We start from the raw sequence: 115,919 nt of genomic DNA, 5'->3' as shown, positions 1-115,919 counted from the left end.
AAAGATGGAGCGACAAAGCCATGGGTTACATCTCGAATTCTGTTGAATAAATGGCAGCGTCAGAAGGAAAATGATTATCAGCGTTGGTTAGAAGAGCAAGAATACCAGCGTCAACAGGAAAAAGAGAGGTACGAAAGAAAGCAAGCTAAATCACATTGAAATTGTCCTTTCTTCAGACATTGCTGGAATGAAGGTTTGAAGTTGCCTACCAAGAATAACTGTCCAGAGTGCAGCGAATATTATTGAGAGTTTAGGCAATCTTAAGCCAACCACCGGTTTATCCATGCTTAAGATGCATATCATCATAGTATACGTATTTGGTATAATTTTTTTTTTAGTCTAGAGATTTTTTATATGTAGATAGATAGATATGTATGTACATAGATAGATAGATATAGATATAGATTTGAGAGTCCTTTCTAAAAGCAGGAAACAACAGGGTTAGTGCTACCAAGAACACTTTTCACTAAATCTTATTTTCAAGTCTTTCCGTTGGGCACAACTGACACTGCTTCTCCGGGATCAGTACGAAACCGAAGCGGATACTGCTTTTCCCCACGTCCGTCTCCAGCATCAACCCAATCATCACCTGGTTCTACTTGCCCTGACCCACGATGGACAATTTATTTGTTTTTTTTAACGCTCACCGTGTTTTGGACGGTGTCCATTTTTTCTTTTCAGTTTTTTTACCGCTTGGCCGCTCGCCCTATTTGAGACGTACGGGTCTTAAAGTTCTCTTCGTTTATATCTTTTCCGTTTCTTCGTTTATATCTTTTCCATTTTTCCTGATGATGAGTATCTTCTTCTTTTTTCCATATATAACATCAAAAAAATGCAATACTATACGTATTTAAACTCTCAACCCTTCTATAATAAATAAATATTCCCACACTAAGTTCTTTATGTAATTTTCAATGCCAAAAAAAAAAATTATTCTGGTTAGAACTTGAATTAACCGATTGTCCAAATAAGCAAACCGTAAACTGAAATCTTGAGTAGTTTGTTATCTAATATACATATACCAGTACAATCCTCGATGAGGTTGTCGTAGGGAAAGTTAGGAGAGGTCTCCATTCATAATCATTAATAGATAAATCAATCTTTTTTTTAGTGAATTACACAGTAACTAACTCCTCACCATCTCGACAAATCTAATCAAATATTAAAATTACATATTTTAATGGATCCTCAAAGAAAGTCACGTATCTCGATATTTAATTCTATCAACACATAAATAGTATGAAAATTAAAGCTATGTATATTTACATGTAATACTTTTGTGCCTTACAATGGGAGAAAAAAATCTATCAAAATTGTATTCTAATTCAATACGGACTTAATAGGACGTTTGTGGTATTGTTGTCAATGTTAACTTATATGATCATGTTATGGTCACCATAAAATAAATTATAGCTTTAATTTTTTTTAGATATAGTAAAACATAAATAGATATATATGTCTTGTTTGGCAGAGATGGTCATCTATAGACGTACGAAATTCTAGATGTAGAGCTGCAGACACATTAAGTGTAGTTACATGACTTATTTTTATTTTTATTTTTATTTTATATTAAATATATTAAATAAAAATATTAAAATCACTTTAATTAGCCTACAAACTACAGATCCAGCACAAATCTCGGAGCTAGAGCTGTGCCAAACGGACCCATAGCATATTCATGTCCTCGTTTCACATCAAAATATTGCATACTACTTTTTCTCCCGTCGCAACGTATGGGCATGTTTGCTAGTATATAAAAAAATACTAATATTAGTGGTGTATAGTTATTATCATCAGATAAATTGCTAAATATATTTTTATAATTCAAAGTTATTTAGAGATACAAATGTTACTTATATTTTTTATAGACCTAGTAGTTAAACTTAAAATTGGCCCGCACAAGTCCTATCCTATAACGACAATAACTAACAACAACAGAGATCAACAGAGAAACGTTTTCCGAGAAAAGAGTACAACCGCCGAACAAGCCGAACAATTCCATATCAGATGGGCTCCAAACATTGTGTGTCTACGAGCTGATCCGTCCAGTTGCAACTCCGTCTATCACCGATCGCCATGAGAGATGTCGACTGGATCGCCGCCATGAAAGAAGCCAAGAGAGAAGGCGACCTTGCCCCCGAGCTTCCGGAGCTGGGGCCTCGCTACCCGGACTGGATCATCCTCGCGAGGCGCGCCTTCATCTCCGACCGCCAGAACGCGGCCGTCGCGGTCGCGGGGTGCACCAGCGACGGAAACCCCATCGAGGTGTTCCTCTTCGCGGCCGACCCGCCGGCCGCCTCCCACCTCCGAGTGCACTGCCCCGGCAGGAACGACCAGTTCAGCAGCCACAACCCCGCGGTCATCTTCTCCCGGGACGACCTCATCCTCTTCGAGGTCTGCTTGGACCGCGGCCGCGTCAGCGACTACTTCATCTACCGCGCCCACCCGAGGCACCCTTCGCTCCTCCTGATCCCGGATCCCGGATTCCGACGAGCCCTGCAGCTCGGGCCTCTGCAACACCGGGATAGTGCGCTGCGGCGCCGACCACTTCGCCGTGGTTGCTCTCTACTGGGACTCCGGGATGTTCAATTTGACTGTCTTCTCCTCCAGGACTGGGGCGTGGACAACGAGGGTGGCGCCGGTGGAGCCATCTGAATGGGTTACTAAGAACCACCTCAACGTTCTAGGCTTCAAACCAACCAAGGTGATCCCGCTGAAAGGTTCACTCTTGGGCTGGGCCGATTTGTGGGGAGGCATCATGTTCTGCGATATCCTTTCTGATGACCCCAGGCTTCACTATATCCCAATGCCTGAACCGATGCCGGGCAATCTTCGACATAAAGGTGACTCAGCATCCTTCAGGGATGTCATTGGCTGTGGTGAGGTGATCAAATTTGTTGAGGTGGAGTATGATGCCGATGAGGATGACGACAATGAGGATGAACTTGTCTACAAATGGACTGCTGTGACAAGGAGCAGGAAGCTTGATTCGACGGAGTGGGGAAGGGCACACGAGGTCAGCAGTGAGGATGTAACTGTTGGACCTTAAGCAGGATCTCTAAGTATAGAGCTAGCATGTCTAATTGCTATTGAATAAAACCATGAGTCCTAGAACATCTACTAGTGCAATAGCAGTAGATAGAACGAGAGAAACAGAGGGGTGAAGGGTGCAAACCTTCGACCGCCTTGGATAAAGATGGGCTCGCCATCGCAGTGCTTGGCGATAACCTAGTGGCGGTGTCGAGTCGAAGGGCGGCGGTGCAGTAGCGGTTGCAGGGCAACCCGGCGACGTAGCAACCCCAAGGTGTAGATGCAGATGCGGTGGCGGCGCGGCTGGTGGCTTCCCGTCACTGGTTGAGCCCCTCTAGATCGAATTAGGGATTTCGGTGGGAAACTGTAGCTTAGGCGAACCTCGTACTCAGAGCCGCCGGCCCCCATCTCTATTTATTGCGCAGTGTGACAGGGGCCTTCCAGCCATAGTGGGCTAGGCGCCCCCGATCAGGGCGTGGATCAAAGGCTCAACTGGACCGTTGGGCCCAGTTTGGGATTAGAGATCAATCTAACAATCTCCCCCTTGATCTCCTACCATCTTTCAATTTTATATCATTTACTTTTGTTCATTCCATTACAGATTAGCGCATAGAGCATGTTTCATCATCACGATCAATTGCCGATAGATTTAACAACTACAACACACCACTCTGTTCTGAAATAGATACTTAACTTTGGGCCTTCTTTTGTCCAGGAATTATAGGCTCTCCCTTAAACCCATGTCAGCTACATATTCTCTAAACACGTTGGGTGGTAAGCCTTTTGTAAGCGGATCCATGAGCATCTTTTCGGTACTTATATGCTCAAGACTTATGACATGATTCCGGACTTTATCTTTCACAACATAATACTTTATGTCAATGTGTTTGGCAGCACCATTTGACTTATTGTTGTGAGCATATTGTACTACTGGATTCTTATCGCAGTATAACTTAAGTGGTCTATAGATGTCATCAACCACCTTCAAACCGGGTATGAACTTCTTTAGCCAGTTCACCTGCCCCGTTGCCTCATAACACGCTATAAACTCGGCATACATTGTGGATGATGTAGTGACGGTTTGCTTTGAACTTTTCCATAAAATAGCTCCCCTGCGAGAGTGAATACATATCTAGACGTGGATTTTTTTATCATCTCCCGCATAATCAGAATCTGAATATCCCACTATATGGAGTGAATCTAATCTTCTATACGTCATCATGAGGCTTTTCGTTCCTTGCAAATAATGCAAGACTTTCTTTACTAATTTTCAGTGTTCTGTTTCAGGATTGCTTTAGAATATGCCAAGTAACCCGGTAACAAATACCAAGTCAGGGCGCGTACATACTTGAGCATATTGCAAGCTTCCGGCACCTGAAGCATATGGAACCATTTTCATTTGATCGATCTTATACTGATTCCTGGGGCATTGAAAATCCCCATATCTATCGCCCTACTATAGGAGCAGGTGAGGGACTACATTTGTGCATATTGAATTTATTTAAGATCTTTTCTATGTATGCCTTTTGTGATAGTCCTAATACTCATTTACTTCTATCTCGGTGAATCTCGATCTCTAGAACGAACGAAGCTTCACCAAGATCTTTCATATCAAATTTTGAGGACCAAAACTTTTTTGTCTCCAGTAGTAGACCGACATCACTACTAGCAAGTAAGATATCATCCACATATAGGACAAGAAAGATAAACTTCTCATTCTTAAACTTTGCATAGACACAATTATCCTCTACATTCTCTTTAATCCCAAAATTCTTTATTGTCTGATCAAACTTCAAGTACCACTGTATTGAAGCTTGTTTTAATCCATAAATGGATTTTTTAGGCGGCATCCCATTCGTTCTTTTTCTTCCATGACAAAACCTTTCAGTTGTGCCATGTAAACATTTTTCTCCAAGTCCTCGTTGAGAAATGTCGTCTTTACATCCATCTCATGTAATTCTAAATCGTAATATGCCACTAATGCCATTATAATTCTGAAGGAATCCTTATATGAGACTGGAGAAAAGGTCTTATTGTAATCAATCCTTTCTCTTTGCGTAAAGCCTTTTGCCACAAGTCGCGCATTATATCTCTCTATATTCTCTTAAGAGTCAAGTTTTGTTTTGTAGACCCATTTACAGCCTACTGTTTTGGCTCCTTTAGGAATTATTTTCAAGTCCCAAACTTTATTGGCATTCATAGATTTCATTTCATCTTCCATGGCCTCAAGCCACTTTAATGAATGATCACTTCTCATGGCTTCTTCAAATGAGGTGGGATTATCCTCCATTTGAAATTCCTCAGTATTGTATATTTCATAGTCAGTAGGAATAGCTGATTTTCTAACTCTTTGAGACCTTTTAGGGACCTCCACATTTGGCACATCTTCTGTTTGAGGCTGTTGTTGCTCCCCCTCATGTGTGGCAATAGGTTCTATAGGATCCTGAAGAACAGGTTCATCATCGTCATTCATTGTTGCCACAAGCGGAATAACAACATGTGCTGGCACCACAGTATCTTGCACTGTCGGTGCAGCGACAACAGGTAGTGAGAAAAATGGCTCATGAGTCATCGGAGTGGGCGCATACACCCGCTTCTCTTCAAGGCCAATTTCTCGAGCTACCATACTCCCCCTCATCATTTCATCCTCTAGGAAGATAGCGTGTCTCGTTTCCACAAACTTTGTATGTCTGTCTGAATAGTAGAAACGAAAACCTTTTGACTTTTCTAGGTAGCCAATGAAATGGCAACTTACTATTTTGGAATCTAGCTTCCCAATGTTTGGGTTAAATACTTTAGCCTCAGCAGGACTCTCCTACACACACGTAAGTGGTTTAGTGAGGGTACTCTTCCAGTCCACAACTCATACGGTGTTTTGGGCACCGACTTACTTGGTACTCTATTAAGAATATGAATGATGGTTTTTAACACCTTCATCCACAGGCTCAACGGTAAGGTGGAGTAACTTATCATACCGCGCACCATGCGTCTTTCAGCTACCCCATTCTGCTAAGGTTCGCTCGGTATAGAATACTAGGCTACTATATCATTCTCCTATAAGAACCTTACAAAAGGTCCAGGAACTTGGCCATATGGGGTATGTCGACCGTAGTACTCCCTCCATGCTCGAACCTGACTATCTTAATCTTTAAATTATGTTGGTTTTCAACTTTTGCCTTAAATATCTTAAATTTATCCGATGCTTCTGTTCTTTCTTTGATTGGATAAATGTAGCCATAACAGGAGTAATCATCTATGAATGTTATGAACGAATTATAACCATCCACACACTTTACAGGAAACAGACCACAGATGTCTGTGTGAATAATCTGTAAAATTCCTACGCTTTGTTTGATATCTTTCTTAATTTTCTTTACATACTTTCCTTTTATGCATTCTCTGCATTGTTCTAAATATGAGAACTCTAATGGAGGAAGAATATCATTCTTAACTAGTCTTTCTATTCTCCCCCTCGAAATATGGCCTAAATGACAGTGCCATAATTTCGACGACGCATTGTGAGCTCTCTTTCGTTTTCTGTTTACATCCGCAGACGATGATACATTCTCATTGTCGCACGCAACGTTCCCATCATCGCATACAACATTCACACCATCATGTAGTGATAACAAATAAAGCTCATTTTATAAGATAGCAAGACCAACACATGCATTATTAAATGTTATCTTACATTTGCCATTTCTAAAATGGCAATCATATCCATCATTGTCCAAGCATGAAACACTAATCAAGTTTCTCTGTAAAGAGGAAACATAAAGTACATCTCTAAGTAAAAGTGTGAAGCCATCAACAAGCTCTAGAGAAAGATCGCCAACAGCTTCAACATCTGCTCGGACTCCATTTGCAACTTTAACGTGTCTTTCTCTTCTTTGCGTAGTCCTCGTCGAACGGATCCATGTAAGGAATTAGCAACATGAACAGTTGCACCTGAGTCAATCTACCAAGTAGATTTCGAATACTGTACATACAGGGATTTATTTATAAACGTAATAATGTTCTCACCTTTCTTTGCCATGATCATCTTTATGTAATTGGGACAATCTTTCTTATAATGTCCCATCTTCTTGCAATAGAGACACTAGTCTCTACTATGAACTTGTTCTACTGAGACTGATGCAGCATGGGACCCTTTCCCTTTGACTTTGAGGAGGAGTTAACATTATTATTCTTTTTCTTATTGTCTTTCACATAATTGATAGTGCCACCATTGGCAGCTTTCATTCTCTCCTCCTCTTGCACACACATAGCCATGAGCCTCTCTAAGTCCCACTTCTCGGGCTGTATGTTGTAGTTGACAACAAAAGTGTTAAATTCTTTTGGCAAGGAAGCAAAAATCAGATGGATAAGGAACTCTTCCTTGAGAGCCAGATCCATTGGTTTTAGCTTGGATGCCAAATTTCTCATCCTTAGTATGTGCTCTCTTATGCCACCATTTCCAGAGTACCTATCTATCACCAGCTGCTTTATCAGCTAGGTAGCATATGTCTTTGAAGAGCCAGTGAATTAACTCTTTATTCTATCGAGGTACTCGGTGGTCGTGTCACACTCTGAGATTGAGCCCACAATTGTAGGTTCAACCGTGTTCTTTATCACAACCAAACATTTCTTGTTGGCAGTGACCCACTTCCTATGCTCAAGGTCATAGGACATCTTTTGGGATGCAAAATTCCTCTCTAGTTGCCCAAGCATTATCAACCTCGTTTGTCTCCCTCACCGGTGCCACAGGCTCAGTGAGACACGGTGAGGTGACTACCCAATCTACCTCAGCCAAGATGAAGGCCAGGTCAATCTTTTTCTTTCACTCCATGTAGTTGTCACCTTTGAGAGTGGGGATCTCTTTGATACAACCCATCAAGTTGTATCCGCCTAAAAACATAATTCATATAGAGTGAGAACATAAATAATAACAACAATTGCATGCCTTGATTCCAACGTTGGTCAAAATTAAAACATACAACTGTTCTTATACACTAATTCTACATCACCGTTGGGCAGAAATAGAATTAATGCATGGAAAACTTATGATTATACCTTATAATATTGCTATTATCAATGTTGGTCAGAAAAATAATAATATTATAATTTACTGATTAAAATTGACTACTCTTCAAATTAAATTTTCCTGTTGGTTCGAATTTAATTAGTAGATCATTAACTTTAACATTGCAGCAGAAAAAATAATTCAATTTAATGAATTTTACCCACAGGATAATTCTCTTTTCTATTTACTTTAAGCTATTTATCCATTTTCTAGGAAATAAACATTTACTAGAAAAAGAAAAAGAAAAACTGACTCATTTCTTTACTATTCCTTCGGCCCGACCAAGAAATCGGCCCAGCCCAACTCCCTTGCACGCGCGCTGCCCGCACCCAGGCCGCAACCTAGGCCTAGACCAACAAAGCCGTGTGGCCACGTGCGCCCGCCTAGGCCGACCTTCGGTCCGGTCGATCTCGGCCGCTCATCTGCATCGGACGGCTGTCCGGCCGTTTCGGCGAAACAAAACATCAGCCGACGCCGCTCCCCAAACCCTAATCTCATTCTTCACTCTCTGCCTCTATCTCTTTGCTCTCTCAGCGCCGCGTCGACACCGAGCAAGAGCGAGCGATAACGACAGAGCCATGGCGCCGTCGTCGGCCCCCTCGCCGGCGTGCACGCTCCCCAGTGGGTGAGCGCGCCGCCGTCGAGTGGCCTGGCCACGGCGCCCTATGCCAGAGGCCTCGCAGCAGCCGCGCCGGTGGGTGTCGTGCCCTAGCGGCAGCGACGGCTTCTTCTCGTGCGCCGACAAGGCGGCAACGCGGTACATGGCGAGGTAGGGCTCTTCCCCTTCCCCTTTTCTTTCTTTGATTTTCCTTTCTTCTCTTCTCGGGTCTATCCGATTTAGGGGTGGGGATGGGGTTAGGATCGAGATTAGAGTTATGGTTTCGTTCACTGTTCTTCTTCCCCGAGTTGAATTCGCGGGTTAGGGTTCGGCTTCGCGTGCCGAGACCCTTTCTTTTCTCTGTTCTTCACCCGATTAGGGTTAGGGTTCGGTGACCCTCTTCTCTTCCCAGATCCGGACGGATCTGATCTCTTTCTTACCTCTGACATGATCTATATCTAGACAGAGGGTTCCGATAGGCTAGATCTACACCTAGTTAGGCTCTGGTACCATTGTTAGACCTTAAGCAGGATCTCTAGGCATAGAACTAGCATGTCTATTTGCTATTGAAAAAAACCATGAGTCCTAGAACATCTACTAGTCCAGTAGCAGTAGATAGAACGAGAGAAAGAGAGGGGTGAAGGGTGCAAACCTTCGGCCGCCTTGGATGAAGATGGGCTCGCCATAGCAGTGCTTGGCGATAACCTAGTGGCGGTGTCGAGTCGAAGGGTGGCGGTGCAGTAGCAGTTGCAGGGCAGCCCGGCGACGTAGCAGCCCCTCGGTGTAGATGCAGATGTGGTGGCGACGCGGCTGGTGGCTTTCCGTCACTGGCTGCGCCCCTCTAGATCGGATTAGGGATTTCGGCGGGAAACTGTAGCTCAGGCGAACCTCGTACTCAGAGCGGCCGGCCCCACCTCTATTTATTGCGCAGTGTGACAGGGGCCCTCTAGTCATAGTGGGCTGGGTGCCCCCGATCAGGGCGCGGATCAAAGGCTCAACTGGGCCGTTGGGCCCAGTTTAGAATTAGAGATCAATCTAATAGTAACAGCCCCTGAAGATTTTCATGGGTGGTCTGATCTGTTGCCTGATAAGCTATGTGTCAATGGCAAACCAAACTTGAAGAAAATGCCGGTGGGCCTCCCAACTTTGTGTGAGTTTAACAGCGTTATGTACTTGATGCGCAAGCTCATGTTTTGGCACAGCAAGGGTTGGGTGCTTGCTGTTGACACAAAATCGAAGAAGTTGGAATCTGTTGCCAGGTTTTCTGCAGTGAGCACCCTTGGTTTCATGACAGCCTACTATCCAAGTTCGTTCTCAAAATATCTCAATGACAACACTACAGGTATTTATGCTGATATGTATCACTGGTTCCCTCTTGAATGATGGTTCACATGTTTTTATCTTTCTGTAAAATACTATGCGTTCGATTCTTGGTTGCCTGCAAGGCAGCTAGAGGCTGAGCTCCATTGATTTGTTACACAATGGGCTATAAATTGTTTTGTCATTGTTTATAACGAGTTTATTATGTAATTGTACCTTAAAATAAGAATGTATTTAATTTTGTTATTTCTTTGCAGAAATTGAGATAAATTCCCCAGTTTCTGATTTCATTGAATCGCTTGCCCTGTACTGATATGGTACGTGTTTCATGTGTTGTCCTTACTTTGATACAACTCTTCTGTTTGCAATAGATTACAATCATTCTTTTCATGCATATAGGTGGATTCTTCCCTTGATGATTAGACTTTGCTGGATGTACTGATATCCCAAGGTACATTTGTTACCAAACTTAACATGAATTTTGTAGTTCTTTTATAAGTTGAGCTAAACTAGAAAAGGGTACCCTGTTAACATGCAACAGGGCCTTGTGCTCGTTGCTTGAAATTTTGATGTGGTGGAATATGTGAAAGAGTATATATTTGTAATGACAATGTGGTGATGTGGTTTGTGAGTTCAATTTGCTTGTGTGTAGGTGGTCCGCTTTGTCAATATTAGTGGACGACAGTGTTCTGAGATTTGATTAAATCCCAAATATCTCTAGTATCACTAATACCCACATTTTATTGTCCTACTAAGCGGTAACACAGTCTGTTTGACTTGTTTTCTAACCTCCCTTTTTTCTTGAAATGTATGGGCAAATGTTCAGTAACACGCCCCTGGTAGTTAAATCAGCTTTTGTCCAGTTCACTGTTCACATAAGTTGTTTGTACTTTAGTGACATTGAATTATTGCTTTGCAAGTATTGTTTGTGTTGTTCACACTTATTGCTGTATTAGTTAACTACAGCACTATTGTTGTCATGGATAGTTTAACAAAAGCTGTTTTAAGTTTGAAGTGCTGTTTCCCCTCATTTATCCCCTTGTCTTGATGAAAATTGGTTTCACAGTACCCTGAATATTAGAAGAAATAACCTTGGGAGTGTATATCTCCATTGAAAATTGATTTAAATCCTCCGTTCTAAATTATAAGACGTTTTGGCTTTTCTAGATACATTGCTTTTACTATGCATCTAAACATAGTGTATATCTAAGTTGAATCTAATAAAACCAAAACATCTTCGGTACAGAGGGAGTATTAGAGAACTCTTAAAAATGTTTTTATATTTCACTGCACTTGTGGTTAAGTTGATACAGCCTTATTGCAGTGAATGAATAGTTCCTGTGCCATAAGCCCATAATTTGTGGTGTAGACTTGTTGTGATGTTAAAATTTTCTTTTTTGACCATGTATTGAAGGACTGACACATTTGTTTTGTAATAATGCAGTTGGAGTATTTGATCCAAAGCACAAGTAAAGCAGAGTAGCAGAATGAAGCTGCGTGATAAGGAATCTGCATGTCCCTTTTGAGTCTAAGAACATGTTTTGAGTGAACTTTCCAATTGTGTTCTGAAAAAGTTTGTATTACAGTAAGGTTACTGTAAGGCTATCCATCGTCTTCGATGCTTGTGCTGGATAATAATGGATTGGTAGTTGCAAAAATCCTGGTTGCCGTGTTTTATGCTTGCCCCCGGGCCCTCTGGCAGGCTCTAAGGTCGTTTGGTGCTTCGGTATGTGAAAACTGAGCTGTTTCTTGTTTGCTTGCTTCCTTGCTGCTGCATTATCGCTGCTGTTGCTTTTCCTGTTTCCGACTATTTTCGGTGTTTTCATACCGTTGTGCTTATCATCTCTTGCTTATCCACATGGCCCCGGCACATCGAGCGCTTCGCTGTGCCGTGTCCGCCTAGATGTCCTTCGCTGTGCCGTGTCTGCCTTATATGTCAGCCGCAGGTAGCAGGCTCGTACTGGCACGCACCGACGGGTCGCGGTGAAGATCCAAATTTGTTTAGGAATATTATGAACATTTGTTTTTGTTTTTTTTCTTGGTGCCGCTAATGCCGTATATGACATAATATGTGGTATAATCTGGAGAACTAGAGAAGTTTGACCAAACTTCATAGACACTAGTGTTGTATGATGTCCTTGACTTGACTCTACGATTGCGTTCAGACTAATTACCTACCTATTTATTACGTAGAGCGTTCGATTTAAAGTTCATTACACCATTCTAAGTTTTATACACCATTCCAAGTTATTATTACCTGTCAAAAGTGGAATTGTAGCGTAGGTGTTCCTCTCGTAATCCAAAAGGTACCAGGAACAACCAAATCCACTGACGACCTAGTAGTATATGGTTCCACCATTCTAAACAAGGCATGCACTGTTTTTTTAAGGTTGAAATTACACATACAACGCAGACTTCCGTTCCGTTTTGAGAGAGAATTGCATTGCACGTTGCAACTTTGCAATTCCCTCAACTTGAGCCCTATGTAGTTGTAGTTCTACCCTGTTTTAACCACGCAGGTTCATTTCTCATGCACCGGAGAGCGATGGAGATTTGCCGGTGCTCTCTTAGAGCATCTCTAAAGTTTCCTATTTTTTTCTCCTAAAAACTTATAGTTTGGCAACTTCTAAAAAGATTTGGAGAGAAAAAAAGAAGGTTATCTCCAAGAATTTCTAATAAATAACATCTAAAAAATCAAATTTGAGGCCACATGAATTATGTTGCGGCTTTTTTTCTTTTTCATCACGGAAAACTACAGGCCACGCCCCTTGTGTGCTCCGACTCCGACACGATCGGCTCGTCGCCATCGACGCCGTCTGCTCCTGCGCTTCCCGGCGCAGCTGGTTCCCGGCAGCTGCCTGATGCTCCTCGAATGGGCGTGTCTGTTACAAGAACAATGACTAAAACCTGCAAAACCTACCAAAACCTACTGATTTTGAGTAAGAATTCGAGGATTGAGTCGATGTACACGCAATCCCGTCCAAGAATCCTTCACAGAATCAAGTAGCCGCCAAGAATTCATCAAAAATCGCTCTCCAGAAGTACGAAGCCGACGAGATTCAATCGAGAAGGCTTCTTGATCGATGATCAGAACCCAACCAAAGAACTCGTAAAAGACCAAGAACTGACCCGCCAGGCGCCAGAGATGACGCGCCGCGCCCCGACGTCAAGAATCCCAACCGGTCTTGGGCGCCAGCGGCAAGGTCGCAGGCGAAGACGGCGGTGCAGCCCAGACGTTGCAGACAGGGCAGCGGGGCGAGATGGCGAGCCACTGGTCGACGCAGTCCTTGTGGAATGCGCGGTTGCAGCCGGGGAGCACGCGCACAGCGCGCCCGGGCTCCATGGGGTCGAGGCAGATTGGGCAGAGAGGCTCCGCCTCCTCCTCTTCCTCCTCCCCTCTGTCCGTGGACTCCAGCATGGCGACCCCGCCAAGGCTCATCAGCTCCGCCTCCGAGAGCCCATTCTGCGCGCGAGCCACAGGCACCGCCCCCGGCCATGGATCGGTCCCGCATGCAGGGTAGCAAATGGGAGTCGCCTGGTGCGCGCGTAAAGTTACGCGGACTAAATTTTTTCCAACTCCTAAGAGAGATTGTATTAGGAGTTGTTGGAGATGATTTTTTTGTGAATCTTTCTAAAAACTTAAGATTAGGAGGAAGTTTAGGGAACTCTTGGAAATGCTCTTAGTGCTAATCTTCTACAACTAAAAAGAACAAAGTGTGGACATTTTTTGGTGCGATATTTATTTTGGTTTGTTCGTCTGCCCACGCCGGCGATCCCACGACATCTCCCGCATGTTGCGTCCTTTGGTGCGAAGAAAACACGAAAAGTCTTGACCCTGATTTGCATGCGCTATAAATATAGAAAGTCTTGACCCTGATTTGCATGCGCTACAAACATTGAAAGTCTTGACCCTAATTGCCTCAAACAAGGAAAGCGATCACCCACGTCTCACACTCGATCATACCACCCTCGTGCCACAAATATCAAATTCTTGACCCTGATTTGCACGCGCTACAAACACGGAAGACCATCGTCGCTCGTCGCTGCACGATTGAACGTGTCTTCTTGGTAGGACTCAAGCGCGTCACTAGTCGCTGCACGGAGACGATCGTCGCGCGCCCCATTCCTCAAGCCCCTGCACGATCGAGCCGCCCCTACTTCTTCCTCGTCGTGTAGTGGAGAAGCAACAACAATGGATCATCCACAGTCTGCCAACCAGTGGATGCACCTGTGACTACATTATCGATCGCCACAAGATCACCTCCCCGTGCGATCTCCCTTCCCCGTGCGATCTCCCCTCCACGACCTGCTCCATCGTCTGGTCTATGCGCCCACGCCGTCATCCTCCCCGTGCACCACGTACACTGCCGCCTCCACGACGTTGCGCCGTCATCCTCGCCGTTCGCCCGCATCGTGCACCTAGAAACACCGCCGCCTCCACGACATCCGCGCCGTAGTCCTCGCCATTCGCCCACGCCATGCACCCGAGCTGTCGTCCTCGGCTACCGTGCCGCTACCTTGATGCCACCTGAGTCGTGCACCCAAGACCGATTAACGTCGCTCGTCCTCCATCGCTCGCCGTTCATGATGTTACATATGGCAGAACCGCCCAAAATAGCACACTTACAGAGACGCTCGTCTTCCACCAAACACTAAGCACCCCGAAAGCAAGCTACAGCGGCGGTATCCATCGGGCATACCCCAAGGGAGAACCCGAAAGATCCACATTTTTCCAAGGATCCAATAATGAGAACGAGTTACAATACCAGTCAATTTCATACACCAGAGTTTCTACAAAATTACATTATTACAATACCAAATACCAGAGTGTGGAATGATAAACAGCGGAATTTAAAAGTAACATCTAACGATAAGGGTCGAGGATCCGTCTAAGCACACCAGAAGAATCCTCCACACAAAGGTACTCCTCAAGCATCACCTGTAATAGAGGTAAATAAACCCTGAGTACACAATGTACTCGTAAGACTTATTCGACTAGTGGGAATAATTTCCCGACTCCAAGGAATATGATAGGCTTTATGGTTTGCTGGTTTTTCTTTAGCAGAAAGCAACACTAATAGTGAGTCCTTATTCATGTTTTATTATTAGCCGTATTAAGTTATCATCTAGCCAGTCTAGATAAGCACCTATTCTATTTTCAAGCAAGAGTTGAGCAATCAGTTTCATTTCTTCTCCTTTCAACTTTCAGTTCTTACTACGGTGCTAAACCGCAAACAAGCCGTATCGAATCGCCCGGCGATTCGTGAATCAATGTGCCCAGCTGGGTGCCCCAAAAACACATGCCCCGCTTGTATCCCAGGCACAAGTAGGACTAACCCATTACTCTCCTGTCCTGGGTGTCCAGGTCCCCGTCCAAACTTGGACACCAAGCCTCCACTCCTGAGTCCCAGACTCAGTGTGGTGCAAGGACCTCCACCATCTCCGCCTCTAATCAGTCGGTCTGGAAAGAGCTGGATCCGCGACAAGAGAGCAACAAGTCTTCCCTACACCCATACCCAAATATGCGCTCAGGATAATAAATCTGTGACTTGCCTAGGGTCATATGCAATGACCAGTCCTTAATCGATATAGACAGGGAAAAAGTGTAACCTAGCTATGCCCTATTGGCCGCAGGACACAACCCCTTACACCCACCAATACCCAAACCATATCCCTGCCTGATCACCATTTACCTTTACCATTTTATCATGAGTGATCATGTTTATCACCTACTTGCAAGTAACGGCAGGTTACTCACGCTACCGATATCCTGAGCATAGCAGCTACTCGTCCTGTACTAGTAGGACTCATGGGTGGATATATTTATGCATATAGTTTTCACAAAATGCCTGTAACGTAAATGCACATCATATATATATATATATATACATATATATATATATATATTCAGTGATCATAAAAATAGGGGTTATGCATCGGGGCTTTCCTTGGGCAGGCGACGGGTCAGTAAGGTCAGCACCAACAGGCTCTGGAGCTCCCTCCTACACGAGGACATTCTCCTCGTACTACTCAATCACCTCGTCGTACTCCACTTCGTTGACAGGCACGAATTCTACCAGCTCGCGATCTATATGAAATGACGATGCAATGTTTAATAATATGACAACAACAACTCTTAAAATCAAAGTACATCGATTTAACTACTAAGCCAGTGATACCGACCACGGTGCTAAGCTATCTATTGTTACCGATAAGTTTGAAATATGACATTTGTTATTACTATAGCAACTACAGGTGTTCTTACCCCTAATGCTAATTTTACGCTATATACGATAAAGCAAGGGTAATAGCTACTCTATCTAGCAACTCATTCTGAGGCTCCAAAACTTACAGCAAGTACATAATGACCTAGGGAACCTACTGTAAAATTTTTATGTCGATAGCTATCACCAATTGTCCACCAACATTCCTATAAATATTAATCTACATAATATTAGCTCTCTAGTTTTGAATTTATGACTCAATACTTGCCATAGCTAACTTCAATCTAACTGTACTAACAAGTAGATGGTATTTTTGCGAACCTAACAAAATTAGTCTCACTATTTTTGGATCACTACACAATTTACTACAAATTATCAAAGTTTAGCTTGAAAACTAAATTGAATAAGCATTAATAAATCCACTGGAAGGATGAAAACGCTTTCTATTTCGAGGCCCACGGGGACATCGGCTCGGCCCAATCCGGTTTCCCGCCCACGCGCACATGCAGCCACCGGTGCGGCCCACACAGTATCGCGCGACGCGGCCCAACGCAGGCAGCCCACAGCGGAGCCACGCGCATCTGGCGCAATCGCAAAGAAGCCCCCGCTATTTCCCCTATTCACACAACTAACCTGAGCACTATTACGCCGAGTCACATATTTTACATCTACCACCCTCTACTTTCTCTTCTTTGCCACGGCGACATCCCCCGGCACCCGTGCGTGCACCGGCGTGACGGCACGGGCACCGGGCAGCTACGCCGGCCCCACTCGACTCTCCATTCCTATCTAAGGGGACGATGGTCACCTTGATGTCGGACAATGACTGGAGGCGATATGGCAAATAGGGGTGCTGTCCCAAGCTTCCTCCCCGGCGATGGTCCTTTCCCTATGACAACGGATGCATTCCCATGAGCGACAGCAAAAACAGAGCAAACAAGTTAGCTACCGAGCTCAAGGAACTACCCATGGAGACTGTCGAGGTGTCGGTTCGGCTGGAGATGGCCCGAGCCGAGCTAAACGCGTGCGCGCGAGGTGGTGCGGCGGTGCACGGTGTTGGCACGGTCGTGTTAGGGAATGCTAGGCTGCGGTAACGCTACGGTCGAGGTGCGCAGGGTGCTCAGGAGGGGAAGACTAGGCCGGTGGTGCAATGAATTGCCATAGGGTGCTATGAATAGGTGGCTTGCCCTTGGTGTGCACCCGTCCAACCTTAAGGACCTGGTGGAGCGGTGATTTGGAATTGAGCCACTGTGCGGTGGTACCAGTAGCACGGTGGGGTTGGTTGGGTGGCCAGCTACCAGCAGAGCTGAGGACATGACCAATTTGAATCATGGTACTATCACCACGGTGAATTGAAGGAAACGGACCTGCCGGCCATGGCGACAGCGGAGACAGGGGGGTTTTGGCGTGGCTTGGCTCGGCACAGTCATGGTCGTCAACGCAAAATACAAGTGCACACAACGGTAGGGAATAGCAAGGCATGCTCTAGGCGGTTGTCCGCATAGCCAAACCCGCAAGCCGACGAAGCACGATATGACGTTACAGCGGACAGCGCCAGACCAGAGAAGCGATAGCGCAAAATGACGCCGAAGTGATGGTGGAGCAGGCGGTTGTCCCCCACGCGTGTAGCCGCAGCGAGTCAACGGGAGCAGTGCCGGGCGTGGTGATGGGTGGTGGGTAGCGCGGGACCTGATGCAATACCGTCCAAAGCAGGGCAGGGCATGGTCGACGTCTCGGGCGCAGTGCGTCAGCCGCAGAGATGTGAACTGTGCGCCAGCGAGTGGCAGCAGGTAGCCGAGGCAGCAGCGCCAAGACCCTACGTGCGATGTGCACTCATAGGCAGTAGTGAGGATGCGGCCGACGCTCCGGCACGCGCTAGGCGAGTCAGCAAAGGCACCAAGCCGAGCAGCAATAGTGCCAGCTGTGCGTCGGCGAGTGGTGGCAGGCGGCCGTGGCCCGCAGTGCAAGGGCCATGCGCATGCATACACGCACAGGCACAGTAGTGGGAACATGACTGGTGTGACTGCACATGCTGACAAGCCAGCAGCGGTGCCAAGCCAAGCCAAGGGTGGTGACCGCGCCTAGAGATAAACCATGTGTCGTGCACGCTTTTTAAAGCGGCTCAAAACTCAAACCCGAATACTACAACCGCCAAACCAGTCATTCTACATGGAAAAGGGTACCTAAGGCTAGGCAACCGTGCCAAAACATCTTGCCACTTCTTAACCCGGTCTCTCTACAAAAATTGCCAAAAGTAGCTTCGTCGACCCTTTTGTAAACTTACGCGTAATGACGTAACTCCGAACGGTTTCGCGTCGATTTCCAATTCCGACCTACTAAAAGTACTAGCTAGCTATCCTCATCCTTGACCGCACATATTTCATCATTGCCTTTGAAGTACGTACTACAAACTTTATCAAAGTTCACATAAACATTCTATAGCATTTTTGTTTGATAAAAATTCGATTAGAATACTAAACGATATCAAGCGACATGAAACGTAACGTTTGTTTCTTGTTTTGGATAAACGTTTCAAGTACCGTACATTGATTTATACTTTATGTTACACACAATTGCACATAAGTATGATGTTCATGCCGTGTTTTAGCAAAAACTGTACAATGTAACACCGACGGTGTTACAAATCTACCCCCTAAAATAAAATCTCGACCCGAGATTTCATGTGCCTAGTGTGAGAAAGAGGTAGGTAAATACATTTTGGGGCAGCAACTAACTATCAGAGCCAGCGAAAAGGTGGGGGTAATGCTGCAATAGGTAACTCTCTTGTTCCCAGGTGGCTTCATCTTCTGAATGGTTTTGCCACTGCACCTTGTAGAACTTTACTACTCTATTCTTGGTCACTCTTTCTTTCTAATCCAAGATGTTGACATGATGCTCAACATAAGTCAAATCTGGCTAGAGGGGAAGCCCTTCAATTTCCATAGCTTCTTCAGGAGCACGCAGATATTTCTTCAATTGCGATACATGAAACACATTATGTACTGTAGATAAAATATCAGGAAGCTAAAGACGATAAGCAACGGGGCCACACTGTTGCAACACCTAGTACAGGCCCACATACCGAGGGGCTAGCTTGCCATGGACACCAAACCTATGCACCCCTCTCATAGGAGACACTTTGAGGTACACATAGTCCCCAATTGCAAACTCCAAAGGCCTCCTTCGCTTGTCTGCATAAGACATTTGTCGTCTTTGAGCTGCCTTCAAGTGGCTTCGAATAATATTTACCTTCTCTTGAGCCTCTTTTATGAAATCAGGCCCAAAGTACCCACGATCTCCCACTTCAACCTAGTTCAGTGGCATTCTACACTTTTTGCCCATATAGAGCCTCAAATGGTGCCATGCGGATGCTCTCTTGGTAGCTGTTATTGTAAGAAAATTTAGCTAACTTCAAGCATTTATCCCGCTTCTCAGGAAAAGAGATGGCACAAGCCCTCAACATATCCTCGAGCACCTGGTTCACCCTTTCAGTTTGACCATCAGTTTGTGGGTGGTATGCTGAGCTTCTAAGAAGATGAGTCCCCAGACAGTGCTGTAGTTGCTCCCAGAAATGAGAGACAAAGATTGACCCTCTATCAAAGATGATAGTAAGAGGAACTCCATAAAGGGTCACAATCTAATCGAAATATATCTCAGCATAATTCTTGGTTGTATATCTAGTGTCCACTGAGATAAAATAGGCAGACTTGGTGAGACGGTCCACAATGACCCAAATAGGATCAAAGCCCATGGGGGTGCAGGGTAAACCCACAATGAAATTAATGGAAATATCCTCCTATTTCTAAAAAGGAATGGGCAAGGGCTACAAATATCCTAGGGTATGCATATGATCTGCTTTAACCCTACCACAAGTGTCGCACTCCACGATGTGCCGGGTGATGTCCTGCTTCATGTTAGACCACCAGTACAAGTGGCGCAGATCATGATACATCTTGTTACTGCCAGGATGAATAGACAATTTTGAATGGTGAGCTTCATTCAAAATCTTTCTTTTCAGCTCTTCATTGGATGGAACCACCAGTCTATCCTTATATCTCACCACTCTATGTTCATCAACACTAAAGTGAGGGCCACACCCTTCAGCCATCAACTTCCTGATGTGAGGAATCTCTTTGGAGTCTTCCTTTTGCTCCTGAATAATCTGCTCCAGCAATTTTGAGGTCAATGCAATGTGAGCCAATACCTCTGCATGGTTGAGAGACAAAGGTGCTTCTTCAACCTGATGTGACTTTCAGCTCAAAGTATCAGCTACAACATTGGCCTTTCCTGGATGATAATGGACTTTCAAGTTATAATCCATTATCAATTTTAACCATCTTCTCTGCCTCATGTTTAGCTCAGACTGAGTGAAAATATACTTGAGGCTCTTATGATATGTAAAGATATGCACTTTGTAGCCCAACAGATAGTGCCTCTAAATCTTTAGAGCGTGGACCACAACAGCCAGCTCTAAGTCATGAGTGGGGTAATTCAGCTTGTGCTTCTTCAGTTGGCGCGAAGCATAAGCTATCACACGCCTATCTTGCATAAGCACACACCCCAACCCCATCTTCGAGGCATCACAGTATACATCAAAGGGCCTATCAATATTTGGTTGGGCCAACACCAGAGCAGTGGTCAGAAAAGTCTTCAGAGCTTGGAAAGCTTCTTCACAAGCTGGGCTCCAATCAAACTTAGCTTCTTTTTGGAGCAGCTTGGTCATTGGTTGGGCTATCTTGGAGAAATCAAGAATGAAACACCGATAGTATCCAGCTAGACCAAGGAACTAACGAATCTGATGCACATACTTGGGAGACTTCTGATCCAATACATCTTGCACCTTGCTGGGATCTACAGAAACACATTCAGGTGTCAACACATGCCCCAAAAACTGCACTCGATCCAACCAAAATTCGCACTTGCTGAATTTAGCATATAGCTTGTGCTCCTTTAGTCGAGTCAATACTATCTGAAGGTGTTGGGCAAGCTCTTCATTATTCTTGGAATAGATCAGGATGTCATCAATGAAAACTACCACAAACTTATCTAGCTCCGACATGAAAACTAAATTCATCAGGTACATGAAGAAGGCAGGAGCATTTGTGAGACCAAAGGACATCACTAGGTACTCATATAGCCCATACATAGTAGAGAAAGTTGTCTTTGGTATATCATGTGGCCTAATCTTGATCTGATGATAGCCTGATCAGAGATCAATCTTCGAGAACACCTTGGCGCCAGCTAGCTGATCGAACAAAGTATCTATGCGGGACAAAGGATACTTGCTCTTAACTATTACCACATTAAGGGGGTGGTAATCCACACACATCCGCAAAGTATCATCCTTCTTCTTCACAAAAATGGCTGGGCAACCCTATGGTGAAGAACTAGGATGGATAAAACCTTTGTTCACCAATTCTTCCAGCTGATTCTTCATTTCTACTAGTTCTTTTGGAGCCATGCGATACGAGCGTCTAGAGATAGGGGCAGTACCAGGCTCTAGCTCAATGGAGAATTCTACCTCTTTATCTGGTGGCAACCCAGGAAGATCTTCAAGGAAAACATCTAGGAACTCACATACTACCGGAATGGAGGTAAGATCAGGAGAGGCTTCAACATGGGCAGCAACAAGCAAGACTAGATCTGAGGGTACAATAAGAGACATCCTATTCTCAGAAGAAGGAAGCCATAACTCCACACTTCTCCTCTTCATATCCAATACTACCCCATACACCTGCAACCAGTTTATTCTAAGAATAGCATCAATGCCTTGCCTAGGCATAACCATAAACTATAGGCGGTAAGTGTGGGTGGCTAATACCAAACTTACTATATCCGTACGGGTATTGATGAACAATTGTGAACCCGCAGTACAGATCTTATAGGCATATAGTATGGCCATAAGTGGTAAGTTGTACCGCTCTACAAACCCCATGCTCATAAAGGAATGTGATGCACTAGAATCGAACAACACCAAAGCTGGATGGGAGTCGATGGTAAACATACTAGCCATCACCGGCTTCTACTGCAAAATTTGCTCAACATCTATGAAATGCACCTGGCCAGATCTGCTAGGCACTTTCTTCTTGATTATGGTCCTCTTTACAAGCCTGGAGTTCACTGATGGTTGAGTAGACTGAGCTGGCTGGTTCTGGGGACAAGCTCGGACATATTGGCCATCTTTGCCACACTTGAAGCAAGCACCTGGCTTGTTCCCAAACCCCTAACGAGGTGGGACCTACTGTCCCTAAGACTACTAGGGCTGCACCTGCTGTGGAGGTGCACAGTACTTTGTGGAGGAAGTTTGCGAAGTCTACTGGGGCTGCTAGAACGAAGGCCCACCTGATGATTGATAGGGCCCCCGCTGGACAACCTGTATCTTCTATGTGCATGGGTGGCTAGAAGATCCAGCTGCCACCCGCTTCCTCTTCCACTTGGCCTGGGACTCCCACTGAAAACCCTCCATGGCAATGGCGGTGTTCATCAGTACCCCCAAAGGTCTGATAGTTTGTCATGTATAGCTTCTCTTGAAGGATGGGAGCGAGACTACGAAAGAAGCGGTCCTTCTTCTTGTCATCAGAGTCAACATGGATGCCAGCATACTGAGCCAAGTGATTGAACTTATTCACATAACCCATCATTGTCATACTCCCCTAGCGCAACTCTAGGAACTCAGTCGCCTTTCGGTTGATGACACCAACAGGGATAAAGAACTCTCAGAATGTGGTGGTGAACTCCTGCCAGGTTGCCGAATGATCAGACTGCTCCATGGCATGGAAGGTGTCCTACCATGCGCTTGCAGAACCCAAAAGCTGCTATGCTGCAAAGCGCACCTTCTGCTCATTGGACATGTCGAGCAGCAGAAACTTCTGCTCCATAATGCAAAGCCAGTGCTCCACATCTAGGGGCTCATCAGATGGGGTGAAGGTGGATGGGTGAGTCTTGAGGAAGTCCTAGTAAGAGGACGGTCCCTCAGGACGACGGGCACCACCCCTGTTCCCACCGTTGCCCTTGGGGCCTCCGCGGGCGGGGCCCATGATAGCTTGTGCCATTATGTCCATAGCATGAGCTAACTCTCAATGAGCAGCCAACAACTTTGCCATCATCTCAGCGTGGGTCATCAGAGGCAGCGGTGGTGGAGGAGGAGCTAGAAGTGGAGCCCCATGGCTCTCCTCGTTGGGCTCATGGGCCCGGCCACTCTCGCCATGGCCCTCGCCAAGACCGTGAGCTGCCCTAGCACTGGTGCTCCCACGTCTAGACCTTAGATTCATCTATAAGAGATATGAACCATCCATTAAAACACCCTCCTGATCATAATCAAGGGATTAGAGAAATGATAGCATATTTATTAAAGCATTCCATTAGTTAGTCCTATCAATTTACTAACTCAATTATACATGAAGGGGAATTTTAGTTGAAGTAAGATGCTATTAGCATGATGCATGCTTTGACCTATACGTTCACTCAAGCTGGAATATAGCGGCATTCGTAAAACTTTTCGGCACATCGCACACTCACTTTCCGTATACTAAGTGATTTCTTACGCAACATAAGTCAGTGTACCTGCAGAAAATCGATTAGATAAAACCAGTGCCGCTATCCTAGATAGACCATATTGCTAGGGCTTATACTTATTTAACTTAACTTAATCGCATCATACTTTTTACAAAGCTTTTGTTGGTCAAATTTTTAGTTTTGAAAAGAGTGATGAAACTTGTGACCATTATTGGCTCTGGTACCAACTGTGGTAGAACCGCCCGAAATAGCACACTTACGGAGACGCTCGTCTTCCACCAGACACTAAGCACCCCGAAAGAAAGCTACAACGGTGGTATCCGTCGGGCACACCCCAAGGGAGAACCTGAAAGATTCACATTTTTCTCAAGGATCCAATATTGAGAATGAGTTACAATATCAGTCCATTTCATACACCAGAGTTTCTTAAAAAGTACATTATTACAATACCAAATACCAAAGTACGGAATGATAAACAGCGGAATTTAAAAGTAACATCTAGCAATAAGGGGCGAGGATCCGTCTAAGCCCATCAGAAGAATCCTCCACATAAAGGTACTCCTCAAGCATCACCTGCAACAGGGGTAAATAAACCCTGAGTACATAATGTACTCGCAAGACTTATCCGACTAGTGGGAATAATTTCCTGACTCCAAGGAATATGATAGGCTTCATGGTTTGCTGGTTTTTCTTTAGCAGAAAGCAACACTAATAGTGAGTCCTTATTTATGTTTTATTATTAGCCGTATTAAGTTATCATCTAGCCAGTCTAGATAAGCACCTGTTCTATTTTCAAGCAAGAGTTGAGCAATCAGTTCCATTTCTTCTCCTTTCAACTTATAGTTCTTACTATAGTGCTAAACCGCAAACAAGCCGTACCGGATCGCCCGGCGATTCACGAATCAATGTGCCTAGCTGGGTGCCCCAAAAACACACGCCTCGCTTGTACCTTAGGCACAAGCAGGACTAACCCATTACTCTCCTATTTTGGGTGTCTAGGTCCCCGTCTAAACTTTGACTCTAAGCCCCCACTCCTGAGTCCCGGACTCAATATGGTGCAAGGACCTCCACCATCTTCGCCTCCAATCAGTCGATTTGGAAAGAGCCGGATCCACGACAAGAAATCAACAAGTCTTCCCTGTGCCCATACCCAAGTATGCGCTCGGGACAATAAATCTGTGACTTGCCTAGAGTCATATGCAATGACCGGTCCTTAATCAACACAGAGAGGGAAAAAGTGTAACCGAGCTATGCCCTATTGGCCGCAGGACACAACCCCTTACACCCACCAATACCCAAACCATATCCCTACCTGGTCACTATTTACCTTTACCATTTTATCACGAGTGATCATGTTTATCACCTACTTGCGAGTAACGGTAGGTTACTCACGCTACCGATATCCTAAGCATAGCAGCTACTCGCCCTATACTAGTAGGACTCATGGGTGGATATATTTATACATGTAGTTTCCACAAAATGCTTGTAACATAAATGCACATCACATATATATATTCAATGATCATAAAAATAGGGGTTATGCACCGGGGCTTGCCTTGGGCAGGCGACGGGTCAGTAAGGTCAGCACCAATAGGCTCTAGAGCTCCCTCTTGCATGAGGACCTCCTCCTCATACTCCTCAATCACCTCGTTGTACTCCTGTTCGTCGACGGGCATGAATTCTACCAGCTCGTGATCTACATGAAATGACGATGCAATGTTTAATAATATGACAACAACAACTCTTAAAATAAAAGTACATCGATTTAACTACTAAGCCAGTGATACCAACCACGGTGCTAAGCTATCTATTGTTACCGATAAGTTTGAAATATGACATTTGTTATTACTATAGCAACTACAGGTGTTCTTACCCCTAATGCTAATTTTACGCTATATACGATAAAGCAAGGGTAATAGCTACTCTATCTAGCAACTCATTCTAAGGCTCCAAAACTTACAGCAAGTACATAATGACCTAGGGAACCTACTGTAAAATTTTTATGTCGATTGCTATCATCAATTATCCACCAATATTCCTACAAATATTAATCTACATAATATTAGCTCTCTAGTTTTGAATTTATGACCCAATACTTGCCACAGCTAACTGCAGTCTAACTATAGTAACAAGTAGATGGTATTTTTGCGAATCTAACAAAATTAGTCTCACTATTTTTGGATCACTACATAATTTACTACAAATTATCAAAGTTCAGCTTGAAAACTAAATTGAATAAGCATTAATAAATTCACTAGAAGGATGAAACCGCTTTCTATTTCGCGGCCCACGGGGACATCGGCTCGGCCCAATCCGGTTTCCCGCCCACGTGCGCATGCAGCCACCGGCGCGGCCCACACAGTATCGTGCGACGCGGCCCAACGCAGGCGGCCCATAGCGGAGCCACGCGCATCTGGCGCAATCACTAAGAAGCCCCCGATATTTCCCCTATTCGCACAACTAACCTAAGCACTATTACGCCGAGTCATAGTTTTTACATCTACCACCGTCTACTTTCTCTTCTTTGCCGCGGCGACATCCCCCGACACCCGTGCGTGCACCGACGCGATGGCGTGGGCACCGGGCGGCTACACTGGCCCCACTCGACTCTCCATTTTCTATCTAAGGGGCCGATGGTCACCTTGACGACAACACGCAGCGACTGGAGGCGATACGGCAAACAGGGGCGTTGTCCCGAGCTTCCTCCCCGGCGATGGTCCTTTCCCTACGACGGCGGATGCGTTCCCATGAGCGACAATGAAAATGGAGCAAACAAGTTAGCTAGCGAGCTCAAGGAACTACCCATAGAGACCGTCGAGGTGTCGGTTCGACCGGAGATGGCCCGAGCCGAGCTGAACACATGCACGCGAGGTGGTGCGGCGGCGCACGGCGATGGCACGGCCGTGTCAGGGAATGCTAGGCTGTGGTAACGCTATGGCCGAGGTGCGCAGGGTGCTCAGGAGGGGAAGACTAGGCTGGTGGTGCAATGAATCGCCATGGGGTGCTATGAATAGGTGGCTTGCCCTTGGTGCGCACCCGTCCGGTCTTAAGGACCCGGCGGAGCAACGATTTGGAATTGAGGCACTATGCGGTGGTACCAGCAGCATGGTGGGGTTGGTTGGGTGGCCAGCTACCTAGCAGAGCTAAGGACATGACCAATTTGAATCATGGTACTGTCACCACGATGAATTGAAGGAAACGGTCCCATCGGTCATGGCGACAGCGGAGACAGGGGGGTTTTGGCGTGGCTTGGCTCGGCACAGTCATGGTCATCAACGCAAAATACAAGTGCACACAACGTTAGGGAACAGCAAGGCGTGCTCTAGGCGGCTGTCTGCACGGCCGAACCCGCAAGCCGATGAAGCTCGGTACGGCATCACAGCGAACAGCGCCGGACTAGAGAAGCGATAGCGCAACGTGACGCTGAAGTGATGGTGGAGCAGGCGGTCGTCCCCTGCGTGTGTAGCCGTGGCGAGTCAACGGGAGCAGTGCCGAGCGTAGCGATGGGCGGTGGGTAGCGCGGGACCCGGCGTACTACCGGCCAAAGCAGGACAGGGCAAGGCAGGGCACAGTCGGTGTCCTAGGCATAGTGCGTCAGCCGCGACGATGTGAATCGCGCGCCAGCAAGTGGCAGCAGGCAGCCGAGGCAGCAGCGCCAGGACCCTGTGCGCGATGTGCATTCACAGGCGGTAGTGAGGACACGGTCGGCACTTCGGCGTGCGCTGGGTGAGCCAGCAGCAGCGCCAAGCCGAGCAGCGACGGTGCCAGCTGCGCACCAGCGAGTGGTGGCAGGCGGCCGTGGCCCGTAGCACAAGGGCCATGCGCGTGCGTACACGCACAGGCACAGCAGTGGGAACGCGGCTGGCGTGATAGCGCACGCTGACAAGCCTGCAGCGGTGCCAAGCCAAGCCGAGGGTGGTGACCGCGCCAAGAGATGAACCATGTGCCATGCACGCTTTTTAAAGCGGCTGAAAACTCAAACCAGAATGCTACAACCACCAAACCAGTCGTTCTACATGGAAAAGGGTACCTAAGGCTAGGCAATCGTGCCAAAACATCTCGCCACTTCTTAACCCGGTCTCTCTACAAAAATTGCCAAAAGTGGCTTCGTCGACCCATTTTTAAACTTACGCGTAATGACGTAACTCCGAACGGTTTCACGTTGATTTCTAATTCCGACCTACTGGAAGTACTAGCTAGCTATCCTCGTCCTTGACCGCATATATTTCATCGTTGCCTACGAAGTACGTACTACAAACTTTATCAAAGTTTACATAAACATTCTATAGCATTTTTGTTTGATAAAAATTCGATTAGAATACTAAACGATATCAAGCGACATGAAACGTAACGTTTGTTTCTTGTTTCGGATAAACGTTTCAAGTACCGTACATTGATTTATACTTTATGTTACACACAATTGCACATAAGTATGATGCTCATGTAGTGTTTTAGCAAAAACTGTACAATGTAACACCGAGGGTGTTATATTACACAACCATAGTTCATGATACTGCAGATGTTCTTGTTATATAGTTAATCATCTATTTTTTGATATTATGTGCCTGCACATTGGATGCTATTGTTTTTTAGCATAGTTAGCCCTTTGTCTGTACCAATTTTGTTTCAAGTAGCTCGAGCCTTATTTATTTACTGATAGTCTCAATTTATGAGCTTGATGTACCAATGTTAGATACTTTACTGTTAAAATATATTAGATATTTTTCTCTTGTCAACTTTTTTTATGGCCACTAAATTTTTTGCTTGCTAATTTTTTTATTACACTGGATGGTATTCAGATGTTTGGCATTAGGCCTTTGCACCTCTAGACCTTGCTTGCTGAATTGGTGTTCCCGTAATAGCAACACCAAGCCAGGTCATAAAGTTATCTCTACACTGTAAAATGTCTGTGGATTGATCTTTGTTTATTTTTGAATAATCTGATGTAGACAGACAAAAAAAAGAATGATGATTTTTTACTGAAGTTAAACCTTGAAAAAGAGGAATTTCTCACTGAACTTGCCCTGAATTATTGTAATTTATTACCATGACTTACATTTGTAAACTCTAGAGGATGAGTCAATGGTTGGCATTGATACACTGATGCTTGATGCAGAGCACAATCAGCTGCCATGTTATTGAGCTTAATATAATGATATTGTAACTAAGGTAACTTTTTATGTCTTGGCATGGCCATGTTGAGACCAGGTTATAAATATGAAGCTCAGATAATTTTACTGGCAAAAAATTTAGGTTATACATATAAAGCTCAGATAATTTTACTGACAAAAATAGAAAGACGACAACCAGTTCAGTTTTCTGAGAATGTGACAATCCATAGACATTGTTTTCTTAAAAAATTATGATCCTCTCTCTTCAATTGGATTAGTGATGATGTAAAAAATGTTAAAAATCAACAACGTCTCTCCATCACATGTTTTCTTAAAATTTTGGAAAGGTCTATATATTAGAGTCGGTGAGCTTGTGACGCCGTGCTCTTCATGACCGTATTAATTTTATGAACTTTGCCTTTTGGATTGATATCATTTTAATATGGGTATTTAATTTCACAGTATTATTATCTTATTGTGCGATCTGTATATTTTTAATATAAAATTTTAGTTGTCCCGTAACAACGCACGGGCACACTGTATATCCCGCATTTTTTGGAACGTTTATCAAGGTTGGTCATCCGGTTTATGTACTGCAATAGCTATCTTCTCAAGCTTTAGCCAGATTCATGGCTATATATTTATGCAAAAATTGCTCCACAAGAAACTAACAAACGTATGTATATCCAACAGACATCGTACTAATTTAGATGTATGTGGTTGTCTGTCTAGACTTGCTCCTGCTCTCATGAAATGAACTTTGCTTTTTGGCACTGATTATGCCTTTGTCTGATTATTTATTCAGTTAATGAGTGTACATTTGTTTATCATAGGTTTGCTCAAAAGAAATAAAAAAGGATCTTGTTCTCATGTTCACTTGAATGGTTGAGCCGATATTTAGTTTAACAAATACCGTACTTGATAAACCGCTGTGGTCGACAGATCCTCAACACCAAGCTACAAAGTGTTTTCTTCGCTAGAGTCCTACTCACCATCTTTGCACAAGACATATAATTTGGCTAGGTACCTAACATATCTCTCTTTTTTATTTGCATGCAGGCAGGAATGGAAAAAATATTGATTGTTTTAGTTTCGCATGGAGACAGGAAAAGATGCAGCTTGAGATGAAGGCATCAGGCGTTCCCAATCGTGACCGTGAGTCACGTGCGTATAGTCTTTAAGTCATGATTTTATTTCTTTTAATTTTTTGAATTTAGCTTGATTCATTTTGTTGAATATGTTAATGGTACTGTGTGCATTCATTTATTCATTGCTTGGGTGCTCCACGGAGGTCGTGTTCTGTCGGGTTGGAGTCGACAGCGCATGGACGCTGCTCGACACTAAACTAGAGTTCTCCGTGGGGTCCATTGTTCACTGCCAAGATAAGTTCTTGGCGATCGACTGCACTAGAGAAATCTCCGTCTGCAGCAGTAACGCCGCCGGCGCTACTCCAACCATGACGCTGCTGCCATCATTGTCGCCACCTACGGGGCTCTACCACCGCAGCTACCTAGAATCAAACGGTGAGCTGCACATTGTGGGTGCCATGGTGAGCACGTTCCACGAGACACAGAGCTTCACCTATAGCAGCGCGATCTACAAGTGCAACCTCCACAACCGTACGTTGGAGTGGTCTAGGGTGAGGGACATCAGTGATCAGACACTGTTCGTGTCTAAATATTTCAATAAAAGCTTCAGTGGAACAAGTGTATCCAAGTACAAGGAGAACAAAATCTACATGTCTGAGCCATTGTATAGGGATTCATACGACTTGGTCCATTGATTGGAGATCATTGATATTGCTACCGGCACATCCGAAGTGAAGCCCGTCCAAGAAAAGATACAGGGTTTCGAGGCTCCAGATTGGATTTGACCCAATCTCTAGGAGGGAGGTATATTGATGTTCTTCAAAGGTTTATTACTTCAAATACTCATATTAGGGCAAGCGCGGTTGGGATGTTTTTCGCTTCTGCACACAAGCAGTGGCTAAAAAAATCGATATATGCCGCATTTAATTATTACTATTAGTTCACAAACTGAGTTAATTCAAACAAAACCTTAACTGACATACATTATATGTATGAATGCAGCCAGTTCTCTCCTTTTATATTCAAGTAGGTAGCGTGTCCATGCATTACTATGGGACAACTAAATTTTTTGTACTAAAAACACATGGATCGCACGATAAGATAATAATACTGTTAAATTAAATACCAACATTAAAGTGACATTTAATTTAAAAAATAAAGTTTGTAAAATTAACACAGTCACTGAGAGCACGGCGTCGCAGACTCACAAACTCTACTGTATAGACTTTTTCATGATATAGCTAAGATAATATTTTATATCGGCAGAAAGAATTCTCCGATATCCATTTCTTTTATGTGCCAATAAATCCATGAATAAGTTCTGCTGCATCTTCATATAATCATGTACACACAGGTTTGAGTATATATGTAAATATTAGTGCCTGTCACATGGATAATACTACGTGTCTTAAAAAATCTCTCATAAAATTTTAAAACAAAGTATGTTATACTCACCGTATAAATATGTGTTGCTTTAGGACTATTTCACACAGATATATATTGTAGAATAAGGTATCCACTTGAGTGTCTGTTCTAAGATGTTGAATTAGGTGTTGTAATTCTTAATTTCGACATATTTTTTAGGTTAAGGCAACCAATGGTGATATTTTGCTTAGTGGTGCATAATTTTATGGTGCACCTCTTGACTATCTAAGTAAGGACAAGTTAGCACTGCAAAGGCTTAGAAAAGCTGTTTGAGAATGCTAAGGTTGAGTTTTTCTCCACTATACATACTAAAACCTATGTCCCCGTTTATCATTATCGATGCTTTTGATGCAAAGCAATTCAACATTACTATGATCAGATATAAGTTTGAGTCTCTTGTAAGCAATTTCATAGAGGGACTCTTATCCTTTATGTGATCTACCTCAAGGATATTTGTAGGACGATGGACATATGTTGAAATGTCGCGCCAAAAAGTGTCCACGTTTTGTCCACGATTTATTTCCCATGAATACATGCGGGTACTATGATAACACTAACTACATCAAATAAAAGATTAAAGAGAATTTGCATTGCCTTCAGAAGAATTTATTTATTAAGGTCTTTGAACTCTACAGGTAGTTTTGAAATATCTTTTTGCATGTCTTACATCGTATCCTAATTCAAAATTTTATAGTTTAATTAAAATATTTAGGTGATTCTATGTATATAATATTCAATATAAGAATAATATATGCATAATCTTCTTGAAAGATTTTTACAGTGTAAAGACATCTTCATTTTTCATGCATGCCCGTGTTAATGCTACGGTAAAAACAAAAGGACAATATATCAATTAAAAAATAAAAATAAAACTCATGCTCAAAGTCAAAGAGATAAATTATGGACGCTTGAATTTTGTCATCCATTATCTACCGGCGTGCCTATAAAATAGACTGAATAAACAATTAAACATAGATAGAAAACTAAATTAATGAAAGGATCATTGCAAGACATCAATCATCTCATAGCTTCGGACAATATCGCAAAGCTACTAAAAACTGTAACCGTGCCCTCACCTCAAACATTGTCCAGATAAATTGATTATAATGAAAGAAATGGATATCGGAAATTTCTTTCTGCCAATATAAAACATTATCTTAGCCGCACCACGAAAAAGTCTATAAAATAGAGTTTGTGAGCCTGCGATGCCGCACTCTGTGACTATGTTAAATTCATAAACTTTGCTTTTTAGATTAAATATCACTTTTAACGTTGATATTTAATTTTGGTATTATTATCCCATCCTGCGATCCCTACCGTACCTGCGCACGGACACGCTACTCATCAATAGTCCGTGACACCGCCGTGACAATGCCAGACGTTTTGAGCTCGAAACAACAAACCGCGTTTCCTCCTTCCACGCGTCCACCCTCCCACACGCAAGGTCGCGTCGCGTCGTGAACCAAACCCGCGGGCGGAGAAGGGGACACGCTGCGCGGGCAGGCACAGGAGCGTTGCCGCCGCCGCCGCCACCGGCACGAGATCGAGGAGGGATCCCCCGCTCAAGGGCCGAGCGAGATGGTGAACGCCTTCTTCCTCTTCTGCGGGTGCGTGGACCAGGCCAGCGTGGCGGTGGTGGAGAAGTGGGGCCGCTTCCTCCGCCTCGCCGACCCGGGCCTCCACTTCTTCAACCCCTTCGCCGGCGAGTGCGTCGCGGGCGCCCTCACCACCCGCGTCCAGTCCCTCGACGTCCGCGTCGAGACCAAGACCAAGGTCCGTCTCGCCGCCTTCGGCCTTCCCCTCATCCCCTCCTGCTCTAGTAGGCTTACCTTCTCGATCGCGCGTAGACTGCGATTGGTTTCCACACTTTCTAGCCGGATTGCCCGTATCCCGTTCTTGGAAATCTCGCTCGGTGACGGATTTGTCAGCGCTCCCTGTGCTAGATTGGTGACTTGATTGCTGCGATCGCGCGGGATTGCATCATGCTTGGATTGGGGATCTGTGTTTGGTCCAGGACACCGTCGCCACTTGTGTCTCCCTTACTTCATTAAGGGGATTGGAGTTACTTCATGGTCCGTGGAGTAGTAGCGGTACCCTCTTTTCCATGTAGATTGGTGCGCGACCGTGTGATGCTGGAAGAGCATTGTTGATGGGCATTATCCAACAGGCGAACTTTACCTGTTCTATGTAGTATAAATTGGTCAGCTGTTGAGTAGCCATTTTTTTGCTCGATTTGCAAGTATGGCCTTTACAACACTATTAACATCTTGCCCACCATGTGGTGGTCTGAATCTGTCTCTAGTTCCTTTGCGATGACGTGAAATATCCTTTGCCTATGGTACTTCTTGCTTGTTTTCTAGTTGAAACAATTGGTGGCATCCTTTTCCTTTGCAGGATAACGTCTTTGTCCAGCTGATCTGCACAATTCAATACCGCGTTGTCAAGGAAAATGCAGATGATGCATTCTATGAGTTGCAGAATCCCCAACAGCAAATTCAGGCCTACGTCTTTGATGGTGAATTATTAGCACCGAACTTTCTTGTTTTTGTACTGTTTCTCTTAATTATAATCTGACACTTGTATTTTTATGAAAAAAAGTTGTTCGAGCCATAGTGCCAAGAATGAATCTGGACGATCTCTTTGAGCAGAAGAAGGATGTGGCGAAAGCTGTACTGGAGGAGCTTGAAAAGGTAATTTAGAGGCCTGTTTTGAATACTAGTAGGGGATTGGCTCGAAATCATTGATTCTGCTTGCAACTCCGGTGACACATCTTGCAATTCTCCTGGTGATAATTTCAAGGAGTTAACCATTCTGCCTATAGTCTGCTTCTGATTAGCAATCTGTTTAGTGATTACTGCAGCCCCTTTTTTTGTTTTCCTGGTTTGCCCTATGTGTATCCCTACAGTTTAGCTTTGGTTCAGTACATCCTAAACATACCGTTTTGTTGCCTGTGGACCTCTTTATTTCCAGTAAGTATTGGTTTTAGCATGTGTATTAAAAGGGCAGTTTTGTAACTATTTGATGAACTTGGTTGTGTGACAAGTAAACGGTTCATAGACAAACAACATGCTTATCTGTTTTGACACCATATTTGTTTTCGATGAAATCAGAATCTTGTCTGGTTGATATTTAGCCTATGTTCGATTCGATTGCTATTGTTTAGTTCTGTCCTCAGCACATTGTTTCCTCTGTATTTTTTGGCAATGTTTAGTAGTCTGAGGTCATGTCAGAGTGATCCAATGTTCTACCTTTTCTTGTATGCCCTACTACATATGGCTGTTCTATGTCTTTCCTGGCAAATTCAATAAACTCTTGCTGTTGTACAGGTCATGGCAGATTATGGTTACAGCATTGAGCACATTCTCATGGTTGATATCATCCCTGACGCTGCTGTCCGCAAAGCAATGAATGATATAAATGCAGGTATTATGCCATTTCTGTACATGTGAGAATTGCCTCCAGGTTATGCAGCTTGTGAAATGTTTACTGAACTCTGGAGTGTTCTTATTAAGATCAAACTTTCTGGTGGTTTTATGCTATCTTCTGTAGACATGCTTCCTTATTTTTTATATCCAGTAAGTAGCATTTTCTGTCATTTGCATCTGTGCTCACTTAAGTGGTCAACTCCTATCACACAGCCCAAAGGCTCCAGCTTGCAAGTGTTTACAAAGGAGAAGCAGAGAAGATTCTTATGGTGAAGAAAGCAGAGGCAGAAGCCGAGGCGAAATACCTTTCCGGTGTTGGTATCGCCAAACAGCGGCAGGCGATAACTGACGGACTCAGAGAGAACATCCTGAACTTCTCACACTCGGTGTCGGGCACCAGCGCGAAGGAAGTCATGGACCTGATCATGGTCACGCAGTACTTTGACACCATCAAGGAGCTCGGGGATGGTTCCAAGAACACCACGATCTTCATACCTCACGGACCGGGCCACGTGAAGGACATCAGCGAGCAGATCCGCGACGGCATGATGCAAGCCTCAAGTAGCAATGTGTAAATCACCTACAGTCCTACACGATTGGAGACGTTTCAGCTCGGGATGAGGTCTCAAGTACCATGTTCATAGTGTTAGATTGTTATTAGTGTTAAATAATGAGTGCTCAGGCTTTCGGCGAGTCTGGAGTTGTTTGCGGCCTTAAAACTAGTGTGGTTGAATTTTCTGTAAAAAATGTGTTAGCCCGAATGCTCGACCTTACACGTTCTTTCCAGATACAAGTCACAGTGAGAGGCTTTTACCTATGTGCCCTTAAAAAAGATGCCACACTTCTGCGTACCCCTCAAAAGTTGGTCGTCACCTCGAACTTTTCTTTTCCCTCACGTCATTCCGTCGGCATTTGCTCCTAACGGTGGATAACGGCTCTGGAGAATGACTCAGTTGCCCTTGGACTTGTATAGGCGTCTGAACTTTTTCGTTTCTCCTGTGTTATTGCCAGGCCAATTGGCTTTGGCGCCTTGTCGAACGAGTACGTGACGATCACCTTGTCCGGCTCGGCCCGGCTCCGTTCCACCTGCTTCCTCGCCGGGCATTGCCAGGCCAATTAGAGCATGATGTCCTCAAACGCCATCCGCGGCAGCAGCATATGCACAGCCGGAGCGTCTCGTTGATCACCATCCGCAGCTGCATGCATATGCACGAAACCATTACAACCCAATGTCTAGCTGGCATGGACGAAAGTCACGAAGCGGAACATGCATGTGGATCACCGGAAGTCAATCGCTTACCACGGTGAGCTTGGGGAGGTGGTCGGCGGTGGGCGGGCCGTTGCCGCAGACGCTCGCTACCTCGGCAAGCTGCGCGCTGCGGGACCCCGACGGTGCTCGAGGACCCGCACTCGCTGCCGGGGACCGACGAGACCGTTGCGCGCGCCCGCGAGCACCACACTCGCTGCTCGCGTCCTTTGGCGCCGACGACATCGGCGAGACCTTCGGGCACAGCTCGAGTAGTGGTAGCAGTTGCTGCGCCACGCGCCCGCCCTCAGTGCTCACAAGTGCTTTTATCATTTGAGGAAGGGCAGTGCTCTGTGCTTACCAGTGCTTTCCTGGACCGTGGGTGCTGCGGCGAGCGCCGGCTCGGCGACGGCCGAAGCGTGGTGCTGGCGGTCTGCTGCCTGGAGGAGTCGTCCTTGAGGAGGCGCAACCGCTCGACGCGCGTACCTCGCTTGTTCGCTCCACAGACTTTTGACGAGTTCATTTCCTCAGCCTCATCATCAGCTCTAGCTAGCAGCAGTCCACAGACGACGATGTGCTAGCGCCGCTCGGGCGCTAGTATAAATTGGCGAGCTTGACACGGCGAGCTCGTCACTGATCGGGTTCCATGGTCACGCTCATTCATGCATGACGTGCTGATCGCTGCTGCGCCGTGCGTGCAGGAACTACTACTGGTGCACGGCGGAGGGCTGCAGCGTGAAGAAGCGCATGGAGCGGCACAGCGACGACCCGCGCCGGCTCACCCGTCGGAGTCGTCGTACTGATCCATCATCCTGATATGTTCCCACCAAAATAGTGAGAAAGAGAAAGGCGACAAGGATCTTTTTGAGAAGTTGGCATGGACACAACGTCCAATTGCCACCGTGGCACGGCCACGTCGGAGGGATGTGGCATGTTTTGGACTGTTTGTACGCAGGATTAGTAGGTTAGGGATCTAGATAGTTGCTTTTTTTTAAGTTCGGAGGCTTAGATGGGAATGCACGAAAAGTTTAAAGATCTGCGTGCATTTTACTCTTATATTAATGAGGTATTAATGCATTAGTATTACTTGTCTTATCTATGCATGTTTGGCCGGGGGGAGTCACTGGAGTCTGTCTGTCCGCTTGGGACCAGGATCGAGAGGGAGGTGGTGGAGTTTGGCTCGGACCAGGATCGAGAGGAGGGATCGGTACAAAAAGAAATCTATTGATCTGCGTGAAACAGCAGCGCAAGTAGCAGATTGGCACCTCCGTCTGGATCTCATGAACAACAACAACAATTTTCGATCAGAGACAGTTCTTACATTTTGCGCCCCAACTATCCATCCCCATGTCCATCCATGCCCGTGTCTTGATGATCGATCATCGTCCCTCATCTGTCAGCGGTTGCTTTGCTTATTCCTTGGATCGATCGGGAATTAGACGAGAAACAGTATTAGTTATCTTATTAATTAATCATCGTACGCATATTATGCATTGGAGTGGTTGGTGTGTAATAGCAGACGAGCGTGGTTTCGAACCGAGGAAGAAATCAGCAGCAGCTTCGGTTCGCCGTCATGCCCACGCGCTGCAACAGTGACTATAACTGAGACGTGCATGATGATTCTCTGCCGCCAAAGCCAATTTGCCTGGTAATGGCACAGGGGAAACGAAAAAGTTCAGACGCACATACAACCTCAAGGTCAACTGAGTCATTCTCCAGAGCCGTTACCCACCGTTAGGAGCAAATGCCGACGGAATAGCGTGAGGGAAAAGAAAAGTTCGAGCGAGGGCATGTAGGTGACGACCAACTTTTGAGGGGTACGCAGGAGTATGGCATCTTTTTTAAGGGTACACAGGTAAAAACCTCTCATAGTGACCTGCCCTATGAGATAATGTATAGTGACATGCTGAGTTGGAAATTATTTAGGTCTTGTTTAGTTCCAAAAACTTTTCCCAAAAAGTGCTACAGTAGTCATCACATCGAATCTTGCGATACGTGCATAAAGCATTAAATGTAGACGAAAAAAAACTAATTGTACAATTTGGTTGAAAATCGCGAGACGAACGTTTTGAACCTAATTAGTCCATGATTGAATACTAATTGCCAAATAAAAACGAAAGTGCTGCTGTAGCCAAAATCCCAAACTTCACCCAACTAAACAAGGCCTTACATGGTTCTACACTTCTACTTCTGTATAGTTTTGCATGCTTGCTGCTGGCAGAGGCACATAAACAGAGTTTTTAAGATTTGGTTATTACGCGATGGTGTGTTCGTCTCACCATCACCAGCTGCATCAGATTGCTGGTTGTGCTCAGTCACAGATTATAAACAAAACTGCAGATGCAATGCAAAACCACGCTGAATTTGCATGGCCTACATATTTGGGACAACACCAAGCTTGCAAATTCACGCTGAATTTGCATGGGCCACATATTTGGCACAACACCGAAGTCACCAAGCGTGCAGTTTCAGGTGCGCCAACTACCGACCCAACGTGCATGCAACAAAGCTGCAACTCGCCAAGACGCCAACTCCCTCCCTCTCCCGTCGGCGAGCGAGACAGGCGCGCGCGCCTGCCCATGGCGTCCTCCAGTATGGTCGCCCTCCTCTCTCTCTCTCTCTCTCTCTCTCTCTCTCTCTCTCTCTCTCCCCCTCTCCTCCCAGCGGGAATCGCGGCCGGCCCCCTCCCTCCACCCCTCCCCACCGCGCGGGCATGCGCGCACGCATGCACCCACTGCGGGCGCTCGTCGATCGCCATTTCCGGCCCCGGCTAAATCAGGATATAGACTAGTGAGAGAGCGAGAAGAGGCGGAGGAAGAGGAGGAGGAGGTGCTGGTGCTTGTGCTGCTGCTGCTGCTGCTGCTGGCGTTGGTGGTGGCTGTGGAGGTGCGGAGATCGTCGATCGGTCGCTGCGGTTCGTCGGCGGCGGTGTCGAGATGTCGGTGGACTTCGGCGCCCCGGCGGATGACCCCAAGGTCTTCCGCAACATCTGCCGCGACCGTACGTCCACGCGCGCGCTCCTGATCTCGAGTCTTCCTCACATCTTCTATTCTTCATGACGAATTGACGATTCGACGGCTCAGTTTCTCTGTTGTTTGTGTTTTCCTCAGGGATACTGAAGGACTTGCTCAAGCCTGACAAGGATAAGGAGACCAAAAGCTCATGGAAGGTACAACAGCTTGATTTATGCAAACTCTGTTGTTACTGCTTCATATGTTCTCTTTCCTGCTACGTTTCCTATTATCTTTTCTTTTTAATAAAACGCTGCAGATTCATACTTTGAGAGACTGTATTGTATATTAGGACGTACGAATTGGTTGAAAAGAGAACTTGTGCCATCTTCATTTAACATGGATATTGGGATTTTTTGTGCAATGTTTATGAATTATGTATGATCCTTTCTCACAATGTGTAACCTCGTCTCATGGTATTGGTATTCTAGGGCCCGTCAGCAGTTTAAGCCCTTTTAATTTAAATAAGCTTCATTGGTCATCAGGAGTCGGGAAGTGAAACAGTTATGTGATTTTCATTTGTCATATTTGCAGGTTCTTATAATGGACAAATTTACGGTGAAGATCATGGCTTATGCTTGCAAGATGGCAGAAATTACAGATGCAGGGATTTCACGTAAGTTGCCTGGACCTTGATGAATTGTCATTTATCATGAAAACATGTGTTGGTGACTATATGTTCTTCCTATTGTTTTTACTTGGGATGCATCTTACTCTTTTCAGCCAATAACACCTTATTTTCGACTTATGTTTGTGAAGTAAGATAGTTAAGTAAGCTTATTGTCATATCCTGCAGTTGTAGAAGATCTGTTCAAGAGAAGGGAGCCAATGCCTTCAATGGACGCAATCTACTTTCTTCAGCCACTGAAAGAAAAGTAATTTTTGACAGCTTTGGCCTTTTCTTTTGTCTTCTTGAGTTTAATATTTTCCGTTAGTCATATTGGATTTTTGCCTTTTAAACATCTCAATATGAATCAACAGTGGGGTTCACATGACATCAGCTTTTGCTGGTTCTCCAATGATAAAGTACCTATGTGGTCAAAAACCACCCTCTGTGGTGCTATCTAATTTTCCATGTAGTCAATTTATACGCCATATCATATTGAGGCCTCTTCTCTGATACTGTGATGCATACATTTTGCAATCTGCAGTGTCATAATGCTTCTGTCTGACATGTCTGGGAGATGTCCACTTTACAGGAAGTATGTTTGTATTGTCATTTCAATTTGCAGCTAAAGTATCATTTTCAAAAGCTTCAGATGTAATAAATTTACTAACACATTGATGATTTCACTCCGAACGCTAGGGCATATATCTTCTTCAGCTCACCGATTCCTAAAGAATTGGTAACTTACATAAAGAATGACAGTAGTGTAATACCACGCATCGGTGCACTAAGAGAGGCAAGTTACTTCACAATGTATCTTTCACTATTTTGAGCTTTGGCAGAAGTTCCTTCTAATGCTGTTGTTTCATTAATTGCAGATGAATTTGGAATTCTTTGCTATTGACATGCAGGTATTCAACCTCTGATCTATTCCATTTCAGACAGATCTATGAATTTTGTCTCCGCTTTTGTTGGTTGCTGCCTCAGAAAAGTACCATAAACTGATTTTATTATTTCTTTATTTTGGGTTAGTATCAAGTATCAATGTTCAACAAAAATAGTGTACATAGGGTGTGACCATTGTATAGTTTATACAGAGCAAGTGGATGCTGACATGAAACAATGTCATCGTTAGATTTGTTAGACACTTTGGAGCTTCTGTGTTTGCACTGTGAATGAAAATTAAATGGTTCAAAACTTTATGAGGATGGTGTACATATTCATAATGTCCTTGAAAGTAAAATCATGGAAATGAATGTAACTAAACATGTTGGGTGCACTTGTATTTGCATGTTACTGTGTCTTGCTCTTTGTCTATAATACAATGATTATTGTACTTTACTTTATATGCCATATATGTAGGGCTTTGTAACTGACCATGATACGGCCCTGAATGATTTGTATGGCCCGAGTGAACAAAATTCTAAAAAGTTCAACGATACTATAAGCACGATGGCTACTCGCATTGCGAGAACATTTGCATCATTGAAGGTATGTTGCCGAACTTCATTTGCTATGCTCTATTCATGCCCACAGTTAATTAGTAGTAGAAACTTCCATGTGTTTTGTCACGCTAAGGTATTATAGCTCTTCCATAAAGGGAAACCAGTGTAAAAATCAGAAAAAAAGGCACTAAATTCTGAGTATATTGTTCATAGCATTCCTACTTGTTTGATTCTATACTGATGAACATGTTAGCCAGTGGGATGCTGCCATTTTGTGCTCATTTCCTAGATCTTGATAAGCACCTGCACGTTTTTTTGCTTGATCTGCATTACAATTTACCTGGGCCATCACCTCGTGTTGGATTGGATCATTACACTCCAGAAGCGCGAACCCAAAAACCCTCACTTAGCCGTTTCAAAATAAAAACCCCTCACTTGTAATTTATGCATACACAAAAGAATGTGTTTTGAATTAATATTACATCAGCATACCCTAGATGAACTTTTCTTTTCTTGAACACGCAGGAGAGCTGCGTATCATTGCATTAAAAGAAGAAGAGAGTTACAACACACCCAAACACCCTTTTGTAGCCCTAGATGGAGGTTAGAACCTTGATATAAATATATTAAGAGCAACTATGAAGTAGGAATACATGGTTTTGGCAACCATTTTGAGAGTATAAGCTACAATGCTAACTATAGATGCTGAGCAGCTATGAATATCTCCTGTCTTAGTTAGCGATAGAACTAGGTTGGTGTTTAGCCTCTATTGCCTTATCTATGAATAAAGTATAGTCTTATTACTCTCTTTTTCTCATTGAACATGAAAGTTGATTTGACTACTTTGCAGGAATTTCCATGTGTACGGTATCAGGCGCCAAAAGGAGATGCTTCTACAACAACTAAATTTGATATGGTTCCAAAGTGGCTTGCTACTGCTGTTTGGGATATCTTGTCAAAATATAAATCAACTATTCCTGAATTTCCCCAGAAGGAGACATGTGAACTGCTAATTGTTGACAGGCCCATAGATCAGGTGCTAAAGCATACACTGAATGCTAAAACACTTTAATCATTTGTTCGCTTAAAAATACAGCAAAGAACTTCAATTTATTCATTACAGCTTACAACAATTTCATATGACTGCAAAGATAGCACCTGTTATTCATGAATGGACCTATGATGCAATGTGCCATGATCTACTCGAAATGGATGGCAACAAATACATATATGAGGTAATTGCCATATCATATTATTAGTGAGATACAAATTCTCTTTAGTTTTCTTATATGTTAGTGTTATTTTATATTGCAAGGTGTCAAAGATGGATTCAGAACCCTAAAAGAAGGAATCTTTATTAGAGGATCATGATCCTCTTTGGCTTGCACTTCGCCATGCTCACATAGCTGATGTAAGTTCAATGTATTATATTTGTGTATTCTGATTTCTTAACTTTATTCTGGTCTATTATTCCTAACACTAATTAAAATGACAGGCTAGTGAGAGGTTGTATGAAAAGATGAATAATTTTGTTGCCAAGAATAAAGCAGCACAACTTTCAAGGTGCATAACCTTTCTCACTTTTGAATGTAATTGCAAATATATTTTTAATCCATGGTGTATTGCAGTACCGTAATCAAGAATATGCTTTTCAACTATGAATTACTGGTACTTTTCACAGTTCTAGGCTGCTGATGGCATTCATATTGTACTTCACCTTTTGCATACCCAGATACCCCTTGTGCTAGATATTTATCTGTGACACAATTATGAAAAGTTCATATATGATTGTATATTCATGACTTGGATAACTTATTTTGTTGGAAAAATGGTGTTCTTACCCCTGTCCAGTAAGCTAATTGTGATTTTACCCTTCCTTTTTCAACTTTGTGTTTTTACCCCTGTTATTTTGAACTGAACGGTCCGTTTGCCCTTGTTTCTGACGTTCGTCAGATGGACATGAATTAAACGAATTAAAAAAATTCTAAATCTGAAAAACAAAGGCCAAATGACCATAGTGCCCCTTATCCTTATCTCTCGTCTCAAACGCATAGGGCGTCGTCGCTCACATCGGGCTTGGGCGTGGCTTTTCCAGCGGCGGCGCTGCAGAAGCACCAACTGGTACCGGAGCTCTCGATCTGTGGGCTCTCAGATTCCGCCATGGATGCCGCACAAGAGGCACGATGCAAGGAGATGCTGGACCAGATCCTAGTCATGGTGACGAAGATGGCGTCGGATTTGGAGGCGTGCAACGCGGCCTTTCGAACCGCCCCTCCAGCCTTCGTCGCCGACTCCGACAGCAGCGGGCGTGAGGTCGACGCCACCACCGGCACCGGCTACAACTCCAACAACTCCGCCCTCGCCACCCTCCACTCCCTCGCCTCTGCCTCCGCTTCCGAATCCAAGGCCGCCGCTAGGTCTCTCGCGGACCATGACCCATCTGCGGACCGCGCCTCCTCGTACATCGTGGTGGCCGACCAGGACTCTGCATCCGTCATTCCCTGCATCGACCGCTTCGTCCTCGTCACCGAGCTCTCCTACATCCACCGCACGCTCCCTGAACCGCCCGTCACCACCAACGACTCGGCGGAGCAGGCGTCCGCGCCCCCGCGCGGGATCCCCTTCGCCTATGGCGTCGGCAGGCTGGAGAATCGCGCCTCGCTCCAGGTCGACATCACCACCGGCACCGGCTACAACTCCGTCCACGGCGGCTCCGTCCTGTCGTACCTCGCGCCCATCCGCGAGGCCACCAGGGCCCCTGCGCCCGTCGCGCTCTCCAACCCGCGCGAGAAGATCCATGGCGCCCTGGATGGGAGTGTCGTAGGTGCCCAGCCACACGTGCGTCTTCCTCCAGGAGTCGCGGATCTCCGCCGCGTACCAGCCCCACGGCTGCTTCCGGATGCCCCGGTAGTGCGCCTTCACGCGCTGCTGATCCCCTCCCTCGACAGCAACGCCTCCGACAGTGAGGCCGCCTCCTCTCGGCCCACCGTCCCCGAGAATATCCACCTCCAGCTTGTCAGCAAGACGGAACCGTTCCGCAACCTGGTGATGGCCGCCATCTGATCAAGTGCTCGGCCTCCCCACCGGCAAGCCCCTCTTCGTCTGCGCCAACCCCACCACCAGCAACCTGGTGATGGCCGCCTTGGCCTCGCCCACCTCTTCCCCAACCTCCGCTCCTAGCCAAGACACGGCTCTTGACTTCCAGTTTGGCGTACCCGAGCTCCTCATCGCCTCGCCCACCAGGTGTTCGACACTAAGCCTGTACCGGTATGCTTGTATTCCAGTGTCCATAGCACCATCAGCGCCATCAACAGCTTTCCCTGCCTCTACACTGCCCCAAGAGGACAGTACCGACATCGGGAATGGGCGAGGATGTACGCAACCAAAACCTCCATGGCTGCTAGGTACAGGGTTGTTTCGTTCATGGTATGGGAAAATGCATTTGATCAGTGGGTTCCTGCTTGAGGTATCACCTTGGTGCAGAGATTGCATGAAGTGGGTGCAGTGGCAACCATCTATGACGCCGCCAGTGCAACTACAGAAGGCATCCAGAGGAAAGCCAATAGCACTGCACTTTATCTGTAGAAATGGTGGCCTACAACCATGGGAGATTGCATGAAGTGGGTGCAGTGGCAACCATCTTGAGGTATCACCTGATCCATTTCTAGTTTTGGGTGATCAGTTCAATCTGTGTGGAAATCAGTTGGTTGTTGAGTGTGGTGGCCTACAACCATGGCCACCACCTGATCCATTTCGATAATTGGTCAGTTCATTGCTGTCACTTGAGTGCAGTAATGGTACTGGATTGTTGGTGCCACAACCTTGGCCACCACCACGTGTTATCCTCTGTTGGATGATATGCAGAATTCTTGATCAGTGCGGATGGAATTATTGTCAGCTTTCGGTGACTAGTTCTGCTGGTGCCCCATCACCTGCTATGCAAACTAATGTTGCAAACATAAATTGGTTGGGTGGCAAACAAGCTTCCAGAGTTGACTCGTCGTCACAAATTGCTGCACATGACTATCATCCTTCCCACAATTTTGACGCTGCTGGAACTGCTATGAATTCTGCACCCTCATGTAGACCATGGAAACGTGGATACTTACTTCGCCCACTGGCAACATTTAAGCTTTCAACTTGGGCCTCTGAACTAAAGGTTGCTGATTCATTGGCCTATGCTCAGAGATGCTGTTCTTTTGTCACATCCTGACATGATGCATCTAGGAGCTTTGCCTTATGCTATGAAACATCTTGGGCTCTCTGCACCAGTTTATGCAACAGAACCCGTGTTTAGACTTGGCCTTTTGACCATGTACGACTATTTCCTATCTCGATGGGTAAGTTTCATGGTGCTCAATATTTTCCTAGGGCGTACACTTTTCAACCACACTCATTTCCAATACCGCAGAAGCAGAGGAAGGTGGAGGCGTCGCGTTCGGACGGCGCCGCCGACTCGGCAGTCGTGCTGGTGCTGCCTACGACCCGGAGCCATCGCGTTTCTATAGTAAATGCTGCTATGGTCGATCATGATGATTCACAATTGTCTTTTTATTCATGTCATTCTCTTTTCCAATTTGGTTAGTAAATACATGTTGTAGTTTTAGTGCTTGTAGTGTTACATGAACCAACTTGTATGGCGGTTACTTTTGCTGAAAAAACATGTAAGGATATCAGTGCATGCATCTACTTATACAGTTTGTTATCCGATGTTCTACATGCATTCTTATACATTGAAGATTTTTTGTCCCACACAAAAGATTATATCGAAATATTTCTTATGGCGTTACATCTGTCATCATTATGAACCTTTGGTCCCAAAATTTTGAATATTTATCAATATTAAATCTGAGTTCAAATAATTGCAAGTTGTGCCAAATATGTTTGACCAAATTTAATCAATTGTCAGCATACAATAAAAAAGTCTAATTCCAAATCAGGGTAAAATCACAATTAGACATAACAAACAGGGGCAAAATCGCATGGGCATTCATTTCCTTTTGTACAAATTTTAACACCGTTAGGGGTGGATGACGGAGTAGGGACAAACTGGTGCTTCGTGAATGGCACAGTAGGGGTAAATTCACAAAGTCAAAAAAAATAGGGGCAAAATCACAATTTCGGAATAAAACAAGGGTACAAACGCAAGAGCCCCTATTTTGTTTGGACCTGAATTACACTTTTCTAAGACAAGTGGTACTAAAATAGTCTTAGTTTGTAATTTAATATAGGTCTATCAGTTGCTAGTGGCGCGGTATTTGGTAGTGATGTTAGATCACATGATGTATTATATTTCATAATAAAGATTGTGATGTTTCCATTTTCAACTAGAGATGGTGGTGAAGTCTAAACAAGGGATCTGCAGAAAATCGTTCAAGCATTACCGCAATACAGTGAGCAAGTTGAAAAATTGACACTACATATAGAGGTAGATGATCATTTTAATAATATGTCTACATGTTTTATGTTGTCATGTTTAATTTTTGTATTCACAAGTCATAAGGTCCACTATGTGTTTGAACCATGAGGCTGTGTAATTGCCTCACTCATATCTGGTCCCCATATGAGTGAGGATCCTGTTGGGGTCCCCCCCCCCCCCCCCCCCCCCTCCCCCCCTTTTCATCTCTATAATACAAGGAAACACAGCTCTCCTGCGTTTTCAAAAAAAAAAAAAGTCAAGGTAATATTTCCTATATTTATAAGTTTACAAGAACTTTCATATAGACGCAAAAGGAAAATATTATATTATCAACAACAACAAAGCCTTTAAGTCCCGAACAAATTGGGGTAGGCTATATTATGTTCTGGTAGATAATTTATTAAGGGACACTAAAAGATGGTCCACATCTCATATGTAACCAGATTGTGGCCTCAGTAGGTAAATACATTATTTATATAAATGATAAAAGAAATGCCATTATCATTCGTCTTACATTTTCAATGCTTTACTCACCTAGCTAAGCCTAGCATATGGTTCAAAGCAAGCAATTGTTGTTTAAGACACTTGTTTCACATTAATATATTTTATATTTAGTTTTTGCAGCATATGGTTCTGTGTCTTACCTTTGAACAATCCCTTTGCCTCAACTCTAATTTTAAATGATTAGTTCTAAAACTTTCGATCAATCTCTTGTTCAGATTGCTGGAAAAATTAACAGGTGTATCAGGGAGTACGGGCTCCGTGACATTGGGCAACTGGAGCAGGATTTGGTTTTTGGAGATGCGGGAGCAAAGGAAGTGATCAGTATCCTCAGGTCAAAGCAGGTTTGTACAGAAAGAGAAACAAAAAACAGGCTTGCTGCTAAGTTGCTGTCATTTTGATTTTGTTCTTTGCTTGACATGCTTGTTCCATTATTAAGGATATGAGTCCAGAAAACAAAATGAGGTTGCTGATTATATATGCAATCGTATATCCAGAGAAGTTTGAAGGTGACAAAGGGGAAAAGTTGATGCAGGTATTTCACATCAAATTTTTCATTGCTTATATGCAGTACAATGATGGCATCAATAATGCAGGCCTAGTTCCAGATACAAAAATATACAATCACAGAGGAAGTAAAACTCTTCTTACACTAATTATGAGCATGGGCATATAAAGTGGAGTCAGAGACTAAATATCTAGCAACAACAACAACAACAAAGCCTTATTGTTGTTGCTAGATATTTAGTCTCTGACTCCACTTTATCTAGAAGGTGGCTTATATTTTTCTAGTTGATGGCTCTTACAAAACTCCCCTACGCCTCTCCTAGATTAGTAAATATGTCTTCTAGATTAACCTCCACAATCTAGATTGACGTAAACCTATGTTGGACCATACTAGGGCCCTTATAGAGACTGTTAACTTGACTTTGCAATAATGGAAGGTGCACATGAGCGAAGCTTATTCTATCATTTAGATCTTTATTGAAAATTTATAGAAGTATTATATCTAATTTCCTGTTGAAAACTTTCATGTTATGCTATGTCATAGCTAAATGATACAGCGCCAACTTATTGATACGCAGCTAGCAAAGCTTCCACGTGATGATATGGATGTAATAAACTGTTTAAGATACTTGGATGGTTCAAATACAAAAAAGTCATCAAGGACTGGTACTTTCTCTCTCAAATTTGATGCCCAAAAGGTAAGCTTATGATTTTTCTGTACAAAGGTGAAGTCATGACTTTGTTTGAAAAACATACTTTATACAACCTTCCTGTCTATTAACATTTTTTTTTGTTGCAGAAGAAAAATGCTGCCAGAACAGACAAACATGATGGTGAGGAAACATGGACTTTATCACGTTTTTTCCATCTTATTGAGGCGCGTGATTACTAATCTTTCCTTGTCTACAATCCTTACCGATTTACATCAAGAATCGCTTACAATTGCTGAAACAAAATGAAGCTCATTTTTTAGTTTATGGCCAAGTATTTAGTCCTTGTTCTTGAGAATTTCTTTCAAGGACATGTGCTCTTCTTTACTTGTTGCTTGCATTGGTTTTCTTCTAAATTTTGGTTACATGCTGAGCTATCAGTTGTAATAGTTGGAGTTCCTTGCTTCACTAACAGGAGCTGATTGAGAAACTGAGCAAGGGCGAATTACCTTTAAAAGAGTACCCATCTATGAGTGAACCAAGTTCTGCTCCTCAAGGTGCCACACAAACTGCATCATCAACTGCACGACCAGCACAAAATCCACAACCAATGTCTATGAGATCAAGGCGGACACCAACATGGGCAAAATCTCGAAATTCCGATGATTCTCAATCAAGGTAGTAATTGGACATAATCTTCTATTGGACCCGCTCGAGCAATATGAAATCCATTTACATATATTGTTTTGGTCAAATAACCGCTTTATTATCATGGTAAATTGGATTGACAGTGATTCTTCAGTCCTGAGACACGCATCAGGTGACTTAAAGAGGCTAGGCAACCGGATTTTTGTCTTCATGGTTGGTGGAGCTACTAGATCTGAAGTACGTCTTGTGCTTATACTACATAAAAAAAATACAAATTCCCAATCTGGTTGGCATATTATAAAATATTTATCATTTCATACCCCAATGAATCAGTTGCGCACGGTGCACAAGCTTACAATGAAAATGAAGCGTGAAATCGTCTTGGGCTCTTCTAGCATCGATGATCCTCCACAATTTATTTCGGTAAAAACTCAATTTCTCTTCAAGGTTCTACTATTTTCATTTTCATTAAATCTTTCCACTGGACTGCTGAAATTCAGCCTGCTATGTTCATGCAACGACTCTGCAAGTGCAGAAGCTGAAGTCGATAGGTAGTGCTACTAAGGCCTAGAGCTTGTATGCCGAGCGATGGAATGAATTCGCACCTTATAGTACTCAGTATAAGGTACATTCCCTTCTTATTGGCTCCCTGTCTTTCAGTTCTAAATTAATTGGCTCGAAGTATATGTAACAGGTTTGCTTTTGCAGCTTACAGTAGACATACTTCACCAATGAACAGTTCTACATTTTACCAGGATGATGTTGTCGATTGTCACTAGCGACCGATTGTCTATCGAACTAATCACAGTTATTCTTCTTTATTTTTTGAATTGAGGAAGTGAGCTGGCATATCTGGATGTAAAATAAGAATACAGAGTATGTGTAAAACATTTTGTTTGTTTTTTATGTTCTTGTTGACAAACAGATTAATAGAAAAGACATTAGGACGTTTTGCAAAAATGTTTAGTCTAAAATTGATGTTTATTATATGATATAGAAACCGTATTGCACGGATCTAAAACAAAATTATGGATAAGGTTGAGTATGGAGGGATACAAAATACTCTGTCTCATGGCCGCATTGTTAACCCCATTGCCAGTTGCCACTCAGCTAGTCAGCTTCCTTTGCTTGCTCCCAACTATAACAGGTCACTCAGGGACGGGGAGTACCCTTTTGACTAAGGACCTTCACCATCACTGTAATCTCAGAGTACTGTCATGGATCTAAGACTTTACGAAGACGGTCCCAAGAACCGAGGGTACGTACAAAGTCCATAAAAACATTGGAAGCACAAATTCCATAAAAACATAGAAAAAAAATTGAAGATCAATGAACTGAAACATGAAAACGCCTGTTTGCATTCATATAGCTATTAGCTAGCAACTAATAATTAGCTCTTTAGGATCAAACAGGTCCAGTTAATAGCCAAGCTAATTTCTAGCTAATACACATCTAACAACTATCTTACTAGTTGGGCCAAACCAGCTAATAGGTCGCTAGCTAATATTAGCTATGAGCTATTAATTAGCTTGCTAACTATTAGCAGCTAATGGATCAAAAAGGCCCTAAATATATACATAATTAACCCTTACTCATCTCCTGAGTACTTCAAAAGAGTATATATTACAGGTGCATTGACCACGATTTGGTAATACAGACCTAGTTTCCAAAAGTTCTGCCTGCCGGCCTTGCCTGCAACTGCACCATGAGGTCGTCAACCTCGTGTTGCAAGAGCTAACTGCATCCCGATGCGGCAGTGCCCCCCATCAGCTGCTGCTGCTACTGCTTCATCTGTCAGCTCAGTCGGGAAGTTACCCAGTCGCTCGGTGACAACCTCAACGCTGTCCGGGGTCGAATTGTCAATCGAGAACTTGTTGCAGGGAGCATTGAAGGCATCACACAAGTCTGTAATCGCACAAATAGCTCGTGCTACATCGATCAAGATGATAAATAAAGCGATATACAAGTGCTGAGAATAAGTCATGGGCTTACCAGCAGCTTTCTTCTTGGCATCCTGGAACCTCCGGCTGAGGGAATCACGATCCGCGCGCACAATGTCAAGCTCCTTAGACAGATCACTGGCCTTCTTCTCAAAAGCTACAAGAATTCGAACCAGATTACAACCCATAACATATCTGAATTAAAAATAATTCCGGAGATCAGAAGAAATTTAATTTACCTCGAGCGACCTCGCTCTCCTGCTTCAATTTAACCTCCAGCTCCTTGTTCTCCTGCTTCAATTTAACCTCCAGATTCTTGTTCTCCTGCTTCAATTTAACCTCCAGCTCCTTGTTCTCCTGCTTCAATTTAACTTCCAGCTCCTTGTTCTCCTGCTTTAATTTAACTATCAGCTCGGAGGCACGTTTGAACTTGAGAGTGATTTCAGTGAGTCTAGTCTCGAAGAACGTCGTGGCCTCCTTGACCTTCTCCCAATCGACCTCGACACGCTCCATCTCATCATCGATCTCCCATAACAGGTTGCTCTCCATGTCCTTCATCTGGACATAGAGCATCCCTGGCTCCTCCTCCTGGGCCTTCTTCCCGTGTACCTCTCCCTCCACTTCAACGGAGTCAGTAGCGAACCCAACGGACTGCTGACTGGACCCCAGGTTGTCACATGGGAGAGGCCAGCAAGGCACATGCGTCATCTCGATTGACTCGGGAACAGTCAAGGCGGACAGTGTTGTAGTAGGAGGAGATTGACATGCTGGCGGTGACTGGAGTGAACGTGGCTCCGATAGAGGTGTCGGAGACAGAGAGGCTGCCTGTGGAGGCAACAGGGGCACGGACTCGTTGTCTGGCATCTCCTCACGGTGTGGAGCAGTCAGATCTGCTGCCTCCCTGCTAGCAGAGGTGCTTACTTCCGTGGTTGGCGAGGCACTGGAGTGCAGCAACAGACAGGGTAACATAACATCCTTGGACAACTTCTCCCTGCAGCACAAAAGGATTTAAGCGTTCAAACAGCAAGGCGTAAACTAAGGACAATGGAAGATGACTCGGCACTTACTCCCTCTTAAAAATCGCCACCCTACCAAGAGATGACAGATCTTGCAGCCCCAGGTCTGGGGTGGAGCAGGCGAGGGCCTCATCGGACTCTCTCTTCTTCCAATGGGACATGGTCTCCGTATCCCCATCGTCAGGCGCCGGCTGGGCAATTGGCGCACTGTTGCCAGACTGTCTCTGTTGTGCCAGCTCACTGCAGGAGCGGGCCACAACTTCATTGCCCTTCTGTTGGACCAACTCCCCAGAGGAGTCGGCACCAAGGGTCCTCGGTTTCTTCAGAGGGGGCTGGCTGACTATGGTGGCGCCGACCGTCGCCTGTGGCATGTCTACTCCCTGTTCGTCTTCCTCCAGAGTCGCGGAAAGGTACTTGCTCAGGTCCTGTAACAAGAGCATCAATCAATTACCATTAATGATTCAACAGCTTATAAGAAAAACTCAAGAGAAAAGGAACACTTACATTTTCCGGCGGTCGTTTGTGATGACACGGAAGTGGCTTGCCATTAGTGCAAATGTTAGTATCAGTTGACACGAGCTGGGCCACCCGGGAAAGAATATCATCTTCAGTCAACTTTATCGACCTCTCTCGTGTCGGGTCAGAAATACCTGTGAACTCAGACATCCGATGGCACCTCTTCTTAATCGGTTGGATCCGACGACACACGAAGGTAACGACCAACTGGGCTCCGTCGAGCCCATTTCGGATCAAGCCATTGAAGTGTGGGATGATCTTCCCCACCTCGGCCATCTCGTCTGCAGTGGGGGGATTACTCCACGACGGCAGCTTAACAGGGCAATGGCTAGCAACGAAGTCAGGCAGCGACGGCTTCTCGTTGCGGCAGTAAAACCACCTCGACTGCCATCCTTTGTTGGATGTCCACAGCGGAATGGAGACGTGTTGCGTCTTCGGACGAAGCTGGATGCGGGCTCCTCCAATCGCGCAAGCACAGGTGTTGTTGCCGTTGTTGGGATCTCGCTTGCTTACTGGCCTCACACAATATAGCCATTTCCACAACCCGAAGTGCGGCTCGATTCCCAGGTACGCCTCGCAGAGAGTGATGAAGATTGAGATGTGGAGTATACCGTTAGGGTTCAAGTGGTGAAGCTGCAGGCCGTAGTAACCGAGGAGACGGCGGAAGAACGGGTGCGTCGGCACCGAGAACCCACGCTCGAAGAAGTCCGCGAAGACCACGGTCTCACCGGTGCGCGGCTTCGGGACCGCTTCGCCGAACGCTGGCCGCCATCCAATCAATGGCTTCTCTGGCATGTACCCAAGCTCCACCAGTGTGCGGCATCCGACCTCCGAGACACAGGATTCTGCCCATTCCGACATCGGAGCTCGGAAGTAAATGATCCTCAGTTGGAACTTGGTCGATAGGCTCCTCCTTCACATCACGGCAGACTGCATCCACCGCCTAGATCTAGACGGAGACGGAGAGAAGCTCACATCAAAGCAGACTGCATCCACCGCCTAGATCTAGACGGAGACGGAGAGAAGCTGGAATCTAGAATGGGGATGACGGGCTCAAGGATGGGAGAGATAGAGCAATGTGGCTCACGGAGTGGAGCTCGAAGAGTCGAAGCGGGCTCGGAGCGCGGAGATGGCAGATGCGGAGCCGCGCTCCGAGGCGAAGGCAGTGCGAGGAAGAAGACGGAAGTGTTGGGCCGCTGGGGAAACCGGGAAAGTGAATTTTATCGTCTTCGGGACGGCTCATACATTGTTGGCGAGGAAGAAATCCTTCATCTTCCACACGACCGGAGCTGCGGCTGTGGACCACGCGAGGGGCAGCATATGACGCTGTGTTAGTCGGGTGAAATTTATAAATTTGGCTACCATAGCATTTTTGTTTTTATTTTATAACTAATATTTAATTATGGATTAATTATGTTCAAAACGTTCGTCTCGTGGTTTCCAACCAAATTGTATAATTAGTTTTTTTTCATCTACATTTAATGATCCACACACATATCGCAGGATTCGATGTGATAGGTACTGTAGCAATTTTTTAGAAAACTTTTTGAAACTAAACAAGGCCCCAGTGCAAACTAACATGTACAAACATGAAAACTATGGTTGAGGACCAATAGATGTTGATCTATTAGATAAGGTAAAGAGGTTTAAGTGTAAAAAAAAGGTCGACAGATGAGGGGTTTAAACGTAAAAAAGTCTTATCTTTCATCCCATCTATTGGATCGGCATCATAAAAAAATCTCACCTCTCATCTCATCTATTGGATCAGCATATAGTGATCCTGATTAGTAGTTTCTAAATTTGCACAGGTTAATTGATTTGCACCTAATATGTTACCCACGCGAAGAGCCTTCAAAAATTTGACCTCCACAAACAAAAATAATAGCGGCTCTTATGTTTTTACTCCTATTTTGTATTGAAATTGTGATTCTATCCCTGTTTTTTTTTTTTACTTTGTGAATTTAGCCCTATAATTTCTAAACGAAGAGCAAGTTTGCCCCTACTCCGTCATCGTCCTTTAACGGTGTTAAATTTTATATAAAATACAGAAATGCCCATGTAATTTTGTCCCTATTTGTTATGCTTATTTATGATTTTACCCTTAATTTGAAATTAGAATTTTTTATTGTATGCTGACACAAATGAATAAATTTGATCAAATATAAATGCACAACTCATACATATACAGTGATTATCAAAATAAGGGTTATGCACCGGGGCTTGCCTTGGGAAGCGCGGTGTCAGTTGTGTCTGTCGTCAGTGGCTCCGGGACCTCCTCCCTCATGAGGTTCTCCTCCTCGTATTCTTCGATGATCTCCTCGAGCTTGCGATCGTCTATGGTCACTATCTCTACCAACTCGTTCTCTACATGCATGTGATGATGATGCAACATTTAGTATTTAAGCAACAATAACTTTTAAAATAAGAATACATCTACTAAGCTACTAAGCTAGATCTAATAACTAAGATACTAAGCTAACTATTATTTTAAGCAAACAAGGCAATGGATTCATCTAACAAGTATGAACTTAGCAACTAAAAATATATCCTTACTCCTACTAACGATTTAACATATATTAAAACAAGGAGCATCCCACTACCCTAAGACTTTGGCTATTCTAAGGCTACAAAAATTATAGTGAGCACATAATAATACAATGAAAGTACCATAAATTTTTTAGGTGTAAAGCTATTACCATTTTGCCACCAAAATTTCTACAATTATTTGCTTAACAATATTAAGCATTCTTTAAACTATTTAATAGTTCCTAATATCAACATATATAAGCATGAACTAACTATACCAACAAATAGAGAAAAATTTTAGGAGTCTAACAAAATTTATTGCATAATTTTTGGACACCTACATGATTTGTTATAATTTACCAAAGATCATCTTAAAACTAAATTAGAAAAATATTTGCTAATTCCCTGAAAAAGGAAAACCAGTTTCTTGCGCGGCCCACACTCGCGGACCACGCGCGGCCCGTTAACGCGGCCCACACGATGTAGGTCGGCCCGCAACAGAGAGAGCCCGCGCGCATGGCACTTTTGCAGCCAGCACCTCGGATTCTTCCCGAACTGCACCGGAGTCCTATCACTCATAGCTCCTCTCGCTTAACCCCCCGGGATTTGGGAAATTTTCCCACGCACACCCCCTAGTGACCCCGCGCGTGGCGGCACAGCGAGCGGCGGCATGGAGAAGCTATGCCGGCCACCAAAGGTCCACTCCAGCCTATCGGTCGGGCCGACCCTCATCTAGGGTTCCACTACATACACCTAGCAGCGACATGGGGCTACGGGATGAGCTGAAGATGACTACGGTGGCGCACGGCCGGCCGCGACGGTGGCGTAGCCGCCCCGACGAACTAGAGCTGCTACGGTCCTAACCAGCTACCGTGAGAGCATCAAGGGACTACCATAAGCCAAGCCGTAGCGAGGATTCGAGTGGAGAGTGACGAAGGGATGCCGACCGCGTGCGGCCGCACCATGCGGCGACGTACGACGATGGCACGGTCGCATTAGCGGCGAGTAGAGGCGGTAGCGATTGTACTGAGGTGCACAGGGCGAAGAGGGGAGCAAGGCAAATGTAGTGGCACAAGCAATTGGGCTCGAGTGGAGGAATGGAGGTCTGCCCTCGGTCATGACCGAGGCGCGGTCGTAACGGCGCACCGGTGGAAAGGCGCCAAATTAGCGCTTGGGCGAGCCATCATCATGGCTATGCGGGGTCAGACGACGAGAAGATAGGAGGGCGAAGGCGTAGATGGGCGAAATTGAGTAGAGGTGGCCGCTCTCTGTCTCGCACGTGGGCGCGGCTCGATGGCGGTAGAGAGATAAGAAACAAAGAGAGGGCGGTAGGGTATGGCCAGTGGCTCGCCGTGTGCGTGCCTTGGCTGGACATGGTTGGCGCAACCATGGAGACCTAAGTCCAGGTGCTAGCAGACAGGTGCGCGCGTTCGTGACCAGCGTGGCCCACGTGCCGCAGTGCCATCAATAGCTTGGTGACGGCAAGCACGACCACATGCGCGCGGCATCTAACCGGGCCAGAGGCGTAGAGCGGTGTAGTGGCCAGGCGCGAGCGCAAGGATGATGTGACGGCAGCGGCAGTGGTTGTGTCGCGATGCGCGGTGGGCTGGCAGCGCGCAAGATAGGGGCAGTGCCGCACGACCGTGCGAGCAGCAGCGGCGGCCCCACACTGCAGCGCCCACGACGGAACGAACAGCCGGCAAGGCTAGCCGAGCACGGACAGCGCACGGGTGCGCTCAAGGCGCACCGATGCAACGACGTCGTGCCCCTGAGGCACGGTGACCGCGCCCACTCAGGGAAACAGGCCAAGGACGTGTTGTGCACGGTTTATAAAGCTCCCACCACGACTAAACCGCTTCTACAAACCTAAACAGTCTTTGCTACACTCAAGATGGTATATGAGACTACCAAATTGAGCTATAACACTAGACTACCCCTTAACCCAATCTCTCAAAATAATTTGCTAAACATAGCAATGTCTAGCTGTTGACAAACATGGAAATTTTCTAAGTTTTTGAGCTGAACTTGATTTTAATTTGTAATTTTTAGGCTAGTAGAAATATTAGTTAGTAATATCATTTGTCAACAACAATTATTTTACTATCATCTACAAAGTTCATATGTCAAACTTTATTTAAGTGTCACATGTGTGTTCTATAGTATTTTTGTTCAATAAAAATTAGTTTACAACCCTACTTGTTAACTATATGAATTATGGAGTAACTTTTCGTTTAACACTTTTATTGATCGTTTTAATTGCAATGCTTCATTTATGCACTCCATCACATGCACTAACACATAAATATGATGTTCATGACGTGTCTTAGTAAATGATTTAGGGTGTAACACCGAGGGTGTTACATGAGCCTTCTCTTTTGACTAGCGGTGAGACCTCCTTTGACCTTTATTTTTTAGATTTGGAATTTTTTTAATTCGTGTAATCCATGTCCACCTGACGGACGTCAGAAGTAGGGGCAAATGGACCTTTCATTTCAAAGTAACAGGGGTAAAAACATAAAGTTAAAAAAGCAGGGGCAAAATCATAATTGGTTTACTGGACAAGGATAAGAACACAATTATCCCAAAATAGTAAGTACTCTCTCTGCATCAAAACTAAATACACATCCTATAAAGATTAATCAATTAATCAAATATATAATAAATATTAATTAAAATTTATTATATCAAAGACGGTGTAGGCATCATTAGATTAATCACATTATATATTTTTATAGGAAACTTATTTATAGATATAAATATTAATATTATTTTTTATAAATCTAGTTAAATTTAGGATTAGTTTACTCCTCATAGTGTGAGATAGGCCATTTATTATGCAACAAAGGGAGTATTTTTTTTATGAATTCCACAATATATGACCAATAGAACATGGAGATGAGCCTTCCGATCATATGGAAGGAAGGGATTTTTTTTATATTTTTAGTTTGCTTTTTACAAATTTGTTGGAGACAATTTTTATAAAAATATAATCAACAAGTTATTTATTAGACCATTATTTTCTAGGATGAACAAAAAAATATTAGGTTAAATATTTTAAAGACAGAACGCTCTGAGCCTACAAGAAGTTTAGGTGATCCCAGTGGGTCAACAATTCAACACATAAAAAATCAATAGAAAAATATGATCGGCGGAATTACCATCATGCAGAATTTGAGGTTAAACAAAACTTTATGAAAGGAGAAAAAAAGGAAAAAATCATCAATTGAATAGTTGTGACTATGGACCAGACATGCAAAGTTTCCAACGTGACTATTTATTTGTTGATTCCTCGTTTCCTTTTCTCCTTCCACAAAAGTTTGTTTCAATTAAATTTTGTAGAAACTCACAAAAAATTATTAAGTTTTGCAGGATAGTAGATCCTTATATACTATGCTCCACTGTGATTATTCTATGGCTACAGCTGCTGCTTGGATTGAGTGATGTCTAGCATTGTACTACTACTTCCTCGGTCTAAAAACAAAAGACGTAGAACTCCTATTTTCCATATAGTCAAATAATTTAAAGCTGGATTTGAAATATAAAAATATTAACACTTATATTTTTAAAAATTTTAACTATAAAAATATAGTCATTATTATTATTATTATTATCACCGAGAACCCACGCTCGAAGAAGGGCGCGAAGACAACGATCTCACCGGCGTTCGGCGCCGGGACCGCGTCGTCGGCCGCCGGCCGCCATCCAATCAGTGGCTTCTCCGGCATGTACCCAAGCTCCACCAGTGTGCGGCATCCGACATCCGAGACACAGGATTCTACCCATTCTGACATCGGAACGGAAGTAAATGATCGAACTTGGTCGATAGGTTCCTCCCTTCACATCACAGCAGACTGCATCCACCCCGCCTAGATCTAGACGGTTAAGACGGGGACGGAGAGGAGCTAGAATCTAGAATGGGGGTGACGGGCTCAAAGATGGGAGAGATCGAGCAAGTGGATCTCGAAGAGTCGAAGCGGGCTCGGAGCGCGGAGATGGCAGAGGCGGAGCCGCGCTCCGAGGCGAAGGCAGTGCCAGGAAGAAGACCGAAGTCAGCTTGTTCGTTCGTTATCAATGTAGAGTGTTGACCTGTTGGGGAAAACCGGGAAAGTGAATTTTGTCGTCCTCGCTGGCGAGGAAGAAATCCCTTCCTCTTCCAGACGACACCGGAGCTGCGGCTTTGTGGACCATGCGACGAGCCTTCAAAAAATTTGTTCCACGAACAAAAATAGTACGGAGTAAGTACTCTCTCGGCATCAAAAATAAATACAGTACACATCTTATAAAAATCAATCAATTGATCAAATATATAAAATACTAATACTTGTTATACCAAATACGGAGTAGTAGACACTATTAGATTAATTGTGTTATACTCACTCTGTTCCAAAATAAGGGTTGCAATGGTATCCGTGCCGGTCAAACTCTTATCAAATTGACTAGTTTTTTTAGAAAATATTAGTAACATTTGTATCTTCAAATAAGTTTATTATGAAAATATTTCAACGATCTATCTAATAATACTAATTGAGTACTATAAATATTAATATTTTCTTGTATATATTTGGTTAAAGTTGAAAACGTTTGACTCCTCGAGAAACAAAAACGCCACTTATTTCGGTAAACTTATTTACAGATGCAAATATTAACATTATATCTTTTAAATTTAGTCTAACCTAAAATTAGTTGACTTCTCGAAATGTGAGATAGCAAAATTATTATAAAAAAGATGGGGATGAGCCTTCCGGTCATATGGAAGGAAGGGATTTTTTGGGTCATATTTTTAGTTTCTTTTTAAAATTTGTCAGAATGATATTTTTTGTAAAAAAAAATAATCAACAAGTTATTTATTAGACCATTATTTCTCTAGAGTAAATTTAAAAATATTAGGTTAAATATTTCAAAGTTAGAATGCTCGGAGCCTACAAGAAGTTTAGATGGTCCCAATGGGTCAACACATAAAATTCAACAGAAGTGGATTTACCATCACGCATAATTAGAAGAATACCTTACGTGTTGTCGTAGGACTTTCAAATAAAATATTTATAGAAAATTAGATTAAATTATAGAAGAATATGATAGACAAACAAAAGTACAATGTGGATATCTTGTGTGTTGACTAACTAAAAATAGTAATTGGATTTAGTGGAAGATGTTGTAGTAATTATCTAGGGATGATGTGGCATTTAGTGGAGTACACAATGTGGATGACTTGCATGTGAAGATTGAGAGATAAGTGAGGTTTTTGCTTTTATAAGAGATAGATTTGAGGGTAAACAAAATTTTATGAAAGGGGGAAAAAAGAAAAATCAACACTTGAATAGTTATGATTATGGACCCGACATGTACAGTGTATCCGTGACAATTTATATATTATTTTCTCATTTCCTTTTCTCCTTCCACAAAATTTTGTTTAATATTGAATTTTGAAGGATAGTAGGGGTTCGTTTGGTTCTTGCCGTGGGATCCCGCGCCTTGCACCGTAATTGCGGCGTCGAATTCGGCCGCCGTAACTGCAGCAGATTGTGGCCTCGCAAATAAACTGCGGGAGTGAGTTGCGGGCGCGGCATGCCGCAACTGCGGCAGATTACGGAAGCGAATCAAACGCTTGCCTCATCTACGGCGCAAAAAGTGCTGCAGGGTGCCGCGTAGTTTGGTAACCAACCAAACGCTCCATAGATCTTTGCAATGCCTGATGCCTAGCGTTGTACTACTTCCTCAGTCCCAAAAAAATCTCTCATTTAATATAGAGGCCTTGTTTAGTTCCAAAAACTTTTTTCAAAAAGTGCTACAGTAGCCATCATATCGAATCTTGTGATACGTGCATGGAGCATTAAATGTAGACGAAAAAAAACTAATTGCACAGTTTGGTTGGAAATCGCGAGACGAACGTTTTGAGCCTAATTAGTCCATGATTAATACTAATTGCCAAATAAAAACGAAAGTGCTACAGTAGCCAAATTCCAAAATTTCACCCAACTAAACACAACCAGAGTCAACTAATTTAAAGTTTAGTTAGATTTACAAAAATATCAGCATTCATATCATTAAATACATTTACTATAAAATATTAATACCTTATAAATATTTTAATTAAAATGTAAAATTATTTAACTTCTCGAGTGCCTGATAAAGGCAGTTGGGGTTAGTTTTAAAATTTCTTTTAAAAATGATTAAAAATAAAAAAAAATAGCAGCCGGAGAGCTGAGTGCCTGAGCCCTGAGTAACAATTTCAAGCACGCAGTCTGGATGGTTCGCGGACCTCCACGACCCGAACGTTCGGGAGAAGGCAAATTCCAGACACCACACACACAGAGCGGCTTCGGCTAATTTCCTCGTCTCTCCCCAATCCGACCACCCCCATTCATTCACCAACCCAAAATAAAAGCCGTCCCCGGCCACCAGGTTCCGGAGTTCCTCCGGCGATCCCTCCCTTAGACGGCCGTCCCCTTGCGCGCGCGCTCCAGGAGGGGCTTCCGCCTTCAGCCTTCAGGTAACGACGGCAGGGATATACTCTTCGGTTAATTTCCTGCTAGGCAGTTAGGGATCGCTGGAGCGTTCGTCGTGTAGTCTCCAGCGCTTGTTGCGCATTTCGGTTTGATACCTTGATGGTCGGATTGGTGGCGGTGTTCTATTCATTCGATTGAGCCAGGAATGTGCGTGCATGTCAATGGTGTATTAGCTCTCCTCGAACCGCCGATGGGTTAGGTCTTTTCTTAGGAAAGGGGGGGGGGGGGGGGGGGGGGGATTAAAGGTAGATACCCATATGGGCGCAAATTTCTTTATTGATTAAACCCATTTAGCGATGCTTATGCTCAGCACAATTGTTTACTACCTTTCTCAAGTTCAATAGTTTTGTTTGGGGAAGGAATGGAAGGATGCTTGCATGAGAAATTTCGCATTCTATGATGCTTATTACTGTGTGTGTGATAAATTGTTGCGAGTAACTCACTACTACCATAGCTATTGCTGCTTGCAGAGCCCACCTAATTTCTGCGAAATGGATAGAGGGCAGAACGGAGAAGGCTTCAGGCGCAGGGATCCATTTGCTGGGTTTGTCTGCTTTGGCCCCCACAGGAGCTTGATTTCTAGCTTCTTTGGAGGGAGGGATCCATTTGACGATCCCTTCTTTACCCGTCCATTTGGGGGTCGGATGATGGGTGACCATGACATGTTTGGACCTAGCCCTTTTGGGCCGATGGGAGGGCCTTTCGGGGACATGGGGAATGATGGGTTCATCGAGCAAGCTCCTCCTAGGGGTAACAGCAGAAGGCCTGTGATCACAGAGGTTTATGAGAATAAGGCAGAAAATGCAGAGCACGGTAACGAGCAACCCAACCAAGACTCTTATGTTCAGGAGCCGGATGATGGGAGTGATGGTAGGAGCCTGGATGATTCGGTTTACTTGTCTAGTTTCATGGAGTTGTTGCAAGGATGATATGTATGTTTCACATCTTTTGATTTGTTTCTTTGTAGGGACAGAAGGTGGCCAAGTCCAGCTGCACAGGGATCTCAAAGGGGGCTAATAGTGGAGGGCAGCCGCAGGCTCGTACTTTCACATATCAGAGCTCTTCCGTGACGTATGGTGGTATTAATGGAGCTTACTACACTGCTTCAAAGACTCGGCGGCCTGGCAGTGATGGGGTAAGCTAGTTTCTTAGGAAGCTGCAAGTGATGCCTTATTTTGTGGTTCTTGGAGGTAGAAGTGACGATACTTATGCTTCTTGCAGATCACTGTGGAAGAAAGCAAGGAAGCAGATACAACAACTAAAGAGGCCACTCATAGAATCTCCCGTGGAATCCATGATAAGGTTGACAATCTTTGCTATGTTCAGAGCTGTACTTGATTAATCAAAATTATATTGAGTAGCCCGGTGCACACACGATTGTGTGCCTAGCACAAAGTTGACTTATCAATTGCTAATGGATCAAAAAAGGCAAAAACAAATTAGCCTTGAATTTGGTGCTGTATAACTAATTTTTCTTTGAATTTTTTTAGGGCCATTCCCTGACAAGGAAACTGAATTCAGATGGGAAGGTTGACACCACACAGACGCTGCACAACCTGAATGAAGGTTAGTTTGATATGTCTAGCTTCCCTTGACGTGGCTGAGATTCAATTTTCATTAATTCTAACTCAAGTACTTTATAGATGAACTAGCTGGATTTGAGGAATCATGGAAGGGGAATGCTGGACATTACTTGCCTGGCTGGAACCAAAATGCTGGTGCACCTAATAGTGATAATTCTGGTAAGTCGTGCTTTATATTTGTATAAGAAGTTATGCAAATCGCTTCTCAATAGACTTGATCAACCAAGTAGGTTGTACTTTCTGAAGACAGAGAATTTGTTTTTTTAGCATTATTAATTTTTGAAGAAGATTCCATTCCTTCTAAGATAGGTTGTCGTCCACTATGCACTTGCATTTGGTCTGTCTTTATTTATACCAAGTTGAAGTCCTAGTGAATGTCATCATAAGTGAAAACTATAGTGAGACTGCCTTCTGACTTCTTAGTGAGACGCTACCTACAGTGTACATCAACAAGTAGGGCCGTGTTCGGCTGGCTGGCTGGCTGGTTGCCGGCTGGCCAGCCACCTCACAAAAACACTATTTACGTCCTGCCAGAACAGTATTTTTCTCTCACAACAATCAGCCGGAACAGTATTTTTCAGTCCTGCCGAACAGGCTCTAGATGCTGAAATATGAAGTACTACAAATCTATAAAACAAAAGCATTTTTCTTTTTCATTTAATAAACACTAGCGTAATCTGAGATGAACACTGTGGAGATAAACTTGTTGCTTGAGCATCTTTTACAGGACTCAGTGCACATTGTGTGGGTATTGCTGCTCTTGGCCTCTTGCATTTTTTTTCCCACACCGAATTATTTAACTGTCTTCACTGTGGAGCATAAAGTGCATAGTTCAGTTACGATTTTCTTGTATTGCTTCAGTGCCTAGTGGGTTTAGGAGCTGACATGCTTCAAGATTGTGTCCAGTAGCCATGTACAAGCAAAGTCCCTATAACATTAATTTTGTACTGAAGCTACTAATGAAAGAATCGCATGTTTGGTTTGAACATGGAACAAATTACGATAATTGGAGGAAAAAGTAAGCCTTGAGTGCATTAGAGAAGAAACAGTGTCCATGATTCCATGGCGACATTAATGACTACTTTGGATTCTAGAAATGGTTAGGATGAAATCTTGCTCCAGGACGCACGTACATACCTGACAACAAGCAGGGTCACCCACTTCCTTCTATACTGGTTTGCTAGGTGATTACTCCTGCTTAGCAACAGTTACTGGCGCAAAGGTTTATGTAGCAAACAAAATTGCAGCATACTTTAATAACTGAAATTATGTTTGAACTCTAAAATCCTGAAATAAAATGTTGGGGGCTGTCTGTTGTAGTTCTGAATGTGTCAAGGTTTTCTATGTATGGTTTGTCAAGATGGTCCTCTGCAAGTCATGTTGATCCATCGAGATCGAATGTTGCATTGTTGCATCGGCCACCTTCTCTAACCTTGAGTTCTCCGCCTGTTGGTGTACCGCAGGTAACCGTAGCTCCAATGGACGTGACCGGCGATCGGTCTGGAGCTGGGTGCTTCCTGAGACCGAGCAAGGCCGTGATCCAAGGCGCAACGGAAAGCCAAAATCACCCAATCTCCTGAAGAGGGTACACGCTATAGCATGGACGGAGTAGATAGATAAATAAACAGCTGGTTTGTGGAAGCTGCAACTCTGCAAGGTTCAGGTTCAAGTTCGTTTCAAGGAAACAAACCTAAGGTCCAAGTAACCAGAGTCCTGACGAAGGTCCGAACGTGCCCAGTACCTGAATTTGCTAGTGTGTGAATGTGTGGAAACGTAGAAACTATCCATTGAGGAGTTGCTGTGGTTGTACAGTACTACTACCTTATTATCTGTGGAAACCGTTTGTTTCGTCGAGTCATGCTATAAAAGCATCGCGTATATTGCAAACCAAACCTGATTCGTTATGTCTGTGTTGGCTTTGTTCTGTTGTTGTGAGTTGTTTGGGTCTCTGAAGGATGTGAAAAGCCATCTGCTTCTGTGTTTGAGGGGAAAACAAGATACCTCGGGTTTTTTTTTTTTTTTTTTTTTTTTTTTTTTGCCACCGTTAGCAGTAAAGGATCGTCGAAGAGAAACTACGAGATTCAGGGTGGGAACAGGTGCCACTGGTAATAGTAGAACACATTGTGCAGTGGCCATCAGCGCATGTTCAGGCGCTCAGCTCTGGGCATTGGCACCACCAGGGCAGCATGCGCCCGAAGTGACACCGCGCCGGCCGGTCGACGCACGCAGCTCCCGCACACTCTCGGCACCGGCGCCGGCGCGCTGCCTTACGGTTTCAGGGACGAGCTCTCTCCCGAGTCGCGACCCAACCCGGCCCGGCCCGGCCCGGCCCGCCGCTTGGCACCGGTCGCCAACTTTTTTTTTTTTACCCGGACCGGCCGTGATTTATCGTCGAGACTCCAGACCACGATTCCTTTTCGTCCAAACTACACGGCCACGCGGACCCCTGCCTCTCGCCACGTCTTCCCCCCCGCCCAAGGGCCAAGGGCCAAGGACCCCAACCCTCCCGCACGGCCGCGCATCATCTCGTCCTCAATGTCGCCTGGAACACACTTCTTATGGGCTGTTCACGCGGTGGCATTGCTGCTGTTCAATGAGATGCGGATGTCGGGACTGACCTGTGATGATGCAACGCTCTGCAATTCTGCATTCTTGTTGATGCTTGCACAGAGCGACCTGAACCGTCTACCGGCTTTGCAGTTCAGCAGTTCACAAGTTCATAAGCCGGTTGACGCTGTTTATCTCTCAACAATAAACAGCATCAGCCGGCTTATGTGCCGCAAAAACCATGAGCTGAACAGCTCATAGTGCAGAGTGGATGGAATGCCATCGCCGAGGTCAGTAACCCCCTGATCTCCTTGTACACCAAACTCAGCTTGCTCGATGATGCCGTGCGGATCTTTGACTCCATGGAGATCGATGCAGACCATTGTGTCATGGAATTCACTGATCGATGCTCACATGGAGCTTAATTGGCTGTGTAGAACAAGCCTCTTCTCTCGTTCAAAGCATACCTGAAACCAATGTAATCTCATGGACGGACTGCAATGATCCGAGGACTTGCAAGGAATGCATGGCTGTCCTGATGAAGCCCTTGTGCTTTTTTTTTTGTCAAAATGTTGGCACAGCATGAACACATCCACTCGGATGACTTCACATTTGGGGAATTGGGGCTGTGCTGCATGCTTGTGCTACGGCGGCATCTCTGGCAAGTGGAAGGATACTAGGATAGTCCATGGCAGGGCGTTCCAAAGTGGGTTTGCATCCTACTTGTATGTTGCCAACAGCTTGATGGACATGTATCCCAAGTGCAGGGATGCGGAGGGCGCAAGCAATGTGTTCATTGGCATTTCTGATAAGGATCTGATCTCATGGAACACAATGCTGTTCGGGTTCGCGATGAATGGATGGGCAAATGAAGCACTGGCGATGTATGACAGCATGAAATCCAACGGTGTCTGCCCCGACGAGGTGACGGCCTTCTGGAGCAAGGGAAGAAGACCTTGTTTGAATCAATGGTGTCTGCGCATGGAATCCAACCAAAGACAGAGCATCTGGCTTGCGTGTACGCGAGATCAGGGAACATCACAAAGGCTACTGAGATACTGGAACATTATTCAGAGACAGTTTAGACGCGCAGCAGCGACGTCCATGAAGCTCTGCTCAGCGCGTGCTCATCGGAGCACCTGAACGCCGGGGTTGCAAGGAAGGTATCTTTGCAAGACATGGTGGCGGCCGAGCCCGCGAGAGACGCGGGCTATGTCATGCTGTTCCAACCTGTTCTGCGCCACTGGGCAGTGAGCGAGGCTGAGCGGATGAGAAGAGCGATGGCTGAGCACGGCGTCAAGAAGGCTCCTGGGTGTAGCTGGGTTGAAGCGAAGGGCGATGATGTGAAGGCATTTGTGTCAGGTTTTTCACAGGATCTTGATCATACTGGTTTTGTGCTCGATGTTATTCGCTTGTTGGATTGCGAGATGATGAGAAAATTGTGATGTGGAGTAGTAATGGTTCAGGTCTCCATCAGAGTCCCAGATCGACATGGACTATGTTGTTGCTGTTGTACTCCAGATAGGGATTTTCCTGTTTCCGTATAGCAAAACAAGTTGTCCGGATCTGTGCCACGGATTGCGTCGTGATCACCACCTATAAAAAAAAATCTTGAATTCAGCAACGATCATATAGCTTCGTCAGGGGCAACGATGGATATGGACGCGAGCCCTGCCATCAACTTCTGGAAGGACCCGAACGCCGAGCCCTGCTGCATCTGCGGGGAGGAGAAGGAGGAGGGCGCCGCGGCGGCGGGGCACACGGAGCTGACGTGCCCTTACAACTACCTCGCCCCCGCCGCCGCGTCGTCGTACGTGCCCTGCCGGGCGAGGGTCGCCGCCTGGATCGAAGGCAGGGGCGCCCTCTCCGAGCACCGCTGGTTCCTGCGGCGCTTCGTGCGTGCGAGCAACCTGCCTGGGAGCTGCCGGCCGGCCGACCTGGCCGGGCTCTTCGCCGCGTTCGGGCCCCTGCGGATGTGGCACGTCGCCATGGACGGCCCCGGCAAGTGCAAGGGGCTCGCGTGCGTGGTGTTCGAGCGCCGAGAGGACGCGGAGGTGGCTGTTGAGGACCTCAACTGCTACAGCTTCGGTGGCCGTAGCTTCCGGGTCGACTGGGCGTATCCCAGCGCCTGATAACCATGGAAGCAAGATGTACATCATAATACTATACTATTGTTTGCAATATCTTTTGAAGCTTTGTAAAATCAAATACGGCAGCACTGTCACACCACCGTATAAGGGGTGTTTGGATCGTAGCTCCTAAAATTTAGGAGGTGTGTCGAGAAGATATTGTATAGGGTGTTCGTATATTAATAAAAAAATAAATTATATAACCAGGAGACGATTTTTTTAACCCTAATTAATCAATCATTAGCGCATGTTACTGTAGTAAAACATTGTCAAATCATGAACTAATTAGGCTTAAAAGATTTATCTCGTAAATTAGTCGTAAAATATATAATTAGTTTCGTAATTAATCTATATTTAATACTCCATACATGTGTTCAAACATTCGATGAGACAGCAACTAAAATTTAGGAGGAGCAACCAAACACCTCTTAATTTTTGTCAGTTCGCTTGGCTTATAAGCAACGAACAATATTTTTCTCTTACAACAAATCAGCCAATAGTACTTTCAGTCATTGCTTATCAGCCAAGTAAACAGGACATTTATTTTATATATGTATATATGTACTCTCTCTCCCAAATTAAGTCAAAACATTTCAAATTTGACCAGTTTTGTATAATAAAATAATACCCCTCCATTCTAAATTATAAGTCGTTTAATTTTTTTTGGTACATATATTTTGCTATATATCTAGATATAGATGAACCAAAAAAATCAAAGTGAAGTATCATTAGACTCTTTATTAATTATATTTTCGTAGTATACCTATTTGATGTTATAAATGTTTATAATTCTTTCTATGATTTTGGTTAAACTTGTGATGCTTTTTACTCTTTAAAAATTAAAATAACTTATAATTTAGTACGGAGAGCAGCAGAAATCGCAGAAACAATCGCAGGCAACACTGGAACCACTCGTTTCCTTTTGCATCCTCGTGTACTTCATTTCTTAAATAATGGAAAACAATTCCAATATTTGCCTCATGAGGTATTGGATGCAACCGTTGACAGGAGAGGCATGGCAAGAATTAGACGCGGCGGGGCCGTGTCCGCAGTGGAGCGTGGTGCTTCGGGTACGTGAAGCTCACGTTGAGCGTGGAGTTCAGCCACACCGACGACGCCGCCGCGCACGAGGGCGTTCATCAACATCAGCCGGGACTACAAGGAGGCAGGGGCGTATCTAGTAGGGTTGCCTGGTGGGCCATGGCCCACCCTAAGAATTTGTCAAGACCCAAGATCTATGTATGGTGTGTTTGGTTTCATGGATATCTATGGATAAGACATAAATATCCATGGATATAGGGTGTTTGGTTATATGGAAAAGCCGAATTCAATATTCACAGTAGAGAATATTCTGGATAGATGTTGGATATCGATGTCCTCAGAAATCTGACGGATGGGTGTATCCACCTATTGATTAGCGCATGTTTTGTGTGACAATTAGAGTAGTATAGTGCTAATTAACATATTTTATTTTTAACTAGGGATTATAATGATAAGATTAGTGTCGGTGCATATTTATTAGTGTATAATTTGTTGTTATTATTTTTAAATAATAAATATAATTAATCAAGTATTTTTATCCCATCCAATCTCATCCATCCAACCAAGCAGAAAATGGTTCGTCACATCCATCCAACCAAACAGACAACATGGATATCCATATCTCGAAATCCATAGATGGCCATAGCCCATCCACCCTTGTCCTCAAACCAAACACACCAGAATAAATATTTCTCTCTATTTTCTCATTTAAGTGTGGATTTCAAAATAGTTTTTTGAGACACTTTTAATCTATTTATATTTGTATGTATATTGGTGCATTTCATTTGCAGTATTATTATTATTTTATTAAATTGGATCACACTTACATAAAATCCTGGATCCGTCACTACAAGGACGTGCCGACATGCACGGTCGACAGCTGTGCTCCCTACACCCTGGCCAACTGATCAGTAGTAGGAGATTGCGTTGGAGCCTAGTAGGGCCTCTTTGGTTGGGTGGCCAATCCCTGGACAGGCCTGCTGGAGTTAAGATGTGGATGTTGGTTGCTTGTTCTGGGGCCTTAGCCAGGCTTCTGCTGACCTCCGTACGCACCTGGGTCTAGCTCCCAAAGAACGCATTCGCGATCCGTTTTTCTGGGGCCTAGCTAGGCCAAGCCGCGCGCTCGCTTCGTCCCATGGGCCCGGGTGGCTCTCGGTAGCCACCGAATATAAGCCGCGCCTCACTGTCCCTAGGGTTTCCTAGGTACTGTTCACTCGCTCTCTGCGACGCCACTCTCGCTCTCACTCTCGCCCCCTTCCATCTTCGTCCTCCTCGGGGTGCCACCGGTGGCGGTGAACCTCATCGGCGCATCTGGTAAGCGAGTTGGGCCACTGGTACGCGGCCTAATCCCCATCTCCCTTCCGTTTTCTTGTTTCGTTCTTTCTTCTGCTACGGATTTGTCATAGATCTGTTATGGATGGTTCGATTTTATGCTGAGCTTTAGGGATTTGGTCGATGATTACTATGTACCTGATTTTATACACTACGATAGCTCAATCGACAGGAGATTACACGACAAAAATGGGTTTTGGGCAATGGATGTAAAACCCTAGGGGTGGCAGAAAGGGGAATGGATGTTGTCGGGTTCATAAACCCGGGGTCCCTCAGGGACCCGCTTTCACGCCAGGGCTCGGCCCAAGAAAACAGCATGTAAGTCATGGGCCGGCCCAAGAGTCTAAAAAACAACGGGCCTGAAGGACAGTCTGGTCGTCGACCGGAAGGTCTACCCAAAAGGACAAGCGCCCGCTCGACAACTTCTTTGGCCCACCTCTCCAACTGGAGCGCTCGCTTCAGGCACCAGCCGTCTCCGGGCGGTCTCTCCGATCGAAAGGCCTGGCCCAAAACGCTGCTTCCTACTCCGACCCCGCGACTCCGATCAGGGACCCGTAGGAAGCCTACTTACCACTCTTCTCCGACTAGCGCGGCCAGGGCCGACCGGGGCCATCTGACCGGGGACGTCCACTCAGAAGGGACCAAGGGCGAATGGAGAAGGCAGCGCATAAGTCAAACCACGATACCGGGACCATACCCTATACGCCTGCAGGAGTAGTGCTTCACAACCGCCCTAACACAAACAATATTGTAGGCACCGACATTTGTATCTATAGTATTGTAGGCACCGTTGGGCTCTCGTACGGCAATAAGCCCCCCTACATGCCTCTGGGCATCGGTAGTACTGTGGGCGCCAGGATTCACCATACCTAGTACACATGGTAGGGCTCCTCACATACCGACAGTATTTTTGCAGGTACCAGCATCCACCCTTCCTGAAGAAGCCAACACAACCTCCCATATGCACCTGACATTCTATAGTGACATCAACAGTATTGTGGGCGCCTACCATCATCGCTACCCTCGTCGGCGCGGGCGACAAGGCTTAGAAACATCCGTACTCTCTCCCTCTCACCTGTAAAACCATCTCCTTTATCTATAAAAGGGGATGCGCTCCCTCCAAAAAAGGAGGTCGACTTCTTCAAGTTCAGACTCACTAGATCGATAGCTCACAACCCCTCAAGCACACGCTTGGACTTCTAGCTCATAGCGGAGTTCCAGTCGCCCTTGGCCCTTCCGGTCGGACCCGACCGGGCCTCTTGAACACCCCTCCTTTCTCCTTCTCATTTGTAACCCCACTACAGACTTCGAGCACCTAGGCTCAGGAATAAAGTCACCGACCAACCCAAACTGGACGTAGGGCACGTTGCCTGAACCAGTATAAATCATGTGTCATTGAGTGTTAGGCCACCTCCGATCACAACGTACAGCAAAACTACAAATATTCACTAGTTGGTCACTTTCTGTATCGACGGTTGGCGTTGTCCGTGGGGAAGACGCTGTACATTCAACACTTTTTAGTAATCAGATGGCCCATTTTTCTGTCACCCCCGCCATGGCGGGTTCGGGTGATACGATTCGCTTCAGCTCGCTGGAGTTTCCTGCACTCTCACCCGCTGGGATGCGGGCTCCCCAAGTCTTTGAGCCATCCCAGGCCTTCCTCTTTGGAAGCCTGGACTTCATCGCCGACCGACTCGGCGTACTCCACCTCCGCAAGGAGACTCGTGACCCAGCACCCGTCAGAGGGACGCCCTTCATCGACTCTGGGACACATGACTTCGACGACACAGCATCTGTGCTTCATTCCGAGCAAACTCTCTACTTAAACCTCGCTGTAAGTAATACGCGTACTGTCATTCGCCCTTTATTTACTATCTCCCACCGATCACCCAGAGGGATTGCACCGCTCACACCACAAAAATTGTACGATTAGTCCCCCTATGGCCTCGCGTCCTCTGTGGATGCTTACGCTCAGGGGCTCTGAAGGATACTGGTACCATCCCCGCTCATGTCCAAATTCATAGGAATGGTAGGCTTTGCTCCTGCCATTTCCGGCGAACTCCCGGATAACGAGGGTGAGAGCGACGGTTCCAGCATCGACGATGTGGCGCCCCGCCACCGTCCGTCCCGGGAGTGCGCTGTGGCGGACGCTCCGGGACAACCATCGGTGGTTGCGGCGTCTGAGCAAACTCACACCCCTCCAAACCCACGCGCGGGGGCCCTCGCGTCTGCACAAGCGCACACTGAGGAATTGCGACAACGGCGGCAGAACCAGTCGCCGCCTGCGCCGGCACCATCGGTATAGCCCATCGCGCCGCCTGCGCATGGCTCGGTGGGCGGCGCCTGGGGTCGCGCCCGTCAGGTCCAACACGACATCATGAATGAGGGGAACGATCTCCCTTAATTTGCCTAGGCTAGCCAGAACATCGCCGCTGCGGCAGTACTTCTGCGTTCCCGAGCCCGCCAACCCCTAGGAGAGGGCAATCTACCGGAACCTCCGGGTTATAGTAGAAGCCGCCGCCGTCCAACAGGCGGAAAGCTCCATGTCGTGACTTCGACCCGTGCCCTCTCTCCCCACTAGGGGGATGAGGACGCGCTAGACGGATCGCTCCATTCGTTCACCGCCACAGCCATTGGGTCCAGCTCAGGGTGCGACAGTCGCGCCATGGTCTAAACCTGGCGCCTGCTCCACACCAACCGCCTTTACATGAGTAGCCCGATCCTCACTAGGACACTCGTAGCATCATCAGCAACCGGCGTCGGGCTCAACATGATAACGATGTCCACCGTACGGCAGCAGGTGACATGGATCCTGGCCAAACCATCGAGGGAAGTGGTGAAACACGCCCTAGGCGCGGTCGCTGGCCAAATGACTGGAGCCCTAGCCCTGACGGCCTGAGGCCATGGGCCTTCGGTCAGCGCATCTAGAGAGCACCGTTCCCATAGCATTTCCGACCGCCCACCAACATCACCAAATACACTAGGGAGACAAACCTAAGCATTTAGCTTGAAGACTTCTGACTCGCCTATCGGGTTGGACGACTGGATGATGACTATTTCATCATTCAATACCTTCCCATTTGCGTGGGGGAACATGTTTAGGCATGGCTTGAATTCCTTCCGCATGACAGCATCCGCGACTGGATGGACCTCGAGAGGGTCTTCGTCGGGAATTTCCAGGGGACCTACGTCCGCCCAGGAAACTCCTGGGACCTCAAGAGCTGTCAACAGGAGCCCGACGAGTCCCTGCGGGATTACATTCGTAGGTTCTCCCAACGATGTAACTCCCTCCCCTATGTCATCGACGCAGACATCATCAGCGTGTTCCTCTCCGGGACGAACTGTGAGTCCCTGATCCACAAGCTTGGCTACTTAAAACCCCGTACCACCCGCGGTCTGCTCGACGTCGCCACCAACCACGCCTCTGGCAAGGAGGCGGTCAGAGCGGTCTTTAGCGAAGGCCGAGACAAGCTCAAAGCCAAGCGCACAGATCCGGACAAAGGCCCCTCCACGCAGAGGGGCAAGAAAAACAAAAAAGATCGACGCCGGTCGTATGGCCCCACGCTGGTCGCCGCGGCTGATCCCACGGCCAAGCAGCCCCAACAGGGACTGCCTGACCACTTCAACAAACTCATGGATGGTCCATGCACCAACCACGCCTACCCCGTCAAGCACCTCTACAAGGAATGCGAGCTCCTCAAACACTTCCTCTGATAGGCTGGCGGGCCAAAGGAGGGAGACGACAAGGAGGCGGCAGCCAGGAGAGGGGGCATGGTAGGCAAGGACAGAGATGGATTCCCTGAGCCCGAGGAGCGCATCATGATCTTCGGCGGTTCTGACGCCATCTGGTCCAAGCGCCAACACAAGATCTGCTATAGAGAAGCATGTGCTGCCGAGACGGCCGTCCCCTCCTTCCTCAGCTAGTCGGAATCCCCGATCACCTTTGATCAGAGGGACCATCCCTCCCACGTCGCGAGACCAGGACGCTACCCGCTCGTCGTCGACCCTATCGTCCGCAAGAAGCGCCTCACCAAGGTGCTGATGGACGAAGGCAGCAGCCTCAACATCCTATACATCGACACCCTCGATGCTATGTGCATCCCCCAGTCGGAGCTCCGCCTGGTGGGCTCCCCCTTCCACGGGGTAATCCTAGGAGCGTAGGCATATCCGCTCGGACAGATCGATCTGCCCGTCACGTTCGGTAGTCGGTCCAACTTCTGCTCAGAGGTCCTCACCTTCGAGGTGGTAGACTTTCTAGGGTCCTACCACGCCATCTTGGGGCGGCTATGCTACGCAAGATTCATGGCAATCCCCAACTATACCTACCTCGAATTGAAGATGCCAGGACCAAACGGCGTCATCACCGTGAGTAGCGCCTTCTCACATGCCTTCGCATGCGACTGCGAGCACTACCAGCTCACAACCGCGGTTGTCAACTCGTCCGAGCTCCTATGGCTTAGGGAGTCATCAACCCCAGCAGTCCTGGACTGCAACAAACCAATAAACCCACCGTAGGTACCATGAATGGAAGATTAGGGGAAGGACCCTATACGGTGATCGAAGTAATCCAACCGGGCACCTACCGACTGGAAAACAACAACGATGATGTTCTCTTTGAGCGCCAGGAACAGCTATGTCGCTTTTTCTTTCCCTAAGTTTCAATCTTACCATTATTTACTTAGTGTACGCTCCTGTAAAGCACCCCGACTCGAACACTTTTCGTCTCGAGGCACTCGGGGGCTCCACTAGGGGGGGCTCTACTACCCCTCTGTTTTGTTTACTGTCGTATGGAAAAATTCTTTCCTACCCTAACAAAGGGGTGGTTCATTCCTTTAATTTACCTTACGTAGCTTTGCTTTAAAAATTCCGACTGATCGCACCCCGCTCTTTCCTACGGTTACGAACAGCTGAGCCCCGCGGGCCATGCCCTAGGTGAAAGGTCCTAATATGGCTAGAGGGGGGTGAATAACCTATTTAAAAATCTACAAATCAATTAGAGCAACTTGATTAGTATGACAAATAGCGAAAAGCAAACTTGCTCTAGCTCTACAAGGGTTGCAAGCCACCTATCCAACAATTCTAGTTGCAATGATTCATAGGCACACAACTTGTAAAGTTACTACTCACTAAGAGCTCTCAATCTTGCTACTCTAAAGAGCTCCACTAGATGAACTTAAAATAACAAAGTAAGCTCTCAATTCTAATTACACTAAAGAGCTTGCCACAACTAGTTTGCAAGAATATAAATGAGTGAGTAGGGTGATTATACCGCCGTGTAGAGGAGTAAACCAATCACAAGGTGAATATTAAATCAATCACCAGGAGAATACCAAATGACAAGAGACAACCGATTTCAACGGTCAAGTGATGACCGGACGCGTCAGTTAGAAAGTGACCGGACGCTGGACCTCAGCGTCCGGTCATTTCTAGTAAGGTTCCAAACGCGAATTTTCATGACCGGACGCGTCCAGTCATGCTCGATCGGACTCACCCAGCGTCCGGTCACTCAATGTCTCCACTGTGCACCACACATCAGCGTACATCAGCATTGACCAGACGCACCCTGCTAGCATCCGGTCACTCTTTGAGCCAGCGTCCGGTCACAAGACCGAGATGCATGCTCACCACTGCTACTGACCGGACTCTGAACTCAGCGTCCGATCACTATACCACCAGTGTCTGGTCACTCGGTGAACCCCTGTCTTTTATGTCTTGGGCGTCAGTGGCACCGTCGGACTATCCGCACTCTACGGGTGGACACTCCGACGATGGAGTTTCTTACCCTTGCACCTAAACTTTACCACCCTTGATCAAATGTGCCAACCACCAAGTGTATCACCTTGTGCACATGTGTTAGCGTATTTTCACAAACATTTTCAAGGGTGTTAGCACTCCACTAGATCCTAAATGCATATGCAATAAGTTAGAGCATCTAGTGGCACTTTGATAATTGCATTCTAATACGAGTTTTACCCCTCTTAATAGTACGGCTATCAATCCTAAATGTGATCACACTCGCTAAGTGCCTTGATCACCAAAACAAAATGGCTCCTATGGTTTATACCTTTGCCTTGAGCCTTTTGTTTTTCTCTTTCTTCTTTTCCAAGTTCAAGCATTTGATCATCACCATGCCATCACCATCGTCATGATCTTTGTCATTGCTTCATCACTTGGAGTAGTGCTACCTATCTCATAATCACTTTGATAAACTAGGTTAGAACTTAGGATTTCATCAATTAACCAAAACCAAACTAGAGCTTTCACCGGGCTCACAAGGTCACAACCTATAGAACAAATGGGCAGGTACGAGAAAGAAAGAAATAAAAAATAAAATTATGCTAAGGGAAAGCTAAGGAATGAAAGGGAACAAGCTTCCCCGAACGGAGTAACTCCATCATAGAAAACAAAATACCATTATAACCAGTTGTTCAACAAAACACCCATGAATGTTTACATGGGGGCTCCCCCACAAACTTAAACTTTTTACGTTCACTGAACTGCTTATATCTTACAAGCTATGAGACCGACCCAGTGGCATCTGCTGTCGGTGCGACTGACGAGAGCACAGGCTGCTCACCCCCCGACGGCACGACGTTCGGCTCAACCGAAGCCAAGGCGACAATCACCATCGACCCAGGCTCCGTGCTATCCGTAGGCTAAGAAATGTCCTTCCCTTTTCTTTTTACTATCACATAATAAACAACTTTGTCCCCGAACAGAAACACATTCCATGTCTTTGATTACCCTATGTAACTCTGTTCTTACTCCCAACCGAACGCACCCCGCCTTTCCCTATGGGTATGAGCAGCCAAGCCTTGCGGGCCATGCCTCGGACTCCCAAGATCGCACCCTACGGGACAAACGGGCAGGTACAAGAGAAAGGGGATAAGAACGAAGATTATGCTAGGATATAAAGAGAAACGGATATCGTGGTTCTATCACAAGGGCAGTACTGATGTATCCATTGATACAAAAAACTGTTCACACCAAAACTCACCCACGATTGACGAGCGTAGGTCCCGGTCAGACATTTCCGACTAGAGCACTCCGAGCCCCGTCACTCCAGTCGTCAAGGTAAACACTATCAAAACCCCTATATTTCAATATAAATCATTCATACATCCATACGCGCATTTCATTCCATATGCTCGCGCCTCCCGGATGATTCAGGCCCTGAACCGCTCGAGGGCTCGGGAACTAAGCATCGCACGTGCAACGAAATGCATCAGAATGCTCCATGTTGCGTCATAAAGCGGCGGTTGCCTCATTCGACATGAGTAACCAACAAAGCCAGGGGAGAAAACCATAGATGAGCACTGTGCGGCCCTCGCCCGGTCTAGCAGATCGGGTCATCTCAACCTTCTCGTTCGATCCTGAACCTCTTGCTAGGCCCACAGAATCTCCATCGAGGGAAGGCCGTTAGGCCACCCGGGTCGATCTCCAGAACGACCTAGGCATTTGTGGGGTTGTAGGTAAAGGAGTAGTGAAATGTCACAAGAGGGCTATGCTGACCCCGTCACGAACGACGGACCCGGATTCCACTCGATCACACCCGTTAGTGAACTCACCGAGCTAGTCTTTGAGCCTGAGCGATCGGGACAGGCGATGAAACTCAGCCCCTCCGGTTGTGAGGAACTGAGGATGGGGTAATGCACAATACTCACATCGACCCCCACGAAGGCCCGATAGGGCTCAGGGGCTCAAGAAAAATGCCAAGGATAGCGACCTCAAACTCGCTAGATCCACGACTACGACTCACTCGGTCCCATGGCGTGCACCGACGCCAGGATCCACGAGCACCGTCTCGTTCGATCTTTAACTAAACTAACAACGTCTTTGTAACGGCTTCACTTTCGACTGCGCTCCAAAGAAATCTTGGGACCGCGACCCCGAACTCGCATCGACAAGATCTATGACATCCGGCTATGGCTCTTGAGACTGCGACAACGAACTCGCGTAACGGCTTCACTAACTGAAACTAACTAAAACTAACTCTCTCGATCCACGGCGCGCACCGACGCCTGGGTCTACTCGCGATTCCACCTCGCCCGATCCCACGACGTGCACCGACGCATGGGTCTACTCACGACTCTGCCTCACCCGATCCCATGGTGCGCATCGATGCCAAAGATCAGTGAGCTCTGTCGCATCCAAACTAAGTTGTCTCCATTCACGGCACGCATCGATGCCAGGGTTTGTCTCAAACTAAACTTCCTCGCCTGATCCCTAGCGCGCATCGACGCCGGGATCAGTAAGTTCTGTCTCGATCCAATCCCCGAGCCTAAAATCCCCTCGGCTGCACAACGACGCTGTGGTTAAACAAAATTCTGTCTCAAACTAAAAACACACACGCCCGCCGAAAAAACACCCCTAGACGGTTTAGCCCGAACCACCCGGGGGCTCCAGGGCTACACCCGCGGGTGCGCTCGCGGGCACCCACCGACACGACACAAAAAACCTCTCCTGCTGACAACATAGAAAACCTTCCAGCCGGTTCTACCCGAACCGCCCGGGTGAAGGGTCGAGATGGCGACTAGAGGGGGGGGTGAATAGTCTTTTCTAAAATTAATCGTGTCGGCTAACCGATACAAATGCGGAATTAAAACTATCGGTCTAGCCAAGACTATACCCCACTATATATGTGTCACTAACACCTTGCAAAGGTAACAATTATACAACTAAGGTGCCGGGCTAGCTAGAGCTCTCCTAAACAATTCTAGGAGCAAGGTCACACAAATCTATGCCACTAGTACTTTAAACAACAAGGGAGCTCCTACACATGCTAGTAAGCAAAAGCACAAAGCTAACTAAGCTCACTAGCAATGCTCAATAACAAGGCAACCAATGCCTAATTAGAGAGCGCAAATACTTAGTTACACAAACTAAGCAATGTGACTAACAAGGTTACTAAAACCAAATTAGCCACGCAAGGGAGCTACTTCTATGCTACACAAGCAAGAAGGTAATTAGCAAGCTACACAAGCTATCTAATTACAAGAGCAACTACACAAGCTTAATATGTATAAAAGTAATTGCAAGCTTGTATAATGGGGATGCAAACCAATGGGAAGAACAAGGTTGACACGATGATTTTTCTCCCGAGGTTCACGTGTTTGCCAACACGCTAGTCCCCGTTGTGTCGACCGCTCACTTGGTGGTTCGGCGGCTAATTAGCATCACCCGCTAAGTCCGCACGTCGGGCGCCGCAAGAACCTACCCCTTGAGTGAGGGTAGCTCAATGACACGCTTTACTAGAGTTGCTCTTCGCGGCTCCCGCGGGGCGAGCATAATGCCCCTCACAAGCACTTCTCCGGAGCGCCGCACAAGCTTCTTGCGCGCTTCGACGGAGACCACCACCAAGCCGTCTAGGAGGTGGCAACCTCCAAGAGTAACAAGCACCACCGGCTTGCAACTCGATCACCTAGTGCCACTTGATGCAACCTCATGATGCAATCGCACTAGAATCGCTCACTCACACAATCGAATGATCACTATCAAGTATGTGTGTGATGGAGGGCTCCCAAGCACTCTCAAGCATGGACACAAAGTCCCCCAAGGTGCTCCACACCAGCCATGGCCGAGGGCCACTTCTATTTATAGCCCCAAGGGCTAAACTAGCTGTTACCCCTTCACTGGGCAACGGTCGGGCTGACCGGACGCTCCGGTCGTGTTGACCGGACGCTGGACCTCAGCGTCCGGTCGCCCACAGACGACCACGTGTCCTGGTTCCAACGGTCACTTGACCTGACCGGACGCTCCAGCTTCAACTGACCAGACGCTGAACCCCCAGCGTCTGGTCGTTTCTAGTAAGCTCCCGAGCATGACCGGACGCGTCCGGTCGAACGCGATCGGACGCAGCCAGCGTCCGGTCACTCTCCAGCTACTGCGTCACCGTACGTCAGCGCGACCGGACGCAGCCTGCCAGCGTCCGGTGCATTTAGATCTAGCGTCCGGTCAGTTGACCGACGCCAGCATCTTCTCCATTCTCTTCACCCTTGCTCAAGTGTGCTAACCACAAGAATTTGCATCCGGCGCAATAGAAAATAGACATTCCATTTTCCCGAAAGCGCCGAATCCCGCCGAGCTTGTGTAAATGTGCCAAACCCATCTCACCCCTACAAACACCACCGCCTTTGTAAATGTGCCAACACCATCAAGTGTACACCACCATATGTATGTGTGTTAGCATTTTCACAATCATTTCCCAAAGGATGTTAGCCACTCAACTTGCCACGCCACTCGATCCTAGCGACAATGCAAAGTTAAATCACTCGAGTGGCACTAGATGACCGATATGCAAACAAGTTTGCCCCTCTTGATAGTACGGCCATCTATCCTAAACCCGGTCATAAACTTCTCTACACACCTATGACCGGTGAAATGAAATGCCCTAGGTTATACCTTTGCCTTGCGCATTCCATTCCATCTCCTTCAATGTTGATGCAACACATGCACCAACACGATCAACAATGATATGATCCACTTCATATCATCACATGATCATATTGGTTCATCGATCTTGACTCTACTTGCTCTTCACCATTGCCATCGTCCATCGGCGCCAAGTCTTGCTCAAGCTTCACCGCCACGCGGTCCATCACTCCAAAGCCTTCGACTTGCCCTTCACGCTTGCAACCGGTCCATCAAGCCAAGTCTTGTCTTGATCTTCTCCACCTTGATCACATGACTCAATGTCATGTCTCATGTGCATTTAAGCTCCTTCATCATCACATGTGTGAGCTTTGCAACATCTCCAAGCCATTTTCACCTCCATGGCATATGTTGCTCACACACATGTACCTGTGGACTAATCACCTGTGTATCTCACATAAACACAATTAGTCCACCTAGGTTGTCACTCAATTACCAAAACCAAACAAGGACCTTTCACCGGGGGCTCGGGGGCTACACCCGCAGGTGCGCTCGTGCGCACCCGCCGGCAAGACAAAAAATCCCCCGAACGATTCTGCTCAAATCACCCGGGGCTTGGGGGCTCCTGTCGGGTTCATAAACCCGGGGTCCCTCAGGGACCCGCTTTCACGCTAGGGCTTGGCCCAAGAAAATAGCATGTAAGTCATGGGATGGCCCAAGAGTCTAAAAAACAATGGGCTAGAAGGACAGTCTGGTCGTCGACCGGAAGGTCTACCCAAAAGGACGAGCGCCCGCTCGACAACTTCTTTGGCCCACCTCTCCGACCAGAGCGCTCGCTTCGGGCACCAGCCGCCTCTGGGCGGTCTCTCCGATCGGAAGGCATGGCCCAAAACGCTGCTTCCTACTTCGACCCCGCGACTCCGATCGAGGACCCGTAGGAAGCCTGCTTACCGCTCTTCTCCGACTAGCACGGCCAGGGCCGACTGGGGCCATCTGACCGGGGACGTCCGCTCGGATGGGACCAGGGGCGAACAAAGAAGGCAGCGCACAAGTCAAACCATGATACCAGGACCATACCCTATACGCCTGCGGGAGCAGTGCTTCATAACCGCCCTGACACAAACTGTATTGTAGGCACCGACATTTGTATCTACAGTATTGTAGGCGCTGTTTGGCTCCCGTACAGTAATAATCCCCCCCACATGCCTCTGGGCATCGGTAGTACTATGGGCACTAGGATTCACCATACCTGGTACACATGGTAGGGCTCCTCACATACCTATAGTATTTTTGTAGGTACCAGCATCCACCCTTCCTGAAGAAGCCAACACAACCTCCTATGTGCACCTAACATTCTATAGTGATATCAACAGTATTGTGGGCGCCTACCATCATTGCTACCCTCGTCGGCATGGGCAACAAGGCTTAGAAACATCCGTACTCTCTCCCTCTCACCTGTAAAGCCATCCCCTTTATCTATAAAAGGGGATGCACTCCCTCTAAAAAAGGAGGTCGACTTCTTCAAGTTCAGACTCACTAGATCGATAGCTCACAACCCCTCAAGCACATGCTTGGACTTCTAGCTCATAGCGGAGTTCTGGTCGCCCTCGGCCCTTTTGGTCGGACTCGACCGGGCCTCTTGAACACCCCTCCTTTCTCCTTCTCATTTGTAACCCCACTATATACTTCGAGCACCTGGGCTCAGGAATAAAGTCACCGACCGACCCAAACTGGACGTAGGGCACGTTGCCTGAACCAGTATAAATCCTATATCATTGAGTGCTAGACCACCTCCGATCACAACGTATAGCAAAACTACAAATATTCACTAGTTGGTCACTTTCTGTACCGACAGATGTATACCTCGGATGCGGCCACCTGCTTGCTGCTGCTGTTGTCCGATGAATTGATGGAGTCCGCACCGTCACTCCTCACCGAGTGGCTCCTCGACGGGGACCCAATGGCCGGGGAGCAGAGCGAAGACGCCGAGTGCGAGGAACAGTTGCAACCGGAGCCACCATTGCACCGACCCAAAGCACGACGCACAATCATGGAGTCCTTGGTGCCCTGGTGGTCGCTCATCTCGGTGGTTTAGGTGGCTCGATGGCGATGACTTTGAGAGAGGAGAGGGAAGGCGAGAGGGCGGCGAGAGGGAGACGGAGCGGTGAGTGAGTAAGAATGACTGCCGAGTGCGCGGGTGTGTGGGATATAGGCGTATAGTCACGGTGGTAATGATACCCTTCGCAGAACATGGTGAACGGACCCTAGGTTGTCCAGCAAACCAAACACAACCCAAGTTGGCTCCACTGGGCTAGCCAGGACCTAATGCACCCAACCAAACAACATCTCACCTCAATCAGGCCAGATACAGCAACCCAATCAAACAAGCCCATATTGGCTAGAAAAAGCCAACCCCATACTACCCAGGCTCTATTTCTAGCCAGACCTCAATTAGCCACTCAACCAAACAACCCATAGTAATATTGTATGTTCCTACGAAAAAAGTATTAGTACGTACAGTAGCAATCAGTGCTGCACAATTTTTTTGATAGGAACAAAAGTGGGCGCCTTTGGTGTCCCAGCATAGCAGGTCCCAAGCCCTGGTAAAGGAGGAGAGTTGTGTTAGGCGTGGCAAGCCAATGTAAAAACTTAGCCACTTAAATGGAGATGGAACCCGAAAGAAAATCGTTGGGGCGTAACCCTCTTAGCGACGCGCCATATCGGAACCCGGGTATGGTGTTAAATGGGCAAGGGCCGGGTCATCACCCCCGTGACACGTCGTGTCGTGATCTGGGCATGGTGTCAAGTAACCAAGGATCGGGTCGTCGCTTCCTTAGTTGCACGCTACATCGGTGCCCGGGTGTAGTGAAAAATGAGCAAGGGTCTTCGCATCAGAGTCGACGGGTGCGAAGGGTAAGGAAGCTAGTCGAACCAACTAGGATCCGTTTAGGTAGTTGGAATGTAGGGTCACTTACAGGTAAGTTAAGAGAATTAGTTGATACCGCGACTAGGAGGCGTGTAAATATATTATGCGTTCAAGAGACTAAATGGAAGGGTCAGAAGGTGAAGGAGGTGGACAATACAAGTTTCAAGCTTTGGTACACAGGAACAGTCGTGAATAGAAATGGAGTAGGAGTTTTGATTGATAAGAGCCTCAAGAATGGTGTGGTGGGAGTGAGAAGGCAAGGAGATAGGATTATCTTAGTCAAGCTTGTCATTGGTGATATGGTCTTGAACGTAATTAGTGCGTATGCCCCCCAAGTAGGCCTCGACGAGAGTGCTAAGAGACAGTTTTGGGAAGACTTAGATGGCCTAGTTAGAGCTATACCTAGTAGTGAGAAGCTTTTTATAGGAGGAGATCTTAATGGGCATGTAGATACTACAAGCGCAGGTTTCGAGGCAGTTCATGAAGGTTTTGGGTATGGTAGTAGGAATCAGGAGGGGGAGGAAGTTCTGGACTTCGCGGTAGCTTTTGACCTGATGATAGCCAACACTTTCTTTAGAAAGAGAGAATCTCATCTAGTGACCTTCAATAGCGGACAACACTGTAGCCAGATTGACTTTGTCCTCGCAAGAAGAAAGGACAAACGAGCATACTTGGATTACAAGGTGATACCAGGGGAGTGTGTTGTTTCTCAACATAAGCTTTTGGTGGCAGATTTTCGTTTTCAGGTGCGTGCCCGTAGGGATAAACAAGCTAAGATTGAAAGAACAAAGTGGTGGAAACTGAAAGGGGAGACGTCAGAGGTATTTAGAGAAAGGGTTATCAAAGAGGGCTCTTAGAAGGAAGAAGACGACATAAACAATATGTGGGACAAGATGGCAACCAACATTCGGAAGGTAGCCTCAGAGGTGTGTGGAGTAACCAAAGGAAGGGGACGCGAGGCTAAAGATACTTGGTGGTGGAACGAGGAAGTCCAAAGGGCTATTAAGGAGAAGAAAGAATGCTATAGACGCTTGTACCATGACAGGAGTGTGGACAACATAGAGAAGTACAAGGTGGTAAAGAAGACTGCAAAGCGAGCTGTAAGTGTGGCAAAGGGTAGAGCATACGAGGATCTTTACCAACATTTGAGTATGAAGGAAGGAGAGAAGGACATTTATAGGATGGCTAGGGTTCGTGAGAGAAAGACACGGGACTTCAACCAAGTTAAGTGCATTAAGGATGAAAGGGAGCATCTCTTGGTAAAGGAGGATGAGATCCGACATCGATGGCAAGAGTATTTTGACAAATTGTTCAATGGTGAGAATATGGACACAACCTTTTAGTTGGATGACTCTTTTGATGACACCAATAGGCGCTTTGTGCAGAGAATCCAAGAATCTGAGGTCAGAGAGGCGTTGAAAAGGATGAAAGGAGGTAAGACGATGGGATCGGATGGTATCCCAATCGAGGTGTGGAGATGCCTCGGGGACATAGCTATAGTATGGTTGACTAAGTTGTTCAACCATATTTTTCGATCGAACAAGATGCCTGATGAGTGGAGGAGAAGTATATTGGTACCGATCTATAAGAATAAAGGGGATATTCAAAGTTGTACAAATTACCGGGGAATTAAGTTGATGAGCCATACTATAAAGCTATGGGAGAGAGTTATCGAGCATCGCTTGAGAGCAATAACGCGGGTCTCTATGAACCAATTTGGTTTCATGCCCGGAAGGTCAACCATGGAAGCAATTTTCTTAATAAGACAAGTTATAAAGCGGTATAGGGAGAAGAAGAAGGACCTACACATGGTTTTTATTGACTTAGAGAAGGCTTATGATAAAATACCAAGGAATGTTATGTGGTGGGCTTTGGACAAACATAAAGTCCCAACGAAGTACGTCGGGCTCATTAAGGACATGTACAACAATGTTGTGACTAGAGTTCGAACAAGTGATGGAGACACGGATGACTTCCCGATTAGGATAGGACTACATCAAGGGTCAGCTTTGAGCCCTTATTTGTTTGCTTTAGTGATGGATGAGGTCACAAGGGACATACAAGGGGACATCCCTTGGTATATGCTTTTCGCGGACGATGTAGTGCTAGTTGATGAAAGCTGGACAGGAGTGAATCAGAAACTGGAGTTATAGCGGGAGACTTTGGAGTCCAAAGGTTTTAGACTTAGTAGAACTAAAACTGAGTATATGAGATGTGACTTCGGCACTACTACTCGGGAGGAGGAAGATGTTAGTTTGGAAGGTCAAGTAGTGCTTAGGATGGATACCTTTCGATATTTAGGATCAATGCTACAGAGGGACGGGGATATTGATGAAGATGTTAGCCATAGAATTAAAGCAGGGTGGATAAAGTGGCGGCAAGCGTCTGGTGTCCTATGTGACAAAAGGGTACCACAGAAGCTAAAAGGCAAGTTTTATAGGACGGCGATTAGACCTGCTATGTTGTATGGTGCAGAATGTTGGCCTACGAAAAGACGACATATTCAACAGCTAAGTGTCGCGGAAATGCGTATGTTGCGTTGGATTTGCGGGCATACAAGAAGGGATCGAGTTCAGAACGATGATATACGTGAGAAATTAGGGGTAGCGCCAATTGAAGAAAAGCTTGTCCAACACCGGTTGAGATGGTTTGGACATGTGCAACGGAGACCTCTAGATGCACCGGTGCGTAGTGGAATCCTAAGTCAGGATAGTAACGTGAAGAGAGGCAGAGGAAGACCGAAGTTAACTTGGGTAGAGGCAATAAAAGGAGACTTGAAAGGATGGAATATACCCAAAGACTTAGCCTTAGATAGGAGTGCTTGGAAGACAGCTATTCACGTGCCTGAACCTTGATTGTTTCTGTTGGGTTTCAACTCTAGCCTACCCCAACTTATTTGGGACTTAAAGGCTTTGTTGTTGTTGTTGTTGTGAACAAAAGTTGATCTCTGTTATATACACACCCGACTGTATACATTAGCTTCGACATCTTACAAAGGCCGTGTTTGGCCGGGCTCCGGCTCTGGCTCCGCGGTAGCTCCGGCGGAGGAGCCGCACCAAAAGCGTTGGCCGGAGGTGCCGCTTCTGCCCATCCACCAGAGGAGCCGAAGCCCTTTTGCACGTGCGGAGGAGGAGCCCAGATTTGTGGCTTCGTAGCTCTGGCTCCGGCTCCCGCAACGGAGCACCGCGGGCGGAGCCCGGCCAAACACGGCCAAAGTCCATCCTTGCATCTATCATACTGCAATTAACTTATGCATATATGCTAATATACTCACAAATTTGGTCCTCAATAGAATGTTCATCCAAAACTCGTTGATTTTGAACTTTCAAATTTTACACTTACATCCCTTGAAGCTATTTCAAAGTCGGCCCTGTGCCAAATGTAAATGTTAGAGTTAGCGTCAAGTTAGGAAATACTCCCTCTGTTCAAAAATGCTTTTGGATACAATTTTGATCATTCCTTTTATTAAAAAAAACTATGTAATTATCACTTAATACCTCCGCTCACATTTATCTGACGTTGGTTAGTTCAATTTTGAACTAACTAGCGTCAATAATGAGGGAGTATTTTGTTATGATTAATTTATTTTATCATCAAAGGAACTTTTACTATTATTTGTATTTCTATTTATTTGCATATTTTTTTAATAAAATGAACGGTCAAACTTATGTAAAAAAAAAATCCAACTTACATTTAGAACGGATAGTGTCAGTTTTGCCCCTGAGTCAGTTTTGATGCCTAGGCCCCGAAATCACAACTTTCGATCAACATAATATCCACCAAAGGGAATGATGTGGTGGATAATACACAGCTTGATTTTGCATCACGTTGTTCTCTCAACAACATATTGTCATTTCTGCTTTCGACGCCGACCACTTCTTACATGCTGTGCTTTGAGGATATATCTATGTGGACAATTATTTTTTTAATGTGGTAGGTGGATTTCAGCTTGTAGTCAGTTTTTTTGGGAATCAAATTTTGATATTCACCCAACTAACATTATGTCAACTAAGCTCAGCATACACCCAATATAAGTGAAAAGCTTGACCATGGAGAACTACACGGGTGTGGTTGGCCGCTAAGTAAAAGAAACTATATACTCCACGTGTTAAGGTTAATGATAATTATGGAGTAATATTATTGTTAACTACTACTTAATCCATTCTAAATTGTAGGTCATTTTAGCTTTTCTAGATGCATAGCAAAATAAATATATCTAGAAAAGTCAAAACGACCTACAATTTAGAACGAATGTAGTAGTATTAAATATCTTGAGTATGGGATATCATATTTTTCAAGAATTGGAATTTGTATCTTGTGATGGATGAAGTGAGTTATGAATTAATTGATGGATAAAAGCGAATAAACAGAATTGACGGTAAATATGACCTACAACTCGCTACTACTAACCAAAAAGTTGGGAAGATGCCGCCACATATTGGAAATTCTCCAACCTCACGTACCTCCGGAATTCGAATTTCAAGGTGGGACATCGAAAGTGGCTTCTCGCCGCCCCCCCCCCCCCCCCCACACGCCTGCGGGCTACAGATGTCAGCCGTTGCCCGTTCATAGGTACCCCCAAATCCCGCACCAGACTGTCTCCAACGGTGGGAAGGCAAACACAAGACCTATCCGAGGATTTGAGTCTCACACAGGCAAAGAGTCACGGATCGAAAAACTTCCTTCTCCAACAACAGCGAACCCAAAATCCTCCGTCCGGGCGGCTCCTCCAAGACGGCGGCGCAACGGACAGCCACCGGCGCCATCCTCCTCGGCAACGGAGTTCGCCTCCGTCCGGATCTCCTCGGGCCGGCGCGCCCGTGGGAGCGCGTCCAGCACGCGGCGCAGCGCGGCGTGGTCCCACGCCGCCACGTCGTGGTGCGCCGGCCTGTGCGCGTACCTGGCGGCGTCGACGCCGGCCATCACGGCGTCCGTCCGCGCCCGGCGAACCTCGCCCCCCCAGGAAGCTGAGGGAATCGGAGAAAAAAACGGCGCCTCTGCTCCTCGCTCTTATCTGCGGCGGCAGCGGAAGGTAAGAATTGAGCGGAATGGATGGCGGCGGAAATCAATTGCCCAGTGATACTAAAGAAAAGAGCTTCCTTTCTTGCTTACCAGTCGCCCCCAATCTTGGAGTTCCTCCTTGCTTCCTTGCCTTGCCTCTTTGGGTTCTCTGCTCCCTCTCCCCTCTCTCCTCTCTCCTCCCTCTCTACTCCAAGCCTGGCGGGAAGAAGGGGGAGGAAGCAGAGCACTACGATGCAGCGACCCCGGCGCGACGGCGGCTTCAGCGGCAGAGGGCGTGGCGCTCCGGTGGCTTCAAGCTCCGGCAGCGGTCCGGCTTCTCCATCGCGTGTGGCAGCGGCCACCATCGGAGATTTGCGTAGCGAGCACAGAGCGACGCTTTTTTGCGTTTCGCTTGGGTTGACAGGCAAAGTGCGTCGCGTGGATGGGTCATCCGTTGGAGCCGTTTTTTGATGGACAAAAACACTATACAAGACTTATTTTTGGGTTTGGCTAGTCCGTTGGAGTCGGTCTTACCAGCTACCACCCTCCTCTCCCTCCCCAACCAACCCCCCCCCCCCCCCGCCGCGGCGCACGCAACGCAGGCGCGGGAGAATGGTGAGCTCTCAGCCTCCTCCATGGTGTTTGTTCTGCGATTCTAGGCGTGTGTGTGCCCTCATCGTGGTTGCGCTGTTCGGGTACAGGTGGTGGCTCAGAAGATGGAGGAGAGTGATATGGCGGACCGTATGCTTCTACTCGTAAGTCTCCTCGCCCTTCTCCGCTTCGATTTCGTGCGATTCTCGCGGGTTCGGGCCGCTCTGGAATCCGCACCCGATCGAATCGGGGTGTTCGATCGAGACGTTCTCTTAGAATTTTCCGGGCGCTGTTTGCCGGAGGGTTTGATCACGAGCATTTTGGTTCGATTTGGGTTGGTTCGAGCACCGCCGTGCTCGCGTATCGAGTTGGTTTGCGTTTGCTAGTCTTCATTAGTGGGTTCGTCTAAGTTTTCCCCATTTCGTGTGCCGATTCGAGTGCCATTTTCTGCTTGAGCGGTTTGGTTTGGGTGTCTCTTTACTGCTTCGGATGATTCTAAACTTCGAATTCAGTTGATCGGTTCGCAGCACACTGCACGCGTCAATAGCTTCTGGATTGATCGAATTGAGTTGGTTCCTACTTCTCTCAGTGAAGCACTCTCGATTCTGTGCATAAGTTTGAGCTCTTCAGATGGATGCACATTGATTTGGGATTTTGGGATGTATGTTGCGCTACCTGCTTGCTTGTTCGAATCCGTTGGCACATTCGGAACATCACTCAGGGAGAGTCCAATATTTGGTTCGCGCTCGATTTCGCGTAAAATTGGTCCGCATTTCGCCAGGTTTATGGTCTGATTTCTGTGGTTTCGAAAATTTCTAGCTCTTGAGCGAATTATATCGAGTTGTTTTTCTGCTTAAGCAGTTGATTTCGGCGATTCTCAACATTGGGAGTGAGTAAATCTTCGATTCGTCTTGACATGGTTGTTGGGCAGTACACGCCCGTTCATTTTCGTTTTGATTCCACCGGTCTGGGCGATGCATAGATGTACATCCCATCAAATTGCTTTGCATACATGGTTTTTAGTCGGTTCAATTATTTTTTGGAGAAATTAGTCGTTCTAATGGTCACAAACTGTTTCGCTAGAAGCCTCTAAAGTTGTCAATCAATTGAATACTCACTCAGTTTGCGTTTTATTAATTTAGCCTTGCATCATGCTAAATTTCAGTGATATTTAGGAGCACGTCTCTGTGATTAATTTCTGCTGCTTTGGAGATACATTTATGTCCAAATATGCTTTGAACATCAGCACAACTTTTATTAACTTTAACAGTACCAGTGCCCATGTGTCTAGCAGCTGGATATATTTTAATTTAGTTTCTACTTTGTGTTTGAACCAAGCAGTACATATTTCTGCCATAGTTTTTGGGATCATGAACTCTTTTTCTACAGTTTCTAATTGGTTCTTGGCCTTGGCATTCTAGATTGTTAATTCTGTGGTGTACTTGGGGCAATCATATGATCGTTTAAGCCTTTCCTAGAGTGGTATAGTATTATTAATTTTAATCCTATGTATATGGTTTTGGTAATTAGAATGTGACTAATTTGCACGAACAACACGCATTATTAGTAATAGTTCAGTGACTGCAGTATGTTTGGTTTGTTACAGAAGTTTGACTGCCTTATATTTACTTGAAAATCTCTATGGTTTGCTTCCAATTAGATAACTATTATTTGCCATCTCCTATACCCTTTTCTATGATCATCCAGTTGCATCTTGTCTGTAGTATTTTGCTTTCTGTTTCTTAATATCTATTTTGGTTAGCATTCTGAATGTGCAATGGTATTGGGTTCAATAACATAGTGATCCACATCATAAAAAAACCTCTTATGTATGTTCTTGAAAATGCTCTAGTAGCATACTGTTTGAGAAAAGCAAGTCCCCTATATGTCGCGTTTCACTATTTGAAAGACACAGCTCGTGATGTTTTTGTTTTTTGGGTGAACATTGTTGTCCATTTTTTTTTTGTCTTTTGGGCAATGAACTAAATTTTTAATGAGTTTATGGGTGTTCAATTCCTTAACCATTTTCTCTTAATACCTATCTAGTTTGATGAAATCACGACATAGCCTGCTTTGTAACTGTTATGTTAATTTTATCAAACAGACCAGGAATCTACTTCGGATTGCCATATATCACATACTCCCTCTGTCCCGATATCTAAGTCGTTTTAGCGTTGGTCCAAGTGCAGCAATGATTCAGTGAACCTGGAGACACCCTATGTACAGATGCATGCAGCATTGAGTGCATGTAGACATTTAATTGAGCTGCTACGACGACAAACAAAAGGGGACAGAGGGAGTATGCTACATAAGAGGCCTATTTCATGAGAAATGTTTCAGTGAAAAGTCAGTTCTATCACCAGGTCAGAATTAGCAATAACTTCAAACCCAATGCCTATATTCAAAATCTACAGCTGATGTGAAATTTTTACCTCAAACACTTTTCTTGATGCAGAGGTGAAGAATCAGAAGCTTATGCCAGTGGATCATGACTTGGTGAGACTCGTAGATTGGATGGAGAAAGGTGAAGAATGTCCTGAGCTCATTTAATGAGTCAACTATTTGTGATTACTACCTATCTTGTTTACTTCCGAAAAATAATTTGTTGCATTATACTTGTTTTGTACATGACATGATCTGTGAGACTGTAAGTCTGTAACACACATCTTTGACCATTATTTTTCTAACCTGCATGGACAAATGTATTACTACTCTTTTCTATTTTGTTTGTTTGATCAACTTTTGCAAACAAATATTTAGGTGTCTGTGATGCATTACAAAAGAAATACCTCAAGACCCTTCTCTTTTGTATCTGCGAGAAGGAGGAAGGTCCGATGATTGAGGAGTATGCCTGTAAGTTTCATCCTGTGGACTCTTGCTAACTTGTAGCATATTTTGAGGGCAATAACATGTAGCATATTAGTTTGGATTGAGATCAAGTGTCACGCACTTTCTTATTATATGCCAATGTTTCCCTACAGTCTCATTTAGCTACCCGAACACAAATTCTGAGGAAATAGCAATGATCATTAGCCGGACAGGGAGCGAAAATGGAAGCACCGCATTCAAGCCAAATGCTTCAGAATTAACACCTGATCAGATGAAGTACTTTCTTACCTTGATACCGATTTTCTTGCTTGAGGGTGCAGTCTTTGTACTAAAGTAGTGTTGCATCTAGAATGTTACAATTTGAAAGAAGTTTGCACTTGGCAACACAAACTTCAAACAAAAACAATTCAGTATTATGATTTCTCTGTGCATGAATTTGCTGAAATTTACTAGGTATGTAGGTTTAAGTGTCTATCTGTTGGCTATGCTAAAAGTACATGAGTATCTAGAAACACGAATATAAAATTTAGATTTATTTAGATTTACATCAATTATTCATGGTTTTCTTGGCTTACAAAATCATAGTTGGTTTGAGGTCTCATCCTTGTTGGTGCTTTAATGCATCTTAAATCATAGTTGGTTTGAGGTCTCATCCTTGTTGGTGCTTTAATGCATCTTGTAGATTATTCCACGGTTTTCTGGTTGTTTGTCCAATGTTCCTTTTGGGTGTCAAAGTAACCATTGTGACATATGATGATCATATCCAGACATGGCTGTTACTTTTCAGGAGGTACGGATGTAAGATGATTAGAGCACTTGTTTCACTTATGAAGACCGTGGACTCAAAGCCAAATATAGAGGAGGTATTTTGTTATAACATTCTGTAATATGTTACAAAATTGTAATAGATTGTGTTGTGCTGAAGCTATGGTTTACTCATGTTCAGAGAACTGTTCTGATGAAGCTGCTATACTATGATGATGTAGCAGTAAGTAGAACCTTTTCTTCTGTTTGTTTATTTTTAGCATATTGTTCTTGGGAGCTTCCACTGCAAATAATCTTCTTTTGATCTCAACAAATAAGGAAATAAATTCTATTTTTATTCGAATTCTCTGTGGAAGTTAACACTGTTATTGTCCATGTCTGCAGCCTGAGGATTATGAGCCTCCCTGTGCTGAAAATGAGGCCATAAATATATGGAACAAGAACCCCTTGAAGATGGAAGTGGGGAATGTCAATAGCAAGCACCTTGTGTTAGCTTTGAAGGTAAAAAGGAGAGTGAGACAGAAGGGCTTTGACATGTTTTTCTTTATTTGACCAAAGATTATGCTTCTCACATTTTTTTTATTTTATTCAGGTGAAAGGAGTCCTGGACCCATGTGATGATAACAAAAAGCGGATGTGATGAAATGAGGGTCGATAATGATTTCGACATTGATGGTGACTTTTCTGATACTCAGGTGAACATCAAACAAAGCGTACATATAAGTTATAGTGCCATAGCCTTAATTTGCAATCTAATGTGTTATTACCATAAATATCAGTACCTAAATCTATATAACATGGGTTTCTTTTTGTCCGAAATGTTTTGACATTATATCCTTGATGGATCAAAGCATCCATGTTTCTCTGTTAGCTTTTTGGATCAGATAAGCTGCTTCCATAGTTTCTAAATGGTTGTTGACTTGTGTTATTCTATGAATTTAGGATTCTATGTTGTACCTATTGGAGTTATTTAAGCCTTTCTTAGCGTGTTTTTGGAACCAACCTAGTAATATTAGTTTCCTTTCTATTATACATAGTTACTCTTTTTGTAATCAGAGAGTGAATAACCACATTTCTGCAGGATATGTGGTTTGTTATAGGAATTTGTCTTCATAATTCTCTGAAAAGCCCTGTGGTCTGATTTACATTAGATAACTTTTGGTTGCCTTCTCCTACACTTGTTTTGAACTGTGCTTGAGCTATGTTTTCAGTGATCCATTCAAATGGAGAATCTAAACTAGGATGATGAGCTGTATACTCTACCTGCTCGTCTTATATCTGAAATTTAGCTAACAGTTGTTGAAGTTTCAGGTGCAGCTTTCTGGAAGAAGATTTGGATATGTGCTTTGCACCTCACAGAAGAAGTTTAAATTTATGCTTGACTCCGGTGCGACACATCACATTTGCTATGATGAAGCCATAATGCGTAACTTGAGGGAGGTGAAGAAGGAAGACCGGCTACCTGTATACTCATCAGGTGGTAAAGAACTCAGCGCAGAGAGGATGGGATGCATTGACCTTAAGAATTTTAGCCTGAATCCTGTTTAATCCCTTCAATGAAATTCAATTGCCCTGTTCGCTTGGCTAATAAGCCATGGCTGAAAGTACCGTTGGCTGATTTGTTATGAGAGAAAAATAATATTCGTTGGCTGAAAAAGTACGGCCTATAAGCCAAGCGAACAGGGCGGCATGCTTCTTTGTTGGTCGGATCCAAACAATAAACCTGCCAATTACTATATATCTTCATTATTGTTCCTATGTCCATTTGCATTTCGTGAAGAAATTACCAGAATTGATAGCAGTCTCTCTTGTCTGCTTCTGGCTACCTACGCTGCACGAACCTGTAATAGCCATGGTTGTGGTTCAAAGCTCCATTCCTCCCGTGCCCTTTAGAGGAGTCGGCTATGCCAGTTCAGTACAGTAGCTGGCTTTCTTTGACAACTTGTTAGTCCGTTACCATTCATGAATTGGGACATTTATTCTTCATTAATTAATTATAGATGTGATGAAATCACGCAATCCTTAGCTTTAATTTGGAGTAGTCGTGTACTATTTGGTTATGGTTTGTAGATATAATAATAAGCCAGATTATTATTTGAGTTTATGCTTTCGGATTGATTGACGACTAAGCAGCACTCCCTCGTATTCAATTTAGGCATAGGAATTAAAGAGTTATACTCAGAAATCGTATAATTATATTAGCCATTGAATCATGTAAAAAAAGCCTAGATTAAGGATGAAATTTTCATGATTTCAAGTAGTTCGTGCTTCGACGGCCGGGGACTATAGGCCATGAAAACCCAAAAAATGAAGTAGGAGTGCAGGGCCCGACATTTACGGCATAATTAAGGTGTTGAATTGTAGACGCCAATGACTACTTTCCTCTAGAAAAATGACTATATTATCCCTCCAGTCAGGGCTATAATAAATGGCCTAAGAACTTGCTAATCTTAGGGGTAAGTTAGTCTTTGAGAACCTTCTCAAGGTGTATAAATAAAAACACCAAAAAGGGTGAACTCATTCTACTTACGTAGTACTAGTATGTTTCTTCTCTCTCGTCTCCACCACCAATGCAGGATCCATTAGTCACCAACATCTATGTAACAATGTGTTGTTGGCTAGTTTGTCAATTTGGGCATGAGAGGTGTTGGGACACGAAGAGCTACACATGGTAGATGTGATGGTGCAATCCAGGAGACTGCCTCTACTTAGGACTAGCCTAGAGCCACTGGTAGTTGTACTACTGCTTCACAATGTTGTAGTGCCACTTACAGAGTTACAACCGGTATATGATGTCCTTCTCGTCTCTGCCTTCTGTGTATGCTAGCGAAGACTAATTAGCGATGCCATCTGGGACACCGCGGGTGATCCATCCCCGTACCCGCAAATGACCCATCACCGACAGGTAATGTCCAACAGGGCGTGGGTAACCAATGGGTAATAGGGCCTGTGAACGCTCATTTGGGGGTATCAGGAAACTGTACAAATTTTACTCTAAACATTCTAGTTTGGAACCCCAGATTCAATGATCCAATCCTCTGTTCTATAATATTCTCCAATTCCTAGTCCCTGCTGTGTGCTGACAGATGCTACCGCTCATACCCATGACGCCGACGGACGATAAAGGCCGTTGTTGGTGCCACGATGGAGCTTGCTGCTTGGCCCCGTGGGCTGCGGCGTCTCCGGTCGGCGCTCCAGCCGCACGAGCATGGACGATGGCTCTACGGACGATGCACCCCCTCGACAGTATTTGGGTAGATTAAAGGTAGTCGTGTACTATTTGGTTATGGCTTGTAGATATATAATAACAAGCAGGATTATTTCTCAGTTTATGCTTTCAGATTGCATCGTCTTCATTGATGACTAAGCACTACTCACTTATGTCTCCAAGCTAGGCTTCAAGTTTGGCACAGGAATTAAAGAGCTGTACCTGGAAATCAGAATGTGACTATCCTATCCCAGATAATTTATGTTAGCTCTTTAGACATCACGCATGTATGTAAAAGAAACTAAACTAAGAATGAAATTAAGAAGCAAGCATTAGGAGTGTAGGGCCCCGGCATTGACGGCATAATAAGGTTTCGATCGACAGGCGTCAATGACTGCTTGTCTACTTCCCTCTAACGAACTGACTGTATTACCCCGCTATAAATGGTCTAAGAACGTCCTGCACTTAGGGGGCAAGTCTGTCTTTGAGAACCTTCTCGGCTGTATAAAGACTTTGGAAAGGGTGAACTCATTTTACTTACGTGCTAGTGTATTTTTTCTCTCCACCACCAATGCTCCGTTAGTTCCTTAGTCACCACCCTCTATGTAATAATGTGTTGCTGGCTAGTTTGACAATTTGGGCATGAGAGGTGTTGGGACAAGAAGAGCTACTGGTGGTAGTGGTTATCCTGCCATCAAAGGGGCTGACTTAGCTCTTATTTTTGCATGCAGACATGGCTCGTAGACACAGGATGTGCACAGCACTTAGTGCCTGATGTTTCGCTGCGAACCAATGTTAGAAATGACAAGCGACCTTTTCAAACTGCAAAGGGAACCATCTGGTCAAGCCACAGGGGAAAGTTTAAAGCAGGGAAATTGGTGCTTAATGATGTCTTATGTTGTGAAAGCATACAGGACAATCTGATGTCAGGGCCTTCGTTGGACAAGGCTGGATATAGAATCACTTTTTATGGAAAAACTTGCACACTTGTGCATAAGGACGGATTGGAACGGAGAGGGGTTGCCATTCAAGATAAGAGCAACAATCTGTACTATCTAACAACTGAAGAAGAAGGGAAGGTCAACAGGGTCTCTGCTCAGGGAGATGCAAAGGAGGCCAAAAGGAGGCGACTTGAATGAACAGCTTCTCCACACTCCACTCTCTGACATAGCTGTAAGATCTCTAGCTGTATTGCTGTAATCTGGGGGAGATATTTCTTCTCTAATGATAAAATTGTCATAGATATCTAGTAGCTTTCGATGAAGGAGTAAAAAACTATGGCTAGTAATTAATGTCATTACTCTTCACATATCTGAAAAACAATAGATGCTTATAACAGGTAAACTTTGTAGTTTGCGTTCAAAAAAAGGTAAACTTTGTAGTAGGCTAGAACTGGGCTAATGCTTTGTACTTGGTTTAAGCTGTGATGATTTGTGTCTATTAGTAAATGCTTCCACACATGTTTTCACTATATTACATTCCATTATTTCAGAAAGATGAAACAGCTACCTGCTGCTAATTACTGCTAATTTCCCAGTTTAGTTATTTACACCCTTCTTTTTTCTGCTCTTCCGTTACTTCTAGAGGGTTGCGGATCCTGTCCCTGAGACTGAGCAGAGAAGCGGGATGTGCATGCTAGTAGTTAGTCATCGTCCTTGCCCCTTCCAGATTTTGCTTACTGATTGCGGCATACTTTTCCAGTGATGCCGAGCAGGCATTCTTTTCATTTTTCGCAATGTACACTAATGTTCCAACCGTCCAACTCTGATTTTCTATCCAATTATACGATAATTAGTGACCATGGTTTTTTGTACACGGTATACTGATGTGGTGGCCAGCCCTTTTTCTTACTTTGGGCAATAAGAATACACAGGTGTAGACTATTCAGGATGTGGCCTGTGAAAGGTCAAATTTCTAGGGTCCTAGCCTCCATTGCTGTATTCGTGGGGCTGTCACTTCTCACTTGTTGGCGTCCAATACATTGAGCTCGTTGATGAAGGCTTATCGATGTTCCTTGCCCTGCATGTTTCAGACGTTTCTAATTGTCTGGCTGTCTGTCTATCTCTGCATCTGCAAAATGGCAATTGCTTGTGGATGTTTGGCAAGCCAGTTGTGGAATTGGACGGCAAGCATGTAGCACCGCCGATTGAAAGGTCCAGACGCCATGAACCTTTTGATGCTCTTTGTGTGTGTGATAGCTGCTTCTGGTTACCGAACAGTTACAGTTTAGTGTCCGACTCGTGATGTCGCATCGAAGTGACTTTGCAAAAAGCTAAGTTGCATTCCTAGCTGGTTGTGTAGATAAGCTCAAGCTTTGCTGTATCTGAAAATTGGAAACATAAAATGCAGTAAACTTATATCTTTGCTCAAAGAAACAACTTATGCTGCACTTTTTTTTTTTTTTTTTTTTTTTTTTTGCCGTTGTGTGTGTGCTCAGTTCTATTTGCTTGTCCGGAAAACTTTAACATATGGTAAGTACCTATGTATACGAAATTTGTTTGTCGGCCGGGTCGTGACTGAACCGGGTCTGGAGTCACGGATCGGAGATCCATTTTCGAGCAGGCATTTTGTGTTCACCGCACTGATCTGCATATGCAACTGCCTGGTGGTCCAAATCTAGCCTCTACGAGCGTGGACATCCTCACATTAATCAACTTGTTTGTGTTCCTCTCTTGTACTTGTTGAATAAGCTCAATGTAAAATGCTTGGATCGTTGCTTATAGTGTAATAAAATGCAAGAATCAAATATTCCCTTCTTTATAGGAACTCTGAAACTTCCATTTATATGACTCATGTTGAAACCTGTTGAATCCAGCACGAAGCTAGGTGTATATGGAAGTATTTTCGTAATAGAGCAGATTTGGGATTTGGGTAGTGCTCCATTCGTTCCAAATTATAGAAATAATGTGCATAGAAAACCCAAAATTACTCCCCAAGAGAGCCGCCGGCCTCGGGAGGCCCTTGCCCCGGCCACGTTGACGGCTCTACTGCTGGCCGCCGGATCGCGCATCCGATGACCGGTCTCGTCGCCGTACGACCCGCGGGCTGCTCCCTCCGTGATGCCGGTGGCTGACCGGGCGGGGCCGAGTGCAGCGGGGCCCGGACGGGTGGGGTGGGTGGCGCCGCGCGCCGGTCGCCTAGGACCGGCGTGGCTGTTCCGGCCTGGGTGGGAGCGCCCGCGCTCGGACAATCCCCTATCCTTCGTGTCTGGGAGTCTCTTCGTGTTACTGCTTGTGGTTCCCCCCATTATATAGGATGACGCCAAGGAGACAAGGCTAAGGAATATTTCCGAGGTACGAGTAAGCCGAGTCTTCCGATTGTGCTGTTTCTATTCTCAAAAATAAAAAAAAAATAAAAAAATGCTGTTTCTTACTCGATGATTATCAAGTTTGTCTACACTTTTTTTTAGGACAATCCCCTATCCTTCGTGTCTGGGAGTCTCTTCCCGCAGCAGGCAAGCACGGTGGAAGGCTGCTAGGTAGCGCTCAGACAAAGCATTGATTGGCTCTGGCCTTGTTCAATTGTACTCTGTCGGGGAGTTACTGCTTCAGGGCGATGTGGGACTCTATTCCTACTATGATCCGGACTTGTGAATGCATTTCCTATGTTGTGTGTTCGTTCGTTACATACGAGGAGTTGTATACAGTTGCAACGTATGTTTCTATCTGGTCGAACTGTTTTGTTTTCTGTTGGTGCTTTGACAAACATTTGTGTCCGTCCAGGAGCTGCAGTAAATTAGCCTTTTCAAATAAGGTCAGTCCAATTGGGATTTTCATTTGAACTTGGACTTGGTTTACTGCCACATACAGCACCAGTGCCGGCGAGGCGGCTGGTTGTCCATATATAGTAGTAGTATATGCTACGGTGCTTAATGCTACAACAAGAGTGTTGTTCTACGACCGAACTAGCCAGGGAAAACATGCATGTAAAACATTTGAGATCAACTTTCAGATAAATCATGCATGCATGCAAATACCTCTGTACTGTTTCACAAATCAGAAACGGAAGCGAGCTTCCAGGCTTTGACACTATCCATGCATGTTAGACTTGGCATGGTTCATCTCGAGCTATGACACCGGGCTAGGACGTGCATGTTGGATCTGTTAGAACAGTTGGTGCTCTGGCTGTGCAGTCGTCACCCTGGTCCACGTGAGCACGCTCGTCGTGCAGCGATCCCAGCGCCCGGTCGCCATGGGAAAGTGAACCGGGATCTCGGTGGCGATCTCATCGACAATGGACGCCGCCGCGTCACGGAACGTGAGGGACATCCTCTCCAGCGACGGCGGCGCGCTGGCGAGCAAGAGTTGTACGAGCCTGTGCTCTTCGCTGTCCGTGCCTTTGAGCCCGTCGACGCTCATCTCGCGAAGGCCGTCGAGACGAACCCTGCTTTGTTCATCCGCGCTGACGTCACTCCTCTTCCACTGCTGCTGCTTTCCTCGCGGCGGCGGCGGCGCCGCCTCTTCGCCCTCCTGAGATCAACAGGCCGGGTTCAAATGCACTCTTACCGTAATAATATAACCCAAGATGAAGATCTATCGAGTTCGTTGCGTGAATGAACAACTTACATAGACGGTGAGGCAGTAGGGGCTCGCATCGATGCGGAGCCTCGTTAAGCTCGGCGTTCGCGAGAGGAAGGAGGCCAGGCGTGGCGCGACGCCGCCGCCGCCGCCGAACCCCCACCGGATCTTCAGCGAGAGCACGCGGACACAGGGCAGCGCCGGCACGTGGCGGATCAGGTCCTCGCACGTCGCGCGCGCCTCTGCAGGGGCGCCGAGCCAGTTGAGCAGAGCCATCTCGTCCGGCACCACGAGCTCCATGTCGAGCTGGTCGACGGCGAGGGCGCAGGAGCTGCGTGGTGTACGGGGCGTCGAACTGGCCCCACCGTCCGAACGTCGGGATCTTGAGCGGGCCGGCGAGCCGGCGGACGTGTGCCAGGCCGCCGTCGCGGAAGGTGAGCTGCTCCGGGTAGCTGCGGTACCAGCAAACCGCCTCGATCCGCGGCGCCGAGACGGTCACCTCGCCGCCGTCGCCGTCTGTTGCGAGGCGGAAGCAGGAGCGCACGCTCAGGCACCGGAGCTTGGCGGCCACCACGTCCAGGGTTGCCAGGTCGTCGACGGTGTCGAGGTCGAGCACCTCGAGCGCGCCCGTGCGGAGGGCGAGCCGGCGCACGGAGTGCCCCCTGACGCGGCGCAGCCGCAGCGTCCTCAGCCGGGGGCAGCACGACGCCAGGAACTCGTCCAGGGGGCGCGCGCCGCCCAGCTGCAGCAGCGAGAGGCTCAGCTCGGCCAGCCTGCCGAACGCCAGGTCCGCCTCGGGGAGCGCAAGCGTGGTGCGCGGTGCAGTCACGTCCAGCGCCTCCGCGTGCGTGCAGGGAGGGAGGCGCAGTAAGCTCAGCCCCCGCAGCGACGCGACGCGCACGGACCCGACCGCGCGCGCCATCGCCCGGCCGTACCACTCGTCGACGAGGTAGATGTGGTGGTCGACCTCGACGGAGATGGCGGGGATGCCGGGCGTCGGGAACCGGGCGAGCGCCGCGGTGGCGAGGGCGCAGAACCGGGGCCCCTTCCCTCTCCGCACGCAGTCCCGGACCGACAGGTTCAGGGCGGAGACGTGCGCCCAGGCTCGCCGCCATCGCCGCGACATCTGGGCCGTGAGCGCGGCTTGCGGGGTGGGCAGGAAGGAGAGGATTCGCCCGATCAGTTCGTCGGGAAGGCTGCTGAGGTGATCGCCGCCGCCGACCCCCGAGCAGGGTTCCGCGGTCCCGTCCGGCGCCTTGCGCCTTTTCATGGTCATCACAAGACTAGAATACACAAAGCAAATTCGTAAATAAAGAAAGAAAGAAAAAAGAATTCGCTCGCTATACAAACGCTTGAATTGCAGCAGATAAGAAGGTATGATCAAACTTTGACTACGCAGACTCGTGCTTTCCATGTACAAGTAATAACGTACGGAGAGATACAGTACAAATAAAAGGGAAGTTCCCGACCGTATACAACATAAACTGGTTTAGTAATAACTAGCAAATGTGCACGTACATTGCAACGGAATCAAATACATATAGAAATCGAATTTCATAGCATTGCTAGAATTTCACCCTCGTATAAGCACGGATCATGAGTCTGGATCATAGAGAACGTGATCGAATACGTTTTACAATCAGACAACATATCAATCATCGCTAGACACGATTTGTTTTAACTCGTATATGATCATGGGTCATAAGTCACTGTCACATATGAGACACAAAAGGGCGTGGGTGTGGTCTAGGATGTAAAATAAGCGGGATGGAATTTCTTTTCACTGTCTGGGTAGTTGCGTTGAGTTATATAGTAGAAAAAAATGAGGATGAGATTTTGGGTCTTCAATATTAGGCTAAGAAATATACATGTGTGTTGTAACAAAGAATATAAATAAAAAATTATATACCTCAAACGTAGATGAGCTTAACTAACCTGAGGATAAATTATGGATAAATCTAGATCTTAAATACGAAAAATAGAGGTGACATTATGGTTAAATTTAGATTCTTAGATTAGATACGGAAATTAGAGGGGGTGAGGGAGGGCAGAGATAGGCTATTTTGGAATGGCAGAGCTGACATGTTAAGTGGGGTCTTGTTTGCACTCTGTGGATTACTAAGAATTTTATATTGCGGGGGAGACATGAGGAATTTTTTTTTTGAAACAAAAGTCATGAGGAAAAATCATATGCTGTCTTTTATTCGATTTAGAGCTCTTTTTGATTTGATTTGGAGCTTTACAACAATGTTTCCTTCCTTTTCTTCGGAGAGCAGAGTCTTTGGGTGGTGGAAAACGGAAACGACGGACGATATAAAGAAAGAAAAGGGTATTACCGTCCTCCAAATAAACGCATCTGAGTATCTGACTCTTTCCCTATTGTGTTGGATGCCATTGTTGTACCAGCAGGAAGGGTCGGGTGACGATTGACGAAAAGGAGATCCATGACCAACGACGCGGGAACGCCTAGGAAGAACCGTAAGACGAGGAGGAAGAGGAAGAAGATGACGATGACCGGAGCGTCGTTAACGACAACGAAGAAGATGATGATGACCGGAGCGTCGTTAACGACAACCGTGAAGAAGACCGCGAAGACAACAGACCACCCAGGGCAACTGCAAGGTGAATTGAACCACGTGCCGATCCAACCGCCGCCGGCCGCCGCGCGCAATGCTGCCGGCGAGGGCCAGCAGAAGGTGGAGGATACGGCCGCCGACGAGGCGGCTGCACAGAGGAAGGAGCCGCCGGGAGAGCAAGAGCAGGAACGCGCCGCCGCCGCGACGGCATCATGTCGCCGTGACGACGACACTGACGACGAGCGGCAAACCTGCTTCATCTGCGGCACGGCGAGATGGCACAACGAGTACTTCTGCGCCTGGAACTACATGGACGGGCGCGTCTGCAAAACCTGCAGAGCGGGGTGCGGCCCCGGCCGGCACGCGGCGGCGGGGGCGGCGAGCCACCGCCGCCGGGACGCCTTGCGGCGCTTCGTGCGAGTGACCAACCTGCCGTCGAGCCTTGACCAGCGGGACCTGGAGCGGCTCTTCCAGCGGTTCGGGCCGCTCCGGATGTCCGTTATCACGACGATTCTCGCGCCGCCCGGCAGCGCTGGCTTCGGCTATGTGGCGTTCAAGGAGCGGGAGCACGCCGAGGAGGCCGTCGACAAGCTCAATGGTCATCACGTCGGCGACCGTAAACTGCGGGTCGACTGGGCCTATCCACGTGCATGAGGCCAAGTTCAAGTGTTTTTATTACTGTATATTATTTCCCCTCAAAAAAAATTTAATGTATTTTTTAAGGCCCTATTCTATTTAATTATATGATATTGTGCCTTCTCACACTCACAACCTACGGACACTCGTTCCTACGAAGAGCAAGCTAATAATATAGCTGGCTCCTGGCTACAAAGATCCTTATAGTCTAGCTCTCAGCTCACCTATATAGTAGTTAGTTCTTCAGTATTAATATATGATCTACATGTCACTCGCACAGAGTTTCTCGGTTCTTATTTCTAAGCTGGTAGAAAGCTTACATTATTTCTAAGCTGGTAGAAAGCTTACAACCCACTTTCCCTCTCTCTCCTCTCCTCTCTCCTTCACGTCAACATTTAACCTGCTTACAGCCTACTGATATACTTGCTCGAATAATACACATACGTAAACCCTACCTCTATGGTATCGTTGACTTTTAACACAACATTTGACTATTCGTCTTATTAAAAAATCATCTTATTATCATTTATTTTGTTATGGCTTGTTTTATGATTGATTATATTGTAAGTATAACTTATATTTTCACATGTTTGCACTAATTTTTAAATAAGCCGAGTGGCCAAACGTATGTCAAGTCATTGATGTCATAAAATACCAAGGAAGTATATTTTTACTGCCAATTGGAGTCTCCTCCAATTTCAAATGTCAGCAACGCCTCTCTGCTTCCATCTCACATATATTTGCAACATGTTGCACTACTACAGAAATTATTCTAGGTGATGGTACCCAAATATTAACGGAGGCGGCCACAAAATCCAACCGCCTCCAAAAATGCTGGGCTATTAACGGAGGCTGTCACATTTATTTACCGAGGCGGTCACGTTTGCCCGCCTTGTAAAATCGATTAACGGAGGCGGTCAAAATCCAATCGCCTCATAAAATCGATTTACGGAGACGAGCACCTTAAGTCAACCGTCTCTAAAAATGGCCTATTTATGGAGGTGGTCGTCTTAAGGTGCCCGCCTCCATAAATCTATTTTTGGAGACGGGCACACTATAAGACCCGCCTCTAAAAAAGGCTGAGGCCCAACAGGCCCAGGCGAGGCCCAATAGCCATCTTTGATATAAATACATAGAGTTAGGGTTTTCTTTCACTCGGCCATTTCTCTTCCTCTCCCTCACTCTCTCCTTAGCAGAGTGGCGAGCTCCTCAGCCCTCTCCCTCCTCCGCCGCCTTCCTCCTCAGTCGAGCGCCTCTCCTCACCCTCCTCAGTCGCCCTCCTCTCTCTCCCTCACTCGTCCTCTCCTCTCTCCCTTGGTGAGCAGCGTGGGCCTACGGCAGCGCGGGGCTGCGGTGGTGCTAGGCGAGGGGCGCGTGTCTGCGGTGGCGTAGGCGAGCAGCGCGGGGCTGCGGCGGCGCTTGACCCTCGGCACGGGGCCGCGACCGCGCTCGGCATAGGATCGAGCGGCGGCGCCCCGAGCTCCACTAGATCTAGCGAGCGTGGAGGAGGACGGCCTCGATATGCTCTTCGACACAGGTAAGATCCGCTCTTCTCTCCCTCACTCACCATCTCTCCTCGCTCCTCTCTCTCCCTCACTCTCTCTTCCTCCCAGGGCTGAGGATCCAGCGGTGGCGTGGAGGTGCATGCTCTGGATCCGGCATGGAGAAGGCCGCCCGCGCCCGGATCTAGCGAGGAGGAGATCAGATGCGCCTGGATCTGGCGACGGCGGCGGTCTAGATCCATGACAAAGGTCAGCGTGGAGGTGCATGCTCCTGTGTGCGGCACGACGAGCGACGGCGACACCAGATCTATCTACTAGACTAGGAACGGGCTCGTCGGTGGGCTCGAGAACGGGCTCGTCGTTGGACTCGTGGATTTTTTTTGTTTTGTTTTTTATCGATTAACCGAGGCGGGCATTCTAAAGAGCTCGCTTCTGTTAATCGATTAACCAAGATGAGCAAAGCAATCACCTTTGTAATGTCACGATTAACCTTGACCTTTGATTGGAGGCAGTTGCAATGCCCGCCTTCATTAACCCTTTATGCCCGTCTCTATTAAGATTTCTGTAGTAGTGTTGGATTGTTGGAAGCAAAGCTAATTTCATCACAAAAACATTCTATTCATCCCCAATGAAAACTTACACATCACACATATAAGGCATCGCAAAATGTATCCCCATATATATGTTACTATATACTTCCGTCCCAAATTGTTTTTGTTCTTGAGGAAACTGGAGGGGCCGCGGCCCCTACAAATTTTTTATTGAAATAAAACAACGGAGTAACAAGTTACATGAGTTACATGAGGGTGAGGAGATTCGTCCCAAATTGTAGTCACTAGTGATAATGGCGTGCCCTTGCGCGCGGGTTGGGACCCAGAATAAATAAAGTAGATCAAAAGCAAAAGAGTTTAGTCCAAGGTAAACAACATGGTCTGTGTAATAAACGACATAAATCTGACAGTCTTAAACTCAAGTAGATGATATTCTACATAACCAAATCACCGCTGTGAAGAGGCGACAATAGCCAATCTTTGAGAGCTCTCAGCTTCTGGCTTCTCCAAATGGAATGGCACACAAACAGGAAGGCAAATAACCAAGAATGCATAATCTGAAACCAACATGTTCCAACGTAGCACACCATAAATAAGAACGCACAACAGTCAACATGGTCCCCAAGGTAGGATGCCAACTCGTAGCCTACGATACATAGATAATACATAAGTGTTCTGAGACAGCGATATCATGGAGGCCATAGCCGCTAAAGGTCCATGGTCTACTCTGCGTAACGGAGGTGCTAGCTTCAATCCGACTCCCAGCCATCATCTTCGAACCTTGTTGTTTCCGACAAAGAAGCTACACATAACACAAGCATCCAGGAGTTAATATTCTACATCTGGCGCTAAGCATTCTAACAGGAGGCACATAGCCGAAGGGATGATCTACCTGAACCGTACAATGGACGAACAAGCGGACGCAACGCAGCCTGCTTGAGCTCCTGATTGGCTGCACAATATCACAGAGAATTTTTATGAGTGCCCTGTGTTGACACCAGAATTTGGTTCGTTGCATGAGACCCCATAATTCAGAATGTACTGAGAAGAGCCGAGGCAAGTGCTAAATCGGCTGGTCGAAACGCTGATCATAGTCGGCTGGATTTCAATAACACTAGCCACTACTGCCCGCGCTTCGCTACAGGTGATGTGCTTGGTATAGGTGGCTCATATGTTTAATATGTTCCTCGTCGTGTTGGTACGAAATGTTGGTCTATTTGGTACATTAAACGGGTAAATATGGGAATGAAATGTAACATGGCTTCTTTCATTACAATGTTGTAAATGAATATAGAGGTTGATTGTCATTACATGGTGCCTATTGTAGGCCAGCAAATCAATGACATGTTAGTGGAAAGAAGTATTTGATGGAGTTGGGCTCAAGCAACTAAGACACTTAGATTCAAAGCACAACCTTGGCTAGGATTTCATTATAGGTGGAAAGAGCAAAAACTACAACACAAATATGCCTCTTAACATGAGGATTTACAAAAGAGTGAATTAGGATCCACTCTTCTTAGGCGAAACTACAACACATTTCGTAAATCTGGAATCACACGAAAGACTACACGGCGTCGAACACTAAATTATACCGGGATTTAAAGTTACATGGTTAAGAGCAACCTAGTACAACCAAGGCTTAGTCCAGAAGTCGGGATAGACGAGGGCAATGGAGAAACACCAAGATAATGATTATCCAAAACATGGCGTATGACCAACAGATCTAGAAATAGGAGACTGAGAAGTAAAACATCGTTAACCCTAAGACCAAACTAACCAACGGTAGACTTGAACTTCTTTGAAAACCAGATCCTTTCTTCTCAGATTACACCATCACCTCTGTCAGACGAACCTAGTTCCACAATGACGACTGGATCTCTTAGCTCTGGTTCGGATTCGAGAGGGACGAGTATGAAGGAGAAGAGGAAGGACAAAGGGCATCTTATAGTGGCGAATGTAGATAGGGCGCAGCGCACCGAAAGTGGAGATGGCATGGATGGGAAACACTGCTGGTTCACGCTGTGGGGATACAGCTAGCCATGGCGTGCTTCTTGCGCAAGCGAGCGGAGGGGGATAAAGGAGAGGAGAGAGGGTTCACTCGATGAGGGAGGCATGTGGACGGCCTTGTCCCCAAAAGAAGAAAGAAGGGAGGGGGGTCCGATACGGGGACGAGGGCGAGTATCAAAAGCGAACCGGAGGACAGGAAAAGTAGAGGCGCACAGCGCACGAGGACGACGAGTGTGGCATGATGTCGTGGCCATGCGAGGAGAAGGTGCTAACGGGCCCGACACTGACGGCGTCCGTGGGGCACGCGGTGATAGTGACCCGACGTGCATAGTGTGGTAGAGCTGGGCACAGTGCTTGGTACTTGACATCCACTCAGGATTTTCTAAGCACTCCCTACTACCCAAGGCTAACTTTTTCTAGGTGTTCTTCTTTCCTTCCCTTCCTTGTCCACAATATGCGCCAACCTTTGTATGAAGTGAGATCGCAACATCTTTTCAGAATTATCTGAACCATGAGGTTGCCAGTGACCTCTGTCTAGGCATGGCTCCCTTTGCTTTGCTCTGTTGGCTATGTACACCACACCCTGATACCCACATCTTTTTTACCTTTTTTCGGTAAAACTATACCGTACTCGAGTGTTTCTCGAGCGGTGAGCACTCAATTTTCTACGGGTACAATCCAGAACCGATCCAGCACGGACAACCGCCCGTGCCTGTGCACGACGCATGCTCCGGAGTCCAACGCGCATCGCCCCGAGGTGCATGGTCTGGTCCGCCTCTGCACTGACCAGTTGCAGGTGCATGCATGGCGTGCTGTGGTGTGGTAGACCAGACCAGGGTCACCCGCTGCCATCAATCACCTCGCCCGCTGCATGAACCTATGCATGCATAACTATTTGTAGCAGTAGAGAAGTTTGACTTAGAAAAAAAGCAAAATAAATTTGTTCACGGTAGAGAAGTTTGACTTAGAAAAAAAGAAAAATAAATTTGTTCATGGTAGAAAATTTTGACTTAGAAAAAAGCAAAATAAACTATAATTTGGATTAGAGGGAGCAGTGGTCAACTCTTTATGAGCAATTCTAGTAGTCATTTAACATTTGGGTTGCACGGTTGGATGTTCTCTCTTCGTTTTCTACAAGTAAAATAATTGGATAAGAGTTTTGCAGCCCCTAAATGGACTTGTTTGGTTCATGGGCTCATGGGCAAACTCGCCGAGCAATCTTTAGTCTCTGATTCTTTGCACTGTTTGACCACTTCAGCTGTCATGTTTTCTTAGCACCGTCTCACATGCTGTAGATTTATTTTATAGCCACAACTTATCACTATTGTGCAGTCCAAAGTTTTCGTCAGGAGTCCAAATTCTCCGCCACAAGAAGTGTGGCTCGTTACACTTGATGACTTGACTAAGCTTAGCCGTGGCAACAGTGGCGGAGCCGCAGGGTATGCCGGGTATGCACCGGCATACCCTGCAAAACCGGCGGCAAGTAGTATATATATACTATATAATATAGTGTATACGCTGTATTTATAAAAAATAAAAATGAAAAAGCATACCTGGACACCATCGCTTGATGACGGGAGGCCCATGTAACGCAGTCCACTCGGCAAGTGAACCCATACGTTATGCGCGCTCTGAGTCTCCGACTCTGTACACGACGTTTCAGTTTCCTAATTTGAGTACGGAGCCACGGAGGAACACACCACCTGCGCCTGATGCCCTGACCGGGTGAGTCGAGTCGGTGCCGCCCTGGCCCCTGGTGCCTGCCGGCTGCCGCCCTCCGCCTTGCTCTGAATTGGAGGATCGCCGTCTATTTCTTGCACGTCTCATCTGCAATATTTATGGTAATTTAAACTTTGTTCTTCAGGTTTTTATAGAAAAGTATTGTTTAGCCTTTTGAATGATTGTCTAGTCACTTTTGTTGAGCGAGATGTTTTTTTAAAGTTGATGAAAATGATATAGTCAAGACATTCATGTCCCTTTGTAAGCATCGAATAAACCGGTGAGAAAAATAGCATTGTAAGTCTCTGGCACCCTTTTATGGCTATATTTGAACTATTTATATTGTATTTAGTGGATGGTCTGAATTTAATCCTTGAATGTATTGAATCATATTGTAAAATTTACAATTATTATCGAATTGCTAAAATGGATTTACCGAATTGTATATGAAATTTTTTGAGCGGCATACCCTAAGCTAAAATCCTAGATTCGCCACTGCGTGGCAAGGTTAAGCATGAAATAAACTATAACCAATGGCACTCCTAGCTACAAGTATCAGGGTTAAATTTAATTAATGTACCCGAAAGATCCCTTGATACAATCTTGGATTCTTGGTGAATGAGCATCTATATATGCAAGCAGAATGCATGCATCTATATATGCTAACGATCTTTCGTGTTCTAATCGGCTGTGTGCTCATGTCATGTTCTTGTCTGTCTTGTAAGGGCGTCGCGAACCACGGGGCGTCGGTGCGGGTGGCCTGCGACACCGAGAAGGAAGGCAAAGGTGAGAGGCAGCGGAATCGGTTTCTTTCTTTCCAGTGTGGCCTTCTGCTGCTTTGGTTGGTTCTTGAGGCTAAACTGAACCCTGTGAGGTTTCTTGGTTTGCCTCAGGCTACTTGGAGGATAGGAGGCTAGTGTGCAACATGGACCCATACGTGGTGACCTCGCTGATCGCAGAGACAACCATCCTATGGGAGCCCAGCCACTCCAACGGCAGCGGCAAGGGCGCCGCGGCTCCTTGATTCTCCGGTGGGGACTGACCTACCTCTGTGTGAGAGGCGGGCTGCGTAGATGGCAAATGAGACTGACGCTGTTAGAAACTTGAGATGCCCATAATAATAGATGCGGGTGATGTGCTTGGTATAGGAAAAAATTTGAGAAATATGGCTCATATGTCTAATATGTTTTCTCATCGTGTTGGTACAGAATGCTGGTCTCAATATTGTAAATGAGCATAGAGGTTGGTTGTCATTACATGGTGCCTATTCTAGGCCAGCAAATCAATGACATGTTAGTGGAAAGAAGTATTTGATGGAGTTGGGCTCAAGCAACTAACACACCTAGATTTAAAGCACAACATTGGGTAGGATTATATTATAGGTGGGAATAGCAAAAACTACAACACAAGTACTTCTCCTAACGCGAGGGTTTATAAAAAAGTGAATTAGGATCCACTCCCCTTAGGTGAAACTACAACACGCATCCAACAACTATGGACGACAACAACGACAAGAGTACAATACAGGAGGACAGCGATGAAAAGCACTACTACTACGGGTACAGCATCCTAAGGCAACTAATCTACCTTGGAACCACACATCTTTATTCCTGTGCTCGGTGGATCCTTCTACCGCCCTGGCTATGGATCTGCATCTTCTCGTGGCAATGGCTGAGTGAGAGGAACCAAGGGTTCTACTTCTAACACTTCCGAAGGTGGAGGTACTGGCAGTTCTGCATCACCAGTTCTCCTGGCTTCAGGCGGGTGGATAGGGATCCCCTCCAAGATCAGGGCATGCTGCCTCTCATCAACCAACGTCCTCAGCTTGGCCCTAGTGAACAAATAGGCCTCACCCAGCTAGTGAACATGCCGATCTTCGGCCTCCTTTAGAGCTTCTGACATGGTAGTCTCCCAGCTCTCAGCAGCTGCAGCACTGGCATGCGCTTCGGTGAGCTGCACCTAGAGCATCTGAGTGAAGATCTTGGCTTCTTCGGTGCGCTGGAAGCATGCTCATAGCTCCAAGGCTTGTCGGTCATACTGCTCATCCAGAGCAAGCAGGTACGTGGTCAAGTGCACCACGGTAGGACTATCTTCTTGCGCATCCCGCCCTTGCAAAGCCTCCATGCGAGCCTTCCATGCCCGCCGATTCCTATCCAAGGGTGGAAAGAACCTCACGGGGGTACGGGCAATGGGCTCTTCATAGAGCTGGCAAAGGTATCGCAAGGCTTTATGGGCCACAACCTGATAGGTGTCGGTGAAGCTAAACCCGGTTGCAGTCACACTCCAGGCTTCGGTGATGTCGGGGAACTCTTCACTCTTCCCAATGTAGACGGTAACCTCACACCGATCGGTGCCATGCTTCTCATACTCACGGCCCTCATACTCAGGATGATCTTTGACTTTGAGCTTTTGCAGGGTGGCATGCAGGATTCTAGGAAAACCCTCAACGTTTAGGCAGTAACTACTAACCTAGGCTCCTGCCATTTCTGGCAGTGGCTACAAAGAAGGGCTGAGCAAAAAGCTTGCTCAAAGGGAAAACCTAAGCGAGCTAAAGTGCGCCGAGTGGTGGTACCAATGGCTAAGCCAGGCTCTACTTATAAAGGCAGAGCGGTCTGTGGTCCTGGCGTGGTTCACTTAGAACTGATGAAGATCACTACTTTTCATCTTTGTCCTACAAGCATGTGTACTGCTTTTGTTTTCCGTTCCCATTTTAGCTTTAGTCAGTGCTTCCGTGGAGGCTTCTAGTTGTTCAGTGTCCATAGCTAACAGACCTAGAGATTGCTGAATTCTATATACATTCAATTTTCATGGGCGCATGCATCTTATGTCTTATCATAGGCGTATCCATCCTAGCTACTAAACATCTCTGCTTATTAAACATGTCAATAGGACTTTGGTTCTTTACTTAGCAAATTGTGTTCTTGGTATGGGTAAAGGACATTGAAGTGTTAGTATTTTTGTGGAGATGGGTGCTAGTTGGTCTGAAGCCACTACTGGTTAAAAGGCGTGCATGCATGCACTGCTGTTGCCATTGGTCCACTTTTGATGTATTCTCGTAGACAAAGGACATGCCATAAAATTTTACCTTCTCACAAGGAGATAAGAACGGGTACAGCTAGGGCACTGGCCATGCATGCAAAGCAAGCAAGGGCCCAGCAGCATGCACGTACGCGTACTCGCATGCGTGCCGACCACCATGCTAATTAGGCACCGACCATGCAGGCACACCGTCCGTCTATTACATGCATGGATGCATGTGTAAGTACAAATGTTCCTACATGGTCGGTGGATTGTTTTTATCTGGTGGTAAAGAGGAGACATTAAATGTGTTCACCTGCCCGACTTATTTTTATGTGATGGTAGCATGAAGGGAAGGCATTAAATGCGTCTACCTACTTTCAACCCACCATGCGTAGGCGAAGATGTCGGACTACACCAAGACCAATGACCACTCTACCATTACAATCACTCGCTCCGATGGTGAAGGACCCGATGCGTGTTATTTTACTAAAACAGTACGCCGAATAAGTTCTAAGCGCAAATGAACAGGGCATTCGATAACATTCCCGCAAGAATGTGTGCCACAAGACCACGCGCCCAGGCGAACATTTCCGCAAGAACATGTGCGGTTTGCCACAAGACCACGACAGTTGTCGTGTGCGGGGACAGAAAACAGAGCAGGGACGCGCCCAGCAATAAAGCATCCGTTTGGAACACAATGAATTTGCAACAGGAAACTAAAAACAGAAACTAGTTTCCTTACAAAAGACATCACTTCACATATGGAGTATATGCCAGTTCAGATACTGTAGTCTTCAGTGTGAGTGCAAATACGGGCACAAATGCCAGTTTAGATACTATAATCTTCAGTGTGATGAGTGCTCAATCAGCCATCTTCAGAACAAGACTGCTGAAGAGCTGGAACCAAAAAAAAAGTGGCAATGGCTAATTTCAACAAGTTCAAGAACTGCCATGAGTGAAGTGGATAACGTTTGGGCAGGATTGCTATACAAATGAGGGGGCGATAACTGAATTCAACGAATAAACTATCATGCCTAGTGGAGCCACTGGGCAGCTTCAGATTTCCCCAGTGCCAAGTGGTTTCCTTGAAGCATCACCAGAAGCCCAAATTTGGTAGTCTTTAACAAGCTGAAACAACAAAATAGGAAATCATTTGAAAAAAATATAAATTTAAAGACAAATATGGAAAAGTTGCTCATGAGTCATGACCATCCCTAGACTCAACGTAGTTCCATCTGGCAATTAAACATATCTTTCCCCATATATGGGTCTTCTTTTTAGGTCATCTAGTTCATCATGTATTAGATAGCAAGCAGAACTGAAAACTGTTGCGGCTGATTTGTTGTGAGAGAAAAACACTGTTCCGATTGAAAAAAACAAGCTGAAAAGTACGAATTATAAGAGAAGCGAACATGGCCTCATCATTGATTGGCCAGTAAAAATAGATAATGTGGCATGAACAAATGCTATAGGTAAAATAGAGCAACCTTGGCTTAATAGGAGTCTTTTTAAAAAAATGAAGAACTGTTCGATTTACAATAAAGAGAGGTAATTCTAGAAATATAATTTCATCTCAAATTCCTATATCAGTATTTTATCTTATAAACCAACTCATTCTTTACTGCTCTAACACAAATTCTTCTAGAGTTGTAATCCGAAAGAAACATGTACTGCAGCTTGGAAGAAAGAGTGAAGACTGAACTGAAGAAAATGTTAATAAAAAAGTAGCTATGGCACGTCAAATAAAATTAAACCAACCTGCTTTAGAAATCTTGGAAGCATGACTCTGAGTAACTGTTCAAGCACGTGCCTGCCACTTGATTCAATGGCTTCAACTGGTATTGCTCGAAATGGAAAAGGTATATTGATTGCAACCTGAAGATTATCAAAATAAGCTGATTATTGTGTTCAAATCAATGATGATTAAACTATGCAAGCTGGGAGCTTGAGAGTGCCTACCTCTATTGTAGTATCTGATGTAAGCTGTTGAATGGTCGAATCTTGTGACCTACTGCTGCAGAAAACCCTATTCGCCATGGAAGCTGCATCCCACAGCAAATCAAGTCAATGATATCCTGGAACCAGGGTTAAATAGTTTATTTATATATGGAAAGAAACCACTATGGATTAGATGTATTAAACTTTGCTGGATGAGCTAATATAGGTCGACTATGAAAATCTGCAATTATGCCACTAAATGTTTGCCTTTCTTTGTCTATCAGAACCATACAAACTTTCCAACAAATTATTAAGTCAAAGAAGTTCGGCAAAAACTAAAAAGGAACTAAGAATAAGATTGTCAACGAGTTAGTTGACACCTATGAGGATATGCCAACGAATTATGTTTGATTTTTGTCCCTTCTCAAATAAACAGAGCATAGAATCACACAAATAGCAGACAAGGGTTCCTCATGCTTATGTGGAATGGTTTATTTCAAAAAATGCTTATGCAGAATGGTTAAACTTTAATTTGATGGGCCCTTTGGTTAGGTGACCAAAGACTATGTCATAGTAGAATGAAGCTTTTTAAGCCAAAACAGAACGTTAATTTTATAGGACCTTACATGTTTGCTGCAGTTGGAAGAAGAGGGATATTCTTTTAAAACTCTTAAGTTTTTAGTGTATCAACCAAGTTGTGATCACAGCAGTGATGGTTGGCCATTAATAGAAACATAAATCAAATGCTGTAAAGCATGGGATTAGCCATTACAAGCATCAGAAATCAAAACGCATTCCGTTGCATGTGTGTGAGAAGTTTGGCAATACCACTGTGGGAATGATACTCGGCAGTTTAGCATCAACCGCTTTATATGACATGCCAATGATAAGCATTTTCAACTTATTTGAGCATTGATTAGGTAATATTATGTAGAATCCATCAACTGAGCCAGTGATTAACAAGAATCAGCAATCAGGCAAGTATCTAGTGAGAACAATGAACCTTACCTGAGAATTTATCATTTTGGGCCTCCACGAGTGGTGACCCCTCCAGCTGCAAGCCGAACCAAATAACCATATCAGCAAGACACTAATCGGCTAATCGCTGCTTAGAAAATAAACAACTGTCGCCATTACTGAAGCCTGAAGTTTGTATGGCGAAAGGTACCTTGCAGGAGAGGAGGCGAATGCAACAGCCGTCGGGTTCCTCATCGACGCGGATGAGGAGGACAGGGCAGACCTCAAGCGCAAAGAAGCGGAAGCGGTACACGTACCACCGGAAGGTGGAGTCGTCGACACGCTCGATGCGCTCGGCATCCAGCACCGAGTACTGCCTGGCCAGCAAGCTCATGCACTCCGCTGCAGGAGGCAAATAGGCACGCATCTCAAGTGACCCCTCAACCAGTGAGCAAGTAGAGACCATGAAGTCTAGGGAGAGCTCGGGAGGGGGAAGGCTCCGGGTACCGAGCGGGCGGGCCAGCTGCTGGACGGGGATGGACTCAGAGCTGCGGGCGACAAACCGCGCCTTGGGGGCGGACGATGATGACAAGACGGCGGATGATGACGAAGAGGAGGAGGAGGAGGCGCGGACGACGGTGCAGCAGCGGCAGAAGGCGGCGGGGAGCAGAGGCGGCGAGTGGAGCGACGCAGCCATTGGGTGCGTACGTGCGTAACTGTGTCATGCGCGGTCGCGTCATTCGCCTTGCCGGTGAGTGGCTGCGGGCAGTTGCGTGCCGTCCCCCACGAGAGGAGATGAGGAGCGAGGGAACTAGGCTGAGCCAGGAAAATGAAGT

The 115,919-nt window shown here is 45.8% G+C and overlaps 5 protein-coding genes, 1 long non-coding RNA gene and 5 pseudogenes across 6 annotated transcripts; 8 read left to right on the top strand and 3 right to left on the bottom strand.

Moving 5' to 3' along the window:
• The first annotated feature begins 9,737 nt into the window (after window positions 1-9,737).
• LOC136519716 (uncharacterized) lies at window positions 9,738-11,691 on the top strand. Its single transcript, XR_010775027.1, has 4 exons — window positions 9,738-10,032; window positions 10,268-10,327; window positions 10,410-10,461; window positions 11,597-11,691. It is a non-coding gene; the product is annotated as an uncharacterized lncRNA (long non-coding RNA).
• Window positions 11,692-32,770: 21,079 nt separating this feature from the next.
• On the top strand, window positions 32,771-35,639 carry LOC136520495 (hypersensitive-induced response protein 4-like). Its single transcript, XM_066514035.1, has 5 exons — window positions 32,771-33,146; window positions 33,768-33,888; window positions 33,972-34,063; window positions 34,700-34,796; window positions 35,012-35,639. The coding sequence occupies exons 1-5, from the start codon at window positions 32,952-32,954 to the stop codon at window positions 35,371-35,373; spliced, it is 867 nt and encodes a 288-aa protein (XP_066370132.1). The 5' UTR covers window positions 32,771-32,951; the 3' UTR covers window positions 35,374-35,639.
• A 3,029-nt stretch (window positions 35,640-38,668) lies between these two features.
• Window positions 38,669-49,858, top strand: LOC136520817 (probable protein transport Sec1b; annotated as a pseudogene).
• A 273-nt stretch (window positions 49,859-50,131) lies between these two features.
• On the bottom strand, window positions 50,132-53,530 carry LOC136521987 (uncharacterized). The gene is made up of 5 exons (XM_066515773.1): window positions 52,293-53,530; window positions 51,840-52,213; window positions 51,012-51,763; window positions 50,825-50,929; window positions 50,132-50,737 (listed from the first exon to the last, which is right to left on the bottom strand). The coding sequence occupies exons 1-5, from the start codon at window positions 53,163-53,165 to the stop codon at window positions 50,547-50,549; spliced, it is 2,295 nt and encodes a 764-aa protein (XP_066371870.1). The 5' UTR covers window positions 53,166-53,530; the 3' UTR covers window positions 50,132-50,546.
• Window positions 53,531-61,125: 7,595 nt separating this feature from the next.
• LOC136521004 (uncharacterized) lies at window positions 61,126-64,787 on the top strand (annotated as a pseudogene).
• A 274-nt stretch (window positions 64,788-65,061) lies between these two features.
• LOC136523364 (pentatricopeptide repeat-containing protein At2g36980, mitochondrial-like) lies at window positions 65,062-66,911 on the top strand (annotated as a pseudogene).
• A 207-nt stretch (window positions 66,912-67,118) lies between these two features.
• LOC136523363 (uncharacterized) lies at window positions 67,119-67,598 on the top strand. The gene has a single exon (XM_066517068.1). It carries the CDS (start codon window positions 67,119-67,121, stop codon window positions 67,596-67,598), a length of 480 nt encoding a protein of 159 aa, XP_066373165.1.
• Window positions 67,599-88,982: 21,384 nt separating this feature from the next.
• On the top strand, window positions 88,983-96,798 carry LOC136523362 (meiosis-specific protein PAIR2-like; annotated as a pseudogene).
• A 2,760-nt stretch (window positions 96,799-99,558) lies between these two features.
• Window positions 99,559-102,571, bottom strand: LOC136523361 (uncharacterized; annotated as a pseudogene).
• Window positions 102,572-102,620: 49 nt separating this feature from the next.
• On the top strand, window positions 102,621-103,406 carry LOC136523360 (uncharacterized). Its single transcript, XM_066517066.1, has one exon. It carries the CDS (start codon window positions 102,621-102,623, stop codon window positions 103,404-103,406), a length of 786 nt encoding a protein of 261 aa, XP_066373163.1.
• Window positions 103,407-113,106: 9,700 nt separating this feature from the next.
• On the bottom strand, window positions 113,107-115,780 carry LOC136524222 (uncharacterized). The gene is made up of 6 exons (XM_066517671.1): window positions 115,591-115,780; window positions 115,295-115,485; window positions 115,135-115,180; window positions 114,148-114,230; window positions 113,947-114,063; window positions 113,107-113,316 (listed from the first exon to the last, which is right to left on the bottom strand). Exons 1-6 carry the CDS (start codon window positions 115,778-115,780, stop codon window positions 113,245-113,247), a joined length of 699 nt encoding a protein of 232 aa, XP_066373768.1. The 3' UTR covers window positions 113,107-113,244.
• Window positions 115,781-115,919: the final 139 nt, after the last annotated feature.

Source organism: Miscanthus floridulus, chromosome 18, assembly GCF_019320115.1.
Source record: "Miscanthus floridulus cultivar M001 chromosome 18, ASM1932011v1, whole genome shotgun sequence".
In the NCBI taxonomy this organism is placed as follows: domain Eukaryota; kingdom Viridiplantae; phylum Streptophyta; class Magnoliopsida; order Poales; family Poaceae; genus Miscanthus; species Miscanthus floridulus.
This window is presented reverse-complemented; position numbering and strand designations above follow the sequence as displayed.

Excerpts from the sequence above, each read along its gene's own strand:
- LOC136520495 (XM_066514035.1), top strand. The coding sequence starts at position 32,952 with ATGGTGAACGCCTTCTTCCTCTTCTGCGGGTGCGTGGACCAGGCCAGC. Across the intron at positions 33,889-33,971 it reads TCAGGCCTACGTCTTTGATG|TTGTTCGAGCCATAGTGCCA; the intron begins GTGAATTATTAG and ends TATGAAAAAAAG. Across the intron at positions 34,797-35,011 it reads AATGAATGATATAAATGCAG|CCCAAAGGCTCCAGCTTGCA; the intron begins GTATTATGCCAT and ends CCTATCACACAG.
- LOC136523360 (XM_066517066.1), top strand. The coding sequence starts at position 102,621 with ATGACCAACGACGCGGGAACGCCTAGGAAGAACCGTAAGACGAGGAGG.
- LOC136521987 (XM_066515773.1), bottom strand. The coding sequence starts at position 53,165 with ATGTCGGAATGGGCAGAATCCTGTGTCTCGGAGGTCGGATGCCGCACA. Across the intron at positions 52,214-52,292 it reads ACAAACGACCGCCGGAAAAT|GACCTGAGCAAGTACCTTTC; the intron begins GTAAGTGTTCCT and ends CTCTTGTTACAG. Across the intron at positions 50,738-50,824 it reads TGCCAAGAAGAAAGCTGCTG|ACTTGTGTGATGCCTTCAAT; the intron begins GTAAGCCCATGA and ends GTGCGATTACAG.
- LOC136523363 (XM_066517068.1), top strand. The coding sequence starts at position 67,119 with ATGGATATGGACGCGAGCCCTGCCATCAACTTCTGGAAGGACCCGAAC.
- LOC136524222 (XM_066517671.1), bottom strand. The coding sequence starts at position 115,780 with ATGGCTGCGTCGCTCCACTCGCCGCCTCTGCTCCCCGCCGCCTTCTGC. Across the intron at positions 115,181-115,294 it reads TTCGCCTCCTCTCCTGCAAG|CTGGAGGGGTCACCACTCGT; the intron begins GTACCTTTCGCC and ends TTCGGCTTGCAG. Across the intron at positions 113,317-113,946 it reads TTCCAAGATTTCTAAAGCAG|CTTGTTAAAGACTACCAAAT; the intron begins GTTGGTTTAATT and ends TTGTTGTTTCAG.